At 40.9% G+C, this 144,179-nt stretch overlaps 4 protein-coding genes across 9 annotated transcripts in view; all 4 read left to right on the top strand.

Moving 5' to 3' along the window:
* Positions 1-37,221, top strand: part of VEGFD (vascular endothelial growth factor D) — a 39,622-nt gene extending 2,401 nt beyond the window's left edge. Inside the window, exons 1-7 of one of the 3 annotated variants that reach the window (XM_061364481.1) lie at positions 7,615-8,243; positions 24,166-24,376; positions 27,867-28,057; positions 30,376-30,524; positions 31,858-31,955; positions 34,350-34,545; positions 36,555-37,221. In XM_061364481.1, coding sequence (XP_061220465.1) covers positions 8,154-8,243; positions 24,166-24,376; positions 27,867-28,057; positions 30,376-30,524; positions 31,858-31,955; positions 34,350-34,545; positions 36,555-36,681 — 1,062 coding nt within the window. In that variant the 5' untranslated portion in view covers positions 7,615-8,153 and the 3' untranslated portion in view covers positions 36,682-37,221. Of the gene's footprint in view, positions 1-7,614; positions 8,244-23,787; positions 23,946-24,165; positions 24,377-27,866; positions 28,058-30,375; positions 30,525-31,857; positions 31,956-34,349; positions 34,546-36,554 lie in introns of those variants that run through there. The other 2 variants (XM_061364480.1, XM_061364482.1) reach the window with 2 other exon arrangements.
* Positions 37,222-48,314: 11,093 nt separating this feature from the next.
* On the top strand, positions 48,315-56,366 carry PIGA (phosphatidylinositol glycan anchor biosynthesis class A). The gene is made up of 6 exons (XM_061364474.1): positions 48,315-48,469; positions 48,734-49,398; positions 49,904-50,036; positions 51,116-51,248; positions 52,657-52,863; positions 54,348-56,366. The coding sequence occupies exons 2-6, from the start codon at positions 48,747-48,749 to the stop codon at positions 54,588-54,590; spliced, it is 1,368 nt and encodes a 455-aa protein (XP_061220458.1). The 5' UTR covers positions 48,315-48,469; positions 48,734-48,746; the 3' UTR covers positions 54,591-56,366.
* Positions 56,367-61,762: 5,396 nt separating this feature from the next.
* On the top strand, positions 61,763-94,532 carry ASB11 (ankyrin repeat and SOCS box containing 11). 3 transcript variants are annotated; one of them, XR_009727079.1, is made up of 9 exons: positions 61,763-62,000; positions 65,481-65,560; positions 68,601-68,708; positions 71,756-71,906; positions 72,111-72,245; positions 73,172-73,363; positions 76,401-78,182; positions 82,523-83,113; positions 94,452-94,532. XR_009727079.1 is itself a non-coding variant. In XM_061364475.1 (7 exons), the coding sequence occupies exons 1-7, from the start codon at positions 61,823-61,825 to the stop codon at positions 76,523-76,525; spliced, it is 969 nt and encodes a 322-aa protein (XP_061220459.1). In that variant the 5' UTR covers positions 61,763-61,822; the 3' UTR covers positions 76,526-78,540. The 3 variants fall into 3 exon arrangements, 2 of the variants coding, with proteins under 2 accessions (XP_061220459.1, XP_061220460.1); XM_061364475.1 differs by lacking the exons at positions 82,523-83,113; positions 94,452-94,532 and having other exon boundaries at positions 76,401-78,540; XM_061364476.1 differs by lacking the exons at positions 61,763-62,000; positions 82,523-83,113; positions 94,452-94,532 and adding an exon at positions 63,349-63,863 and having other exon boundaries at positions 76,401-78,540.
* Positions 89,390-104,556, top strand: ASB9 (ankyrin repeat and SOCS box containing 9). Of its 2 annotated transcripts, none has more exons than XM_061364477.1 (8): positions 89,390-90,211; positions 94,452-94,531; positions 95,508-95,615; positions 96,532-96,682; positions 97,397-97,531; positions 98,788-98,979; positions 102,298-102,463; positions 103,619-104,556. In XM_061364477.1, the coding sequence occupies exons 1-7, from the start codon at positions 90,118-90,120 to the stop codon at positions 102,420-102,422; spliced, it is 885 nt and encodes a 294-aa protein (XP_061220461.1). In that variant the 5' UTR covers positions 89,390-90,117; the 3' UTR covers positions 102,423-102,463; positions 103,619-104,556. The 2 variants fall into 2 exon arrangements, with proteins under 2 accessions (XP_061220461.1, XP_061220463.1); XM_061364479.1 differs by having other exon boundaries at positions 96,532-96,687; positions 97,402-97,531.
* The last annotated feature ends 39,623 nt before the right edge of the window (positions 104,557-144,179 follow it).

The following is a 144,179-nucleotide window of genomic DNA, read 5'->3' as shown; positions in this document are numbered from 1 at the left end:
TGCTAAAGCAGTGAAATGTAAATAATAAATATTTAATCCCCAAATTTTAAGTTTCACCAGATGGGTTTTATTTTCAGATTACTGAGCTGTTACTCTAGAGTGTCCTCAAATAGGAATAAATCTGGAAATTAACTTTTGGTGCTTTGCTGTCATTGTAAATCACTGTGTGCGTACTCTCAGGGTGTTCACTGCAAGGTCAATTATGCTGAACCTTGTGCTTATTCTGAGACCATCTGTTATATATGCATATATTGCTCCAAGGCTGTTGCTTCAGGGTGCCACAGAAGTAAGAAGAGAATCACCTGTAGAAAATGAAAAGTATAAACCCCTCTGTTGTCACAGTTTGCAGTTATACAACCCATTATATGGCGTCAATTTGCCTAGGACTTGTTCAAAATTTCCTCACTCTGAACCTCCTTGCTTATACTTCTCTGCCTGTTACCTCTGATTTGTTAGTTGACATTATTTGTGAAAATGCATGTAAGGAGAGTGGGAATCTCATTCTGGGAGAAATGTTGGGTAAAGGCAGTTGTTCCAAGGAATTTTTACAGCTGAAAGTTTCTTCAAAAAGATGCTTTGTTTTTTGATGAAGACAGGGAAAGGAAGGGAGTGTGAACACAGGTATCTTTAAGCTATCTAATATTTCTTGTTTGGCCTTGGAGCTCCTTGTTGGCCTTGAGGGGCAGGATGTTTTCACAGTACACTCTGGCCAGGTGCACTGGGTCAAGAGTTTGGGGCTTGGGCACAGAAATTGTTCCCAGGGGGTTGTTTCTGCTTATTTCAAGGCATCATCTCCCTGACAGGACATCAGAACTAGGAAGCAAGAAACATCTGAGTTCTGGAACTTGGCCAGGCACTGAAGCTTGAGCTATTCTGTATTACTTTTAACTAAGAACTTTTCTGAGTAGGCTGGATATGGCTAACATGTCTAGAAAAAGGCTAATGGCTTGTATTTGGTTATGAAAATTAGCTTTTTCTGTATTCCTGTTATGGTAGACTAAGTCATGCCTACAGTTCCACTGACTGCTAAAGTCTAGCCAAATGTCTGAAGTGCAAAGATGAAACTAATCTTACATTTTCCTCTTATATCACAAAGTCTGCCTGCCTCAAAATCTTTTGACCAGTTGGGTGAAGCTCCCCAGAAGCATGTGGAGGTGATCCTGTGGTAAGGACTATTTCACAAAACATCCTTGCATGAATTCAGCTTTAAGTGCCCAGATGTATTTGCTCTGAGAATGCAACAGTCACTAGACTAAATGAGTATTTTCTCACCTAACAGATGTTTTATGATGTTATTTTCATCATTATAAGGCTGTGTCAGATCTCCCTGATGTCTTGTAGCTGCTCTGCTGCCACCGTCCACTCTACAGCCACTTGAATTATATTGCTGTAGGACTCTATGCTACTGGTTGAAAAAAGGAAATGTGTAAAGTAAAAGCTGTGCTGTTGCTCTTCCATGTGAAAATATCTATCATTTTGTTCTAACTGAAGAGTGATTTCCAGCTGGTGCTACCTTGTCCATTGCATCAGAAGTACTGAAGTCTGTGCAGCAGGAGCAAATAAGGCTCTTGAACCACCCAAGACATTACCAGAGACTGCAAGGTTAAGGTTGTTCATATCACCTGCAGTCACATCTTTCTCTTGAGAAATTCTAGGCTTGATGTGCATAATACAACAAATGTCTATCCAGCTAAACAAGTTGGTACAAGCTGCACATACCATTAAGACCCAGGGTGATTTAGCAACACGTGTACTGGAGAAACTGAAAAACCTATTACTATTTTCTTCTTTACAAGCACCTATGAGTTCGTCTGCTCTGTTCACAAACCACTATCCAACAGACTGGATACTCACTGTGCCTCACAGTTATACTTCATTTCCTTCTGATACCATAGCAGAGGGTGAAATGTAAGATGTGTGAAGTGTGAATGCAGACATTGAACTGTTGATGGTGAATCTATCCTCTTGGTATCTGCTTCCTTCCTTGGCTTTGTGAGCTGTTTGTGAGCTGTTCTGACATCTGACTTGAACAGGTAGTGATTCTCAGATGTACACCATCCATGAAGTGTTTTGCAGTCAGTCTGGAGGAAAAGTCTTTGCTATGATAATGTATTAATAGTCATGAAGGATGAGTTCTGCTCCCTGGTCAGAGATCCTTTTCTCCTTCCTCTTCTCTCTTCCTCTATTCTCCCTCTCTCTTTTTTCCCTTCCCTTTTTTCTCCTTAACTATGATACCCCTTTTATCTTTCTGTTCAGCTTGCCTCATTTCTCTGTAGAAAGAAGCGAGGACTTGCAAAAGTCGCAAGTAAAATAAAGGCTTGTGAATGCTATTGCATGCCTCTGTAATTAAAGTTTGATTATTGTTCCAGTTATGTTCTCATTAACGGGTATGTAAACACAGATGGATGTGAAGACAAGCAGACACAGAGCTCTCATTATTGTAGATAAATATTAATTGCAGGAACACAAAGGGAGGTCTTGCTTTCTGGATCAGGGGCTGTGTAGGTTAGGCTCCTTAGAAAAACACAAACAGATGCAAAGGAAGCATCACACCAGTTTCATCATACTTGGGCTAGCTAAAGTTGTCATTCAGCCCAGCAGCCATCTCCACAGTAGTTTTTGATCTTTTAAGGCATTAGGCATTACAATGTGAACTAGAGAGAAGCACAACAAGGCAGCTGTGCTCTTCTTCACAAGGCTGGGGCAGAGCCTTTCAAAGATAGAGCAGTTAAAGGTGTGCTCATTCCTCAAAAGCTCAACTAGAAATGTTTGTGATCTTTATCTGCCCTTTGCTGACAGCTCTCCTCCTGCTGCATGCCTTCAACAGCAGCATCCCTTCTCTGAGCTGGGCTGCAGCATGGCATGGCTGACAGCTGAATGGGTGAATATGCTGGTTTGTGTTTGCTGATGCTAAGAGTATGACTGCCTTTCAGCCAAGGGTGTGTTTGCAGCTTGTGTAGATGCTCCCCAGTGACCTTTTAGCTAGTTAGACTGAGGTATGGATAGCAGCTCAGCCACCACAGCCTGGAGAGCAGTAGAGGCACAGTACCCAGTTGGGCTGGCCCGCTTCTCCATCAGGTTTTTCAGCCTGCATTAAGCTCTCATTTTGCTGCAGCAAGTAGATGATTATGGTATCTAATTTAAGGGTAGCTAAAGTGTAACCCTATAAGATGAAGCAGCATCCTGGGTGCTGTGAGGGCTGGCTCTGGGGGCAGCTGCGTGGTACTGCCCCATCACTCCACTAGCACAGCTTCATAAGATTCCCATCAGGCTCTGAGTCTGAGACTCTGCAAGATCAGATTTTGCATATTTTTCTAAATGTTATCGATCCAGCTTAGCATTTGGTGTGATCTTTCAAGCTTTCTGCTATTTGATAGAAATTTCTGATGTCAGTAGACATCATACTAAACATCACTTTATTTAAAATAATATTTCTGATTTAATAGTTACTTGATAATGAATTTAATAATGTGTAATGAGTGACCTTGAATTGTGACATAATTGCTGTCATGAGTATTATTTTAGAAGCTGACACAATTTTTCTTTTTTCTATGTAATTTTCAAGACAAAAAAGTTTCTCTGCATGTGGATTACTTAGAGGAAATGTACAGATCTGCGCATAGAATCATCTTAAAAATACTTATTTAATGATTTGCCTTGGGAATTATGTGATTTCCTTGACATTAAAACTGAAACTGTGGGAAGTTCTCAAGTGTGAGGTACTGGGTGAAACAATGTTTTATTCAAAGTAAAGGCAGTGAACTGCCTTTATTGATCTCCAAAGTTAACCTTGCAATCTGAGACTGGTTGATTAAATTCGAGTTTATTTAGGGCTTATCCTCACAAATCTGTGATCTGAGTAGTCGTATTGATTTATGGCTTACTCTTGTGTTAAAAGGCCTGAAAAATCTTCCTTTTGTGTTTTGTTACATTGTGTTTCATTAAGATGTTTTTGTTTGATGTGTTTCTCTGGTGGTTTTGTCAGGCAAATAGTATCACTAGTCCGCACCTATCTGCAGGTGTAAGTCATTTTCAGATACCCAAATGAATTTACTGTCCCACCTGAAAGAGCTTCAGCTTGAAGAATATGAGTTGTTCATCATTTTCATGAAATTATTCTGTTCTTTGCACGTGTATTCATGCAAGAAACGTGTAAGCTAAGTTTGGCACTAGTTTTTGGGTTCTAGTCATCTGTACTGGCCTTTTTTCTCTTTATGTGCTCTGGAGCCCAAGTATGGAAACTGCAGTGCACTATAATAAGCAGCTCTGTTAAATAAACTGCACGTGGTCTTCATATTCTATCTTAAAAATAAGTGGAAAATACCAAGAAAGTATGATTAAGTATGTTCTTAGGGGCATCTGCCAAGTTCTGGGTCTTTTATATGTTCTCTTCCATCACAAAAAGGGAGTACGGGAATCAATGAATCAGGGTTTCTGTGCAATGTATTGTGAGACTGTTACTTTGAAATAAGACCCATGCTTAAAATATTGTTGAATAAATTATACAACATGTTTGCAGATGAACAGATTTAAACTTCTTTCACCCATTTGAGACATCAGTATTGATCAATATTTGAAATAGACCTGACTAAACTAAATTCTTAAGTTCTTCTTGCAATGACCTGACTCATTGCTCACAATCTATTAGTTGCTCACCTAAATGTGATATAAATGTTTGAATTGGTTCAATATACAGTATTTAGCCTTGCTGATATCAGTGAAGCTGCTTATTCAGCTTCAAAGGAAGAGTCATGTAAATAGCCATGTAAATTTTATTTAAGCACTTTTTTATACAATGTTAGATTAAAGAAATATTAATCCAACCCATGCACAGAACTGAGCAGGTAGTTCTACAATAGCAAACAGATAAACCAAGAAACTAGAATGTAAGTATTGTTAACTTCTGTTCATACATTAAATTAAAACATAGGGCATAGTCTTAGGAAGTGTCTGGTCAGACAGAATTCTGTTCTCTGCTGTTGTAGGGAGCCTGCAATATAATCTCAACATATTTCTGAGTTTTGAGTTTCAACACAAAAGTATTTAAATTGCTCTCAGTGCAGCAGTAGGCAGGAAAAATCACAAGAAATCTGTGTGAGAAGCAGGGCTGAGATGGTGCTGGAGGGAGCACTGATTCATATCCTGAACTGGAGTAGAGAGACAAGAGCAATAAGGAAAGGGATGGGGGCAGTGGTGCCAATGATAAAAACACTGCTTCCCCACAATCCCTCGTCAGAGTTGCTCTGCTGTCCAGTCAACTGATTTCTCTTGCTTTGCTTTTGCTTTCACTAAAAACTTTGAGCTAGAATTAAAGTCCTCTGCAGTTAACAAAAGGGTTTTTTTTTCCTCTTTGCTAGTCTGTGTCTGTGGCCTAAGGGAGAGAATAGGGTTTTTTTTGTCTCTGCCTGCGGCATCTAACTTGCTCTTGTAAACAATTTTGGTTCAGTGCCTCAGGCTAAGTTCAGTCTTTCTGCCAAAAAGACAGAGTTGGGTGAACCATTCTGATCAACCATTTGCTTTGAGAAAGATTCATCTTTCCAGATGTATTCGGAGTTGAATTTGGTAAGTAACAGTGACGAACTAGAACACACACAAAATATGACTGAGGTGCTTCCCTCCGATATTTTCAACACAAGCAGCCTTGATTTTCTAGTGCTAGATTGCTAACAGTCCCTTACATACAGTCTGTGTGTCTCACAGGGCAGAAAGGCAATCACCAACTTCACTGTGAGGCTGAGAAAGTGAGACCCCTCGGGTTTGAATTATTTTGCTTCTTGATTTAGAGCAGAGGCCTGAGCTGTGCTCTTGTTTTCAGAAACATGCCTTCCTTGCTGATTTGCAGAACATACCACCACAGGTGCTTTTCGTTTTCCCCACCAGAACTGTTTTGCTTCATGTAAGCAGTTAAACACTTGCTGAACTGATGGGAGAAATTTCATAGCTGGTATTTAAAAACCTCAGTGTGGCTCCTGGGCTTTCCCTTGTTTCTGCCAAGTTATGAAGTGGAGAGTTGATGGCTGTGAGAAGGACAGAAGCAGTCTGGCTGATGGCTGGAGGGAAGGCTGGCTATGGGTGCCTGGTCTGGCTGATGAAATTTGGCACCAGCCCTGCCAGGGGAACAGAGCAGCTCATCCCCGAAGGGTGCTGAAGACGGGCTGCATGAGTATCGTACACAGCAGGCTTTAGGGCATGAGGGCATGTATTGTTTCTTGCCTGTTTTGTGAATCTGGGTCTGTGCTTCAAATAATGATTCCATACATGAAAGACGCTGATGGCCAGACACTCTACAGGTCAAAGAAAATTATTATGACACAGTCCTGAGAGGATGGTGGTTATTTCTGTTTGATCCCTTACGCTTAAGCAGTACATCAGAGGCTAAAGCATTATTCATTTATTTCAGCAAGGCTTTCAGCTCCTGCAACGAGATGGATGCTAGTATCAGAAGGGAAACAGAGACATTACAAGGGGTTAAGGGGACCATACATAAGCATTAGGTAACGTGTTAATTTAAAATGATGAATGAAATAGTTAAAAGTATTTTAACAGTAAACCAAAGTACAGACACAGAATGTCCCTTTTAGCATGGGGCCTCTGAAACTGACTCTGACTGTCAGCCTGGACACCGGAAAGGTTTGAGGGGGAGAAGCAGGTACACAAAGAAAGCAGCTTTTTCACACAGATTTCAAAGAGGTGAAATTCCTGCTGACCTTGTACAAAACAGTGTGGGGTGGGTGGGGGAGGAGGCCAAAAATAAGAACAAGAGGCATAAGGCAAAAGCTAAAAAATCACACAGTTTTTACATATGTTTTTAAAAGATAATGACTCAGTTTACAGACTGTGTTCAAATAATTTTCTCTCCAATGCCCATTTATGACAAATACTTAAGGAGAAATTATGCAAGCTAATGATAGTTACAGAAGGACGACTTGTATTTAAGAGAGCTACTGCTTGGATGTCACAGCAGTAGAAAACCAGTGCTCTGAAATATTAGATATGTGACTGGTTTATGTTAACAACTGTATAGTCTGATTCTCTAAACACTAAGCCATGTGAGAGCAGAACTACCCTCCTTAACACAGTATATTATTAGAGCAATATAGATTTAACATGCATAATTATCAGAGCCTTCATCTATGTTACAATTTTAAATGTTAGATCTCCAATTTTAGAATCTCCATTATAAACTGTGGGAATATACAGAGAAAATGCATGCACAAATTGGGGCAGAAATAATTATTGTGTTTTGCAGCAATAACAACAGATTTTTTCCTTTATATCTGTAGCTTTATAAGGTTTCATTACAAAAATAAAAGTCTTGTTTTCAACTTTCCTTTTAAAAATCTATCCAGAAAACCTATACAACATAAGACAGAACACATTAAAGAAAGTCAGTCTTTCCCTTCCTCTTCTTTTCTTTTTTTTTTTTTTTTAATAGCATAAAATGTGTGTGCTGTGTAAGAACGTGTGTTGAAGTTTCATGTTTCAGGTAATCTTCTTTAAAATAATGAGAGTCCAGATTGCATCAGTTAGTTTAAAAACTGCTATGCTATTGGTAGGGACAAAATGGGATTAGAGCCAAAGTTTGACTGTGTTACTGCCAAAGTCTGTATCAGATTTAAGACACATGCTTCTGCAAGCTTCCATGAAGGTTGTGAAAAAAGTTTTAATACAGGGCTGGATTACAGCTTTCAAGCTCAAAACATTGGCCACTACACTACCGTCTTAAAAGCCTGCTGTAACACGGAGCACAGAATAGAGCAGATTTCTTACATTTTCTGGACCACAGATGGATTTTGAATGTCTCTTTGTGTCTTGATGGAAGATATGTGAACTTCATTAACCGGTATCCATACCTGATCACTTGTGAGCGTGTATGTGTATACATACAGATATATATAAACCCTTATCATGGTTTTCTTTCAAGTGTATCTAAAATCTGCTCTAAGAAATGACATTCTCTAGGTGAATTTGCAATTATTTTTTCAGCAGTAAGGAGCCAGATATTTGCTCTCGGATGTTGGAATCTTTTGTGAGTTTATAAGAGAAATTCTGGAAGCTTTTCTGTACTGGTGATAGAGAAATGCATTTTGAAACGGATGCCTCTAGCTGTATGACAACATCTGCATAGTAACCTCTGGATTATAAACATCAGAATGTACAAACTGTGGGCAACTGTGAATATTTTCATAGTTTCTTTTCTACATCTCCTGCAAGGATCTGACTATGAGAATGGATCTGTGAAGGTAGGTGATCTTTATTTACTGTCATTCTTAATAATCCAAATTGCCAGAATTATATACATTCAGTGTGCAAAGCGGTGGTCTTTTTGCTGTTTTAGTGGTTAGGGTTTTTTATGTGATGGTTTAGTTGCACAAATATTTAACAGTCATAGAGGAAAGAGAATATATAATGAAGAACATATTTGCTGTTTAATATTTTATGTCTTAAGTAGTTATTATTAACTACTTGCCATATACCTTGTTCTTATTTAAACTTTTAGTGTCAGTCATGCAAAATAAAAGCAAAATCTAAGCAAAAATGCAAACCAGAGTATTTAGAATACTCATTAAATACACTTTCTTATTTCAGGTATTTATTATTGCAGGAATTAGTATCCTTGAAAATTTTCCTCTAAACCCACATGTTCATCACTTGTTCACTTGTTTGCCAGAAACCAGATAAATATTTTTCTTCTATCAGGAGATATTACTGAGGACTTAAAATAAGCATCAACTAGTAATAATAGAGAACACTGCCTGGAAAGTAAGCTTTCTTCTGAATATAATAAATGCCATAAAATTTAAGCTGAAGTCTCACCTTGAGAGTAGGATTCTTCAGATCTGACTTTCTGAGACAATGTGAGAACATCCAGGACAATCATTTAGAAAAATCAGAACAAAAACTGGGACAAGTTTCTACATGTGCAGTGGGTCCAAATATGATTAGTTTGGTGTGTGGTCCAGAACAAATTATTTGTTTTTCATTAAAAGAGCAAAACAGCTAATATTTTTGTTTTCACTTCAGAAAAACGTCCTGCTTGCAAGAGATGACCACACACTAGCCTGTGAACTGCACTGCAGGCTGACCTGTGTTTTAGAAAATAAATGCTGTTATGTGCTCAATTGCAGACTGCTGTTGCCAGCCCAAGAAGTTAGTAGTGGTGAGCGATGTGTGCCTCAGAATGACTAATGACTAACCTCTTTGCCTGCACACCATTCACAAGCTTTTAATTTACAACCTTAGCAATCAGTCCTTTGAAGGCATTAGGACCAGAGTAATCAGCCTTGCATATATTACCTTTATGCACTGCATGACAAATCACTGGTTTCTTACATGTAGCTGTCACTTTATTTAAACCAGAAAGCACCTTCTAATGTAGAATACTAGCCATTGTATAATTGGCAGTGATTACAGTTCTGTCCTCACAAGTTTATTCAACATAACAGTAAACTCCTAATTAGTCCTTTAATTAAATTTTGAATCTTATCCACTTTGCCTGGACTAAGTGGAAGAGCTCTTCTTGTTCAATTAAAATAGTTTATAGTTTATTCACTGTGATAGGATTGTCTGTTCAACATACGTACATCTCTAATTGTTTTCATTGAAATTTGGCTACCACTCTCAAGAAGCCAACTTAGTCACAGGGTGCTGTATATAATAACAAATCACTGTCAGTTGCCACTGTTAGATATACGAAGGTATTGTGTAGATCATACTAAAAAGGACTGTGTTTCACATTCACTGGCTGCTGATTCCCACAAGGAAAAGTCTGGTTTTTCGCTTGTTCTGGGTTTTTTTTGTGTAGACAGAGATTTTTGGCTAAGCTGATTATTCTTCTTTTAATGTTTTACATAGTATGCTAGATTTCTGGTTTGTTAAAACAAGCCAGAATGAACATGAACAACCTGTGGGCTTTTGAGTGTGTGCATATACTCCATAAAGTCCTTCACGTTGCAGTGTTTAACAGTATAGAGGGTTATGCCTATTCTTACCATTTGCACCTGAAATTGAATTTGCAGAACACAGAAATGATGTATTGCATTCACCTACTATACCTTATTTTTTTTTAAGTTCTGTAAGACCTGTGGCAGCATTGCCTGGATAAAAACCACTATGTCAGAATGCAGGTAATATGCAATTAATGAGACCCAAGAAAGGTTAACCACCAGCAACCCGCTCTCCTCCCTGTTGTATGAGTTCAAGTAGCTGAGCGCTGCCCAGGACACCTGAAGTTTTAAACGTGGTGATGCTTTAAACCATCAGGTGGTGTCAGTGTGGTATCATGTGGTAGAGTTTTGGGGGGCTAAAGATTTGAATATTACCTTATCTTATATTCTGCATATATCCTTATTATTGCAGTGAACATATAAGCTGCCATGATTCAGCAAGTATCTCTGTTGTGCTTGGCTTTTCCCACCCTTCAGAAATTCCATCCTCTTCTAGGTACAGGAGTCTTCTCCCCCCAACATGTGCACACCAAGGCTGGTTTTCCCTGCCTGCCAGGCCCAACTCCCTTCTCTCTCCATTCCTGACCTGTTCCAGTCCCAGCATTTGAACTGTGTTCCCTCACCTCCAGGACTTGGGCTCTGTTTCCCTACTGGGCTCCCATTCACATTCTCCATGTGCTGCTCCCCTTCCTACTTGCTTTCTTCTGGATGAGGATGTCCTGCTTCTCTCTCAGACTCTTAGGAGGTCTGTCCAAATTTCTCAGAGACAGCACTACCAGACCCTTTTGCTTTCTGGTCATTTCTGACCCTTTGCTCTTCCATTCCTAGCTTCTCACTTTGTCTCTGTGATCACGACTTCAAGGCTTTCCTTTTCCTGACCTCACTTTCTAGTCCTGATCTTCCTGGATGCTCTCAGCCTCCTCGGCCAGGTCTTGCCCTCTTCCATCAGTGTTCATGTCCCCTTCAACAAGCAAATCCAGCAGCTTCTCTTCCCTGGCTGCCCTACCCCAGTGGCCTGAAGGAGAGGAAGGGCAGCTCCTCTGTTCTGATTCCCATGGGGTGGACCTGCTGTGCCTCTGCTCTTGAATGGAGTGGGGTCAGCACAGACTCCATCTGGTGAGTGTCTAGCTGCTAAACCCTGGCAGGTCCCTGCTGTTGCTCTTGGAGATTTTTACATTTGGGTGGATTTTTGCAGAGACAGCAGCAGACACATCTGGGCCAACAAAGGTTCCTCAGGTGTCAAAACCTCACATCTGTGATCTACAGCAGGGAAACGCCAAACATTTGCAAAGATGAGATTGCCAGACAATGTTTTTTTGCACGGATGAAGAAGGTGCTTCATCCTCAACTGCGGTCAGACCATTTTGGCAGAGAAAGCAGAAAAATTATTAGAATCCTTTTGAGGCAGACATCTGGCGTGGAAAGTTTCAGCCTGAACATCTAATGTCTGGCAGCATTTTCTCAGCTCTTCAGAAACAACTGGAAGACAGTCTCATGGTGGGAAGTGGCGGGCAGACTCAGCCATGCAGGTGTCAGGCAGGGCTCATACTGAGGCTGGAAGCAAGCCCTCTGTCTCGCACACCAGTTTCTTGATTCCAGATGCCAGCCTGACATGTGAAGTCCTATTTGAATAATTAGATTTCCACATGGGTTTTCTGAACACTGAGCACTTCTTAATTAATTTTTTTTTCCCTCAGGAAATGCTTTAAAAGTTCCTTGTTGAAATTTTGTTCTGATGGTCTGTTACCTTTTGGAAGTCCCTCAGCCAAGGAACCACAAAATTCTCTGTCTCTTTTCCTGTCTCTCCCCCACACATTTTTCCTCTCCTACAGCAATGACAGACATGGCTACTTTTTCCAGAATTTTAAAATTAGATGCAAAGAGCAATGTCCTACATTCATCAGAGCTGAGGTGAATTTCTTTCAAAGAAAAGCCAACAATCTGTCAGAGCTGCTTCTGCCTTCAAACACTAAAACCACCTCTCTAATGAGGCTGAAAGGTCTCGATCTCTGAGAATTGGAGTCTTGTTGCTTCCTGCCCTATTTTGTCCCTTATTAATAAAGTGTTAGGAGGAAGGCAAGAGAGGGGGACAACTGGTAGTGCCCAAGTTATAACAGACTCGCAGCCTTTTGTTTTTGCAGAGGTCTTCTCCCCATGGTGAACCCTCCTTTGGTTCATTAGAAAATCAGAAATCGACAGCTGCGAGGTATATCACTGAACTAGAAATCTGCTTTCTGATCAGAAGACCAAGGGCGTAGATTTGATTAGCCCAAGAGGTAAATACAGCTGCTGTCTGTTACATGCACCCCTTTCCCACAGCTAAACTTGTTTTACATCTGCACTAAACACTGATACAGCCTAGAGTGATCATTTTTTGTTCTAGCAGATCTTCTTAGATTCAACAATCTCATAACTGCCACTGCCAGCTGGACAGAGGTGGAAGCCACTTTCTAAACACAGCTGGTACAAAGTCCTTGTTCACTGGTGAGAATGAAACAGCACTTACCCATGACGCCCAGGCCCTCGACCACCTAAGTAGAGAATGCCTAGGAATACTGGAGAGCCATCACACTGTGAGCGGAAGGAATCAGGAAGCTCTTTGCATCTCTCCCTTCCTTGAACCAGCTGCAGTCTGTCTGTGCAACCAAAACAGAGCTCTGCACAGAAACCTGAGCAGCAGAGCTGGATGTAACCTTTTGTCTCTGTAATTACTACTGATGTTGTTTTTCACATAGATCTATGCAGCTCTCTAATAACTACTTGCAAATGTTGCTCAGCTTCCAGAAAAGAGAGATTCTATCTCATGGGAAAACTTCCTCAAAGGCAACTTCTGAAAGTACAGCAAACTGCTGAACAGCTCAAAAAAGCAACTCTAAAGGTTGTTGGAAACATTTTCTCTGTTTAAACTAGCATTTTTGTCCTCATACCCAGTTTCCTCTCAAAGCTAGCAAACTTTTTTGAATTAAGATTATGAAATTGTGGTTTTTCAGAAGTATTTTATTATCCCCACTTTGTCACTGTTTCTTTTGATTCTCTGTGATTACCATCTCTGATAGGCACAATGAGCCAAGAACATGTGAAAATTTACTTGCCACATTCCTGCAGAAATGACTGGTTTTGCTTTTCCTTCAGGAGTGGGAAGCTATCAGGGAGGTTGTGAGGAAATCCAGTTTGCTCTGACTTATCTGCTACTGCCTTGACAAGGTACAGTGAAGGATAAGAGAACAATTCTGTACTGTTGTCATACCACATGGCATCCGTCCTTGGCTCTTATCAAGCTGGAAAGGAATAAGGGGTTCTAATACACTGCTACTTTATCAAGAGAAGTTCTTGCCTGTGAGAAACAGCAAAAAAAAATATCCCTTCCAGCTGCTGATCCAGCCCAGTCCATCTCAGCTAGGATTGTAATGTCTGGGGATAGATCAGAGCTCTGAAAAGTACATCAGGCTGTTTAGATTAACCAGATGCAGCATTTAAGAAATTCATTGTGATGGTCAGATGTTTGAAATTAAATCAGCCCTAATTAAACTCTGACATCAGTTATGGCTCACATCTAAAACTCAGTGAAACCAAGGGGAGACAGGAAGGCAGGTTCAGAGGGCAGCGGACCAACTTTCTGTTAATTTGTGGTCTCAAGGCAATTGAAACAAGCAATCCACTCAGGCTCAGGGAGTGCTGCTTGTCTGTTTTCTGCAGCCTGCTTGTGCTTTCTCCCTCACAGGCATTTGAGTTGTTTCTAACCACTAATGCGGTGGGATGGAGGCAGGCTCCCACCGGAGGCAAACAGAGAATTAGTCTGCTTGAAAATGAGGAAAAATAAACCTGGTGAAAACTTTGGCTTTTGAGACCTCTGCTGCTGTGTCTGCAGATTTTGTTCTCATCCACACTGTCTCTACTCCAGACTAGATCTGAGTGGGCTTTACCTGTGTCTTATCTCCTGTGGACACCATATTGGTATTTGAAAAAAGTAAATAAAGTACAGTTGTAGCTGGTAACTCATTTATTCTTATTCCCTTTATAAACCTCATACAGTAGTTTTTATAGTTATCACTAAATGACTGGGATCTGTGTTTCTTTCAGACCTTTCTCTCAGCAGTAATATGTCCAGCTACAAAACTGGCCATCAATGTTTCTTGGGCTTGGCTTTGAGATATAGTTCCAAAATCACTGTATTGCTCAGTTTCCCTGGGGGGAAAGAAATGACCTGAGATATTTTGCTGTGGGGAAGTAAATCTGATGTGACACCTTCCCCCAAGAACCCTTTCTTTAGGAATTTCTTATTCCTCCCACTATGAGCCAGTCCCTTAACTACTTCACTGCCTGCTTCATACCTCTCCAGCATGTTTTGGAAATCTTCATCATTCTTGTTGGGATTTGAGGAATAGAGACAAAATTCTGCATGTCCTCACTACAGCTGCAGAGCACCCATTTGCCCATGGGAAGACCAACCAGAATTTGCTTTTTTTTATGTCCTTGTGAATGAGCTATATATGGGCTTCTGTATCATTGAATAGCAGAACAGTTGATCAGGGTATTTTAGTTTGCTTGCACTGAGAAGAAATCACCTGCATTAAGGACACCTGCATATTTGTTCTATTTTCTTCCCCAAATGTGACCTACAACGTGGGACCCCTCAACTAGTACTAGAACACAATCTAGGATTCTTCCCACTTCAGCAGAGTCATACTTGAATATAACAGACATGCAGAAAAAGACATGGGATTTGGCAACCCCATGCGGGCACCACATGGGTTTGGAGCGAGGTGACTGCTCTCCTTATCATCAGGAGGTCAGATGGCTTTGTCTGAGCCATGCGTCTAGATGGGAAGCATGCTGGGTTAGTTTTGAGAATTCATAGTCAGTGACTGCAGCGTGGTCACTATTTGTGTGCAGTTGGGGAGGGAGTTTTTTTGAGTCGGGTTGCATTGCAAAAGTGTTGCATCATGTTACTGTATCATATAGCACCATCGCATGTAGAGAATGTGCCATGCAAACAGGCAAAGCTTTTCACTTTAATTAGCAATGTGACTCAGAAACCACGTTAGGATACTTTCCTGAACTGCTAGGGAAATATTACTTAAGAAAAAGTACAATTCCAGGAAAATGTGTGCATGGGATTGGGGTAACATAAGTTCATTCAGTACTGGCAATGGCTTTGCTTTGTGAAGTGACATTTTAAAACCCAGCCATCCAGTTGGCTAGTCACACTTCCAAAACATTTATTAAAGTGTCTTGGGGCAAACCCAGAAACTGATGAAAGCACTAACTGAAGGAATCTTCATCACATTAAAAAATATTTTCAAGTATTAAAACACACATAGTCATCTGATTTAATTCAGGTCTCTGTTGCTGAGCCATTCCAAAATCACTGTCCAAACCCCAGTGACTTCCAAAGAATGAACAAATACCAGAAGAAAGTGTCCAGAGTATGGGCACACTCTTTGTAAATATATATAATGTGCTATTTTTGACATGTGTACCCTATCACAGTCTTAGACTAGCACCTAACATTCTGTATGATGAAGTAACTCTTATGTAATACTTCTAGGCGTGCATGGCTGCCTATACAGATTGCAGCAATGCAAGACAATATGAACGAACATACAAGCAGAGGCTCAGAAAACATACTGTAAGACTCCCAAAGCCATCAATAACATTTGGGATACATCAAGGATTTACCAACCTGGACTTTCATGACAATCCTTAGTGACCAAAGTGACCTTTCACTAAACCAAGCAAATATACTTTGTGTGATCACCATGCGAGAGCTCTACAGGTAAACTCTTAATGTAGATAACGAGGCTTGAAAGAGGAAGAAACTCCATACCATAGGAGACCTACTCTTTTCTTCCATCTGCCCATCTGGCTTTTCCATCTCTGCCACAGAATGATGCACAGGGAATGTTTTTATCTTCAAAATGACATTCAGCTGCTGTGAGGATGTTTTCTACAAGAGCCAAAAGGCCTGGCTATGGGAAGAAATATTTGTTTAATGATAATTGTAATTGATTCGCAAAATGTTTGATGGCTGGGGAAAAGCCTCCCTCATTGTGGTGTAAGGTTTTAGCTGGCTAAAGGTCTATAGTTGTGAGAGGTATTTTGATAAAATACTATCAGTCTATAACTGCTTTGGGCATGAAAAAGAATATTAAATATTCTGAGATTTATGCTTTGACAAAATCATGCACAATTCAAATAATTTCAGTTCTTTGAATATTTTGGTTCATTAACACCAAGAATACAGCATCCAAAATTTCTAATCTCTGAGGATTTTGGTAATGTACATTAGCATGCTGCTAAAGTCTGATTTGTTTGCTGTAGCACCACAAAAAATCTACTCTAGTTCAAAAGGCCATTCAAAATATAAAATAGCTGTTCTCTTGAAGCCATAGGGTAGCTGACGTAATTTGCTTATGAATACATATCACCTTCAGCTAAAGTAGAAGTGTTTGTCACCACCTTGACTACTAAGTTTAGGAAATGGGTAAGTCTCCTGTCTTCACTGGAAGAAAGACTGGAGCTCAGGGAGACTGGAAGGAACTTTCTACCACACTGAACATCAAAGGTGGAGCAGTCTAAAAATTGCTTCATAATTTCTGGGTCTTGGTCAAATGCTGTTCTGACATGGTTTTAGCAAAAGAGGCCCTCAAACCTCACATCTGTATCATTGAGAAATGTGACAGTCTCAGATAAAGGTCTCCCTATAAGTCTTCTGCCCCATCATAGAACACCCAGTCAAACTACTAGGTTTACCATTTTACATTTCTCCCAAACTTACAAGTAACATATTTGTCACTCCTTCTTTCCATGCTTTGGCAGTTCACCACTGCTTTTCTTACAGGACAGGGCTCTATGCAGTTTTTTTTTCAGCAGCCATGACACACAAGACTTCAGGATGAAGTGGTGTGATCACACAGCCACCCTTCCTGAGAGGATGGAGGGCCAGGGCTAACACTCGAGGCACAGGGGAGAGGTTTCACATAGGCTGTGGGTGGAGGAAGCAAAACTTTTGCCCTGTACCTATTCTTTAGTCCTTGAGCTTTTTCTGGGTAAGCAGGCACTGATGAGGGTAGAGATGTGAGCTTCAGGCTTTCCACTCAGAGTACCATTTCCTCCTCTGCACACACAGCAAGAGTAGCTGTCTGGGCATTACAGCCAAGTGACACATCTGATGTATATTTTTGCTGGTGAGAGTTACATGGAGTCTCCTTTTGGCGCGGTTGCAGAAAATACCCTAGTAGTGGGCACAGCTGAAAATATTAGCAGGAAAATCAAGGCAGTAATTCACTCCGGGAGCTTTGCAAAACAAAAGGTGCTGCCCTGGTAATTTGCCTTAGAGTCCCCAAACCCCAGCTTCTTTTGACTATCATATGTCTAATGCAACCCTCCAGGCTATTAATGCTGTAACTGTGATAAGTTAATGTTCGGTCTGGACAAGGCAATGCATTGAGACAGCCTATACTGTTTTCTAAGTATCAGAACAGATTTGGGTATTTGTTTAAAAACAAAGTAATCATTTGAAGGTGGAATGAAGTATTCCATGCTCCTGAAACTTCATCCATGCCTCTGCTAATGATGGCAAAGACTGTAATTGCTTCTGAAAAATCCCACGACAAACCCATCAATTTCAGGGAAAAATATAGGAAGTCAAAATACCTCATTGTTTTGTGGTCATGTTCACCATAATTAAGAATAACTTATTATTTATGCACTTATAATGCACAGATAATCAGGCTTACAGAGAGGATACAGTCAGGGATGAGATTTCATATACCAGAGGTTCATAGCTGACAGAGAATCCAAATTCTGTTTTTAGTGGAGCTGCTGAAAAGCAGATGGTTTTTCTCTCTTCAAAAATGAAATATAATGGTGATGATAGAATTAGTGCAAACTACTATGTGTCAGACATGTGGTAGAGTAAGACACCTCATGCTAAATGTTTTTAGGGTGATTCAGTTGCTTGTTGATAAGGCAGTAAGTCACTCCTGCAAGCCTGATGTTTTCAAGCTGCAGATTCTCTCACTATTACCCGTTATGCAACACCCCCAGGACACAAGATGCTGTATTATAGACAATATTTTTTTAATTATAAAATTTGGCAGTGGTTGAGCCTCTGCTATCTCAAATTCATGGCCCATCACTCTGAGCACTATTTTCTGTGTTTCCTTGGTACTCCCTTTGGATGAATGCCTTCCTCTGAGTTCTCTCATTCTTTACTTTAGTTGTAGACATCAGGTTAGGAATCATCTTTTTATTCTGTGTTTGTACCTGACCCCATACTCCTGGGAGTCACAATAATGCTAAAAATTCTAATAAGAATGATGAAAATTCTCAAAAGGAGTTCCTCTTACTGCAGAGACTCCACACAAGCTTGTCATTCTCACCAGGGAGACAGACCTTCAGACACCCTGTAGATCTTTGTGTTGGCCTCACAATGGCAGGAGTTATCCTGTTTTCTTGCCAAGAGAAAACAAGACTTTTCCACAGGAACTCCCTTGCAGTTCCCTGGCCACATCAGCTCACAGTCTGTGTGCTGTGAGCCTCAGCATGGCTGAGCAACCACTCCATGGCTTTGAGGTAGGAATTGAAATTCTTTCCCCAGTCCAGGCAGCTGCCATTGCTGCCCTTTAGCCAGCCCAAGGTCCTTCAGACCCTGCTGCAATTGTTTTTCCTGGTTGTTTATGTTTGTGTAATAGAAAAAATTATGAGGGACTGCTGTCCCTCATAAACTGCTTGTGCTTTGGATAAGGACAGGGGATTTCATCTCATTTGGCTGAATGGGATTCAGGTCACCTAACTACTGCTGAGATAGTGACCTGCTGGCTCCTCCTTCAGCATCAACAGAGAAAAAGAGGCTGTTTGGAGGAACAGTTTATCAAACATACTTTACAATGAGATGAACATGCTTCCAATAGACCTATTTTTCTCCATTAACTGGAATAGGAGTCTCAGATATTCAGTTCATATTCAGTCAGGTGAAAACTCATAGGATCCTATTTTTTTTTTTATATATAATGATTGTGGAGTGGCAGGGAGCTGTAGGCACTCTATCTCTCCAAGATGAGCCCATGACTATGATCAGCTCATGGGATAAGAACACCCTGGGGAAGAAAATGACTTCATGGAAGAAAAAGAGGTAATTTTCAAATGTAGCATGCACAGCAGGAAAGTTCCTTGGTATTTTCATGTGGTGATGAATCATCTACCTAGTATTTAAACTGGTTTGAGTCTAGTTCTGAGAACAGCCCTTGGGCATCAGTGGAACAGAGGGAATGCAGCTCCTGGTTGTGTCAAGTCTTTGTCTTCTATATGGATTCTCTCAAACTGAATGTATCTGCTACTGCTGCATTAAGCACAAAACACTTGCATAAAGGTTCAAAATGCCCTTACATGCTGCTAGCACTCTTTTGCTGATGTCCAAGTGCCCTCACTTCACGATGAACACACACGTTGGTTTATTTTGAAAGATTTAGTCTGAACTTAGCTTAAACCTTTTTGGTAATGTTTGTGTTACCAGGGCATTAAGAGAGTCATCACTCTGTTACGCAGCTACAATCTGCTTTCCCTGGCAAGATAAAGCTATTACCTTCTTTGATTGCTTAACTGCTGAGGGGATGGATCATAAAACAGTGCAAGGTTATTGAGAGGTTCCTTAATCATTTGTCCTGGCCTCAGACGCAGTGATAATGTTGAATTTCCACTGGTATTTATGCAGCTCTTCCCACAATAGTATCTGTGACCCTAATGCAGAAAACTATTCCTTTTCAGAAGAGCTCTTACATGTGTTCAGCTTTAAGTAGAGGTTTATATCCCACTGTGGATAAAGACTATGAGGCAGAGAGGAATGAATTTTGAAAATTAAAAAAAAAAAAAAAGAATTTAAAAAGAAATAAAAGTATTCATTTTGGGTCCTAGGCATGTGTTTGTGCTATAGGTCCTCAAATAAACTTAGAACTTCAGTGGGTCTTTCTTTCACTACTGTATTCCACACATCTTTCCTCCATTGTTCAGAATACCTCCAGGAGATCCTGAAATACAGCATTAATGGAAAGGCCATCTATGTCATGCTGCAAAGAGCCGCACATGCTAAAAACGGGTATCAGCAAATGTGGTTTCTGTAGACATCAGTTTGCAAAGGGTAGGATATTTTTTCTCAGGCAATAAACCTAGGAACTTGTCGAGCATGGAGGAAAAGGTGCAAACTTCTGAACACCTGATAGGAGATTGTCAGTACTAATTCTCAAGAAGGGGCCTCGTTTAAACAGTGCAGACTATGTGTGGGATTGTGCATCTATGTGACATGATAAGCCAAATATTTCACTAGCATAAATCAGTGGAGAATGAACTCAGTGTCTGATTTAAGACAGCATCCAAGGTGGGAAAGGCTACTGAACATATCACTGTTTTTTCTCTTGTTCCTTTCCAATGCTAACTACTTTTAGGGCTTTTCTGGCATCTGAGATTGCTAAGAAGAAGATAGATAGTCCATTATGGTTTCTTTTGGAAGGACAAAAGTTGTAATTATCCAAAAATCACAGTGCTAACCCACATTATCATTTCCTGATGTCAGTGATGTTGCTCACAGCCCAAATAGAGGAAAACAAATACTCCTCTTTGAGTTGAAGAATAGTTCTGGAACATATGAGAGGTCAGTATTACAAAAAACATACAACTTCATTTAAGTATGAATCTGATATTTATCTCTGGGTATGGAATCCATTCTTAGATAAGATATTTAGAAAAATTATATTGATAGCAGCAGTAAATGAAAGAGGTAAGAATGAACTACTTAAACTTAATATGTTGTTATTGATGAGTTCTATGTGAACATCTCTTGTAGGCAATAACATTATGTATTTGTTTGATTAAAGGGCATATGTACATTTATGGGTACCAAAAGTTGAGGACATTTTGAGCTTTCCAGTGATATAGCTCCACAGGTAATTTGTTCATTTTGTGAGCATGCAAAAGACAAAAGTTGGGATGGGGCATCCAAAACTTCTCTGGTCAACTTGTTCCAGTCCCTCACCACCCTCATAGTGAAGAATTTCTTCCTAACATCTGCTAAACTTGTAAAAAAAAGGGTAAAACTACCCTTTCCAGTTTAAAGTCATTCCCCCTTGCCCTATCACTACTTCCCTTATGAAAGTCCCACTCCAGATTTCTTGTAGGCTCCTTTTAGTTACTGGAAGGCTGCCCTGAGGTCTTCCTGGAGCCTTCTCTTCTCCAGGCTGAACAACCCCAACTCTCCCAGCCTTTGTAGGAGAGGTGCTCCAGCCCTCTGATTATCTTCATTATCTGAGGCTGTAATAGGTTCTGTGTTTTCATTTGATGCTACAGGATGACCGGAAATTAATGCCTTGGGAAGATTTTGTGACAACACACTAGTCAGTGCTGCTGCGCTGTAGCAAGAGGGTGCCCAACTGGAGCAATTTAGTCTGTGGTGTCTGAGGTAGTAAGGCCATGCCCTGCTGACTGGGGCTGCTGTACTTTGCACATTCTTTTAATTTTCTAAGCGTTTAGTTTTGAATGCCTTTAAATTGTGCATAGCTACTTTTGTGGTTAATATATATAAAGATGAGTGATAAGCTTTTGGATGCTGAACAGTCTGTGCTCTAGCAAGTGTTTAGAAGAGCATTTTAGGTGAGATTATTGTAGTAGTCTCAGAGGAGTCAAACCAAAGACATAAGGTGGCATTTACTGTTCCTGTTTTGGCTCTTAGGTAGTTGGAACAAAATTAGGTGCTTCTTTTCAGATGTTTTATACCCCAGATAACTGGTGAGATTGATTTGACCAAAGATCCACCACACTGATACCTTTCATGATCTTTTGAGCCTGGGCTGGCTGGGCAATTTGTAAATACCACTATGATGCTCCAATATCAGAGGTACTTTTTTATTATTATTACGAGAATCCAAATCCTATTGGAGATGCATTTTTTTGGTATAAAAATGACTTCTACTAATATAACTCATTCCTCTTTCTATACAGTAGTACTTGTGAAGGCATGAGTTAGTTAATTTCAGTGTGTTCAGTCCACATTAGGAAATTGTACAGCTTTAAAAATAGAAAAATGTTTAAACTAATACACATTCTTGCTTTAGATAAACCCAGAGACGTTTGTTGACCATGTAGAGGCATGTATGTTTTTTCTGTCCCCTTTCAACTTAGGCTTAAAATTTATTTTGCTCATATAACATTAGTAACAACTCTTGATATTTAGAGTAAAAGAAATGGAAAAGCTAGTCCTAAGCCAGTGACTCTTACAACAAATGCAGGGATATATCTTCTAATTTACAGAATACTGTCATCTCATTTTACAGGTTCTCTGTCAATGATGTCTAGTTCAGAAGATGGTGGTTCAGCTAGAACATCTTTTTGACCTCAAAGAGAGAAAAAGAGTCATGTTAATGATTATTAGAGTTCAGTTTTAATATTTTTGCTCCCATTACCATGCCAGTGCCAGTTCTACAGTCACATGTTTTGCAAGGTCAAGGAGACAGTTTGTGAATGGGTGTGAATACAAGCTGCGGTTCTTAGAACAAATGAGTCTTGATGCACTGACCTCAAGCTGAAATTCAGCTTTATTAGATCAGCAAAATTCCAGATAGCTTTTTCGTAAAACTATCTTGAAATTCAGTTTCTGGTACTAAGTATTCACATTTCTTCTGAGTTGTTTGTCCAAAACTGTTGAAATGGGTTTTCCAGTTTTCACCACATATGAAGTGCATGAGACATCATTCACCTATGAAAACCTGCCATCTCTATAATGAAACATGGCAGCTTGCTAGAGCACAGTACAATGTTCTGTATGGGCATAAAGAAGAGCAAGTAACTTATTCTAATTTAACTACATAGGGAATTTTAGGACAGTAAAAGGTAACTACCCAAAAATGAACTTGGCCCATATGTACAGGATAACATCTGTATCGTTGCAAAATAAATGTCACAGATATTTTAATAACAAAGAACAGATGCGCTCAGTGCTTGGGTTTTAGATCTCATCTAAAAATGTTCCTCTTACAGGTGACCCTTTCTGCCACCCCTTCCCCAGTCCTATACAGAGCACTTACTTGCTAGCTATTCAGACTGCTACACAATTCCTTGCCAGCTTCCTATAGTTCAGCTTTGCTTTTAAGAATTGCCACTTTATTTATGACGACTGGCACTGCAGCTCTTTATATGCAAGTCAAAAAGTATAGTCAACTACATGACCAGAGAGTATAGCTGGGAACACAGGTCCAGTGCAACACAGCTGTTTACGGTAATCTTGTACTTGGGTTGAAGGCAACAGTTTTCAGCAGATCTGGGTAAGTCAGTGGAAATAAATACTCAATGTCTTGATAAACACACAAACACAGACTTCAGAAAGCAGCAGCAAAGACACCACTATTGTTCTGGGGTGCTGTGCACTACTAAGTTTTCGTTAAAAAGGTATTTTTTAAAAAGAAAAGCAATGTTAAAGTGATGGTGTAGGTCTTTGTAGGGAGTGTTCTTCCCTGGGAGCAAGGAACGGTCACATATATCACTCAGGTGGAAGATGAAATTACTGTGCTTAATGCTGCTGCGCAGACACAGTGCTGAGGTTGGACTTGAGGCCACTTTGGCTGACTTGGGCATGACCCAAACAGTAGTCAGATGGGGAATGGCAGGTGCATCCTCCACTTTGCAGCACGTTGAATGCTGTGTTTGCCTGACACATGGATAGGCCCTTGTATTTTGGGCAGCTTCCAGCTGTATCACATACAGTGATGTCTCATGGCTGGCACCATAGTTCTGGCATCTGAGGTGGCTTGCTGCAAAGGCACGCAGCTTGTGCTCACCAGCTGAACTCATTCAGGTTGTCTGTATGGGTGATTTGGGATTCACGCTCGCATGGCCAGGCAGCTGAGGCTGATCATCAGCAGCATTGCCATTGATGTCTGCCAGGTTCCCTGGGGACCAGGGAACAGCAAACCCTGCATTTGTCAAATAGCTCTGAGGGCTGTGATGGGAAAGGTGGATATCCCTCCTTCACACTTTACATGGACACAAATCCTGCAGATCAGTGTGGTGCTGGGCACTATCAAACCCTGGGACATCTCTGTGTGCTACTGTTTTCCTAAGTACTCTCGGCTGCTCTCAGAAATATGCTGCCTTTTTCTGCAAGTGCTCCATGTGCTCCACTGGTGGAAGGCTGTAAAGGTACTGGCTTCCTAACTTATCCCTTCCCTTCCAGAGGACATCTTTGTCAGCACTGGAGCGGTCAGAACAGCAGATCAGGAGAGCATCCAGCCTGGAAGAGCTGCTTCGCATCACTCACTCTGAGGACTGGAAGCTGTGGAAATGCAGGCTAAAACTTAAGAGTCTGGCCAATTTAGACTCCCGCTCTGCATCACATCGTTCTACCAGATTTGCTGCTGCTTTCTATGATATTGATACACTGAAAGGTAGGTGCAGGTTTGCAGCTGAGTCTGATCTTGGCTTCCGGACCACTGATTCTTGTGCAGTAAAGTGTTAAGTACCAGGGTTTCCTAGAATACACCCGTACTGGGAACAACAGAGCATTCATGGAAAATGAATTTGTATGAAAAGAAATGTAAAGCAGCAGCCTGAGTATGCCTCCCTGTTTTGTGTCCAAATCAGGCTTATTTTTCTCTGTATACTCTCCAAAGAGAAGATGTATTATGTATAGGTTTGTCAGCTCAAAGAATGAAGGGCAAGTCAATGTGCAAAGGGCAGGTTGGAATGGCTGACTGAGGGACCAGCCAGCAGCATTGTCCTAAGCCTCAGAATTTGCTTGCAGGCAGAAACACAAGCTTTACCACTGGCATAGAAATTCCTTTTCTTATTAGGTGTGCTCTGATATGAGGCACTGCATCAGCAGCAGAATTGCAAAGTAAGAAGGTGTTGCCCTAATATCAATCTATTTGAGGAAGTATGTCCAGATATAAGTCAATCTTGAAACAATAAACCAACACCTGAATGCAGGCAATCACAATCTATTCCCTCATCTGCTGCAAAAATTAATATTGTTCCTTCTAGGTGAAAGATTCAAGATGCATTATATATTAATAGACATAAAGGCTCAGTTACTACACTTTGGTCTAGCAAATGGATATCCTACAGCAAATCTACCCTTTAGACTAATGAAGGATAGACCAAGCTAGTCATTTTTTTGTTCAGTGGTTACACTGAAGTGATACAATCATATCAATTTCCTTTGGGGAAACCAGATATTGCTGATCTTGTTCCAATAACACTTTCACAATAACCACACCCATATTTGCACACCATTACTCAGCTAAATTATGGCCCAGCAAAGGCCTTAATTTGCTTCTCTGAGCCACAGCACAGAAATGCGGCTATGAGTGCTAGTCTGAAAAGGGTTTTAAACTTCTTGTAAAAATTTTGTACAGAAAAAAACTAAATCAAATACACATTGGAATAACAATAAAAAGGGCGTTAATTAATGAGAAACATTTTGTTTACATAGCTGTACAAGTCTACACAGCAACATTAACAATTTATTTATTAGAAGTATTATCCAGTGTCAAGTCCTGTAATTCTCTATCCACCACTGCTCATTTAGTGAGCACTAGCATTTCTGAAAATTCAAAATATTCCTATTGTCAAAACAACAAGACAACAGAGGATGTTATCAAATGTTACTGAGGAACTGCATATTGCATTGGTGGGTTTTTTTTTCAGTGACAGAATAATTTAACTGTTTGGGTAATAAAGTCATGTGACTGTTGTCATATAGATGTAATTTTCTGCTTGGAACAGCCATTAAGTCACTTCCTACTTTCCCTTTAGAAGTCTAACTCTAGACACAGAGACGTTAGCTTTGTCAAGGCACTGAAAGTTAGGTTAAAAAAAGCCCAACAGGTCATCTTCTCCATTATGCCATCCAAAGTGGAATTACCCCAGAACAGAAACTACCTCTGTTCTAATATTCTAATATGTTCAGGGTACTAAAGCTCCTTTTAAAAAACAAGCTTATAAACCTATTTTTTTTCCCTCCACACCCTTTCCAGTCATTAAGCAATGACCTTTTTGCCAAGGGCATCTGTTTTCTTTTAGTAAAGTGTTTTGACAAGAAGGCTGGGTCAAGGCTGCTCATTGCTTCACTGCTAGATCATCTTCCACAGCACCCCAAACTCCTGCAGGGCAAATTCAAGAGTTTCTCTTCCTCTTTTCTAGAGCTTTAAAGATAAATACATGGAAATTTGATGTCACTGTCTAACCACAGCCTCCCTGAGTAGCTCAGCTCACCTAGGACTTCAGTGCTCTCAAGCTGGACTCTCTACCGAAGCCAAATATCTCAGCAGCTGCCCTGTGCTTGCACACCAAAAATATTAGGTTGAACAAAATGTGACACCCACCTCTTTCTGACCGCCCCTTCCTATAACAGCCCTTCTGCTAAAGAAATGGTTAATAAACTCAGGATGTGTGCAGTTGGAAAGGTCATCACTGCTTATACTCATTGAAGTGACATCTGAAGTGATTGCATGCACATACCTTAATGAGTCTGCCAAACAGTTTATTTTCTATTTTAAGTCCTAGTATTAGATTGCTGTTTTGATAGACTAATATTACCTAAAACATTACATAAATTTCTACTGATTTTAGTGAGTCTTCTCTTAATTTATTGTAAAATCATAATTCAGACCCCAAGCTCTTATTTCTTGTGGGTTTTGTACGACTGGAAAGTGTAGTGAATCAGCTTTCAGGAAGGACTTTGCAGGAACAAACAAACTGGTTTAAATATGCATAGTTAGTTGAAGAAAAAGTTAAAAATAAAAGGAAAGTCATGTAGGAAAGATAGAAATAATGCTCTTCTGAAGAAAATGTATAGCATGTAGATTAAAAGTGCTCCAGAATTTTTACATTTTCTTTTTCAGAACTTCCCTGTAAATGTATCCACTGCTTGCACAATAGTAGGGTGGTGGGCTGCAATGGGAGAGCAATTGTCTTGATAGTATAGAAGTTGCTTTTGATCTTTCAGAAGCCTGATGGAGGGGGGGACAGACGGGAAAAATGTTTTTTGTGATTTTAAGAGGGACTAAAGAATAAGCACTGGTGACTTTTAAGTAATGCCATAACAGGTAAGCAAAAGTCAAAAAAAACAGGGCCACCTCTTAACAAGACTCGAGATAATATTATGTAAATGTCACTGTTTTCTCCCTCTGGGGTTCAGTCAGTTAATGCATTTTTCCTTCTCACAGTCAGAATTTGACAGATCAATCTAAAATAAATTACTAGGCTACAACAACTCAGTATTTGAAAGATGCCACAGTGTTTTGAATAGATAAATCATGCTTGAATTCATATTCCCGTTGTTCAGACTTGAGCCCCCTGATGGTACTGAGGTGCGAGAGTGTTTGTCTTGGATTTCATTAGACGTTTTGGAAACAGTGTTCGCTGGCTGACATCCAGTAGGAGTATTAATACCCTCTGACCAGAATCTGTTAATCATTAACGTGATCTCGCAGTCAGGCCCAGGCTCTGCTGAGTCTGTGGTGGGGTACACACAAAGAGAGGATAAAATGACAATAAAGAGGTCTACCCTGGAGAAAAGGAGAACAGGGTGGTGGCCAGCTTTGTCAGTTACCGTGGAGCTGACCCTCAGCCAGGGGAAATCAATGCAGCTCTATTTAAACCACTAGAGTTAATGGAGATTTTGGTCATCTGCATTGAAACCTAAAAGTGGATACATGCAAAAACCTCTCTGCCAGTGCAGCTGGTGTAAGTTACTGGGATAATTTTGCACTCAGACTCTCTCCAGTCCTTAGATTGATTCAAATAAGTGCAAATCGATCCAAGTAAGTGCAAACGGCCTGCCAGCACTTAATTTTTATTTATATAATGCTTCTGCCTCACTAATCAGAGGTTTAACTTTGCCATGATTGCTCATAAAAATGGTGTTTTCTCCAGTCATAGATGAGGAATGGCAAAAGACTCAGTGTGTGCCAAGGGAAACCTGTGTGGAAGTTGCCAAAGAGCTGGGTACAACGACCAACAAATTTTTCAAGCCTCCTTGTGTGAACGTGTTCAGATGCGGGGGCTGCTGCAATGAGGAGAGTCTGAGCTGCATGAATACAAGTACAACTTACGTGTCGAAAACGGTAAATGAAGCTATTCATCTGTTTCTTTTTACACTGGCCATCCAAAAAGGGAGGGGAAGGAGGATGTTTGGTTTCAGAGATCCTGTTATGAAAGATCTGTCTACACTATTCTAACAAATAGTAGAATTAATTTTTTATCCATGGGGAGTGAATGCAGGCATGTGCAATGGCAATTTTACATTCATGTTGCAATGTTAAAAAATAGGTATATATGTGTAGAGATGGAAAATCAGGCCCTGAGAAAGTGACTGCAGGCTCACGTGATGTGAAGAAGTTTAATTCTTCTTTAGTGTATTGTCACTTGGACCTGGGACCTCTGGAGCATATTAGCTCATGGGAATACTCTGCACCAAAGGGTTAAGAGAGCTCTGGAAAATTTTGCTGTGTGAGACAGGAGTCTAAGTGCTGCATTTTCAAAATTACCATCAGTGCCAAAAAGGCTGGCTAATAATTTTGGATGTACATTTTTACCAGCCTAAAAAGGAGACATTTTCAGCAGGAGAGACCAGATGCTCTCAATTTGAATACCTCATGATCTGAATGTGCCAAATGACAAGTCACTTCGGAAATGAAAGGCTTAAAACAGTAGTCAATTACTGCTTAGGTATAACAGGTGACAAACCTGAGTTTTAATGGCCAATGCCAAAAAGTGAGCATAAAGAGAATAGCCAGAAAGTTTCTTTCTGTAGACTCCCTGTAGTGTCTATGTACAGGGATATCTTTTCTCCAGTAGGTGACTGAGCAGAGCTCCAAGTTTAGTACTTTCAATCAGCACTACAGATGAAACCAGCTGTGTTCACACTTGCAGAAACAGTACAAGAGACTGGTCCTCCTTGACTAATCTTCATTTTGTGCATCCCTACTTATAGTTGATAAAACCTTTTGACTTAGAGTAAAACATTAAATTTTATTTATGAAAAAGGCTTTTCTTTAAATCAGAATGAAGATGGAGGGCAGTTGATTTAAAAAGAAAATTGAAGCCCTCATGGGCAGCAAGTCAAATTCATGTCTGTATTGGTTTCAGGTTTGTTGGAATCTAATTCCACTGTGTCTAGTTGTACTGTAATATAGCTTGAGTAAAATAAATCAGGGCCTGTCCTTCTTGCGTCAATGTTCATTAATTGCTTTCATTCCACACCAGAAAGAGAAAGCTGTTACAAACTCTTGGCCACACACAAAAGACATCTGGTCAGTTCAGGGAGCTAGGTCAGGCTAAAATGTATTTATTTATTTATGTGGCTTTGAAGCAGCAGTTTATAAGTTTGTTGAAAAACTGCAGTTTTGCAGAGTGTAACATTCCTTCAGCATTCTTCAAAATAACCGTTCCCTCAAAAGTCCCCAGCTAAGTCCCACTCTTGGATACACCACCACCAGTCCAGATTTACTCCTCTAAAATGAATGGAATTACTCCCATATTAGTGACAGCATCTTTTTTTTCCTTGTCATAAAATATACTCTGAAGGATATTCATGTCACCTGAAGTCAGACACTGTGACACCTAAATTCAAATGTCCAAGCAGTCTGTGTTAGGAATACTTTTCAATGCCTACATGTGGCTGCAGCTTAACGCTGCTGGCATGCTGGCATGCAAAGACGTACTCTATGAGTGCCTTCATTTCTGTGGGAAGAAAGCTGGCTTGGGGAAGATACAGGCAGGGGGTGGGTCACTTCAACACCCTGACATGTAGCTGCCCAAGGAACCAGGGCTTTCACAAGGCTAAACAGAGATCAGCCTAAGCAATCTGCAGGCACTGCAGTTAGGCTGCTTGGTTCCTTAGGCTCCTGCTATAATCAAGAGAGAGATGTTTCCAGGGTGATTCCCTGCAAGAACACGGATGAAGTGAAATGAACTCTATTTACTCCTGTTTCTTACCTCTCTGCAGAGGCGCAGAGGTGAAATTAGGCCACTAAACATGCATGCTGTGATTATACCCTAGGACAGTTAAATAGCTGTCTCCATAAGCAACTGAAATTCAACTGATGATATAACTGAGGACAACGTTTCCAGCCCCTGTATCTTCCATTTGACCTGAGCATTCAGAAGAACTTTTGATTGTGTTTACAAATAATTTTGAGTGCTCTTGGGTGTTTAATAACTGGTAATACAGCACTGGGACCACCATTTTGGCAATTTCCTTTCTTGGTGGGCATTGCTTACTTTACAAAACCTTCAGTGCCCACTTGCTTATGGTAACTACCTCTGGAAAAAGAACAACAGTGGGAAAAATGGTGGCAAAGAATAAGAGGTTTTGAATTAAAACTCCAAATTTTAACTGTATAAGGGAAACTGAAAAATAAATGTTATTTCACCCACCTAGCTCTTTGAGATCTCGGTTCCCTTGACAAGTGTTCCTGAGCCCGTACCAATCAAAATTGCTAATCACACAGGCTGTAAGTGTCTATCAAATACCCAGCACCACCAGTATGCCATCATACGAAGATCTGTGCAGTACCCAGAAGAAGATGGGTAAGTTCCCTCATTTACAATTTCTGCACATCCTGTGGCACCCAAAGTATGAAAATTATTTTGTTCTGATTTGGTCATTATAATGGTCCATTCACTTCATGTTATCCCAACAGTATTTCTAAATAACTTGTCACTCTCAGTTTAGAAAGCTTCAACTAAAACTTGTGAATTAGAAGTGAGTGGACACAAGAATTCAACAAATAACAGGCTAGTTCAGCAGCATCTGGAGGCATTAAGACATTAAGGTGCTTGACTGGGAGCTCAAGTGCACATATTATCACTGTGCTCCACTATATGTATTATATTTATATGTGCGCATATACTTTTTCAACCTGACATGAGCAACTCTGTGCATTATTTAGGCAGGGCACAAGTGGGCTTGAGTGCTGTGCTCAAACTAAAGCCCTCTGCCAAACCTTATGGCATGTCAGGTAAGCGTCAGTGTGAATCGTGGCTTTTCACTTTCTGTTCCAGTCCTGGTTTGCATCTTTCAGGCTCATTGGCTGGAGAAAAGTCATCTCACATCTAATCCAAAATATGATATAAAATACCTGTAGTCCTGGTGAGAACAGGCTATGTTAATTTAACAAAGATTCTAAAAACACAGATAGTTTGAGTGACTCACTGAAAGTCAGATGTCTGTCTAGCTCTGCATATAGGCTTGCCACTACAACTGCCCTTCAGGTAGACATCTGGGCTAGGGGAGAGATGGCATTTCAGCAAAGCCACTTGAGCCTTCAATCAGCCTGCTGACCCCTCAGAGTCCTCTTTCTACACAAATACAGATAAACCTCAGCCTTCTTCTTCCAGTTTGTGAGTTCCTCTTCCAGAGCAAAGTGCCTGAAAGTCAAACTGGTCCCTCTAAAACTGGGAAAAGTCCACTGTACATCCTTAAGCATGGGAAAATTATAAACTGGAGCTGCGCTTTCTGGCAGCTTGGCAAAATTGAATACAGTTACATGGCAGGAATAGTGTAAGACAAAGACTACCCTTGTTGGGGTAGAGCTGTTTTATGGAAAAAGGGAGCTGCAAAACTGTAGCTGTTTCCTAGGGATGTAATCTGAAATATGTGCTGTACCTGTTCTTTCTAGTTGCTGGGAGCCAGACAGCTCAGCCCTGTCAGCAAAACCACCCAGTCCCAAGGTATTCTTTCTGCAGCAGTAATGCACACAGATGCCATAGCTTCATGTAGTACAAGTGACAGACCCAGCGTACCTGCAGGCTCATTTTGCCAAATGACTACACTGATGCTCCTATATTTTATTTTATTTTTTTTTTAATTCCTATGGATTCTGGGTTTTTTTGTTTTGTTTTGTTTTTCCTTTTCTTCTAGATGCCCCTTTACCAACAAACTTTGTCATAATGGATGGATCTGGGACAGTGACAAATGTGAATGTGTTGTAGATGTACAGCACCCCAACAGAAGAGAAGGTAAAGATGAAATTACAGATGGACACTTATGCTTTACTATCTTCATGCTGGTTTGGTTTCATTACGTTTTTGTCCTATTTTTTAATTGAGAGAGTTAAGTTTTGATTCCACATCCCTAGACAGACTTGGTTTAAAGTGTAGAAACGCATCTGAAAATAAACACTTGTATTTGCTTATCCCCATCTCCTGCTTTTTTGCTTGGATGTTTTATTCTCTCTGTATAAGCAATCTGAACAAGAAATAGAAAAGTATTAAAAAGACTGAAGTAGATAACCTGGATAATTTTTTATTTTACATGGGCCTTAAATTGTATGATGTGAATTAGGGAAAACTTTTGAACTGTTGAAAAGAATCGTTCTGGAATATATTGCATGGAGAAGGTGCTAATTTTTTATTGTGGGAAATTCTTAAGATAAAACTTAACCAGGCATAAGATAGGCAAAATAAGTCCTGCCTGTTAGCTGTAGTCGGTGCAAAAGATTATATGACCTTTCAAAGTATTTGACTTGTTTTTATAATAATAATGTTATGTAGGAAGCTTTCAAGATGATATGCCATACGTACTCAGAAGTATGCATGTATAACCCTTCGGGTCTGCAGAAGGAAATGTAAAAGGGTAAAATTCGTAGACGTATAGACGACTTCCCTTATCCCTCTGCTTTTCCTGGAAAACTGTAATCTGTTGAAGAAGTTTGTAGGAAATATTATGGGGGGTAACTGTGTAAGTCTAAAGATACTAGCAGTAAACATCAAGAGTAGATAAAAATTCTCAGAGCCCTGTAAAAGGTCTTTAAAAAATTGTTTTTCTCAGGAAATTGTACTGGTCAAAATAAAATTAACACAGCAGTAGAGCAGACACAAAAGGAAGCCTTGCCTTTGCAGTTTAACTTACATGCTGCAAGCAAAAGAATAAACCATCCAAGGCAACAGTAAATGCAAGCTGGCAAGCAATTCCTCGACTAGCAAACTAAAATAAAAGTAACTAACTTTATAAAGTGGTCGGTTGATTATGATCTCTAATTTTAATAAGCAAGAGATCAGTTTCATACTGGTTTCTGGAGGATCTGTTCTCACTCTGGATTAGATCATCTGAACATCAGGTTAGGTAGTTAAACTCAAGTTAGACTTTTCACTCAAGAGAGGATTAGTACTTTATATTTCAGAGTAAGTCCAAAGGACTGTGAATAGCCCAAGTCCTCTTAACTCTTAGCCTTTTGTAAGGTCAGCTTGGAGCTTTAAAATTTGTGGCTTGTTGAATTATAGCTTTTGTTGACACAGACTCAATATTTCCCCAGATTAAATATCATTCTCTAAAGTACATTGTGTTTGGCAGTGACTGAGACAAAATAATTTAAAATCTGTCTTTGATGTTGAAACAAAGCGAGACCAAAACACTCTATACCACTTCACACATGCCAGACTTCATCACCCCAAGGAAGGGGTTTGTCTTCCAAGAATTTTGGGCAGATTCCTTCCTCCCTTCCAATAGGACACGGGTTTTATTCTGTCTGGATATTGGTTTTCCAGCATTAAGTAAATAATAATGAAGGTTTCTTTCAAGTAATGTGAAAGCCTCTTCTGGCCACTGAGATCAGAGCTCAGGCTGCAGAGGTCACAGACACAGGCTACATTCCACATTCCATAGGTTAAATCTAAAAGTTAATTGTAAAACTGCAGGAAATTACCTTCCCAGTGACACATTATATGCCTTGACCTTTAACTGGGGATGTGCTGCTAGCATTTTAATAAGGCTTTCATAAATTGTGGTCCCTTTTTGCAAGGATCAGGTTCTTATTGTACTCCAGATGTGTATTTTGAGGGCAGATAAATGAGGTATTAGACAGTGTGATCACTCGACTGGGGTTTTGTTTCTGAACCAAAGTATTTTCTTCCATATTCCACTGAGAAGTGTGTATATGCTCCTTACTGAAGTGCTAGACCAGCTTGCACCTTACTAGATACAGCATTACTTTTGCAAAATTTCCTCAGTATATGAATAGTGAAGTATATTGCATGGTGAGTGTGACAGTTTGCATGGATGTACATTTTCATCTGGGGCATAGACTAAATCCTTTTTGAGATTTTCTTTTTAAAACCTGCTGTCCAGTAAAGATTTGTGCATTCCAAAACCTAACATTAGACTCTTTTAATATACAGCCCCAAATTTCTTTTTTGCAGGATTCAACCCACAATAAATTGCGATATTAGAGTAAGTGAAATAATCAGTCCAATCCTCTCAAGGCCTTTTTTGCACAGTAAGCTCAACAGAAATTCTGAAGACTAGAATGTGTCAGATAGTACACCTGTGAGTCCTAGTGATTACAAAGAGAGTATCTTCAAAAGCAGGATTTAGACAAGTAAAGCTTACCACTAATGAGGTATGTGCTATTGCAGGACTCCCTCCTCTTGCTGAGCTGGCTATGTGTGGGCAACATATGGAATTTGATGAAGAAAATTGTGAATGTATCTGTAGACAGAAGTGTCCCACAGATTTTTTTCAAAGTAAAGAGAACTGCAGCTGCTATTTGTGTAAGGAGAGCCAGGAGAGCTGCGCTCTAAAACACAAGACATTTCATGCTGAAACCTGCAGGTAAGTGTTCCTTGGCATTCAGTATCTACACTCCAAGATCTGAATTATCTTGTATAGACACTGAAAGTGCAAGTGCTGAACTAGCTAAGAGCTCCACCCAGAGTAAAATACCTTCCTGCAGTTAGGGAGATAATAACAGAGATGATATTTACAGTATTTACCTTATAGAAGTAGTCTAAGGTTTACTTAATTAACATGTTTTAAAGAAATCTAGACAAGGATGCTATTCAACTACCAGTATTTATTATTTTTTCCCCTAGTCTTAAGGGAATGATGTGCAACTGTGCTGTAACTGAAATTAGTGTGTGACACAGAGGATTTACAGTGAGATACTGAGTCTTGCATCTGTTGGTAGGTAGAACCCACCCCATGTTCTCTGCGACTGCTGAATTCAGTCACATGGACATCTAGGGACAAAGGTTTCCCAAGTTGGTACCCACACTATACATTCCTTATTTGTTTTGTCTTCAGGGCAAGTGATTGTCTAGAGCTAATGCAATTTTGTATACATACAAACCTGCTCAACCAGCCGTGATTCCACTGAGAAGCAGGAAAATAGTTCTGGAGATGTTATACTACGTGCCTTTCCCTAACCCTTTTGTGTAACTAATTTTGAGGTTTCTTTGACAAAACTTCAGTAGAAAATGCCCTCTTAGAAAACCTGTTTTCATAGAATCATAGAATCAACTAAGTTGGAAAAGACCTTTAAGATCATCAAGTCCAACCGTTACCCTAGAACTGCCAAGACCACCACTAAGCCACGTCACTAAAGGCCTCATCTACACATTTTATGAACACTTGGAGGGATGGGTAGCCTCTTCCAATGCCTGATCACCCTCTCGGTGAAGAAATTTTTCCTAATATCCAATCTAAACCTCCCCTGGCACAAGTTGACGCCATTACCTCTTGTCCTAGCACTTGTTACTTGGGAGAAGAATCTGACCTCCATCTCACTACAACCTCCTGAAAGGTAGTAGAGAGGTAGTAGAGAGCAACAATGTTTCCCTTGAGCCTTCTCCAGACTAAACAATTCCAGTTCCCTCAGCTGCTCCTCATAAAACTTGCTCTCCAGACCATTCACCGGCTTCTCTGGAGCCACTCCAGCACCTCAATATCTTTCTTGTAGTGAGGGGCTCAGTACTGAAGGTGCAGCCTCACCAGTGCTGAATACAGGGGGACAATCACTTTCTTAGTCCTGCTGGTCATGCTAGTTCTGATACAAGCCAGGATGCATTAGTTTATTTTTAAAATTTCTCAGAAAGCCTTGGTCCCATGTAGAGAGCCCGGTGCATGCGGTAGCTTGGTCTGAAAGTTTATGTAAGGATAGTCAGCATGCAGTTTCTCCGAGTACCTGGTCACCTACAAGGTCCATTCTCATTAACTTCAGAGGTTCATTTCTGGAGAAGAAGGTGTGGAAGAAGTAACCTTTGCATCTTTAGGTTCAGCTTTGAAAATAAGGACAAGCATAAAATAGTTGGCAACAAGTATAAAAGTAGCTAAAAGAATCAGCAGAGCTCAAAGTGAGAATAGGAGACTTAGTCACTTCTGTGTTTCAGGCAGGTGGGAGGGGATCGATGGAATCACTTGTTGCTTCTAGAGGCCATAAGTTTGGCTTCTAGAAATTACTGCCATCTGCACAGAGGACTTTTATGACCACTATTTCTGGAGAACCAAAGCTGAAGCGCCAGGTGAGTTAAGGTCCTTCAAAGAATTTGAGGGGAGCACTATCCACTACTAACACTCTGGACTTCACTGCTCTCAAGAAATGAAAGAATTGCTTATGTCATAGATGTGGAAAAAATGGACAACAGCAAGACATATTGCTGTAGACAAAAACTGTCAGGCAGCAAGGTCTTACCTCCCTGTGTTGTAAGGGTGTTGACGCTTTCCCAAATGTTGTCTAGACAGCACTGCAATGTTCAAAGATTAAAAAGTTGAGGAATGCGATAGTGAAGTATTTTCATATTACAATGTTCTCTCTTTTTGCTTTTTTCTCTTTTATCAAACAGCTGTGAGGACAGATGTCCATCCCAACCCAGAACATGCCCAACTGCAAAACCAGTGTGTTCCAGGCATTGTCGTTGTCCAAAGGAGAAGAGAGGTTCTCATGGGTCCCAAAGCAGAGAAACTCCTTGACTGAGCTCCTCCTATTCTCTGAAAATCCACTGCTTTGCAAAGTAGCTGTCACTGACTTTCAAACTATAGTAAACATCTTCCACGTTAATAGCAGAAGAAAGAATCCAGTCTGCATTTATTTATTAGAGTAATCACTAACTGCAGGTGAATCTCTCCTTCCAAGAGAACATCGGCAATTGTTCTCTAAGAGGTAGCAACAATCAGTGAAGTACTGGCTGTGTCAAAGAGTGGAAAGCGCTTGTTCACTGTTACGCGATACAAGATGAAGCTGGTATGTTGGTAAAGAGTCAACGGTCACCAGCCATTCTTTCAGAGATTATGACTAGATAATCTTAGCCTCTGAATCCTTAGCTAATGCAGGTCCTGGGTGAAACTTTCTTCAGAAATTCAGTGTACAGGATTTGGCTTCTAGTAGGTTCAGCACTGACTTATTTGATCTACTGTCCAGCTTTGATTATCATTTTGAGTTTATTGTACAACTACTGTCAGATGTGCCATATTTAAGTGTATATAAGAAAATAAATACATCAGTTATTCAAATGGTTTTGATCTTCCTCTGTTACTTTAAAACTCTGCCCAACAAAAAGAAAACAAGCAAAACCCCAAGGCCATCTCAAGTACAGCCTTCTTATGTTTGTCCCAGTGGGACTGGATTTTGCCCAAAACCAGGTCAAAACAAGGCCACTTGATCAAATCATTTCAGTAAAAAAGAGTCATTTTTCCCACGTCTGTTTGACAGCCATGTGTGATTTATTTATTCGTTTCTGCTGTAATGTGTTAATCTCCCTAAGGGGGTAACAGCCACACTAGTACTAACTCTACAGTGTTTTTTAGAAAGGCATGTTTCACTAAAAGATGGTTTTGCTTTTAGCTTACCATGCTATGAAAATCTCTCTTTTGCACTGAGATTCCTTTCACCGGTATGAGGTTTGAGTAACAGTGTTTTACCGAAATCAAATACAAGGACAGAATTATTTTCTGAACCACTGAAGTCAGGACTGAGCCAGCCCAGAGAAAATATTGTCAGCAGTAATCCTGAACTGGAAGTGATGGTCTTGATTACTGAACAATTTTTCCACTTTGCTGAATTCTCAGTTCTACACTGCATTGTGAATGGAGGGAATAGAGCAAATGAGACAACCACTGCAGAGATGGAGAGCTTGACACAACACAGGGAACAGAAAATGGGGTTTTGATGCACACCTGAGATTTCTTCTTTATATATCTATAGGGAAAAAAATATATTGATTTAAAATAATATCAGACCCAGTCCTGTAAAACTGATTGAATTTTGGACAAAGCACCAAACAATTTAGTGCGTCTTTTGTTAGAGTAAGCCATTTAGGATTTGACCCTGTATGAGTGCTCTGTGAGCTTCCTAAGCCGTTTGTAATCTAGGTCTGTGCAAACACACTGGCAGGATGCTTTTGTAATCTGTGCTGGGAACTGGCCTGGGTTCCTCTGGCCAAGCAACACAGTCGGCCCTGTGAGCATGCTAGGTGGAGCCCCTGCAGCAAATTCACCTTCTGGTCCTCACCGGGCTGGCCTGCTGAGGGGTTTCCTCCAAAGGAAAGGCCACATGCAACTAGCATGCGCTTTGCATGGACAAGGGGAATGTGACCCTAGTACAAACCCAGGTGAATCACCTTGGTAGCAGCACACCCTCACATTTCCGTCACTCACCTGAGAGGCTCTAAACTCTGACACATGTACATGGTGGCTGAAGTCCCTGAGCTATGTAAGGGTGCATAAAAGGAACGAACTGCCCATCACTTTTCACCCAGCTCAGCTGGGGGGTACCCCAGTTTTGTGGTTGGATTGCCAATAGGCTACACCATTAGGATATTCCTCAGAAAGTAAGGGAGCTGCAGAGGTAAACCACTTAACTGGTGGCACCAGAGGCATATGGAGTAAAAATATACATGAAACTATACAACAGTATTTGCACAGCTAAATTCTGTGGAAAGAGCTTAAGCTTTCGCATTTCTAAGCTTTTATTAAATTGAAGTTCAGCAACTGTAACGCTGCATTAATTATGCCTGAGTTTCATCAGCATTGATCTGTGGAGGCTTCCTCACTTTTCTGTCCTGACTACTTAATATTAACTTCTTTCATAAAACAGAACGGCTCCAACTCGAGAGACAAATAAGTCTGCTTCAAGTCCAGAAGACTTTTAGATAAAGCAGTTACTGAAAGGCTGAAAACCATGTTCGAAAACCATGTTCAAAAACCTTTATCACTGAGGCACAGAGGGATTTGAACATGAGCCACCTTACATCCAGAAGAGTGCTGTAGCCATTAGGATACTCAGGATAGAAAGGTACCATCACTGTCCACCACCGTGAACCCTGCTTTGAGGTTTTCATGCCTAGACCACTGAAAAACAGACCTGTGCCTGGAGATCTAACTTGGGACTGAAGATCTCAAAGGGAAAGAGTGAGATCTTGCTATGCATAGCAACATTTTGTGCTTAACTCTTGCAGATCACTTTGTTAAATGTTTATGTAAATATTTATGGTAAAAACATGCTCAAAGGAAAATGTCTGATCTTCAAAAACACACCTGAAGGTCCACATAAAATCCAGTGTTATTTCTACATTTAATCCCCTACAGTGTCTTTTACCAGTGAGGCATTTCAATTTTGCAGCAGCAGTGTGCCATACAGCTTGTGGATTCAGAAGAGGTCTTAGGCTTACTGCAAAGGTAGAAAAGGAAAGTGCTTGTGGTGGCATTCACTAACAAGAGTGACCTAAGCAGCCAGAACACTTGAATATTTATCTAATTTATAACTTCATTGCTCCTTAGAGATTGTTAGCCCTGATTTCCAGAAACCTTATGAATGTACTTTTTCATGCTTTAAATAGCATTGTCAACTCCAGTACATGAAGCTGAAATGCACACTCAGGCCTCTGCAGGGTAACACTCTTGGGACACGTGTGAATATGCACACACAACTTTACCCTCAGCTCCTTCCCTCCTGGTGTAGCACAGGACCTCACACAACTACTCTCTCTGTTAACCTACTAATCTGTCACCCAGCTACCTCCAGACTACCAGGTCACAAAATGACGTGAAGGTGATCACTCACCCCGTGCCAAGGCTGGTATGGGAAGGGGAAACTCTTGCTCATGCTGGCATCCTGTACTCAAGGATGCCATACACACCAGGACAGTGCTGCAGTCCTGTAGCCTTCCCCTTAAACTCAGCATGAGGGATGCATCCCTTCTAACTTCACCTGAGGCACAGCACTGCTCTGGGCAGGAATGCAGAGACACCTTAATGCTCTGAATTGACCAGATTCCTACTTAATCTGCATAGGAACATGAAAATATTTTTCACTAGCCATGTAAACTAATTTCTTTAGTATGAGCACTGGCCATTCTCCCCCTCCTGTTCTGTTGGCTCCTCTTGAAGAAAGGATAGGGAAACATATTTGGAAGGGAAAACTTGACCCACCTACTTTTTGAGCTGTATTTGTGCACTCCTGTGTTTGCAGGACAGGCATCTTACAGCTTCCTTCTTTTACAATAAATCCCCATCCTAGAAGATCCTAGAAGGTCTTCTGCTCCTTTGGCCCTGTAGCAGCCTCTGTATTTCAGCATGCTTCTCTTTTTCATCCTACTCTCCTATAAGATTAGAAGATGACCAAAGCTAGAGTATATACTGCATATTTGTAACATTTCACTGAAATACTATGTGGAAAAGATCAAAAGTTTAAGCACAGCACTGTGAATGCCAGTGCTGCTTGGTGGTCTTCACTGCCGCAGCCCCAAGATGATCCAGATATCGCTAACACTGTGGCATAGCCATAAATCCTTTACATGGAAAATGAGGGCTAACAGAAGACTCTGAGTGGAAATGGAAACATGAGCAGAAATTCAAATTAGATGAGGATTTAAAAAAAACCATAATGTTATTTTAAAATTCTAGATTTTTTTATCCATTTAAAAATATTTAACAAACTTTAAAATAGAAATGCTTTATGTTATCTTTCATACTGACATATCAGAATTTAATAATATTTACTATAACAATTCAGAAGATTTAAATGAGGTATATAAAATTCATAGTGGATCTGTTTTTTGACTGATGTCATTAGCTCTTAACCTATGACTAAATGACCCTATCAGAGGCAAGGTTATTGAGCAGAGAAATGGGCTCTTTGAAGTTTGAAATGGCTTTCATTACCGTGTTCAGCATGACTTGCTTTTTAAGCATATGGACATGATTTACAGATTTCATAGCCAGAATAATAATGCTAAAAATTCCTGCTATTGGTGGTTTTTAAATTTTTATATATGAGGGAGGTCTTTAATGTGATAGTTGGATTATGGCCTCTACATAGTCTTGCTTATAATAGCAATGAGAATACTTACACAGTAATTGCTAATTCTAAATGAATACACATGAAGTTTTAAAAACATCAGTTTTTACCAGCTAGTTTTCACTTGCATGTGCTTCTTCAGGTAGGGGGCAAAAGAAAAGACTGAATGAGAATAACAGCAAAATATGCACAGTGCATTTGGAAGATGAAATTTTTATACATTTGCAAAAAATTATACTTGACTTCCAGAAGGAGAGAGGGATGTGTGATCCTACAAAATGCCAGTGACAATGAAGAAATTCAAGCAAATCCTGAAAGTACTGATATCATTTATTTCAAAAACCATTGTATGTCATTTACTGTGACATTGCTCATAGCAAGCATTATTCATAGGAAGTCTGACAGACCACATAAATCCTGTCATACTGATATACACTGCAAACATATAGATCTGTATGTAACCTTTGGACATCAACTCCAGCTGACTTGTAAGGTCCCTTCCTGTTTTCCTGCCAGGGGAAAAAAAAAAAAATGCATCACGTTTTTCTTTTTGGGGGGGGGGGGGGGTGTTTGTTTGTTTTTTCTTGTACCATTGTAAGACAGGAATTACGCTACTTAAATAAAGTTATTTTACTATTTTGCTAGTTATTTTACTATTTTGCTCTATGTAGTATAAAAAAAAGGGAACCTTGAAAACCCAACCCAAAATTTATGGAAGATCCTTGAAATGCCCATTTCCCTTGTATTTTCTAAATATCTGACAAATGTGTTTCGACTTTAAAATACCAAAGATGTTTTCACCTTCCAATTCTGGATTTAGGGAGTGAATTAGTCTCTCTGGAACTATAAGTGGTTACCAGGAGAAAGAAATCTATGTTCTCATTTATTACAGTCTGCATTAAAAAACAAACAAGTCAGGAGTTACAAATGGTGTGCTGCCATTCATTTTATTCCTGTCAGACTCCTACATCAGCAATTACTCAAAAACTTCAATGAAGAATTTTCACGGGGGGGGGGGGGGGGAAGAAGGGGGGCTGGGGAGAAAGTCTGTTTTAAATTAAGCTAAAAGGAAATTGCTCCTTTAGCCAATAAAGTAAAATGAATACATAAAAGGATGCTGTCAGGGCTTGGTCTATATTTTGACTTCTATGCCATTAACACCCTTCTTTGTTTCCACTCTTATCGTACTTTACAATGCTACTCAATGTGAAAGGTCCTCCCAGGTTGAGAGCATTGAGGATCCATGACGTAGTATGAACTTCTTAATTTCTTAAACATCAAAAGCTACCTGTAAAATGTTTATGGCTGAATAATCAGTCATTTGAATGTAGTCTGCGTTAGTTCATAGTAAATATTTTAAAATGTAACAGTGGTTACATAAAAACATCCAGTTATTAAGTGTGATTACAAACTAATCATTAAGAAAGTAACAGAGTAGGAAGCATTCCCCCTACTCTTCTGCCTGACTTGTTTTGCTAGTGATATTTTTAATCAGTGAACGCTGTACCTCTAATGTGTGGCTTATCACAGGTTCAGCTGAAACTGTGATGCAAGACACCAAGACTAACCCATCAGTTTCTGTTAGGTGACTCACTGGCAGAGCATTTATCCAAAACCCAGATCCCACTGTCTAAGCACATTCATGTGCCTCTTTTGCTCTTTTTTCTTTCTTTCTTAGGAAAGCATTTCTTGTTCCCTATGAACAGGCTAACTGTTAAAAACTGTGTTTGAATACTCAAATATGGTTGCACAGTGGCTATTTAGCTTCACTCTTCAGAATTAAAAAAAAACAATATAAGTGACAAAAATCAAAGAAAAGGTCAGCATATTCAGAACTATGCAACACTTTTTATCAGTACTGCCTCCATAATAAACTGCAATATTTGCCTGCAGCTCAGTTCCAAATGCATGTCGTGAAAATCCCTTCAAGTCATCTGGTTTCTCTGATCTGTCATTTCCCTGGACATCCCCTTTTGAGACTACCCACAGCTAACTTCTGAAGTTTTCATAGCTAATGGTGCCTATGCCTCTCTACCTGTCCCCTGGAGGCCCATCACCTGACCACCTTGCTCTGCTCCACATTAATTAAATTAAACTCAGAGCACTTATTTCCAGCCTGCACAAAGTTGAAATTTGTGGCTTCTGTTTCAAACCTCAAAGAAGGGTTTTGAATGCCTGGAAGCCTCACTAAATCTTGCCAACTCTAACAGCCAAATAGAAATTACTGCTTCCTCTGCGGACTTTACCTTCATTTTATCTTTAGATATTTAAGGCTATAATAACACTATTAACTTAAAGAAACACTTGTTTAATTTAATGGATTTAAAAGTATAGTTACAATGAATTATTCTTGCTTTACAGTTTAAATCTGGACATTTGCTATCAAAATACTGGATAGTTCATGTTTAGTTTCTATAAGAAACTTTAATTCAAACTATAGAAAGCAGGCAGGTACTACATTAATGGGTATCATGAGCACAGAGAACTTTGCTGAAAATGGTCAGGAGCATACATGTGGTAGAAGCATTAGTAGCAGGAAATAACACATACCAGATGCAGGTTCCTCAGCTTTTCACTGAGAATATTTTGCCGCCCCACCAGGACAAACACATTTTAAGTTTCCAATAGCTCCATCTGCTGTTGTCACTGCACCTTTCTTTTCCTCCCATCAAGACCTGTTTTAACTTTCAGTTAAACCTGTTTTGTTAGCATTTTCATACCAAAACCCCTAAGAATGTTCTGTCACTTCAGTTTGGATTGACTCTGCAGCATAAATTTCCAGGATTTTTTAGAAGAGTTGGTCAGGTACAGTCTTAAAGCTACAAACAGGAGACCTCTAAGATGGGCCTTCTCTTATAAGGCTGCTTAGATGCACGAATGATAAAGCACTCTGATGTGGCCTCAAGGCTGCAGAAACAGAAATTTAAATCTGCAACTAAATGGACAGTAAAATCTAGCAAAACTGGGGGAAAAAAAAATAAACTCAAGTCTACTTTGGTCAAGAGGCTGTGGCTTCGTAACAGCTGATACCAGATCTGTGTGTTACTGCATCTCACTTATAGAATCATAGAATAGTTAGGGTTGGAAAGGACCTTAAGATCATCAAGTTCCAACCCCTCTGCCATGGGCAGGGACACCTCGCTCTAAACCATATCACCCAGGGCCTCTTCCAACCTGGCCTTGAACACTGCCAGGGATGGAACATTCACAACCTCCCTGGGCAACCTATTCCAGTGCCTCACCACCCTAACAGGAAAGAATTTCCTCCTTATACCCAATCTAAATTTCCCCTGTTTAAGTTTTAACCCATTACCCCTTGTCCTATCACTACAGTCCCTAATGAAGATTCCATCCCCAGCATCCCTATAGGTCCCCTTCAGATACTGGAAGGCTGCTATGAGGTCTCCACTTGATCCAGACCAGATACAGGCAGAACTGAATTTCTGTCAAATTAGTCAGACGACTGGTTAGAATTGTTGCTGGTTGTGTGCTGGCCACAGGGCAGATACCCCTTAGGTCTGCCAGTACAAAGGCTCTTCTGACAGATTTCAAACACCAGGGAGAGTACAGCCATTGATTTGCATTGTGTGCCCAGGAATTTCTTCTGCCCTGTTCATGGAGCCCTTAAGCTGGATCACGAACTCAGCTGAGAAGGCAGAAGACAGTGAGCATTCAGGCTTTGTTGTTAGGGACCAGGAAGGACACTGAGACCAGGCAATCAGGTGCTGAAATGGTCCCTGCATGAAAGTGGTAAACAGCTTATGTCTAGGTGCTGTAAAAGACACTAATCCACAGCATATGTCAATACACTCCAAGCAGCTGCCTTGTACTGGTAAGGACAGAGACACAATCTGTGTGCAAGCACAGGGGACTAGAAGCCATTCCTGGCATATACCCCCCAGCTGCTCCCAAGCCTTCCTGCTCTTCGGCACCTACACTGCCTGATTTGAGAGGATACATGACCTTTGTGGTGGACATTACACTGAGATTTGAAAGCAGAACAACATCTTAAATGGAGGCAGTGTCAGAAAGGTGGTCAAGTCAAGATAGGAGGTGATGAGACCATTCTAAGGCCTGGATGCTTTCTGAACCATTGGTCTAGCGGACAACTCGGCATTTGATGCCATGATTACAACCAAAGAGATTTCTAAGAACATCAGAGAAATGAGTAAGAACATGGCTTTAGGTCCATACAGGCTTAGTTGGAGGGACTTTATTAAGATAGATCTTCATTATACCGAATTAATAAAACTACTCAATCTCTAGCTGCTAACTGGTACCATCCCAGACATGGCAGAGGAATGTCAGGCTATGTTAGTATCTAAGCTGGCCCTAGCAGGGCGCCAGAATGACACCAATAATTGGTGACCTATTATGATCAGATCAACTATTTTAAGGCTATTCTCTAGAATTTTAACAGTAAGGCTGACCAAGGCATGTCCCATTAATCCATGACACAGGGGATTTATAAAATCTGCAGGATGTCCAGAAAACCTAAAATTATTACAGCTAGTAATTGGAAATGCAAAAAAGGAACATCAACCCTGGGAGTTGTTTTTGTTGATGTAGCTAAAGCCTTCAACAGGGTGAGTCATTTTCACATCATCACGGCTCTAAAGCAATCATACTGTTGCCCTGATTTTGAATTTACATGACAATGTTAACACCTACACTGCCCTGAAGAATGAACAGTTCGACCCTATGGGGATTTGGACTGGTGTAAATCCAATGCCTCCAGTATTGTTTAACTTCCCAATGGACCCCTTACTGTGTAAGTTAGAGGAGAGGGGAAACAGGAGCCAGCCTTGCATGAAAATTGTAACAGCTGTGACTTTTGCAGAATACTTGGTTCTGTTGAATGGGTACTGGGAAAAAATGCAGGAAATTATCAAAATTTTAGAGGTCTTCAGTGATCATCCACCAGCCTGCGGACAGAGTAGCAAATTCAGTCTAAGAGGAAGCTGAGAGGGAGATGATAGAGCAGAGTATCCAGCAGACAGTTTTCCTGCATTTTCAAGAACACCAAAGTGGTCTCCTTGAGGCAAAACAGTATCTGCTACCAGAACAAAGCCACAGGAGGCTCTTTCAGTGTCCTTCATCTTCTCTCTCCATTAACTAGATTTATTAGGGTGCTTTAGGGAGCACTGGAAGACTAGGCTTGGAGGCAGTAATTACTCTGCTGTCACTGGTTTAACGTCTTTACTCTCTGCTTTACATATCCCACAGTCTCTCTCTGACCTTGTATGTGCTTTAAGTGAAGGAGTGAACGCACTGAGCTCATTTTAGAAAGGCAGAAAATTTTATTTCCTCTTCAGCTGTTGGTCCCTTCACAACTGCTTCACCTGAGATCAGAGCAGGACAGACTCGGGGTTGGCCCAGGATCAGTTACAGTTCTGTGGATCAGCAACACAACAACACAGCCAGCAAAAAGTATGCCATACTCCACCCTCATGAACCCGCCATGGACAGAAAATTTAGCAGTACCCTTTGCCAGCTTCACAGTGGCAGATTCCTCTCCTTTCCATTAAGGTTTTGTTTTTTTCCTAGGCTTCTTGGTAGACAAATTTTTCGAGGTCATTTGGACATGACAGCTGCTGACACAGGGGGACTGATTTGGACTACTGACAGATATGACACTAAGCACAACTAGACATGTTTAATGAAGAACACAGATGTCAGATGACCAGAGCTAATACACTGGGCCAACGGCAGGAAGGCTTGGAGAACATGCTTTTCCTGACTTCCCTCAGAAAGATGTTCAGAGCCCATGGCCAGCTGCTGGGAAAGCACCAAGCCCTCTCCAAAGCTCAGATAAATACATAGGGATAAAAACAAATCACAACTGCTGTGGCATATAGAGAGATTTCTGAGATTAAACAGATCTGTCCTATGGAAGGTTTTGCAGGTTGGTGCCAGTATTCTGGATTTGCGCAGTGGCTGGTCAGCATCGGCTTATGAAAAGTGTCAAATACCACTTCTTTTGCCAAAGAGAGGGGCTGCTGTGTTGAATACCACTTACAATTTCTCTTTGTATTTTTTAAGCTTGCATGCGAAGAATTATGTCTCTAGACAGCACACAAAGGATCTAGCATAAAAAAAAAAAAAAAAAATCTTCCAAATGGTATTAAAAAGTATTTTGTTTCTGACAGGCTGCAGTTTCTTCTGAGAATGAGGATCCCGATGGCCTCCTGGTTCCCCATCTATTTTTCACAGCAGGATACATGCTACTGCAGGTGAGAAGCCTCCCCACTTCTGACCTCATCAGCAGCTTCTTATCCTGAAATTCAGGTTCCTGCCACCCCAGAGGAGTGCCTGATGATGAAATCAAGTTTGCCAGTACTGGTCTCGCCTTTCTGAACACAAGATAAAATCAGTCAACAAGCAATGTTTTTGTTCTTCCACACACTAACATCTTTCATGTCTTTTCAGTCCCCAGAATGAAGAGCCTGATTTCCGTCTTGGTCCTTCTTGGGACTGGTGTCTCCAAACTGCATCTTGTCCAAGCTTCAACCTAACCAGGAATCCAGCCAGCAGTCCAGCTTAAGTCAGCTTGTACTGACATCTATGACACACGTATTTGTATAAGAGGAGTGATGACAGAATTGAATCTGACAAAATTCGTACCAGAAACCCAAGCAGAATTTTGGGAACACGTAGAAAAGGGATGAACCCCAGCCCACTGAGGTAACATCCTTCTTGGCAGTCAGCTGCAGCCAGGCCAGTGTTGGAGCTGCCAACAGCTGATTGCAAAACTCTTTGAGAAGACCAGAAATACACACCAAGCGATGCCCCACCCAGGGTGCCAGAGCACAACTCACACAACCCAGCTGTGTTTCTCAAAGCTGACATGCCTGGCCTGTCTGTAAAAATGGTGGTATTTGTAGTTTATTTTCCTTTAGAGAGAGCAAGCTTCCAGCACCTGTGGCAAGAGACAACATCTCAGGAGTTCCCGTTGTGGCTGAGCCAAACGCTCCACCAGAACAGCTTCTCCGCAGGGGAGGGCAAAGCCTTTGGAGTTTTAGAGGACACAGCTCACTTGATAAACCACTCCGGACTACGTTTTTCTGTGCACAGGATTATTTACGGGTATTTTATCTGACAGCAACCTGCCGAGGCCGCCGCCCCACCACAGTAATGACAACGCTACAGTGGAAGGGTCGCCCCGCCCTCCCGTGCCGCACCGAAGCACCAGCAGCAGGCCTGAAGCACCGCCCGCTGCCCTCTCCCCTCCCCAACACCGGCGCGGGGGGCCCGCCACACTTCCGTTAGGTCCTAGCTCCTCGCGACGGCTCCGATTGGGGATCTCCTTTTCCCGCGTGATTCAGCGCAGGGCGGCGATTGGCTGAGTCGCTGAGCGGGGCTGGAGGCGGGACCACTTTGGTGCGGTTGCCGTGGTGACCGGACGGCCGTTTCCGGAAATGGGAGGGCGCCGGGGAGTACCCAGGGAGCGCCGGCGGCCGGCAGGTACGTGCACGCACGCGCCCTCTCCCCCTTCCTCCCTCCCCACTCATTCCGCCCCCCTTCCTCTCCCTCTCGAGGCGGCCGCCGGTTGCTGGTGCGATCGCCGTCTTAAAGGGCCCGCGGCGGCCTCCCCTCAGGTGCGTGCTGCCGGCGCGGGAGTGATGGCCGGGCCTGGCGGCGATGGTGGGGACGTCGGCAGCGAGGGGGCCGGTGGTCTTTTTGTGCGGCCGGCGGCGAGTGATGTCGACTTGTGGTTTCCCCCGGCAGGAGCGGGCCCGGGATGTCGGCCGGGGTCCCGGAGGGGTGTGCTCACAGCGTCTGTATGGTGTCGGACTTCTTCTACCCCAACATGGGGGGCGTGGAGAGCCATGTGTACCAGCTGTCTCAGTGCCTCATCGAGCGGGGCCACAAGGTCCTGGTGGTCACCCACGCCTATGGCCAGCGGAAGGGCATTCGCTACCTCACTAATGGGCTGAAAGTCTATTACTTGCCCCTTAAGGTCATGTACAACCAGTCCACCGCGACAACGCTCTTCCATAGCTTGCCCTTGCTCAGGTACATATTTGTGAGGGAGAGGGTCACCATTGTCCATGCCCACAGCTCCTTCTCTGCCATGGCCCATGATGCCCTCTTCCATGCCAAGACCATGGGGCTGCGAACAGTGTTCACAGACCATTCCCTTTTTGGGTTTGCGGATGTCAGCTCGGTGCTTACCAACAAACTTCTGACGGTGTCCCTGTGCGATACCAACCACATCATCTGTGTCTCCTACACGAGTAAGGAAAATACGGTGCTGCGAGCAGCTCTGGACCCTCGGATAGTCTCTGTCATTCCCAATGCTGTCGATCCCACCGACTTCACTCCAGACCTGTCAAGGAGGGATAATGCTACAATAACAATTGTGGTTGTCAGCAGACTTGTATACAGAAAAGGTAATGGGGAAAAAAATGTAAGTTTATTTTGGTATGTCAAGAAAGGTCTTGGTTAGGTACCACTTATGCTATGTCTGTGGTATAGATTGAATTTTAAATGGGAGCTGGGATATGGCAGTTCTGTGCTTTTGTGTCCATTCAAGAAAACAAAATGTATGTTTCAGTTTGCGCATGTTGTGTTCTGAGGTATATTTCTTCTGTAAACTGAAATGTGTAAAAATGAAAGTTTGGCTTACACTGGGGTGTGTGTGTGTGTGATCTAGGCCCTAATCTGTATATTCTGTCAGAAATGTTTTAACTGTTTTTTGATTAAGCAACAGCAACTTCAAGTGATTTGTGTAAGAGATTGCAAGTTGTCTTCTTTTCAGCATTTTGTGTTCAGCAGTGTATCTGTCTTCAAGAGACTTATCTTTTTTCTTGTTTTGAATATATAGCAGCAGGTTACATCATGATGAGTTCTAAAACCAAATACATTAACGGATTGCCCTAAATTTTCTACTCTTAGGTATAGATTTGCTTAGTGGTATAATTCCTGAGCTCTGTCAGAAATATCCAGAATTACATTTCTTAGTTGGAGGAGAAGGACCAAAGCGAATCATACTGGAAGAAGTCCGGGAAAGATACCAGCTGCATGACAGGTTTGTTCTGTGCATGTCTATGACTCTTCAGTGTACTTTAGGGGTGGGGAAGGCAACAGCATCACCCTTTCTGCCTACCTACCTCCTTTCCCTAAAAAGAAAACAAAGCCTGAGGCTGAAGAGAACTATTGAAGGCAAGGCAGCTAGACCAGATAGATGCTAACCGAAGGCTTAAAGTTGGACTGTAATCATGCAAGTTAACTGGTAACAATAGGCCTTGTATGAACCTTCACTTGAGTCAGATAAAAGCTGACTTAGACATAAATTTATCATATTCCTCTCTGAAATAGTTCTGTTTGGATCACAAATTACTATATGGGATAACATGTTAGACAGCTAGTTTGTGTCACTGCTGCTTATGAGGGTGACTGTTAGTAATTTATTAGTTCAATAGGAAACTCTTCAGGTAATGCTTATCTAGTATGTCTTCTTGGGGTACTGCAAGCATGTTTCCTGGTGCTACTGTGTTATCAAAATGTTTCTGTAATGCATGTGCATTTGTATATTTCTTTTGGGTTTACTTACTGTTCAAAGACAGTGTTACGTGGCAAAGACAAGGTTCTTAATTTTCCATTTCCTTTTCTCTGTCTTATGTTACTCTTCCTGTACTTCAGTTAGTGATTCCTCTGATAAAATTGTTTGTTAATATCTTTCTTATTCCAACTTTTTCTGTTTCACAGTTTCCAAAATAATAGGTCCTGATCATTGTATGCTAAATACTTTCCCCCCAAATCTGTGATTAATCAAGCCTTGCATTGAAATTACAGATAATACATCTAAACAAAGAAAGAGTGACAAATATTAATTGTTAACTGGATTAATTTGTGTTCTCTTACAGAGCTAGAAAGCTTAGTAGCAATGTTTTGAAGGTGATTACCAGTAAAACAAACAGAGCAGCTTCTCCCCCCAGCTTTGTTTTCAGAAGTTTCTTTTAGTGCGAAAATAAGAAGTAGAATCTTTTACCTCCTTATTGGTGGAAAACAGAGTGAAGGTGTCTCTGTTCCTTCTTCCACTACATAAGTGTAAACCATTGGAATATTTTTCAGAATATGTGTAACACTCTACCCCTTTATATCCAGGGTGCGTCTCCTAGGAGCCTTGGAACACCAGGATGTTAGAAATGTCCTAGTCCAGGGACACATTTTTCTCAACACTTCCCTCACAGAGGCCTTTTGTATGGCAATTGTGGAAGCAGCAAGCTGTGGTTTACAGGTAAAAAAAAAAAAAAAAGCATAAAAATCTCAACTATCTGTAATGCATGTATCCATTTTAAACAAAGTTCATGATTAAATAATACATGCTTGTTAACACTTGGTTTCATCTGAGGCTCTGTCTTTGCAAAGGTGAGCAAATATAATCGCTGTTTACAGATCACCTGGAAGCTGAGACAGAATGGTTAACTGAAACTGCTTAAGCTTCCAGAAGAAATGTGCAGAATTGGCAATAACATGTAGATCTGCTAACTCTCAGTTCTCTGAACTAACCACACTGCCTCTCCAATATGCTATTTTGTATGTATTCCTGTATAGAGTTTTGGGGTAGCTGATGTTCATGAAGGTTTACTTTGACCTTATTTTAAGAGGAGGTGTGGAAAAATGGCTTATGAGCATGGTCAGTCAGGCATATTGAATTGCCACACTAAACCCTTGTACTAGAACTGTTTTCTTCCTGCACCAAGAACTGACAGTTTTTTTCTTGCATTAACTGAGGTTGTATCTGCCTTAGATTGTATCTGTAGGGTTTCAAGATAAGAGTTGGAGGGAAAGAAAACCATAAAATCCCTTTCTGGCCAATTGACAACTCAGATTGTCAACTCAAAAAAGTTAAATCAACAGCCATAAAAAGCTTAGATTCTCACAAAATATGAAGAAACATTTTTAAAAAATGTCAGGCTGAGAAGAATACCTAATATACATGAAGTATAGGAAGTGTGAGGGACTTTTTTTTTTACTTCAGTATCCTTTGACAGTAGTTACCCCCTAGTTGTGTTAGTTATTTCCCTGTCACCTGTTTTATTCTGCAATTTTCTTATTGTTGCCTGCTGTTTAGAGATGATTACATAATAGGAGTCTTAATGTCTCTTAGTATTAGAGATGTGATTTCCCTTTAAAACCAGTATTTCAGATTAAAATTACTGAACTTTAAACGTAATTCTTGTAAATGTTCAGTAGCCTAGAAAGCATAAACCAAAGGCAGATGTGTTAAAACTGTCCTCTCCAAATAGAGGTAAGTTTTCATGAGGGGATATGGAGAGAAAGTCTAAAATCTGGTTACACAGATTTAGTTGTATACTGTGACAAATACGTTTAGGGAAGATGTCTCATAAACCACTCATTAGACCAAGTCTTCTGTTTTATCATGCTGCCAAAGAATCATTCTGAACATTGTTAAAGGTAATATACTACGCTGGGTCTTTTCTAAAGCATAAACCTCATATAGATTGCATACAGGTAAAATTTTAAAGAATGGTATTGGTCTTTGCCTTCACGGGAACCACTCATTGAATAATTTTTTTCCTATTCTTAAGTGCCGCATCTAAATATTTTAATAGTGTCATCACTCAATGTTATTGTTTTATTGTTAGGCTGCATAAGTGCTATTTCTGTTGTTTCTTTCAAAGGTTGTGAGTACAAGAGTTGGCGGGATTCCTGAGGTGCTTCCAGAAGATCTCATTATTCTGTGTGAACCCTCTGTGAAATCTCTGTGCCATGGATTAGAAAAAGCTATTGCCCAGCTTAGAGCAGGAACACTACCGTCTCCAGAAACGGTTCATAATAAAGTAAAGACGTTTTATACATGGAGGAATATAGCAGAGAGAACTGAGAAAGTATGTATAATCACTTTGATTAAATTCTCTTAAGTACGGTTTTTAAGCAGCAGCTGCTTTGAAACATTACTATGTACATTCTCTATATAACCTTTCAGTGTAGTTTTTCAGTGTTTTTTCTGTCAAACACACATGGTTTTAAAAAGGTTCAGAAAATACTTTTTCCTCCTAGATACATACCTAGACATGTGTTGTTTTTTTTTCTATTTGCATTTTTTTCTGTGTCATAACTGCTGATTAATATTCTGAGGAACAGCCTAAATCTTTAGCTACATTTCTACTCATGCTTTAGTTTTGGTTTTGGTTAGTTGGTTGTTTTTTTTCCCAGTCTTCACATTAAGAATCTTTTTTTTGCATAACTGGAAAACATGCTGTACAAGATGGATGAAAAGGAAAAGTTCATGGCAAAGTTTTGTCTGCCACGTGTTAACAAGTGGTTTAGAATTATACAAAGTAGTTTAGTGCCAGTAGGCTGAACCTAGCTGAATTTACATAAGCTATGGATGTAATGAAAATAAATTGTCACACTCCTGGAATCATATTTCAGAATTACACACTTGAGTGTAAAAAGTCCGCTGTAAGTGAAGAATATTGAGCGCGGTAATTTTATAGCTGCTTTTGGAGATCTGTTGCTTTGACTTCAGCCCCTATGTTTTAGGCAAGACTGTAGCTGAATCACATGCCTCTTAATTACATTGTAGTGCACTCAGATGTCTCTCTAAGTATCCTTGAAGTGTTGTGTGCAAAATGTTAGTGTAATTACGAAAAGTATGCATGGAACTTAAGTTGTACAAAAGAGAGTTGTTTGTTAGCTTATTGAGTTACCTGTATGATCGAGTAGGCAGTGTTCTCAAGGAAGAAACTTTTAAGTCTCTTTTGAGATGTGTGTAGTGGGTATTTATGAAACATGGGGCTGTATTTTTTAATTTTAGTGCTTGTAGTTAATATGCATATTACGTAACTAGTAACATGTATTTGCTTTTTACATTCATTGAATTTTAAGCATTTTACTAAGAATTACTAGTTTTTCTTTACATATCAGTATCCTGTTATGGTTTGCTTGATTGCTCAAATATAGACATGTGGAAGATCGGCATCCATCTTTGAAAGTGTGGTGATTGCATGTTCAGACTCTTTTCCTGTGACTGGTGTGAATGTAAGATTTGAACCCACTCTGTTAATTAAAAAAAAAAACCTAAACCCCCTCTATACAATATTACAAGAGACAAATTAAAGCTTTCCTATTTAATGAAATACTCTAGAGGTCTGTCAAAAACATTTATTTTCCTTTTTCTCCTTAAAAAAGAAAAGACATTTCTGAACAGTACTTAAAATCTGCAAAGCTTTTAGGGGTTAGTATTTGTCCCATCTTGTAGTAAGGAATAGATAATTTATTTTACATGCTGAAAACGAAGTACTGCCTGTTTTTCATGGTAGAATCGACACTGACTTAAGTTCTTGCTTTCTGTCTTTTCTCCATTTAGGTGTATGACAGGGTTGCAGATGAAGTGGTTTTACCAATGGATGAGCGACTTAACAGACTTATGTCTCACTGTGGCCCAGTGACTGGGTATATTTTTGCTCTTTTTGCTGTTTTGAACTTCCTTTTCTTGGCATTTCTGAGGTGGATGACTCCAGACTCCATAATTGATGTTGCAATAGATGCCACAGGACCTAAAAGTGCATGGACTAAACAGTATTTTTTGGGGAAAAAAAGAAAGCGTTAAAGAAGATCTAAGCTCCTGAAGTGCTGAAATTGAGAGGAAAGGATGCATCAGTCACTAAAGGTTTTAATGCTTGCTGACAGAGACATTACTCTTAAAATTCTTCAGTTTCTTTCTGAAGGCCTTGGAAAGAAACATGATTAAATGTACTACCTCAATTTAGGATGATGTTTTAATTTAGTTTTGGATGCATGCAAATTTATGGACATCTCTTTTGCACTTAAAATTGGAAGAACATGGGGTTTTATATGATTCAAAAGCCTTTGAGACAAAAGTACAAAATTTTTTCAACAACTTGAGTATTACAGAAAGTGACTGTACACTTTACTGGTATTTGAAAAAGCAAAACACAAAAATTACTAGCTTACAATAGTTTCTGCTAATTCCTCGGATTAACTGTGATTTCTATTCTGAGACTTACTAAAAATTTTTTAATTGGAAACCCAAGAAAACATACCTTTTTTCTCCTAAGATGAAAATGGTACTTGAAATAAGTCATTAAAGCCATTATCATGAGAATGTCGGAGACTTATTTCTAGTTGTGTCCCAGTGACAGTGTTTTGCCTGCATAGCATTATTATTTTAAAGTTCTTCCCTAGTCAAATTGGATCATCCTGTTGCTAGATCAAAACTCCATAAAGATTTTTTTTTTTATGTTTTCAGAGGTGCTAAATTTGTCCTGTTAACTTACATGTGTGAAAGTGATGTAAAGCTGATGGTGTTCGTGTCTTGGTTGGTTGGTTGGTTGTTTTCCATTTTTAGATTACATAGGTATAGGAATTCTATTCTTTAGAGGTAACACAGCCTTCAGAAACAGCTCAGGCCTGAAAACTCCTCCAGCAGACTATGCCAAAGTGTGAGGTAATGTGTGTGCACACACACGAGAGAGAAATCTGTGAAGGGCTTAACAAGCACTGTCATGCTTTCTTGCTCTCTCTTTTTCCCCTCCCACACCTTCTTAGTTTTCTTTTCCTAGTTGTTTTTCTTTTTTCTTTCTCCTTACATATGACCAAAATGGCATTTCAGTCCATCTCTGGGAGGGACAGTGTTCAGTGTGTGTGATTTCTCCTAGCCCACATCAGAGACACTGGATAGGTTCTGCAAGTGAAATCTTGGAAAGGTATCTCTTAAATGGAAATAACCAATAGGTATGCTTTCCAGAGTGGGGGAAAAAAGGGAAAAAAAAAATAAAAATCCAGAAGGTCTGGCTTCTCGCATGTTAGCACTCTTATGTAATGTGTACCTGGGACAATAAGACAGCACAGCACATCAGTTTGTGAGAGGGGGCATTTATCTCATTTATGTCAACGACCTCTAACACTTCCCCCTGATGCACTGGGTTAATTTCTTATTCAAGCATCACCGAAGACTAAAAATCTCATGATTTTTATGTCTCTGAGTATTATGTGTTGTTGGACACTGTATTAATATTAAAACTGTGCAATATGAAAGTACTGTTTCCAAACCCTTGAAGGGCAGTATTTAAGACACAGCTTCTGTCAATATTGTTTGTGTAGATACATAGTTACACTAACATTTTATAATTCCATTGAACATATTTTCATGAAACACAGAAAAGTAATATGAGAGAAACTCCATACAGAGTCTGTTTTCTTTTGCTAGATTTTTTTAGACTTTGATATGTATCATACAGTATGCATTGTTATTACAGTTTCAATTTTACATACTACCTTAAAGGTAGATGTCAGCTAAAATGGTGCCACACATACTGTGGATAAACGGGTGGAATTAAGGTAATTTACTTTTCAAAGTAATTCCCCCCCCATACAAATTTATAACAACTTTTTTTAAAATACTGATTACCCTTCCAGAAAAATATTATATATATTTATAATAATACCTTGTATTTACAGTTTTATTTAAAAGTTTATTAACCTTTCCATAAAGAATTAATATTTTTTGTTAATATTTGGGAACATACAATTAAAAAATACAGAAATATACTCCATATTGCTGCTTCCCATCACTGGTGGTTGGACTTCTTGTGAGAAAGATGATTATTAGAAAATATTTTGGGTTTTTTTGTCTTAAAAAACATTCTGTTTGTTGTGACAAGTTGTCACAAAAGTTTAATCCATGACAGGTTTAACTACAACTGTTTCTAAAGTAATGCAGCTTGTATTACATGTAACTCTTTGCAGGACTGATTAACTTGCTAGCCTTGTGCAGAGGAATACAGGATGATGTCATTTAGTTTTAAAAAGCATCAGTGGGTGAAATAAAATAATCGCAGTAATGAAAGTCCTGAACAGAGATAATGTGTATTTAGACATGGATAAAATAACCACTTAAAAAATCTAAAATGTTTCAGTTGTGCTTATAGGTAACATTTAATCACTTTGAAATACTAAGGAAAAAGAGAGAGTGATACTGAGTAATGTATTGCATAGAGCACAGACTTGTAAGAAGGAGGAGGGAACACCAAAAACCCACTTACATGGAAGACCCACTTCTTATGGCGAAGGTTCTGTTTGTCTACAATGAAATTTAATCCTGCAGGCACAAGGAGAAATAGTGTTTCCAGTACATTGTGTGCAGACGCTGTGAATTAAGGTAGAGTGGCCTGCTGATTGTTCAAGAATTGTATGTTAAACCAGAATAGGCATCAAGTAAAGTATGACTGTAAGATTCATCTTCAAGATTGTGTTTTAGTGGATGCGGTAGATCTGTAAAGAAGGTAAATACACTGTAATGTGCTTATTTTTGTGGTCAGGTTTTTCTGCATCGTTTTAAAATAAACATTTTTTTTCCCTGTTTTGGTATTTATTTCTCTTCACTAGTCTTTGGTTTGTTGTTTTGTTTTTTTTTTTACATATATGCTTAGGCTTCTAAATAGTTGTAAAAGTTTTGATGCTCCAGTAAAATACAGATATTATGTAAATAGATACAAGAACAATCAATCTCAAAACAGAATGATTTTACAAACTTTAAACAATATTTAGATATTTTTAATATTTGATTTGCTATCATTAAACTAGTCTCATCACATCTTGTATGACAGTAAGTAGGAGGTTGACTTCCACAATTTTTCCCAAATGCTAAAGCATTGACCTTGTCAGATAAAAGGTGGGGGGATTTTTTGCTAAGGGATCAAAACTGAAGGCAAGATGTGGTTCTGCATCCACATTTACCATTGTATTGCAATTATGCGTTTTTCTTGTAAATGTAGCAGGTCGGATTGTTCTTAGATTCTGACTTGTATCAGCACTGGCATAACTCTGGAGACAACATTTGTGCAGGATTCATTGAATTGTGCATTAGCTGGTTGTCTAGTAGATGCTAGTTCTTAAGCTGGTTGTGGAAGTGGGAGGGACTGATGGCATGTATCTGGAGGAGTCATCCCTGCTAGCATGTGTGTTGAAGGCAGATGGGGAAATACCTGCTGGAATTTGCAGTCTTCCTGCCCAGGCAGCAGCAGGAGAACAGGTAACCAACCAGACTTTACATAGTGATGAGTGATGGGTAGGGCAGATAATTCCTATGTCTGCTTGTCTGACAGCAACACTGAGTCACTATATACATTTCTTTTTAAAAGCAGGAGTGTTGTTAAGTGTGCTGACCTAAGGACGCAAATGAGGCAGGGCTTGTGTGAGAAGCAGTGTCATTTATTAGGTCAAACTGATGAAAAAGAGATAGCTGGGCTCTCTCTGTCTTTGTTCTGATCTCTTCCCTTCAAGATAAAGGGTTTCTGTCTCCTTTTTTTCCCCAGTTGTCTTACTTTGAATATATTTGATACTCAGACTCTCAACTATACACATTAGAAATACACTGCTGAAATTCAAGGATTGTCTAATATAAGAATAGACCTCTTAATTTCTTTGAGAAGGGGATCCCTCTAATCTTCATTTCATTGTCAGATGTGACCACAAGTGTTTGGCATTTCTTACTACTGACTAAAGTTAAAGTGAACCGTACTGCAAACAAGTCATCTAAGCTGCACTGCCTTTTTCTTTTGTGCTTATTCCTTACATGTTTGTAAACTAAGGGTATATAGTCATCAGCTTTCCAGTTCTTCGGAGGGTCTAGCTAAACCACCATCTCATGACAATTTTAGTGAAGGATTAATGTGTTTTCTGGATATTTTGATTTGACAATTTAGTTATTTAGTTATTACTCTATAATGATTTGTTGAGTAGTTTGGAAATCTTGCAGAAGTTCTGAGTAAGACATGTTTTTTCTATGGAGAGCTGACCTGTTCAGTCTATCGATGGAGTGGAATAATCCATTTCATTCAGCTCACTATGATGCAGCCCAAAACAGCAAGGGAGAAAAGATGGGATTCCTGGTTTTGCAGCGGCATTGTTCTCTTATGTTATACTTGTTCTCCTGTGTTCTACCTATGTGGTGTGGTTTAAGCCCAGCTGCCAACCTAGAACCATGCAGCTGCTCGCTCACTCCCCCCCCTCCCCCTTTCCTCCCCCCCACTCCCGGAAGGATGAGGAGGAGAATGGAAAGAATGTAAATCCCATGGGTTGAGATAAGAACAGTCCAGTAACTAAGGTATAACACAAACCACTACTGCTACCAGCAATAATGATAAGGGAAATAACAAGGGAAGAGTATACAACTGCTCACCACCCACCAACCGATACCCAGCCTGACCTGAGCAGTGATCTAGCCCTTCTGGGTAACTGCCCCCAGTTTATATACTGGGCATGATGTGCTGTGGTATGGAATACCCCTTTGGTTAATTTGGGTCAGGTGTCCTGTCTCTGCTTCCTCCTGGCTTCCCTTCCTCCCTGGCAGATCATAAAAAATTCAGAAAGTCCTTGGTCAGAGTAAACATTACTGAGCACCAACTAGAACCATTGGTGTTATCAGCGCTGTTCCCAGGCCAAAAGTCAAAACCACAGCACTGCACCAGCTGCTAAGAAAGAGAAAAATGACTGCTGCTGCTGAACCCAGGACACTGTTACGTTGCTCACTTTTCTTTAGTTTCAGGAATACCAGATGTTTCTGACTAATCATTCCTGATCTTGCTGCAGCTTACTGACTTTACCTGACCTTACCACCTTCACCAGTATTAATGCTTCCCACCAAGCTGTTCAGCTGTCTTCCCACTGATCCTTTTTTTTTTTTTTTTCTATCCATTGCTTTAATTTTCCTGGTGTTCTTTTATGCTAAGACCAGATGAAGAGATTACATGAGCTTTTCTCAAATGGTTATATCCTTTAACTTAAAATCTTTAGTTGTCTTGTTCTGAAGCCAGGAGGGTGATTTTGCTATCATACAAATAGTTTGTCCTTCTGGAAAAGTCACACTCCTGTGACTGCTTCCAAGTGGGCAAACTTCCTCATGGTATTTTAGAACACCTGGAGATCTCTTCAGTATTATTGTAATTTCAGCTTCCTTTCGGGGTGGGAGAATTTCTATGGAAATCACCTGGTCTCCAGTTTCTTGTATTTCCTAATATCTGACAGGCTGATTGTGAAAGATCAGTGGATCTCTTTTGAAACCAAAGGTCTGTTTTCTGGTCTTTCTCTAAGAAGGAGCTGTTCCTTCTTGCTTAAGTGTTACTGAGTGTCAGTTTTGTAGATACTACATGAGAAAGATTTCTCCATCATTTAGGCTGGCCTTTTCTTTATTATGATGTTTTTCCCCCTCCATTTGTTCTTTTTCGCTGCATGCCGAATTTTACACCTTTTGCTATTCCTCTGGCTTCCAGAGGAGTATTCTCATCTTATTTTTTTCTAGGGCTGACTGATCATCCCCTTTTTTTTCCACCTTTGTTTAGTAATGTCTTCTTTTTGTTTCCCATTTGAGCAAACTTAACTGTTTTTCTCTGATTCTTTAACTGAACTTCTCTTGCTATGTAATCCATGTCTTCGGCTGTCTCATCCAGTACTAAAGTGATTACAAATAGGTAGTTTTCCCTTTTGGATTCATAGGTATTATAGCTTCTACAGATATATTTTATTACTGTGGAAGGTAAGGTACATGTAATATTTATGGAAGGTGTTAAGTTACTGGTAAAAATGTAATATACTGGTTTAATTCAGAATTTTTGAAAACTTGGTTCACTTGAAAAGTGAAAAAAAAAAGCCAGCTTGGGTGCGTTTTTTTCAGTCAGTCTGCATGTATCTTAAATAGCGTTCTAGTGTACCTCAGAGGGCAGCGTGCTGAAGGCAGCAAAGATACTAAGACAGCATTATTGCTACAAACCAAAACAAACTGCAGCAAAAATGTTCAGTTAAATAATTTACTCTAAAATGTCCTTATGCATATGTACCATCTCCTTGGGGTCTCTGAGAGAGTCATCCTGCTCTTTCCCTTCACAGGTGTACAAATTGACGGGTCAGAGAACGTAGGCAAGGAGGGGTTTCAAAGAAAGTAAATCTCCATCCTGCTGTGCAAATAGCAAAATAGGAATCAAGACAAGTTTAAAAGAAAAGGAGATGGGGTGTTCTACATAGATTCAATTAATTACATGCAGAAAAAATACTTTGGTCTCTATGTAAGCCACGTGCCTTTAGAAAGAAAAAAGGGCAGTTAAAGAAAGGCTCCTTACACCTGTGAATCAATGATGGATGGTGTAAAAATATTTCTATTACTTTAAAACAGTAAGATGCTGAATGAAAGCAACGTAATAGACACCATTCTTTATCCCTGAGTGGAGAAAACCACCAGTATGTTAGCATGTGTTTCTGATTACAGAATTTCAATTTTTTTGCCTCCTAGAATATCTTTGACTTCTTCACCCTGGGTTTGAAAATATGTGGTTCTATTTCAGATTCTTTCATGACAACGCTTTTCTTTCATATGCTTGCCTTTGTTCTGTATTTGAATACCAGTGAGGCCTGTTGCCAAGATGGAAAAGACAGAAAAGTAGTCTTTTCGCAGTATCTCAGAACAATTTCTGCAACTATACCTGTGCAGCCTTTGTAAATGGAACGGCTACATCAAGGAATAAATGTAATGTGGAAGTATAGGTTTCCAGACACTATGAAAAGCATCTATCTAAAAATTTATTTCAATTTATGTAGGTTTGGAGAGCATTTTCTGTTTGTTTACTGTATGGCATGGGATGTTCAAACTATCTTATCCTTGGTATTGTTATTTAGTATCAAATAGCCTATACCAAATAAAACCAGAATGTATTTTTGGTAACTGAGGAACAGCAGGTTCTGGAGGGTTTAAAATAGATGACATATGATACCAATAATAGCCTGGTGCAGCTTAGCAGACCTGAGAAACTATTCAAAGAGCAAATCAAAATGGAGGGCACTTCTATACTCCATAGTTTCACTAACATCTATTTTGCCATTTTTGCTTTGTTTTGCTTCAAGCTTTTAATTAAGATTTCTTTGGCTTTGCTGACCCATTTCTACATTGTTAAAGGCAACAGAAAAGAGGCTGCCAGGATAGCAGAAGAGATCTATGGAATAGTTCCAGGTAACGTAAAAATATGGACACTCTAATATTTAAACATGTATTTGCTATAATTTTTCCTAGTTGAGGATTTAAATTATGGAGCTGCCATGAAATTAGGAATCTATTGCTAAAACCACGGATGGATGTTTTAACTTGAAGTTCCTTCCATTTCTGGGGTCTTTGTGGTGTCAGTATGTGTTGGCATGATTTAGGTGTGCAAAATATGAGAAGCCAACAATTACTCAGCTAGAATGAGGGCAACACTTGCTCAACGCACTATGGTAAACAAGAAGATTGTTCTCAGAAGTAAGGCATTCTTTAGTGGGTGTTGCATATGGTTTTACTAAATAACCAGCTTTACTGCCAAAAAAATATTTAGGAGAAAGTTTTAGCATGTTGATTTTCTGAAAGGAGATACAAGACCTCACTTGGAGTATTGTGTACAGTTCTGGTGTCCTCAACATAAAAAGGACATGGAACTGTTGGAACAAGTCCAGAGGAGGGCCACAAGAATGATCAGGGGACTGGAGCACCTCCCATATGAAGATCGGCTGAGAAAGTTGGGGCTGTTCAGCCTGGAGAAGAGAAGGCTGCGTGGAGACCTCATAGCAGCCTTCCAGTATCTGAAGGGGGCATATAGGGATGCTGGGGATGGACTCTTCATTAGGGACTGTAGTGATAGGACAAGGGGCAATGGGTTAAAACTTAAACAGGGGGAGTTTAGATTGGATATAAGGAGGAAATTCTTTCCTGTTAGGGTGGTGAGGCACTGGAATAGGTTGCCCAGGGAGGTTGTGAATGCTCCATCCCTGACAGTGTTCAAGGCCAGGTTGGACGACGCCTTGGGTAATATGGTTTAGGGCGAGGTGTCCCTGCCTATGGCAGAGGGGTTGGAACTTGATGATCTTAGGGTCCTTTCCAATCCTAACTATTCTATGATTCTATGATTCTATGACATAACTAATGCCTCTATGAGCCCAAGCCAAGAACCCCTGTTTTGTTAAATCAGATGTTAAAAATGAATACAGCTAAAATTATTCTGAAAATATATGGCATGGGAATATATTGTATTTAGTATGCTATTGAGTAGGTAATTTATTTTTTTGTTTTCCACATGATTTTTCTCTTTCACATTGCTGTCATGATAGTGAGTAGATACGTTTGCATGCCCAGTAATTCCACTAAGTAAGATTACACAGTATTTTAATTTTACTACCAATGAGGATTCTTACCAATATTGTGACATCACAGATCTTTATGTGACTCACTTGTTGGGAACTTGGTTTGTAATGAATAGTGACACCATGAACAGGCACATGAATGTGAGCAGAACATGGGTGGTGTGAGGTAGCCATCCAAAGCAGAGAGATTAAAATCTGGCCAAGAGAAATACTGCAGCAAAGCATTTTTTACAAAGCTTTTATATACAGACATATCTGGGTTATTAATTTATTTGCTGTTCTCTGGAATATAATTCCAATCATTTATTACTGTCATTTTTTTTTTCCAACTGTCTTTATGCAATTGTAGTCAGACACATGGCAAACAGCATTTCTTACCTTCATGCTGGTTCTTATCTGGTTGAAGTTTAGCAGACCACAACGTATTTTTATCTGGAAGTTGCCATTTGCAAAAAGCCATTAAGGATAATCTTACAAAACATAAGATCATGTGATGTGGTTGCTGGGCATTATATTGGATTACAGGAGGACCTTCAGAGCCTTTTCTCTTTACAGTGAAGTAGTGCAGCAGCAGCAGCAGCAGGGCTGCTTAATTTATCTGTAGACATTTAGAACGACGCAGTGTTTTCAGTCATGTCACTCACACCTGGGAAGGGAAGATGTGCCATGTATGGGAACTATATTTGCCACATGTTTCAGGGAGGTAGGTTGCTGTGGTGAGCATGGAAGTATACAGCGGCATGTGTTTTCATGGTGAGGCATGTGCTTGCATACACATGTGTTGTAAAGGCATGTGATGTGCGCTTGCACATGCTACACGCATTAAAGGTTAAATAAGGCACTGTAGCTCTATTGCCGGACTTACATCTGGATCATCCTGCTATATAAGAGCCCTGGTTTTTGTCACCTGTAATATCTTCTGACTTTCTGAACTAAGCTCGCCTATTTCAGACACCAGCATGATGACGGATGAGGAGGTTTTGGGATGTTTTCAGGAAAGCATTTCTCAGTTCCTTCCTGTTTCCATCATTTCATTTGGTGTCTCCTACTCAGTCCTTAGGAGCCTGGTCATATCCTTCCATGCCAGCTTCCTGCTTTAGGATCCCAGGAACAGCTTCTTAAATAAATGGGAACAAAAGTAATAACTATAGTTAAAACCATAACCCCATGAGCTGAAGTGCATCCCAGTTCTCAAGTACCACAAGGAAATTCCGTTGACCAAGGCTGAGACCTCTGCTATGTCCTTGCTCTCAAGTCCCCAGGGACATGTCAGTGCCTCTCATTGATTTCCTCCTGCCTTGCCTTACACCTGAAATGGAGATAAATCACCCTTTCCATTCTTTCTGGTGTGCAGCGTAGCAGAAAAAATTAAACAAGACAGGGGTTTTGGATACAGTGCTCATGGGGCTGCTGTACAGCAGAGCATGAAAGCAAACACTGGTATTGCTTCTGACCTGTGGCACTGTCAATACAGCCGGCCTTTGTAGAAATACTTTCTACATACTGTAGCCTGATATGGTTATAAATTTTAATATAGGACAAGCAAATTTGCTTTCTACTTTTTTTTGCAGGGATTTAACCTGGGATGACTTACCATGCCCGCAGGGAGCAAGCCTAGGGAATTTTTTTTCTTGGCAAATGGGTAGATTAAGATAAGAGAAAGGGCAAGCTAGCCTACATGAAGGAGTCTGAACAGTTCAACAACTCAAAATGATTAAGGAAGAAAAGTAAAGCCTCAGGCAGGATTTATTTTTCCATGTCTTTTTTGAAACCTTCCAGTGAGAGGGAGAATGAAACCTGCTACCTGGTAGGTTGGAGGATATTATTCATAAATTGACAGTTCAGGAAATAAAACTACCAGGGACATGCCAGAATTCATTTGATAGACAAGTCACCCCAGTGTCTCCCTGCTATGAGTCTCTTAACAGAGTGCAAGAGATTCTGGAACATGATTTGTGACAAAAGCTTCCTTCAAAAGATGGAGGCTGATACGGTTTTGAATAGAATGTCAGGGTTCGGAAGTCCCTGAGTAAGTCCCAGCAGTACTAAACTCATTGTCTCTGCTGAAGCATGTTTTTAGCTGGTTTTGAAAGTTCTGCCAAGATGCTTTTTAGGTCCCTTTGTGAGCTCCAGCCCCAGCTTTCTCAGGAGTGCTGTGACCTCAGCTGCTCTGCTGAAACCAATTTATCAAACAGTTTCATCACTGATGCCACATTGATTTCTGTCCTGATCTGCATTTGCACCTAGCTGTTTTTTCCCTGTCTTCCTGGGATCTGCTTTTGCTGCTAACCTGAATTAATGTTTATGCATTTGCTTTCAGGCAGCTGGGCCGACCGATCCCCTCTTCATGAAACTGCCTTCCAAGGACGCCTCCTGTCTCTGAAAACCTTGATTGCACAGGTAAAGAAAAGGTTGGCAAGCAGCATATTTCTTTTGACTTGCATCTGTGTGTTGGTGAGCTGGTAATACACTGCAGCAGGGCATAAGAAATACAGTTGTATAAATAATATTATCCACATGCATGCCTTTGAGCATGTATTGGTTAACTTAGTTAAGCCCAGCACAAAGACCATTACAGCTTGTAGCTTGCTGTATCATAGACAGTGATCCTTGGTCTCTTTCTCAATGACAAATCATGCAAATTGGGCTTGAGAACAGGGACTATATATATCAGCTACTAAAAAGAAAAAAAATCAATAGAAAGCTATAAAAGTACATCCTGCTATAGCAAGCATGGTCTTACTCAAGAGAGACCTGTCAAACGGAAAGCTTCTGCAACAAATGAAACCAAGAGTTGATGCAAAAGAGTGGAGGAAAGAATATACTAGAGAGGATAAGAAGCTGGATGTGAAAATGGGCAGCTGCAAAGGGACAGGTTATGGTACTTCCTGCTTTGCCAACCGTATTCCTTGTCACCTTTGCTTAAACTCAGTGCCCTCAACTGGCACGAATGAGCAACTGCACCCCCACCAGTCAGGACGACTGCAGGGAAATTAATTCCCTGAATGTGAGGTCTGTTACTTGGCCACCAGACTTTTTATATCCAAGGTAAATAATTTTTACCAGTGAAGCCACAGTTCGAATGGGCAACGTCCTCAAGGAGCGGAGCCCCTGGTGTGAAAGCTTCCAGTCCAGACATCTTATCGAGGCATAGCTGCAGCTAGGAGGTTGCTGTTTACAACAATTTTTCCCCTCCCATTTCCTGATCCCTCTTTCCTTCACCTACTGATATCTGAAGTTTTTATGGAAAAGGAAGTGATGGAACTTGGGGATAATAAAGAAGAAGGCTTATTCATTCACGGCTTTGCTGGTTTTCTGACCTCTTGTATCTGCATTTATGCTGGCCTTACACCATCTTATTAGTGGGGTATCTTTTTATATACTAAATGCCCCAATTATACACTGGAGAAGCACCCAGTGTTGTGGTTATACATCATTTAGTTAATCCACCCTTTTCTGAAGACATTCAATTTTGGAGAGGGGGATTAAGGTCCTTGCTGATAAAAAGAGATTAAGGCAGCAATGTTTGTAGAGACTGAATTCACCACAGAGAGCTGATGCACCACAGCTTGATAAATGTAGGGGAAAAGCTGTTCACAGAGCAGCATAATCATTGCTCATTGCTTCTAATATAGTTACATTACTAACCTGAAATTAAATGCAGAGCTATACTTTAGAGAGTATGTTGGTCACATAAAAGTCTCTGCCATAGGGCTGTAGCTTTCAGGAAAGCCAGTGAGGCTTCTGCTCCCCAGGGGATGACTGCACATAAGGAGACAATGAAGCGCTGGGGTTTTAAAAGAGCTTAAGAACTCACCAATGCGTGTTCCAGCACCAAAAGAAGTTTCATTTTTCACATATATCGAAAACAAGGCTTAACATGACCAATGTTTGGCAAACAGCTATAGTAATATCTATAAGTCATTCTCCATTTCATGATGGAAGGGTTTGCTGTTTTGCCCAAGATATCAGTACTTCCTCTTTTGCTTGCAATGACCAAATTTCAATAATTATATATATACACATATGAATAATGATGGAGAATAAGTCTCCTTCTCCAGATTCTCTAGGAGATATTCCTTTTGAAGGGATATGCTGATCATGAAGTTTGAGACATCTACGAGTTAGAGAATGGAATGTTCTCAACATTTTTTCAAGGTTTTATCTATTCCCCTGGCACTGATGGCAGGGGAAATTTTTTGTGACAGCTTTTACATTAACAGTGCTTTCATATGACTGAAACCCATTTTTTTCCTATCCTAGAATATCTATCTTAAAGTGATTACAGTGATTTCATTTAACGCTTATTGTATCGAGACGAACTTTTTTTACAGCGTTACATTGCTCACAAATACTTTTGCCCATCTCGTTTGCTACTGCTCTCCAAACTGTGCGTTGCTGCCATCTTGTGGGCTGTTTCGTTTATAGCACATCAGGTAGAGACCAATTATGTTACAAAATATACGACATCACGGAAAAAAAAAAACCAAAAAACAACAACAACAACAACAACAAAAAAACCCACAAAAAAAAAAGTAAAAAACGGAGCTGCTTCCAGGCCTGTTCTCACACATGGTTATAAAATCTTAATTACTAGGAGATTTAGCTGCATTCTGGAGAAAACATATGACAATTGCATTCTCCTTTGTGAATATGTTTGTTTTCTGTTTGTGCAAAATAGACCCAAGAACTGTCATCTAGGGAAATACCTGTAACAAGTCATTTGTAAATCACAGTTCTTTCTTCCAATGTAAAATGTTTCCTGGGTGGTCAAACGAGAGGAACTGATTCGGGGGTGGGATTTGTCTCATCTATCCTATGGATTTACTAGGTACTTACTACCTCTGAGTGAAACACAACACACTATATAGTCAGTGGAAGTATTTTTATGACAGAATTCATCTGACTTACTAGAAACAGCTGGTTTAGCATGAAATGAATCATATCCTAGGGGGGTTGTTTATCTCCACTGAAGGAGACGACGGCTCCAGCAGAGCTGCTGATACCTGTGCCAGAGACATCCCCAGTCAGGGAGGTGAATTCCACCAGCTCTAGCTCCTGGTGCTGGACTTAATAGCAAAGGTAATGCCACCCTTATAAGTTAAAGAAAAGCAATGCCTTTCCTGTGATTGACTGTGCATTGTCATAGAAGAAGAAGGCATAGAAATAGAAGGCATCTCTATGCCTTCTATTTCTATAAAAATAGAAAGCATAGCTTGTCCTTGCTTACTTTAACCCAATCACCAGCTGCTGTTTTTGGGCATGAGCACTGAACCAGTGAACAGCATTAATCCAACCCGTGCACCTCCCCTGGATATGCACCCAGCAACGTGGCTCTCCCCTGCCATGGTCTGACCTCCCTTTGCGCCCAACATAGCCTGAGGGGAGACATGTGGTTTGGGCAGTGCTTTCCCCTCATGTCTCTTACCTTGCATTGCAGGGTTTCAACGTGAACCTGCTGACAGTGGACCGTGTGTCGGCTCTCCATGAGGCCTGCCTCGGTGGTCACGTTGCCTGTGCAAAGGTGCTGCTGGAGAACGGCGCTCAGGTGAGTCCTGGGGATGCTGGCAGGGATGCAGGCACCTGGGGCAAGGATACGCCTTCCATCAGGAGGGATCTTGGATAGACTGCTGGGGTAGCAGGGCCAGGATGCAGATGGACAGAAGTACCTTGGGCAGAAACAGGGGAAAATAAAACAGCTCTATGTTTCTGTGGGTGTTGTATTTGCCTTTCCCCAGTGGCTGGTTGGGTCACCCTATTACTCTGTTTTGATTTCCCTCTGTATCCAAAATGTAGTCATAACTGATGGAAAAGGAACAAGGTGAAAATAATCTTGAAAAAATGACTTATCCCCTTCCCTCACCCATAACGATCACTGGAATTGCCTCCGGTTTTCTGTGGGATGGTTTAGAAATCTCGCATAAATAAAAATAGATGTGCTTGAAGCAATGAAACATTTAATCTGATAATAAAATAAGATTTCCCCCACTTCGACCTAAGGTAGAATACATGTTAACAGTGGAGATAGGGGAATGGATGAAATATATAAGAATGTATTTCAGTCAGCTTAGTTTTCAAGTACAATTTATATGGCAAGAAACTGAGCAACACAGAAGCAGTCAATCAAGCTATGTGCAGAAGAAAATGTATTAACTTCCTAAACTGCATACCAAATTTAAATTCTTTAGAAAGATGAAAGGAAAATCCCTTTCTACTCAGTTTTACTTATTTTTGGTATTTGATAATATTGTCTTTTTATAACTCAGAAAATCATCTCTGAACTACCTGTTGATTTCCTAAGAAATCAGCCTATTCCTGGTATAATATATATCTGTGATGGTTTTGGTTTTTGCTTTCCCTCTGCTCTCTATTCATAAAGTCAACAGGCTGTTGTCTAACTTCTGGGAAAACGTGTCATTCTGCTGCGCTCCTTTCTTGCTCTGTTCTTCTTTATTTCCATTTTTTTACCAAACTACTTACTCCACACCAACTATCTTTCCTATTTTACCAGTTAAACCAGTATCCAGTGGAGAGGGAAACCAGAGAAGTCAATTTTCTTCATCACTTATCACCTTTCTTACCTGTGGTTATCAGCTTGCCTGAATCGCTGGCCTGGTTGTGAAATGGTGCTGATTGGTAGACTCTCAAAGTGCCTCCATCAGCTCCAGCCACATCTGCCCAATAAGACTGGGGAGACATGGGAGGTAGCAAGTAATCTGTTTGAAATACAGAGGCATTAGCTATTTCTTTCTTTTTGCTGTTTTGGAAGCTGTGCAGAATAAGGGATAGTTTAGATCATCAATTAATAGGAAGGGAGGAAGATCAAAAATTGTCTGGGATCTGTAGTGATGATGCTGTTGCAGTTGCAATTGGAGCCTTGCAATTTCAGGAAGAGCAAACTGCATTTTAGGCTCCAAAATCTGACCAGACAGATGCCCCCTATGCTGTGGTACCTATTGTCACCCCATACCACACTGGCTTGGCTACCTCTTGGCCCTGTCACAAAATCATAGAACGGTTTGGGTTGGAAAGGACCTTAAGATCATGTAGTTTCAATCCCTCTGCCGTGGGCAGGGACACCTTCCACTACACCGGATTTCTCAAAGCCCTGTCCAACCTGGCCTTGAACACTGCCAGGGATGGGGCAGCCACAACTTCTCTGGGCAACCTGTGCCAGTACCTCACCACCTTTACAGTAAAGAACTTCTTCCTTATATCCAACCTAAATCTTTCCTGTTAAAGTTTGAACCCATTACCACTTGTCCTGTCACTACAGTCTAGCCAGATCTGTTCTCCCCCCCACTGTCTTTCCGTGAAAGTGAGCAAGCAGAGAATGCACCAGAGAGCAGGGCTGCCTCCTCCAGTGTACCTGCATAATCTGCAAGTGTAGCTTCCTGCGAGGGAATGTGGCCTTGCACTGGCAAAGACTGAATCACTGGAAATGGCAAGAGCTGGCTTGTAATTGTGGGAAAAGCACCTTATGAGACAAGGAGTTAACTCACACAGCATTGCAATCAAGTCAGTAGTTCAAATGAACAAAACCCAAAATGTTATCTAGGAAGGTATCAACTGCAGTTGGTCTGCTGCTAAATTACCCATGATAAACCGATAGGTTTCCAAACGACACTACCTTTGTCTGCTTTAAAGGCAAAATGCCTTGGTTGTTAATTTCTGTGAGCCAAGGTATATCTACTCCATATTTCCAATCTCTTTCTGATGCAGCTGTGTGCTTGAACAGGTAGCAAAGTTCTCCAGCTTCCCTGGTGGCCCTGGAGTTCTCCAGCCTTTCCTCTCCTGTCTCTTTTCTCCGTGGTTTGGAAGTCATGCAAATTGCCATGTGCAATAATCCATTCCCCTTTTCCAGCACGTCACAGAATTAAAGACATGCAGATTTGCTGCATAAACTGCCCCTGGGGGCTTGCTACACAGTTAAACATAGCAGCCACAGTGCTGTGCACAACGCAAGCCAGGAACTGTGTGGTCTTGGACAATGACAGATGGTGTCTCTTGCCGGGTCTTTACATCAGAGGTAGAGAAAGGAAATTCATTCTGTTTTACATGTGCCCATACACACCCATGCATATGAACACAAATGCTTTCAAGCTCCTTTTCTGTTTGGGATTAAGACTATGTTTCCATGAAAATTCCTTCTGCTGGAACAGTGTTTTCAAGTGGAAGTATCAAATGTAAAGTAAATGTTTTTGTTTAAAAACAAAGCCGTTTCCATCAGAGCGTACTCTGGCTTTGGGTTGGTGCACACAAGACAGACTGAAGATACTTTCGTTCTCCACATAAAAAAAAAATAAAAATAAAAATTAAAACCTGATTTTTCTGAAGAAATCTGGGAGGAGCATTAACAGCAGGCAGTGTTACTGCCTTATGGCACTAGCTGCCTGGGAAAGAGGGCAGCCCTCACAGGGGAGTATTATATATGCTCCGCTGCAACATATAACTCTGAAAGTTGTTAACAAAATCAGTCCTGAAATTAAACAAGCCAAGCATCTTATCCTAGTGTATTTCTGGTGTGCACAAGAGGTATGCTGCAAGGGCGTTCCCCTTAAATTGGATTATCCTGAGCATGTATTGCTGTTCCAGGTCAATGCAGTCACCATTGATGGGATCACTCCTCTGTTTAATGCTTGCTGCAGCGGCAGCGCGGCCTGTGTCAACATGCTGCTTGAATTTGGAGCCAAGCCACAACTCAGGAACCACCTTCCTTCACCCATTCACGAAGCGGTCAAGAGAGGTAATGTTCAGGCTTTGAGTGAAGCTAACAATAACTGAGGAATACATCTTTTGTTGATGTTAAAGTACTTTTAAAACCCCCAACTTGTCCATACTGGTGCGGATAAATAGGCTTGGCTTATTCCCAGCTCTTCTGCCTCAGTGGTTGTATTGGGGTGTATTCTGCTCTGCAGCACTTCAGTCACGGCTCCTTTTCTCTCCACAGGTCACAGGGAGTGCATGGAGATACTTCTGGCCCATGAAGTCGACATTGACCAAGAAGACTTGCAGCATGGGACCCCACTTTATGTGGCTTGTACATACCAGAGGACAGACTGTGTCAAAAAGCTTTTAGAGCTAGGTACACCTGGAAAAGGGGCCAAGGGACAGCTGTGATGGTGTGAGCCAGCGCTGCTGGTCTCTCCAGGCTGCCTCTCCACTGCAAACAGTATGGGTTATTCCTGCAAGAGGTGCTTGGGAGCCTCATTTCAGGCTCCCAAATAGGGCTGGGAGTCTCATTTCAGGCTACTGAAAATTTCACCTGCATTCAAGATTTTGTCACTTCCTCAGGAAAGAAAGCCCTAATTACAGAGACCTCCCTGAGACTGTCTGAATGTGAAAATAAAATAAATACTTCTAGTTTTCTAGAATGATAACATGAAGCACAGGCAATGCTGGCTAATACTAGTGACCAGAATCAACTCGTGATTATGATAAACTGCCATGCTAAGCACTTCTCAGTGGATGATGAAGACAGCAGTAAAGCTGTTTGAAAGAATAATCATTGCAGGTCCAGGCAAAGTCTATGAGCTAGCATAAATTTTTGCTGTCAGTGTGCATTAGCTGACCTGCTCAAAATGGGGCCCCTCCTAATGCCTGCAGAGCCTAGGGAATCATGTTGCTTGCTGTGCTCCCAGAGTTATTAAAATTAGATACCTAAAGGGTTCCTCTCTCCTCAGTAACTGAATTAACATAACCTATGTTAGATTTTATGTTATTAACAAATTTACGGAGTATATGGTAGGCTTTGAACATCCATTGGGTTGGGGGTTAAACTGCTCAGTACTGTCCATTGCAGACAGAGTTTGGTGGCTCAGAGGACTTTTACACAGCAGGTATTTGACCTGCTAAGTTTTGCACTGCTGCTATTGAAGAAAATGGAGGAGGTCTGTGTGCCATCTGTTCTCCTTCAGTTATTGAAGCTACAGGTGGAAACCAGCCCGTTATGTATGTTCAGGCAGTCCCTGCTGCATCCCAGATCTAACCACACACTCTTGTTCTCTCAAGGAGCCAACGTTAACATGGGGAAGCGATTAGACACCCCCCTCCATGCAGCAGCAAGGAAATCCAACGTGGAGGTAGTAGTCTTGCTGGCAGACTATGGTGCTAACCCAAAATGCAGAAATGCCGAACTCAAATGTGCCCTGGATCTTGCCGTACCCAACAGCAAAGTGGAGCAGGCACTTTTGCTTCGGGAAGGTAATAGTTTCCTTTCTTCTTTTTTTTTTTTTCTTATTAAGTAGAACAACATTTATTTCTTTCACCTTAGTACATTGTCTTAACTGCTTTTATAAGTGATGGTTTATATAAGTTCTCATTTTCTCTACCAATTTCAATTCTGCAGCACGTGACACACAACTGAGTGTGTTTTGCTGCTAAATCTGCCACCAAGTGTTAGGGTTTCAGTGGGTAAATTGATCAGTTTTTCTGTGCTTTTCTTTTTCTGTCTTCTGAAGCAAAATTATATGTGTTTACCTATGGGACTCTAAGGATTAAAAGCTGCTATAAGAATTTATTCATAGATAATGTGTCCCTGCCTATGGCAAGGGGGTTGGAACTAGATGATTTTAAGGTCCTTTCCAATCCTAACTATTCTATGATTCTGTAATTCTATGATAATATTTTAGTACCATTATCTTGTGTTCAGCCTAACACCATGGCTCAGTGTCCTGCTTCCTGAAGAAAAAAGAAATATGAATGTGGGTGCCCTCGGTTGCCAGGAGAAAGCAGAGCTGTTTGCCTGGTAACTATCCAGCTTCATGGCATGGAGCTCTTCCATGTGGTTCAGTGGGTTGCAACCCCAGCACAAACCAGGAGTGCTTCTTGCAACTTATTTTCAGTCTCCCTGAAATTATTTTTCCAGTCTACTGAAAGAAACCTCTGAGCAGAAATGAATCTAGATCTTCTTGAGCCATTTTCACCTGCACCACACACAGCAAGAACTAGCAATATCCCTAGGATATGGGCATGCTGAATTATGTCACCCCTCTCCTCTAGCCTCTTGTGTTTCCCAGCTCACTAGTACCCTGTTAGTTGAGCTATCACTCCCTGGGGCTTTGTCAGCATGGCAGGTAAATGGTGCTCCCCTATGCAGGCAGCTTGCCACATTGCTGAGCCTGCTCGCTCCCCACCAAAGAGCAAAGCATGATGTGTGTAGAAAGCTTCCAGCTGCAAAATAGCTCTTGGATGGTAATTTAATACTGTCAATGTTGCACATAGGCTTTGTGTCGGCTGTCTGCACACAGGTGGGTTTTATGGAGGAAATGAAACATTGGCTTAATATCCTCTGTCCTACTCGTTTTCCCTGTGGCTTTTCATGCAGAGCTTTAATTTGTCATGTCTAAAGCCTTCTGGGAGGACTTTTGCTTGAATGCTTCTCACCTCTTGTGACTTCTGTCAGGGCTATCAGGGCTCAGCAACAGCAGGCTGTGAGCAAAGGCAGTGCTTGCAATTGTCCTGCTCCAGTTGCCCTGCATGAAAGAGAGTTAGTGTAGGTAAAGAAATATCCCAATATTAGTTATTTTATCCTCGTGAACTTTCTTTTTGATTTCCCCTTCTAGCTTGTCACTTTCTCCTCCCTTACAGCCAGAGGAACTATAGGGGCATGTCAGCTGGCAATGCCTCTTTTCAGAAATCCAGTTTCCTCATTTTCCTCACCTGTCCCTTTAGTTCTCTGTCAAGTACTTTGCAGCTGTAGCATCTGCAACTGCCCTTTTCCCATATTTCTGTGTTTTCTGAGGACCTTCTTTTTGAAATAAGCATTCTCAGGTAGAAAAGTTTTCCTTCTGCTCCCTGACTTCTCTGCTGCCATTAGACTCCCTTTAATTGCTTCTCTTCCTAGCTATTAAGTGACGTGAAATATAAAATGTATCTGTTTTCCTGACTGCTTTGGGAGATGGAATATTCTTTCTTCACTTCTGGTGACAGTGGTGCCAGTGCTTTTTTCTAGGTATCCCATATTTTTCTATCAATTTCTGCTCAGAGGGGGCATTATCAGCCTCTTTAAGCTTCTAAATTTTCCTGTAGTAAAAGCACAGGTTACCTGGAAGATATAAGTACAGGGTTTTAAGCACACATCTCTACCCATTGCTTGTCAAATACTGCTGTGATCACTACTGTTTGGCCAAAAACTGGAGAGGCAGGGCTGAGAGGGCTCAAAAAAATGAGCATGTCTGAGTAGGAGCAAAGGTTCAACCTGGAGCAGCTCCAGCAAGAGAAAGCAAAGTGGAGGGAGGGACACATTCACTAGCAAGTTGCATTTGCACATGCAAGCATGCAGTTGCAGAAGCAATGGAGCCTTATTTCCAGTGGGTTTGTGCCTGATGTACACCTCACCTGACCCATGGTGGGCTGGGGGCATCTGCCTGGTCATCCCATGGGGAAGCCACCAGGGCAGCACCACTGCCCAAGCTGGCCTCACCGTGGTCCCAATAAGTCCTCTGACAGCTTTCCTACAAGTGGACTCTCCAGTGTTTAACAAGAGTTTTTCACACGCAGCAACCTTTCCCCCAAGGCAAGGGAAGGGCAAAATGACATCTCATCATTTATTTACTTAATAATAAGTTAATCCTTTTTTTTTCACTCTTTGTGCCTTTTTGAACAAAACTTTTAGAGACTTTCTGTCTTTGAAAGATAGAAAATCAGACTTAATTAGAATTTGATGACATAAATCATTTTGAGGAGCACTGATAGACTGCCAGACATACATAAATATTCTGAGACAGTGTGGTCACGTAAAAAAGGTGCAGGTACCTGCTGAGACACAAGCAGTTGGTGTCTCTGTGTATATGAACAACTAACTGTATTTGCCATGTCCACCCAATTATGGCTGGTCTACACCGAGCACCTCTGCAGCTCCCTGTACTCACTCTTGTCTTTTTCCTCACAAAATCACTGGGAGTTTTCTTGTATCTTGAGCAAGGGCTATGCACCCTAGTGCTCTCTCTCAAGTGCAGACACTTTAATGGTATTTTAAGCTTTTGCTCAAGAAAAGATGCAGAAGAGCCTAGCCATGCATGCAGAAAGAGATTTTTAGTGCTTATAATTTTCAAGTAACTAAACCAACTTTGACAACAGATATTAAATATGAACAATAATATATTTAGCTCTCCCTGACTTCAGCAAGTCATTGGGTAGTGCTTGATATGATTTGCAAATCTTGCTGGTGTTTGTTGCTTTCTGACTTATACTGGTGGTGGGGTTGGGGTTTCCTGTTCTTTCCTTTTTTTCACCCCAGGTCCTGCAAGCCTTGCCCAGCTGTGCCGGTTGTGTATCAGAAAACATCTGGGTCGGTCATGTCTATACGCAGTCCGCAAGCTGCACCTGCCTGAGCCACTTGAGAACTTTCTCCTTTATCGATAAGTCTGTGACTATCTTTACACTGGAAAAGAAAGAGGAACAAATGTTTGTTTACTCCAAAATCATTATATTCAAGAAAAAAACAAAGATATCATTTATTGTCTGCTGTGGGTACCAAACATCAGATGCTGCATGACAATGCAAATTGAAAACACCTTTTCACAGATGGAATGATATGGACATAGTTCCCTCATGGCCTGTTGCCACATCCATTTCTGCCAGCCCAAGAAGCTGTAGTACATGAACAGCTAGCTCACTTGACATGTGGTCGTAGATGCACATGCACACATCAACCCACAGACAGAAGTTTCCCCTTTATTTAGAGTATATTTATTTATGTAGTATCTGTGCAGCTTCTTCCTCTTGTCTATCCAATCTCACTGTCAAAATCTAGTTAGTGGCTGTTATTCTTCCGCTAGTGAGAGAAGGAAAGCCCACAGCACTCAACATTTACCCTATATATTGCAAATCTTTTCTCAGCTTTGACCTTCCATCCTGACATCTTTTCCCTATAATCTAGTGAAGTTGTAGCAACTTCCAGCAGGCTGTGGCTATGCAACCACTGTACCTCTTCTTGCCTGGAGCCCAGCTGCCCCGAGCACTAACACATCTCGTCCTCTGAAGTTCAAGTGATGTTACCAAAGCACAGGTGGGTGTTTGAAATAAGCCCACAAAAATGTGCGAAAGTCTTAAAAAGCCCTCCATCTCTTCTAAAAATATTCCTTTAATGCTTCGGAGATCTGCCTGTGTTTATTCATTACATGAATAATTTTTCCTGCTTAATTCAAGGACAGAACTGCAAATGTTTTCACAGGCATTGTAGATCAGCTGTCAATGTCTGTCCTTGGCAAGACTTAAAGAAAACCAAATGAATGAGTTGCTGCTCTTTTAGGGTGTCTATGCTTTGACATTTCTCAAGTCCTCAGAGTGTAGAGCAGGACAGAAGCTGGGCCTCTAAGGATAACTGCATCACTCATGTTCTCCTTGATGAATATTGCTCACCAAACTTGCCTGCTTTTTCAACCCCTAGAATCATTGTTTCTATGATTCTACTCTACAGTGTTTCATTACCTCCCTAGGAGAAGGAATTTTTAGTGTGTTCTGTCTTTGCCTGTTGTCCTGTTAGTTTAAATATCATCAGGGTTAGCAGCCTGGACACAGCAGACCTAAAAATGTATACTTCTTTAAGGTGAAAAATGTGGGATCAAGTGACTGATGCAATGCCTGTGTGGCTCTGTAAAGGTCTGTTCATTTGTCCTTTGGTGTTCTGAGGGGAGAAATGTTTCTTCAGACCTGAGTTTTCATAAAATTATTCTGTGAGAAAAGTCACGGTGTTTCAGTAGTTGTAGTAAAAGGAAAGCAGGGTTAAAAGGAGAGTCTGTCTCCACGTAGCTCAACTTCCCAAGTCCAAGAGGCTGATGATGTGTTTTCAGGCTCTGAGATACAATGGCTTTTCATTACGAACTAGTATGCATGCTGGTACCAATTTTCACTGACCATACATCTTAAGTCTGGGAAAATGGGGTTGCTGGAGCCTGAATATGGGCCTGGATTCCAGCAGCCTTTTAGTAACTGTCCTTGCTTCATCAGCAGCCACCTCTCTCGTTCAATGAAGAGATTAATCTCTTAATTTCCCCATGAAAGCTTGTCTCTCTGAGAGGTAGGTCTAACATTTTCTGTACTTTCTTATTATTAATTCAGCAGAAGTAAGATAAACTGTGCTCCCAGAAGTTCAGGAGACTGGATTTACAATCCTGCAGCCAAAAATGGATGTAGTTTTCAGCCTGTGTTTGCACATATTGAATGCTATCTGATGGCAAGAGATATTGTCCATAAAGTTGTCAGTGACATGAATGACCTTATATAGCACATCATATCATGAATCTCAGGGATTTGAACTCTAAATTCTCGAGAGTCTCTGGAAATCAAATACTATCAAGAAAGAAATGTCTGTATTAACCTAATATCAGCAGATCTCTCTCAGTCTTATCTTCACTGGCAGCTCACCTGCTCTCCTTAGAAGGACACCATCCTTTATCTAGATAGAGAAACAGAGGCTCAGCTGTGTGGGTTGTCAGACTTGCACTGCAATCAAAGCCGCTAAGGCAATTTATGTGATCTATTTCAGAATTTGTAATACTGAATTGATTTCCTACTGCAATATCAGTGAAAGTAGTATTTCACTTGCAGAGGAATTTAAATTGAAAAAATGTATCTCTATTAAGGAAATGTGAAGTCTATTCAGCCTCTCAGAAAGGTTTATGGTAAGAAGCAGCAGAAGCTGCTCTATATTTATTGCTGACATTAGCTTCCAATCAAAAAATCACCTCACCTTTGCTTCTTCCTGGAGACATCATTCTTCCCGAATTTCTGTGCATCAGACCATCTGGGGGGAACAGAGACATAATAAATCGGAAGAGAAGCTCAGAAGTCCTGATGTTAAGAAATTTCCTCAGAAACTTTACCTAGACTTTCTTGCTCTATTTTAAAAGATAGAGTTACCCATTTCGTTCTCACTGACTGTGCTTTATGTTGTAACAGTGCAAGGAAATACCAGTGAGGAAATAACTGGAGGAGGTATTTAATTTTTTTTGCAGCTATGCCATATTATGTAAGGGTAGGGAATGACTGGGACAGTTTTCTAGGAGACTTCTGAATCTTGTTGGTGACTTTTAAGAATGACTTTGAAAACCATCTCCCTGGTGTGGATGCAGCTGCTTTTCCCCAGGAGGGAGAAGGGACAAATAATCTCACAAAGTCGCTTTCCTACAAAACAGGTGGTGTCTTCTCAGTCATTCTAAGATCGTTGACAGAAACCAGTTGTTTGGCTAAAATATGTGGGTTTTTTTTCTTCTGGAAACACAGACATTTTTCTGTGCTGTAATATCCACTGCTATACCACATCCCTGGCAGTTTATCCCCAACAACTGCCACTACTATCTCCTTCAGTGGAAAGTGCTGCACATCTTAACAGGAATGATTACACAATATGCTGGTTATTGGAAAAGTTTTTCCGAACTATGAACACTTACTCATTCTGAGTACAAGCACTGACTTGAAGTATAAAACACAAGCTTGGGCTATGGATGCTCTCTCGCCATAAAGTCCCTGATCTTGAGTGTATTTTACAGGAGTGTCTTAAATAGGTTACTGATCTGCAATATACACCCAGAAGACTTCCTTTCATTGATGTCAATCTGTTGGGCTAGTTTTCAGTTTTCTTACTCATTTACTATGAGAGATCCAGTGTGGGCTCAGAAATGCCAATGATGAGGACCTCATCAGATGCTGACTTCAAGCTGTCATTCATTACTCAGTGTATGTTTATTATTGCTCATGATCCAGAGCAAAATAAAATTAAATGGTCTTTGTATCAGCACTGTCTTTCTCTTTAAAATAAGCAGTCTTTATCTTTAAAATAAGCAGTCTTCACTGGTTCTTTCTACCGGTAGATGCATTCCCGTGTCTCCAAACATCTTTGCAATCCTTTGTTTTTCTTCCTGCTGTATCTTTTCTGACACGACTAAGCTCTTGTTCATAGGCATATCTTTCCTGCTCAGCTTTCTCCTGAATTCACGTATTTCTTCTCTGTCACTAAGCAAAAGTTTTTTAGTTTCTTCCTTGAGAAGTTTAATTCTTCAACAGCAGGCATCTTAGTGAGGCTCGGCCTATCTCCTTGTTGGCTATATTATTTCCCTTGCTTACCATGCTGCTGTGTTGGGTCATCCTCCCCTCCCCCCCCAACTTCCAAACTTACACATTTCAGCCCTCCCTGCCTTCTGGCTAATGGGCCAGCTTCTCAAGGACATACAACAGTTAAAATAAACACACCAACACATTTTGAAAGGGTTTAATGACGATGTTTCTCACAGTAGGTAGAAAAAGTCACATTTTAAGTTGGACCCTGAAAGATGTCTGTTTTGATCTCCTGAGCAATCTGCTGGGTTCAAGATGACTTTGTCTCTTACAAGGCAACTCTGCTATCAGCATTTAACAGCCCTCTATTCTTTCTAGGACTCAGCCTTTTCACAGCAGATGTGCTAGTCCCTGATTTTCTGTATGTCTTGTTGAATCTCCCATTCACACACTGAAATTAATAAAATGGGGAATATGCTGAGCTGCTGAAACTCGTGGTCATGCTATAGGAGCTGAAATTCCTCACATCTGCCTTGAGATGCCAGTATCCCATGTTCCTGGTCAGATGCAGGATCTGGGGGTGGCTGTTTATCCGTCCATCTTTGTGCTCCCTCTTCTTGTGACAAGGCATGCCTGTGCCACTTCAGGCAGAGGGACCAGAAACTCATGCTCTCCAGGCTCTGTTTTCCCCTTAGGGAACTCAAGCCTGGTCAATATCCACTTCATGGCATTTAGAATTCTTCTCACCATCAATGTTAGAAATTGGTGTTGTGCTGTGCCTGTACAAATCCTTGCAATGGGGTGAGTGTCCCCTCCATGCCACTCTCTGCTCTCCACTTGTGGTCTGCTCTGTGGGGCAGTAAGCACAGGTTCTGCCCGACACCTTTCTGTCCCATACCTGACCGCTGTCTTCTGCAGCACAACTCTGCTGCTGGCATCTAACAACACTCCAGTCCTTATTGGACTGAAAATATTGGTGGTGTGTCCCAGCAGGGCATTAGGGCAAGTTTTGAAATAATAACAATAATGAAAATTAAACACTTTCATTGACTCTTAGTTGAAAAATCTGGCTGACTTGTATGCTGGGCTGACAGTTCATGATGTCTTTGTGATTTTTTTTTTTCAGAAATTCAGTTTTTCTACACACTAGTTGCTCCTCTTTCTGATTTTTTTTTAATGTTCTGTGAGAGATGTATAATATGTTAATGTAAAATACAGATTATTCCACACAGATCTTCTAATTGTTTTCTGTTTCATAAAAATGCCTTTATCCTTGAAGTTTTTATCATTTGTAGAAACTCATGATGCACATTGCAAGCAAATGGAAAACTATGTCAGGTTTTGAATTGAAAAATCTTCAGTAAGAGGTATAGGGAATTCTGGAAGAAAGCACATTTTGCATATCCAGTTGAGAATAACATCCGTAAGGGAGGAGAGAAATGAATCAGCAGAGCATGTTATTCTAGCAGTTTGTTTAACAAGTCAGTTAAAGCAACACATTAGCCAGCAAAACACTGCAACTAATATATGTACTTACTAGCACTGGATAAAATTGCACATATATTGAACATATTTTTCAGTACCCAGAGGCACATCCTTCACATATTTGTATCTCATTATCCTTCAAAGAGATGCTTGCTTCTAACAGTTTCAGATGAGTGCCTGCTGCCTCTAGCCTGAGATGTGTATAAAGATACTTTGGGTTTGTGGCCCAGGAGTTTTGTGCCTGTCATCACTGAGTACCTGTCAAGGAAAGATCACTCATCCCCAAATATCCCAGAATGGCTGATAATTAATGAGTGAGACCATTTTGATTTGCTACGTGTGCTTTCAGGATTGCTACAGATTTACAGCAAGTCATATATGTGAAATCCTGAATAACTGCAGCTACTGAGGAACACATATTTTGGGTTGGGGTTTTCCAAGACTGAAATGAAAACTTTCCTCTAAAACAATGCCAACAAGTAATGCCAGCCTGTTTCCACAAGCAGGTTCCCACTAGCTGTTGGCGTAGGGGGGGTAGGAAATCTCACCCTGGGCCTGACATTGCTTTTTTTTGTTTGACATGCTTTCCAGTTCTGTCCCTAAAGCACTCCCCTCCCATCCGCTGGAAGCAGCCACAGTAACAAGGTACCACAGCTGCTCTGCTGGATGGGTGGCCGCTTGTTGACATTTATTAAAGACTTTGAGCTGAAATGATTCACTTTGTGCAGAAAATGTCCCTGTCTGCTACTCACCTATTGCAAATGGATGAGAAATACCTAGGCTTTTCACACTTGCAGCAGCTTGAGGAAGAAATATGGATTTGTCACTGATCATGAAATCACTTGGTACAGATGTTGGTTTTTTTTGGATGTGTCTCAGGCTTGGCACCTAAAAAGGCTCATCCTTGTGGCAGACTTTGTCTTCATTAAAAAATGATAAGCTGAGCACAATGGTTGCTTCAGGTCTGCAGATGCCTGCCCCAGTGCTGTCATGAGGAGAGATGGTGAGAAAATAACATCTGGGTGCAACCCGCTCACCTTTCTAAGATGGAGAATGATCAGGAGAACTCTTGTTTTGTGGTCTGCAGCTGCAGGCAGCTCCCAGGTCTCCTCTGTAGAGAGCAAGTACATGAAGAACTGGTCCCTCCAAACAGTCTGAGGGGGTGCGCAGGTGGGGAGGATGCAGGTGGGTCTGGTCCTGCTGCCTCCCTGCTCCCTTGCCAGGGTGAGAGATGAGTGCAAACCTTTTCTTCACCACCACCAGCCAAAGGACAGTCAGGGTCCCAGGGAGGCTCTGTCATTCCTCGTCTGGAATACAGGGGATGATCCCAGGACCTGATGTGGAGTGGCCCACATGCCTTGGGAGAGGTCAGCTGGAGCCTGCTGTGCACAAGGAATGTCCCCACAGCTGGGTGAAGAGAAGGGCTAGGCAGCCCTGCTACACAATTTGGTCTTTATGCTTCAGTTTCAGGTAAGCTTTGCACTCTGTACATCAGTTTCCAGAGGGGCTTTCCTTTTTTACCTTCTTTCACAGCATCAGATATTCAGCTAAGTGGCCAGGCTGGATGAGTGTAACCAGGACAAGCTTTTATACTTGTCACTGTGCTCAGATCATAATCCTTTAGGAAAGGAAACTTGTTTCTACAATATCAGCATTGTGAATCAGCATCCGTTAGCTGTTTCAGAGGATTTCCAGCCTCATGCAAAACAAAAGCCAAACCGTGCTTGGGGACAGCAAAGGAAACATCTACCAAGGCACGCTAGTGCTGTAGATAGCTGCTTGCTGCAGCCCCAACTTTGCATACAGAAAGTGATAGCTCCTGATCTGAGTAGTTAATCTGTCCAGTACCAGGAGTATGGGTTTCTTATGACTGAAGATCATGTTAGGAACAGTTCAGGTCCTATGGTCTTGACATAGGCTATTGCACATGCCCTTTTCTCCAGAGCACTGCATGCCATCTTCCGGGAGCAGGGCAGGGTAAGTAGGTTGCTCAGGACAGCCTTGGAATTTCACCCATTTTAGAAGTTTGCTAATAACCTTTTCCAAAAGAAAATGAGAACACCTGCTATGCCAGGGAACAGAAACGGATGCGAGGTTTGGGGAGATTTTCCTCTGTCTGCCTTATTTCCCAAGCAGTTGTGCTGGTAGTGTAGCTTTCTGCAGGCCATTTTTTTAAGCCAACAGAATCCCCTCTTCAGGACAAGTGTTTAAGGGAGCATGGGCTTATTTTTGTGCAAGTTCACAGATTGCATTTTATAGTAGTGACAAGGTGTCACTAACTTTCCCATGGAGAAGTCCTTGGAGGCCATGGCTGTGAGAACAGCTGGAGCATGCTGTTCCCATCAGAGGCAGAAGTGTGAAAATATAGGTCACATGAGGGACATCTCCAGAGGTAAGCTCCATCAGGGTCTGGAAAGCAGCCCGTAAGTGTGGGTGGAAGAGCTTGTTGCAATGCAATGTGCCAGAAGAACAGAGAACACCTAATGCCATTGAAAATGGGGAAGAGAAACACCAGAGCAGAGGAGCCCCTTAATTAAATACCTCTGTCCCATGAGCTTTTTCTTCCCCTCCTGTCTGACTTTCCTATACTCCTCAGCTGTTACTGCTGTTGCCTCCTGTACTGATAGGCAATGAGAAGAGAGAGCAACTAAGGGGACACATGGAAATTTGCTTGGTTTGGTAAAAAACATCACAGGCCTTTGGGCTTGGGAAGGTGATGTATTTGCTGGAGGCTTGCATAATGGAGAATATGCCCTTCATGGGACCAGACGCTATGGGTGCTGCTTAGCAAGGCCAACTCAGCTGACTCCAGTGATGCTGGTCTTGCTTGTGACGCATTTGTTTTTTTCCATGCTGATCTAATCACTGGGATTAACAGAAAACTATCATTAACTTTTGTTTGGTTTTTTTTGTTAATGGAAATTGGGTTTCTGACAAAATTAATATCTTTGTGGAAATTATTTTGCTTTCTTCAGAAATTGCTTATATAGGAAAGGTTGGGAACCAAAAAGATTTGCCAGCAAACCAAAGAATTCCCACTTTTTTTCAAAACTAATAATGAGAAGTTAGAAAAGAGGAGGAAAGAGAAATTGAAATCTTCTTGATTCCTGGATTTGGATTTCACTTATATTTGGTGTTTGGGAAGACTACCTTACAGTTAGCCAAAATCTAGGAGACTGTAGTAAAAACCACCATAGCTCTCAATTACAAAGTTTAGGGTTTTGCTGTAGTTACACTTGTTATCTGCTTACTGGTGTGTATTTGTCACATGAGATCATTTCACCACACTAGTAACCTGGCAGTGTTGCCAAAACATGATTACAATCCATGAGACAGGATGAAAAAAACCAACCCAAACCCAAGAAAGGCTTGGAATTGCAATGATTTTGAAAAAAAAAAAAGTAAAAAAAAGTAAAAAAACACAACAAAAAACTTTTGGGGTCTATATTCTTTTTGCATGGACTGTAGTGTGTAAGTCTTAAAGCCAGTTTAGAAAGCAATGTCAAGATTTGTTTTGTAGCATATGAAGATGCTTGTGCAGGTGTTCGCTGAGACACATCTGGCTCCAGACAGTGAAAAATCTAGTGTTGCTGCTCTTCTCTCTGTGAGTAGGATGCCCCTAATCCCGTGCCTGCCACAAAGAAAATACAAGAAACTTGTGTGCAAGCTCTCATGCTAAGTTTGTCCTGCTCCCTGGGAAATCTTGATGCTTCTGTGTATCTGCAATGAGTTAAAACACAGATCTAGGTGCCACTGACACCAAGAAGTGTTTGCTATTCCTTCAGTGTATGTTTGCTTTGATTTAGAGACTCCCTTGTTAAGTAAAACTGCCAACCTGCGTAAGGGAACAATAGTTACTTGCAGAAGTCTGCCTGGTCCCCAGTCAGGCTAATGGGACGTTTGCAAAGTGAAGTTTCTGTGAGGGTGAGAGAAAAGGAAAATGAAAACATTGTGTATTCAGAGCACTTAGAAGAAAAGCCTCTCGAGGAGAGACTTGATTTGAGGAAAGGAAATTGGGGTTACAAGAACTGGACAGTACTACAGATTTCTCCAAGGGAGAGCTTCTTTACTTCATGTCTGCTCAAAGATTTCACAGCAGCTTTCCAAAGAAAATCCAGGTACCTCTGGAAAAGATGCCAGTGATTTAGTATTTCTGAGGACAAGCTGTGGAAGATTTAGCTGCTGTGATTTAAAACATGGCTGTCCCAGATATTTGCCTTGCTCATTGGCTGGAAATTACTGCCTTGGAGGAGAATGTGACATGTGATAGTGTCTCAGGGCTCAAGTTTACAGGCTAGAGAAGAAAACGGCTTTTTTGGCGTTTTGAAATAGCACAGTGGACTACATATGAAGATAGTTGAAGCATCAATTTGCTGCCAGTGCTGCCATCCCTTGTAAGGGTAATCTTTGCTGAAAGTGAGGAATGGGGACAGAGGCCAACAGCTTAGACCACTGCACCTAAATCTGCTAGAACTGTCTGTCAAAATCCTCCCCTTTGAGGTATAGGTGCTCCAAAGCCAAGGTTTCATGGTTCAGGAACTGGCCAATGCTGGCCTTCTGCTGGAGTGAAGATGTTTCACCCTGTGCTGTTGCATCCAGAGGTTGCGCGGCACAAAGTCCAGAACACTGCTGACGAGTGGGTAGGGTCCGGTCATTTGGCTGTGATTTATCCATACTCTTAAGGTGGGTTTCACTGATTGAACATACACACCTGGATCTCTCTTCACCATTTAGGGCTTCCTTTTAGAGTTGGTGAAGGCTGACTCTAAAGGCCCAATTTGTGCTCTGTCAGAGCAGGCATCTAAAGTAGGTGACATGAATCATGGTCTTAAAATGCCCATTTCTCTTCATTAGCTCTAAAGGAAAGTTATGATTTCTGGCTCTGGCTCTGAAGGTAAATTAAATGAACCCCACATTTTGTGTCCAATTTCCAAATATTTTCTCCAGTTTTGTGGTTTGCACCCTCAGAAAACAACTCTATATTTGCATGCTATGACAGATATATCAGCAGTGCGTTTTTACTGTTTGTAGCAATATTTGTGCAAATAAGAATAATTAAAAAGTTTTATACATTTTTGAAGTATTTTCTATGACGAATAATTGGTATGCAAAATTTAAAAACTGATTAGCAAGTGGGAGAAACAAACAAGATAGTAGAACATTTATTTGAATTACTTATATAAAGTTAAATTTTTGAAGGAGAAAATATGTTATTTCATTTAGAAGATATGCTGCAAACAGAAAAAGTAATAATGAGTGTTGCAGATTCAAGGTTACTGTGCACCTCTTTTGACTGTGAGTGGTCACATTTGAACGATGATGAAGTGATTTCTGTAGCTAACTTCACTTAGGTAGAACTTAGGGATGTAGGTGCTATTTACATGCAAAATAGTATTGTAATTACTAAAATCGCTGGTGTGTCTCTATGTTGTGTAAGCTGTTTCTGATCTGCATTTGAAGTTGTGTGGTGTTTACCTCGAGATCCAGGTTGATGTTAAAACATGTTCCCTTGTAACTGGAGAATTTTCTGCTTGCTTCCAAAAATGATTTGCAAACTACTCTCTGATGTAGTCTCACTGCATATATGCAGTATATGGGCTACATTCTCAGTTCTGAGCATACCCCGCACTTGCAAATTAGGTGAAGCAGAGGTTGGGCTCACATTAAAGCAATACTTCAGGGCTTAAATCTGCTCTCTGAAGCTTCCAGGAGCTCGCTGATGAAGGGAACCATGCTTCATTGCCGATGTAGATATAACCAATAAGGCTTTAATCTTGAAAGATTATAGTATGTGTCTTACAGGTTTTAGGAACCTCACATGCTGATTTCCTGGCTGCCTGTACTGTTGTGGGGAAAATCACAGCAAAGAGAAAGGAGTACAATTTGTGCAATTGGGAAGAAAATCGGCATGTCTTTCTTTCTCACTCTGTTCTCCGTGTTTCTAACTCAGCCTTAGTAAAACTTGTAAAGTAAAGTAAAACTTGTGCCTTTACTACAAACTCAGCTGAGTTTAAAATGAGACTCCTTACAACTGTAGAAAGTATGAGCCTTGTTAATGTGTATGACAGAAAATTGCTGAAAGATGAAATCTGGCAAAACAGAAAATAATTCTTTTTGGAGAAGGTGTGCATGTGGTGGGTACCACACAGGACAAAGACAAAGGGTGGGGAAACCCAGAAACCTGCATTTTCACAAACTGCAAGAAAACTATTTCTGGACCTGTGACTGGAAAATAATGTCTCGGTATCTAGTTATTTGGGATTATACCATGAACAAAAGGGAAATCATGGCCAAAGAGTGAAATCACAGAGTGTGGTTCTGTAGCCCAGAAAAGGACTCACAATTCTGAGCAACTGGCAACTGGATCCTGTGCTTATTCTGGCTTCACCCCAGTCTCTGCCACTCTGGTGCTTTGGAAGACAAGTGTGATCAAAACAGAAACTCCTTTTGTGAAACCTGTGTCATTTACTCCCTGAGATACAAATACATGTGGACCAGGACACCAACAGCTCAGCATAAGCATGCCCGTGGACTATCACCCTGCTGAGGGGATCTTGGAGACACCCTTTGAAGGGGTGAGGAAGGGCAGGGATATCTGCCACTACGGAGTGGGCTGCAGGCTCATCAGCACCCTTAGGTGCTCTGTACACCCTTACAGCCGTCCAGGAAGACATGGCTACAGCTCATCTGTCAAGGCAAAGGTTGATGTAACACATGACCAAAATATGTGCAACCAATAACAGACTATTCAATTACCCTATGAGTCAGTAGGCCTTTTAGTCAAACAATAAAATGGCCAAGATCTCACTGTCTGTGGGTGACCAGGAACCAAGGAATTTCTGTCTTATTCCTTCATCTTATTGTACATTAACTCTTAACTAATACTTCTTCACTTATAAACCTTATTATTGCATATTTAGATGCATAAGCTGGTTTTTTTTTAGTGGTGGAATTGCTGCTTGTTTTTAAATACTGCTGAAGATATGATCATATATAAGATATGGCAACCTAACCATCAAACTCAAGCAACAGTAAACGGGGAATTTTTTTTTCCAATCCTCATTTCACATATTAACTGTCAAACCCAATATTTATGCCACTTTTTTCATTTACATGTTTTACCCACAACTCCTTTAATACAGAAATTTCAATAACTAAGGCGCAGATGTAATTTCCAGTCAGAGCAAAGTGTTACCTTGAATCCATCATGCAGAGCTAAACCCAGGAGCCAGGAGGAATTCAGAAGGGGACATCTCAGATCTCTTGAATGTGATATAGATAGGAATAAAAATTAAACCAAGTTGCTTAGACTCAGCTGAGGTAGGATCAGGATTAGCCCAGGATTAGTAACTTTATATCTCTAAATACACAAATGCAAATTCTGCTCTAGTAGGCAGAAAAAAAATCCCTACAATAGCTTAATTTTTATTAACATTGTTTAGACTTTTGCATGGAATTTCTACACTTGTATGAAAATGGGCAAATATTTAGGGACAGAAGAAGGATTTTGTGCCTGTGAATTATACTAATGTGGGAAAGAAAAAGGTGTAAATGCAGGTGATCCGTGAGAATAGAATTTTTGTGAACAGACCCAGACAAATGAGGCGTAAGCCCTCCTGACAAAACGTTGCCATTTGTTTGCTGGTAGGTCCATGATGCTTATTTTAGACAGAGAAATTGCTTGAAAATAAAAGGACACTGCTTAGATAGGGAACTCTGATGTGACTGTGACTCAGTGAAATCGATTGAACTAGGAGACAAGAAAATAAGCCTGTGCGGTGCTGTGATTTCCACACCATGCAGAGAGCACAGGGCCTCCAGTGGGAAGTACAGCTCCCCAGACATGTGGGTTTAATATCTGTAGGGTATGCAGTGATCACTGCTGTGCAGCAGGCATTCATCTCTCCTTTTCTTGCATACAGTCAGAGCTTGACAGGTAAGAGGAGTGGTTCTGCACAGTGTACAGTGTCCAGGGAGGCGTGCAGCAAAGTTGCCTGCAAACATCTTGCTCGGAAGTGGTGCAGATCAGCACACGCTCATATCTCTGTGGGTTTTATTTGCAGATCCCCTGCAGGCAAAGTTTGCTTAACTAGTTGAACTGGCTCTTTCTGTCTTGTTTTTTTGGCAAACTAAGAATTTCCTTCCTGATAAAAACGGACGGCGGGCGCCCCGATTGGGTGCCGTGTTGGAGAGGATGTGACATCAGGCACATCTCTCGCTTTGCCGGATCGCTGGCTGCCTACCAGGGCAGCCAGGGAGCTGCTTCGTTAAATCCCAACCCAGGTACTCGAGTTTCTGCACAAAGTGCTGCCGGCACCACGTACTGGTCTGTTTCAAGATCTGTTTGTCTCGTGCATGCAGAGTCTGCTTAATAGATCACTCCCACCACTGGCAGCTTGCCGGGGACGATGGAATTTGAACTCTTGAGACCGACCACGAAGTGAAAAAACAGAAATTGGACACACGGGGCTGAGATGGATGATGAGGTAGCAAATCAAAAAGGCAGCAAACTGCAAGGAGCCAGAGGCCAGGCATCTGCAATGTCTCTATCAAACCCACTGATGAGGGGTAAGTAATGCTCCTGCCTTGCCACAAGACTTCACCTCTGCCAGTGGCAGCAAAGGATTGGGTCAGGCTACAGTGGTGTGTTGCTCCTGATGTTCTGCTTCCAGGGCAGGTCCAAAGTCAGTCCTACTGTATGTCCCCATGTCTCCTTACTTCAGATGGGATTTTAATAAGCTATTCCTATTTGACACTGTATTTTTGGTGAGTTTTAGTGTATCACAGGAAAAAAAAAGGTATGATTCTGTACCACAGTTTGTACAAGTGGAAACAAATGCAACACTTAAACCATAGCACACTGAAAAAGAAGTTGCAATGTGGCAGCTCAGCATCGACTCAATTTCCCTTGTTTGTTTTTTTTTCCTCTCTTTTCATTCCCTTCCTCATTCCTTTCCTTTCTCCTTTCTCCTTTTATCTTTCTTCTTTTTTTTATTTATCCTTTTTTTTTTCCTTTTTTCTTTGACTTTTTTTTTTTGTCCTTTTTTTTGCTTTGCTTGTTTGGTTTGGGGAATTTATTTTTTTTTTCTATTTTTCTACTGTATTTTTCTTTTCCTTTCCCTTTATCCTTTATCATTTGTCCTTTTCCTTTTTTTCTTTCAGATGAGCAGACCTAAGTAATGTTCCTCAGGCTGAACCATTAGCCCTAGCAGGCTCTTCTGCAATGGCCAGGGCATTGTGGTCAGTTGTGACCAATGCGGTTGTGGTCATCAGTGAAGAGTTATTTAGACGAATGGCCTCACTTTGATCATTGTTCTGTTGTCTGGCCCAGAGCCATTGAAAATATGACATGATGGCAAAAGACAAGTAATTTAAATTCACGTAACAGTTTAGCTGGATGTGTTCCCTGTAGTTCTGTTATCTGAGAAGCTGTTCGTTCAGCTCATGGTGAGTGCAGAGGGAATGAGGTAATTAAGATAATGTGACTTTACACTCACTCCTTTACTGGGCTATTCAGGATGCTTCCATTCACACCTCGTAGAAAATTAAAACCCTAAAACCACAATGCAAAGATGGTCAGTGTATCTGCTGTGTAGTCTGCCTTTCCTCATGCGTGTCACTTACGTACATCCTGAGGCTGGGGTGGGAGCTAGGTTATTAACAATATGAATCGAACCATGTCCACACTGGAGATGAGCTCCAGCAAAATGGAGGCTGAGAGAAAGGGAGCCCACATGCCGCACTTTTCCACATAGATCATTTGGTCCTTTGAAAATCAGAGTTCGTTCTATTCCTCTTGTGCCTGCCTGTTCCTTACCAGAGTCAATAAGCTCTGCTAGAAACTCACAGCAGGAATGTATTTGTCTCAGGCTACATATATCATAAACTTTAGAGAAAGCCTTAGAATATGAAGAATACCATTTGTAATACTGTTATATATAATGCCATAGGCATATGTATATGCAAATACATATGCAAGAGCATACCTCTGCCAAAATGATTTCAAAGCCCCTTGCAAGCTCCACTGTGCATGACCGCTATGGAAGGAAACTAGCCTGGGGACAGGCATGGAGTGTCAACACCCTCCACCTGATCAGAGTCTGGAAAAACATACTTTCAACCATCGCCACAAAAATGAGTGCTCTGTTGTCCACACAGGGTGGTCAGGGTTCGCATGTTTGTGTGGCTATTGTTACAAGGATCCCTCTGTGTACTGAGCCCTGCCAGCATTCACATGTCCAAGTGATGGCAGTGCCATTAAACAAGAGGTTTAATGGGCTTGCTGGGATTTCCAGTAGCAAAAGGGGAGCTAAGGTGACCCAATGCCACTGAAACAGTGGGTTTTGCATGTCTAGATGCTGAAGCTATTGAGGCCTGACTCAACTTGCCTGTGGACTAAGGTGTGGGTAAACTTAAAATTGGGATAAATGGTCTCATTCCTCTGTGAAAGAACAGTTGTACATGTTTTTGGCAATGAGAAATCCTTGTTCCTGTGGTAATACACAGCTGTGCCACCCACATACACTGGCCTTTCTACTCCTTAGGCAGCTCTGCTGGGCAAAGTTTTTTGAGGACTCTCCAAAAAGTCACTATTTCACGATTAAAAGTCCATGGCATTAAAAGTCCATGGCATTTTCTTAGGCTCTAATCAAAATGATATGAATATGGATCATTTGTATTACTGACAGTTTGCCTCTTGTGCTATGCAGAAGGGAGTGAGACCCCACCATCTACTTCAGCCTTCCTCCTCCTCCAGCCAAGGAACATCAGTTCCAGCCTGGAGCAAGCAGAAAATAGAAACTTTGTGGTTTGCTGGAGGGCGATGCCTTGGGTGCAGGAACTGAGGAAGCTTTCCTTCCCCTGCAGGGAGGTTGCCTCCCCAGTGTTGCTTCAGGGTGGAGTGCTTGCTGCAAATGGAGTTAGGGCAGGAGAGATGGCAGCTTGGGGCCATGATGTTCATGACAGCAGATTTAGCAGATTTGTAAGTATGCCATGGCAGTTAGTCATCAGAGAGGTTTTTCAACCCCTTCTTCCTAATGTATCCAAGGCTGGTGTGAAGCTACCATAGCCCTCCACTTCCATTTAGGATGAAAGTTCCTTTCAGTCCAGAATTCCCAGCTGGATTACTGCATGTTGGTACATGCCTCTTTTTATTTTTCACCGACATTTATTTTTGATGAATATGTGGTCAGTCTTTAGTATCGTTGTTAAGACTTGGCAAAATCACAAGCTTGTGGCCAGTCCACAGACAACTCTGGTCTGGCTCTTTTTAGAGTTTCAGTAGAAACCTGTCTTTTCTCAAGAAAGCACTGAATGGAAAAATTCTGCACATGTATGTGATGACATGACTGTGCACCTCCCTTTTTGTCACAAGACTGCTGACACAATCGTATAACAACTTAGTAGATTGCATAAAACCCCACCTGTATTTGTGTGGCCAAAAAAAGGCCAAGCTGCAGCTCAGAAAACTTGCTCTTCAATCTAGATTTTTAGAATTACTATAAACATGCTTCCCTTACAACTCATGCAGATTGAGTAATGGCATTAGTTTCTAAATGGGAAAAGCAAAAGCCTAGTTTAGCCCATCTATGAGCCATTGTTCAGAGATGGTAAGATGCAATGTGTACATGTTTGCAAAAGTGTGCTACATCAAGTAACCAAAAAATGGTGTATTGTAGTAGCAGAAATAATCCTTTCACCTATATGAACAACTCTTGGCAAGTATATTGCATGGTCATAAAAGTGTCTTGCAAGGGTAACTATGAACATATAGCAGACCTTTTGCAGCCACTATCCTGGCAGAAAAATATCCCTCTACCTCACATAGTTATGCAGGCAAAGATATTCTGTGTGTGATAAAAAACACGTTTCAGACACCACCATCCTCAGGTTGCAATTTACATACTGCAAAATTTTCCAACCACAAAACCATTGTAAGTCTCAGTATACTAGATCTTATCTTGTTTAAAGTTCATGTCGTTTACTGAGTATGCTTGAAGATGAGAGAGCAGTAATGCAACAGATGGGGACACGGCTGACACAGTTGGTTATCACCCTGTTCCAGCACACTGTATCTCTCTGGGTTACAGTGCCTCACCACCCCTACAGTGAGAATTTTTTTTAATGTACTCTCTTCCAGCTTAAAGCCATTCCCCTTTGTCCTGTTACTACATGCCCTTATAAAAAGTCCCTTTCCAGATTCCACTGAAGTTCCCCTTCTATTAATATTTCTATGTTTTATACATGCTATACCTCACTTTGTGGTTTCAACAATGCAGAGAGTACAGGTATTATTTAAAATACACCACTTCAGAGGTTAGCACCAAACACCGAAAACTGAAAGGCAAAATCTACAGCTTGTATTTTGATACCTTCCTTGTCAGGTATTGTTTGACTCCAGCCCAGCTCTGAGCAGAGGTAAATGACTGAGCATAATGTCTTCAAAATGTGGTCCTTTTGCTCTAGTTGGTTAAGTGTAATGATCTTGTGAATACGAAGGCACTGGAAGTAGTTCAATGTGAAGGCCAAGCTCAGTCAGAGCAATGCAATTTTCTGCAAATCCCTCTCTTATCTTCTGAAGGGGAGTGCAGCTGCTCAGCACCAGCACAGGATGAGTTAAAAACACACTCAGAGAGAAGCTATCCTCTTGTCTCACTCTCTCCCTATAGCTGCTCCAAGGAAAACTTGGAAGCTCAAGTAATGAAATAGAAGAAGAGAGTTTTGCTGGTGTCATGCAGTTGAAGTAAAGTATGCTGATGTGACAGTCCATGGAGTTGTTAGCCTTTTTCCTGTCTTTCTTTTTATGCAGACTTTGTTTCAGACTGGTCTCCTTTACACGATGCTTCTACCCATGGACGCCTGTTTACTCTGACGAAACTCATCAAACAGGTACCCTTTCACGGGTTGGTTTTTCCACGAGCAGTTCTTTGTCTAGTGCAAGCTCTGTACATTAAGGTGGTATACCTTGGGTCGTACTTTAATTCTGGTGCAGGTGATGCAACCCTGGTTGCTGGGGTCTCTGGGCAGCTGGAGAATTCCTTCTGCAACTCCTGCACCTTCAAGCAGTGTTTGGTGCCCTGGATGAGGAGCAGCTCCAGATCTAGGCAAGGCTCTGGCTGAGACTTCATTTCAGCTTCATACACATCTGTTTCTGAATTGCCTGAGGGTACCAGGGCCCCTGCTCCTGCTACAGCAGGGCAGGGCTGGTGAGAACCAATTCCTGAACCTCACTGCTCCATTTCTTTGAAATTCTTGGATTTAGCCTGTGGAGGAGTTGATGGGAAGGGAAGGATATTGGAGATTCTTCCAGCCTAACCTTCTGGACCATCAAGCATGCTAGAAACAAAAATTCCTGTAGAACCAAACCAATGGTTTCTAATGCAGGGGCTGGCTTTCCTTCAGTGTGCCTCACTACAAGGAGCAGAAAACACCACAAAAGCATTTCAATGTTTGATCTAGTCAAACAACCACAGCCTCAGCAGGCAGGAAGTCAGAAGGCTTGAGCAGTGATGTAAAAATGTGTCAGTCATGACCTTGCCAAGAACTCTAGTATCAACTTTTCATCATTTTGTTATTTCAGATTTTGTTATCCATAGTGTAGTAGAAAAAAATCATTCTGAGTTCCTAAAAGGATATCTGTATTGTCCCATTGGACAGTGTGCTCTGCCTACAACAGCTTTTTGCGCTGATTAGCAGTGTGTGGAAGGCTCATAGCCTCTTTCTCTACTTATTGAGATGAGTAACTCCAGGCAGTTGAGAAAGGTCTGATTACATAAAGCTTTAAGGCTAAAAAGTTGGGTTTTTTTGTTTTCTCTAGGGGGAATTTGGTAGTTGGTTGCAATGATATTTTCCATTATTTCATCAGGGAAGTGATGTGAATCTTGTTACAGCAGCTCAGGTGTCTCCACTGCATGAAGCCTGCCTAGGGGGTCATGCTGCTTGTGCCAGTGTCCTATTAAAACATGGTGCTCAGGTGAGTACATGATAGATAGACCATTATCTCTAGTGTTAATATATTTTATGATCATATTTTAATGCTAGGTGACATACTATTTCATGCCAGCGATTTACACTGTGATTTACGCTTTGTACTTAGCTCTGCTTAAGGTGCATGTTATAAACTGCCATTTTTAATAAAGTAATCCAGAAAGCACAGATATAAATAAGTTACTGCTGTTCTTTAGATGAACTTTCAGTGTTCTCATCATTTACTGAAAGAATAAGGGGAAGTTCTTCTTGCAAAGGTTTTATAATCTTGCAACAGTTAAGGATGCACAAACTAATCTCATTGGTGTTGATATGAAGAGTCTCAAGTGGAGGTGTAGGACTGTTAGGATCAACATGATAAAATGGGAAGAAAATTGAAAAAAACATGCAAGTAGAATAGTGAAATAGGCGTGTCTTATGGCCTCTACTTTTCAAGCTAATGTTGGAATTACAGTGAGTAAGAAAACTCACTGTATATTTATTACTTTTCAGTTTAAAATTAAAAAAATAAAACAAAATGAAGGTTGCACATTTTCAGCTAAAAATGCACTGTTTCAGGAGAGGGCTACAGGCAGGTGGGTTTCAGCTGAGATTACAGAAATGGGCATGCATTTAACTTTGTAACTTGGTAACTCCTGAGAGAGGCCAGAGTGGCACTGGTACAACATTCTTTTGCAGGGGGAGAGACCTGGGGGCAAATTTTCAAAAGATTTTCTTAATTATCTTTTTAATAAAAGGTTGTAATCTTTCTAACCAACAGGAACTTTTTTTTTCCCAATAAATTAAATAAAAATTGAAACCCCTGTTTTCTGTTGAGAAACTGGATAATTTTCATCTGTTTCGAAACACTGAGAAGATTAAAAAAAAACCCAAAAAAGCCTGATTGTGCTATTTTCCCTCAGGTGAATGGAGTTACTGTGGACTGGCACACTCCATTGTTCAGCGCTTGTGTCAGCGGCAGTGTGGCTTGCTTGAATTTGTTGCTGCAGCACGGAGCCAGCCTAAACCCACCCTGTGACTTGGCGTCACCTATCCATGAAGCTGCTAAGAGAGGTAATCTCAAAGGCATCACCACTCCTTTCCATGTTGCTAGAAATGTGTTGAAGTGGAAGAGAGAGATAATTTGTTTGACTTTGGTCATGTGAAATACCTTCCTAGTTGGTCTCCTCACAAGTGATACAGTTCCTCCCACTTCTGGTGCTTATCGAGGGCAGCTCAGCTCGGCTCCTGGGGCCTCCGAGTTCACAGGGTGACACCTGGAAGGGGATCATAGAATGGTTTGGGTTGGAAGGAACCTTAAAGCTCATCCAGTTCCAGCCCCCTGCCATGGGCAGGGGCACCTCCCACTAGACCAGGCTGTCCAGCCTGGCCTTGAACACTGCCAGGGATGAGGCAGCCATAGCTTCTCTGGGCAACCGGTGCCAGTGCCTCACTACCCTCACAGGGAAGAATTTCTTCCTTACATCTAATGAATTGTCCAAGTCAGTCACCTATGATGTGGACATCTGAGGGAGTTGTCTGGCTATCTTCAAAAGCACAGTGTGATTCATCTCATCTTTGGTAGACATCTGATATGAGTTGGATAAAATGTGAGGGATTTAGCCAGTTTTTGCTAACAGTGGCTTTACAGCTCCTGTTTTCCAGGTTGGAAACACTGGAGTGGAAGAAAGTGTTAAACTATTATCTCTTGACAAAACAAAACATTGAATCATTGCCAAATTACACCACTGCAATAGGGAATTTGACTTTTCCTGTATCCCTTTTAAGGTCACGTGCAATGTGTTGAACTCCTCGCATCCCATGGGGTAAATATAGACCATAACATCAAACACCTGGGTACTCCACTTTATGTAGCTTGTGAGAATCAGCAAGTGAACTGTGCCAAGAAGCTGCTTGAGTCAGGTAAAGAGAAAAATAGAGGATCTTGTATTTTTGCATCCTGCAACAACTATCTTTGGGTTTTCTATGCACTGAAGATTTAGAGAAGTTCCTGCTCTGAGACCTGAAGATGTTTAGCTCTTATTGGCAACCCTGAGTTAAATGGGGCAGCATAGTAACCAGAGTCTTCTTGACACCAGAACTCAGGTTTACAGTTCCCAACAAATGATGGGTGATCCTGGATTTCACATGGCCACTGGTGGCTGGAACAAACACCATCCTTTCCAGTGTCTGTGTGGGTGATGCCACAGTTATTTGACACGGACAGAAAAAAAACCTCTTTTTTTCTTTTCCTCCCTGTTTGCCCAACACAACTGACTCAATTATTTTTATATAGGATTTTGGAAAACATTTTACCCACCTTTTAGGTAGGTAGATAATTATTTAACACAGTGATCTTTTAGGTTTTTGGAAGAAGTAAAATACAAATTAACCTAAATGTTAAATGTTTGGCTATTATTTTCTGGTTTGTGCCATTTTGGGGTTGGGTTTTTTGTGGTTTGTTTGTTTGTTTGTTTGTGGGGTGGTTTTTTTGGTGTTTTTTTGTGTTTTTTGTTGTTGTTGGGGTTTTTTGTTTTGTTTTGTTTTGTTTTTTCAGTCTCCTATAGATGGGTGTGTACTATAAAAACATTGTGAACAGTTCAGAATTACTTCTGCAGCTCACCCTTCTTAGGGTGTTTTAGGAGCCATTAGCCAAGGATAACAGATGGGGGAGCACTCATCAGAGGTGCTTGTTTATTTCCTGCTCTACCTGCCTACTATGCCTCCAGAACTTTTTCATCCTCACATTTTTTTCCTCAACAGATACTTTGGCATTTGAAAATGCCACCAGCTTAAGCCTCCAGTACAGAGCAGGTTGAAACCCTGCACGTATTTTAATGGAATGGGGCACTGGGATGGGGAACAAAGGTGGGCCGTAGGTGGAACTGTATCTTTGTCCTGCTTCAAGATATTCATGAGCTGAACCGTGAATGAAGGACTTCATGCACAGTTCCTCTGGAATCATATTCTTAGTCACAACCCCACTCTTCCTCAACCAGTGTGAGTTGTTCGTGTGCAAACTGTAGTACCAAGCGCCAGTGTAAGGAAATCCACTTCTGGTGGATGCTAGAGCATTTATGGATTGTTCAGAGAAATAGCAGCTAGTGTGGGAAATGGAAAATGGCTACTGTACAGCCATTATTCTTTGTCATTTTTCTTTGTCATGTCTTGGTGTTCAGGAGCAAATGTGAACAGTGGCAAGGGCCTGGACTCCCCTCTGCATGCGGCTGCCAGGAATTGCAGTGTGGAGCTGGTGACACTGCTGATTGACTTTGGAGCAGACATTTGGGTGAAGAATGATGAAAGCAAGAGGCCGATGGAGCTGGTACCACCCAGCAGTCCTGTGGGGCGACTGTTCCTGCAGAAAGAAGGTGCACCTTAACACTCATTTTATTCTTTCAGTCAGGATTAGTTAAGGAAAAAACAAACTGCTGCAAAAGACTATACTGTTCCATGCTACTCACACTATAAAACTGAGAATAGCTAAGCTTATTCCATTCACTAACATATGGACACTGTGTTTTCTAGTGTAAGTGTATAGTGGAGCACTAACAGTGACAACAACCATAACTCATCTTTTGACCTCTGATCTGTGAATCTACTGCATTGGAGAGCAATCATATGGAGCTTGTAATATAATGCAAAATAGAGTTTAGGGTGAAAAAAACAAACAAAATACTCCTTAGATATTAATGGTAGCCTTTTCTGACTGCCTAAAGCACTGAAGTCAGCTGGAACCACTCAGTTCCCTTGTGTCTGAGACAGTAGACCCAGGAGTGTTATCTGGAGTGTGCTGACAAGCAGGCAGCCAATCTTCTCTGATGGGAGTTGAGACTAACTAGTGAGTGCTAGGACTCAGGTCTTTGGTTATACAGTATGCTGACAATCAGGTCTGTGCCAGGCACTTGTCTCAGAATAAATGCAAAATTGGAAACAGAAAATATTCAGTGCATAGAATCATAGAATCACAGAATGGTTTGAGTTGGAAGGGACCTTAAAGATCATCCAGTTCCAACCCCCTTGTCATGGGCAGGGACACCTTCCACTAGACCAAGTTGCACAAAGCCCTGTGCAGCCTGACCTGGAACACTGCCAGGGACTTGGAAGCCACAACTGTGATACTCATACTAAGATATCTGCATGTAATATTGAGGAAAGAAAAAAGTACGTTGAAAGACTGATCTAGTTCTTTGCTGTTTAATTGTTTGGTCATGTTCCTACGTAGGTGCAAAAGTATCTTTAAAACGAAAAAATGTGCTTTTTTGTGAGGATTAAGGAAAATTGCACAGAAATTATATAATGAATATATATTTATATATGTATATACATTTATACACTAGTCTGTTTTTACAGGTCAACATTATGTGCTGGATAATCCAACAGTATCAAACTGTAAGCTTAATGTTTAGGAAGAGCTTATTGTGTACCTGTAAAAGAAATAGTGCCAAGTAATTTTATGTTATAGATTATGAATATCTTAATGAATTACAGAGAAAAAAAATTATTTACTTTATTGTTTTTTGAGAAATTTATTGAGAAATTTATTGAGAAATAAATTGAGAAAATTTATTGAGAAAAATTAGAATAAGTTCTCTAGTGTCTACTTATTGTTGTACTTGTGTTCTCATTCAGTCAGTAAGATATATACATTACTAAATAATCTTTATTCTCATTATTTTAAACAAGCTGCTGATGGTGTGGTCCATGACTCTGTTATGCCAGTTAGATGTTGATGTGATTTGTTGTCATAAAAAATTTACACCAAGGTAAAACTGTAATAACAAAGTGATGAGTCAGGCCATGTTTGAAATAATGACAGGAACATAAGAGCATAAAAAAAACTGTGCTGTGCATGTTATGTGTGAGCAACTGGTATTTGGTTTCACAGTCTAATCTATGGTGCACAGTGGTGTTCTTTTCAGCTGAAATCCCTGCTGCAATAGACTCCCAGCTCCTGTGGCACCACGTGTGTCCTGTTTATTTGAGATAATGTTTCAGGCACACCCTATGGAGCTGGCCTGAGAACCACTGCTCAGGCTGAGCTGACAGCTAGCTAGCACAGTAAGGAACTTTTCTAACTGAAATCCAGCAATTGACATCAGAAACTATAAATGTCTGAAAGGCATTTTGCTGCTGAGTGGTGTTTTTCTGGTGTTCTCCAACATGCCCTTCTCTGAATAGGGTCATGCTTGATGGACTGCTGATGTCCAACTTCTTTTGCTGGCTGAACTGTCAGTTACAACCCATGACAGTGCTGTAACATTACTCCTCTGGTTTGACACAGAGGTTTGGAGATGTGCTGTGAGGATTAAGAGTCACCCTGCCAGCCCCACAGCCCCTCAGCTCTGGCATGAATGAGCTGCTGCTCTCCTGTCCCTGTCCCACACACAGCCCCTCTCCCCCCATGCTACAATTTCTGGGGGCAGCATCTGCAGTATGTTTCCCCCCCCAGAGATGAGTTGGTGAGTGTGCTCACCTAGTCACCCTAGGACTAGTCCAGAACAGGTGTAGTACATGTGGTGGTCTCCCTTCCCATTACTTCACCATCCTACCAGACCACCGCATACCCTGAATGCATTGGAGAGAAAGTCCTACTTGTGGGCTGGAGAACTAGCTGATGATCCAGAAATGCACTGTGTTTTTAAGGACTATGTTTGTGCTTGCTAAATATTTTCCAGTGTTTTGGTAAGTTGTTAGATTTGAAGTAATTTTTATTTATTTAATTGAAGCTTTTTAAAATGAGATGTTTACAGGCAGGGCATTTACCTGTGGGATTAGAATGGCCGAAGACATACACAGCGTGACACTACAATAGCCAATTTAACTTGTTCTATATTGGCTTGCCTTGTTTTGTACCTAGCCTTTGGGTAACTAACTCAACTCATTTGCTGACTTTAGCAGAAGGGTGCAGCTCTTCGTACAGCCCTTCTAGTACAGCAGTTTTCAGCCTTGTAGATCTGCTGGAAATGTGGTAACCTGCATGAGGGAAGTCTCAAAAATTGATTAAAGCTGTCATCTCACTACATTTTTGATGCAACCCCTGTTCTTTCCCAGTGCATTGTACTCCTCTGCTAACACTTCAGCTCCCTGGTCACTGCTATCCTAGCTGCCCAGCAGGCAGGCACGTCATGTGGTACCTAAATTGTCCTCTCCCAGCTCACCTGCCTCCCTTTTGCTTCCTACAGTGCCTTTTCTTATCTCCTCCCCACTCGCAGCACCCCACCCTTAGTCCACGCTTGCTGCTGCTGCCTCCTTGCACCCTTCTTATCTGCCCTTCTATAGCCTCTCTGACTGTCAGCCTCGAGCAAGAAGTGGGTTGCAAACTTGGATCTCACTGGAGAAGTGAGAGGGAAAGGACTTTGAAAGAAACATCAATCATCTCTTCTTAGACAACACAAACTGTTTCATGCAGCTTAAAAGGGAAAGACTGACACTGCTAATGCTAATTGTGACTGTGTAATGACAGAGAGTGACTAACTAGGGTTGAAGTGCACTGCAGGTGGGCTGATGTCCTTTGGTGGGTGCAGGTCTGGTCTTTCACTGCTGAGCATTCTGGGGCCCATGCACCCCTGGCACGAGGCAGGTTGCAGGAGGTGGGGGGAGCAGTGATGCACAGCTGATGCTTTCAGGTTAATAATTTTGGAGTGATAAAGCCACATGTGTAACTTTTTTCCTGCCTCTTTCTCCAGGGCCGCTGTCCTTGATGCAATTGTGCCGCCTGTGCATCAGGAGGTGCTTTGGACACAAGCAACATCAAAAAATAACCGGACTTCTCCTCCCAGAAGAGCTGAAACATTTCCTTCTCCACGTATAAGCCTTACATGTTTGAATTGGTGCCTTTAATAACACAGCAAGGTTTGTTGAGGAATGACTCTTTTCTGATCAGTAGCATTGCCAATGCCTGCGATGTTAATTGCTGGTCTGTAGTAAAGCCATGAAAGGCCCAAGAAGCATGGGACTGACCAACTCGCTCAGAACATGCTGTCACCACCCCTAGCAAATCTGACATTTTGGAAAAGAAGAGTTCTCCATGATTGCATGGTGAAGCTTGGAAATGTGTCTTGAGAGCCCCCTAGAAAGCATAGAAAATGAGCATAGCATTCTAAAATAGATCTCTTGATTCTCTGGCACAGGTTCAGAGAGCTCGTGGTTGACAGCCCTTTACGAATAAAACACATAGCCCAGTGCAGCACTAATGTATATACTGAAGATCCTGAGGCTAGCACTCATGTGCCTGCCATCTGCGAGTGCAGGCACACATACCCACACCACTGTATGGGCAAGGAAAGGGAACCCAACTGAATCTACTTGCAAAGCAAACAGGGCCCTCTGGCAGATGTTATTTATTTTCTATTACACTGCAGATGGAGAAGCACCAACCAGCAATCATCTGCATTTAGGCCAGAATCTGAAACACACATTTCTGCCATGACAGCAAGTAGGTCACTGCTGATGGCAGCTCCCTACAGTGCAATCATAGTGGGGGGGAAGTTTTTAATAATCCATTAAAATCACTTATTCCTGATGCTTTGAGACATAAGGGAGACACACTTCAGAACTACATATTTTCTCCTTGCAGCATATCATTTTTCAAGGGCACAAGCTATCAGTTGCAGACATTAAGTGCTCCTCCTTTCTGCCCTGAAAATTAGTGATATTTCCTAAGTATTTCTCAGCATGTGTCAGAAAAACAACAGCTTCTATTCCCTTACCCACCCAAGAAAATAGATAATTTTTCTCTTGGAGAGATGCTACTTCATTCATAGCAATTTTCATGGCAGTGGTAATAATAACACCTCTGATGTGTGGTCATAAAACAATTAAAATACTGAATTAAAGTCCGTTAAAAAGATAATGGATAATTTCTGCCCCCCAAGTAGTTGCTGAGCTGATGGCTCAGTGTGTGTGTCTCAAACAAACATGACATGTGGTTCTTATTCCACTGAGGTCACAAGAACAAATATTCCCTCCAGCTAAACTTTAACAACAGTATTTTTCTTTCCCTCCTAGAAACATGTCCTGCTGCCACAAACCAAAGTGCAGTTATGACCACTCTGTGCTCTCCTGGGTGTTCCCACGGGGGATATCATCTGCCCAATACACACAGAAGCAAGGATGCTGAAGCTTTGACTCTCCTACCCACCTCCCTGTCCCCTCTCCACCTCTGAACCATGGTGCATCTGCATCACCTGGGGACAGCAGCACACCCACCACTTCCCCTGAGGGGGTACTGCCATGTCACTCCTGTGTTAGAGGGGCAGAACATGCACTTTGATGATTTTGGAGATCTTTTTCTTTTTCACTTTGCATTAAAGACTGCTGCAAGAGTGGGCTTGGTGTGTGAAAACTGTGATGACGTTGTTAATGCCAGCAATGAGATGATATGGATTCCTCATTTCCTAAGTGAATAGCAGCCTTCAAACACACAAAGCTATTTTGATATTTATTAGTGTGCTGCTGTATGCTGTGCAGGCCTTCCTTTTGCATATGAGAAGTTAAAGAGGATGGATCAAAAGCTACCTGGGTGTTCATATTTGATATAAATTGCAATTCAAATCCTCAGATGGACATGTCTGCTGGCTATAGACATCCAGTATGATGGTTTGATTTTTCTTTTGTGCTGACCAAACACATCAAGAGTGGTTCTGTTGGTATTGTGGGACACTAAATTGTACCCTAACAGGAGAAAATTACAAACACAGTTAGGTTCATAACTCCCATTGTGACAGAGAAACCTAGAAATCCTCACTTACCTGACCATATATCACACGTAATTTGAGCCATGTAAAAATTCACTGTATGGTTTAAAATAGCCTTCTACATTTCTTCCTTCCTCCTGGGGAAGAAAAATAGACATCTGTCTTCATGAGTTGAATAAAAGCAAGGCATTTTGGGTGGAAAAGGTGGATCCTTCTTAAATCGGTATCTTGGATAAGCTGGATCTACATTGAAAATATGAATGAACCTAGTGCTTAACTTTTCAAGATTTAAGTGTAAAGAGTCCCTGCTTTGGTGACATATCTGAAAGATGAAGGTCCAACTTATTATATTTTAGATGACGAAGAACCATTTTTTAAATGTATTAGTTTTATAATTTACCTTTAAACGTGTTATTTTATAAATTTAGCCAATGGGTTTATAGGAGTAATGCTAGTATCAGGAGAAAATTCCTCTGAGAAGGTGGTGAGAACATTGCTTCTAGATTGTTTTTCTTTTGGAAATTTCATAGTGTGACTGTTTACTTGAATCCCTCTGATCAAGTGTAATTAGGATTAATTCTGTATGCTCGGCTTGTATCATCTTAGTATGTTTGCTTATTTATTTTAATATGAATTGTGATCAACACTGGCGAATTACAGCTTTATGCATCAACACTTATCCAGTTATAAACTGTAAAAGTTGTACAAGATGCAAGCTGAATAAGATCCTTAGAGGTGAGGTTTGGATTTTTCCGATATTTGAAACCATTCCAAATGTAATGCAGGACTTGAAAGATTTTCAAGAATCTATTTTACCAGATTCTTTGCTATTACTTTGTTAGCAATTTAATGGTAGTCAAGCCACAGTTGTATAGGATATTTGCTCAAAAATAAATGGTTTGTACTCTTTATTTTTGCTTTCAATTTTTAAATTGTATCACTTATTTTGTGTATTGTCTGATACTATGGAATTTTGGACCAAATTTTCATTGTTTGCAATTCTGCCTACACGTGGTTGAGTGTACAGAATAATTCCTTCAAACAGACCTATAGCAAAGATAAGGCTAATATGCAAATACTGTGCAAATCTTGCCTTTTGCTGATACTTTAAGGTAGAGTTGGACTCTTCCAACTCTTTTTCTACTCACTTGAGGGTTAGTGAAAAGGAGCTGGAGATTTCACAGAAAAGGAAATGAAAAGCTACAAATTAATGTGCCCACCATCTTCAGTTTGTTTGGGGATCTTTTACTGATTTGCATGAATTTATTTCCCCCATCTCCTCAGCAAGTGATCTGGATGCCCCTGTGTGTGCCTTCACTGGAAGTGAGCGTGTGAAAACCTTTAGGATCAGAAGTTCAAGGGGTGTCTGTCAGTATTCACGTGAAGCTGGAGAAACATGAGAGAGCAGTAATTCTCCATTAGATGCATCTCTGGGAGTCTCTGAACACAAAGACCAGCTGAAAGAGAGGGCAATAACCAGCAAGTGGCTTTATAGGATGTTTCTGTTGGATACAGAGCTGCTTATGAAAAGCGTAGAAATGAACAACCAACACCTCAACGAAAGAAGGCAACTGATTTAAACAAGAAAATTATCCTTTGATTTATTGAAAGATGTCTGGCACTACAAATCATTGCAAAATTGTCTTGGCTCTACAGTAGTTGCTAGGTGGGATCAGCCATGTCCCAAGACTCAGTTCTTATTCTGCAGTCATGTGCAGAAGTCCACAGCTGCCCTGCCCATTTCTCAACAATTCATTTCTTTCTCTTAACTGGAAACCACAGACATCCTAATCCAGTAAACATAATACGCAGCTTTAGAGCATATGCAGAGAATGTTCTCTTGCCTCTCCACTGACATGAATTCATTTCAAGGTGACTAAAGGAAATAAATTTTACTTTACTAGCTTAGCAAAACAGGACAGACCAGATGCAAAATATCCAATTAGTGGTGCTAGAAGAATGAAAAGAGTGTGCTTGTATCCCTAGATTAGGATATATGCTCATTTCCCCTCAAACTCATGCTCTTGAGAGCCACAGTTCCAGGACTTGATGCCCCTGAAGCCACTTTTTCTTGCTTAACATATGCACAGTATGTGTTAAAATGGAGACTGCTTCACCCTGCAGACCCAGCCTAAACCCTGCTGACTTTGGATTGAAATTCCTGGGAGCTATTTCTCTGCATATCGAGCAATTGACATTCCTTGATACATTTCTCAGCTCACTGCTCCAAGGGATACTCACTTTCAAGCACACAGGCAACACTTGATGCCTCAGGGAGTCCACTTTTCTTTAAAATGGCAGCAGTGAGCTATTGCTGGGAAGACAAATGTTTCAAATTCTTATATCCTCATTCAACACGGTAACCTTTATTCCAGCCCTACCTGAGTACCTGGACAGCAAGGATACCTGGACAATAACTGGGTTATGTTGCTGTATGGCAGGGTCTTGTTTCTTTTCTGTGCCAGGTGAAGTCTTTCTTTTCTGAACTACTGCCTTTTGCATTTTTAAAGGGTTTGAAACTCATTAATCATTACCGATTCAAGAGACACAGGACTAGATTCATGGCTTTAGTGCCTGTGAAGTAAAATTGAGTTTGCATTCTGTCAGCTGCCTCACTTCACAAATTAAACTGTGGAGTCTCTACTGAGTCTGGGGCTTTTGAAACCCCTACAGCTTTTCTTTATGACGACTTTTTCTTTCTGAAAAATACAGTGGTAGCAGTTAAAGCAGCTCTTTGTATTGTGACAGCACTCTGACTCTGAATCCTGAAGTTTCACACAGACCTGAAAAAGATGTTACAATACCACAAGTATAGAGTTGCCTCCTTGTTATTGAAACTGCACTTTTTGTTAAATTGTGTATTTTGGGGAACAGAGTTTGTGTTGGTTTTGTATTCGACTAGTTTACCTAAACAAGAAGTGTTTGTGTTGCAGTCTTCTGTGTGGTGCAAAGTTCCCAGGAGCTGCTTTGCTTTCACCTGTTCTCCCTGAAGATGTGTCACCCCTGTACCCAACTTCTCTTTTGCACCCTCCTGACAAAAGCATGAGGGCTGAGGCTGATAAACTCTTTGTCCATTTCAATTGTTTATATTTAATTATTCCTATAAACTGGTAGGTGGCACCTCTGTCTTTCCAAGTGTCTTTAACAAGAACTATAGACATTCCTTTCCGAATTATCTCTATTCATATTCATGGGTTCAGAATAAGCAATAGATGTATTGTGCTCCTCAGCTAATCAGACCTTAGTGTGCACAAGGTGTGAGCATATGCTCACATATATGCTCCAGCCCTACCAGTGTTTAAGCCAGGCTGGACAGAGCTTTGGGCAACATGGTCTAGTGTGAGGTGTCTCTGCCCATGGCAGAGGGGTTGGAAATTGATGATCTTAAGGTTCTTTCCAACCCAAACCATTCTATGATTCTGTATCCTGACTTCAAGTTAAGTCTATGAATTTGTCACATAGAATAGGTGAAGCTCTCCTCAGGTGCTGGGAGTACTAACTCTCTTTGTTCACTGACTGCTGGAGGGGTATGGCTTTGCTCACAGCTTGCAGTCAATTTTTTAGTCAATCAGACACCCTACCCAAAAGCTTTTCCTAATGGAACAAAGGTTAAAAAGTAGCTTTTTCTCTCTTTCAAACTACAGTTACTTTTATTATTTCTAAGATTAGGAAATAAGCAAAACCCACCCCAAACAGTTCAATCCAAATCAAGCAAATTGCTAATTTTTCTTGCAGGAGAACAAAACACATGAAAAATATTATCCAAAGGTTGGGCTACTGGGACATATTATTTAGAGGTGATAGAAGCCAGTTCAACTCCCCTTCTAGAATAAAATAGATTCAATCTCTCTTTTCTATCCCTGGAGAGAGATCCTCCTAATTTTTTGGTGAAAATAAGCCTCTCTCTAAACCAGTTTGTCCAGCACTACTGTCTGACTTGAATTCACTAAGAGCTTCTCACTGGCAGTGCCAGTACATAAGAGTGTGAGACAAGATGTTTGCATTAGGGCATCCCTGAGGCAGTGACTGGCAGCCCCAGAGGGGATGAAATGGGGCTCTGGACCACAAACAGGGTGGGGGGTGCCCCGGGGGTTGCCATGGGGCAATAAGTACTGGTGGCACCCTCAGGGCCCTCATGTCTGGGTAGCCATGCAAATTCACAGCACCTATGGTGTTCTATAAAGAGGAGACTATAGCTCCACCGCATATTTTGTGTATGGCTAACTCTCTCCACTTGTTCTGTGAGGGTTTCTGGTTGATTTTATCCAAGAAAATTAAGAGTTGTTTTTTACTCTTTTCTTGGTACTCCCTTGTTAAGTCCTCTCTCTTATCCCTCCCTCTTGTAGCTTTTTCACCCAAGCCAACGACTCCCAGCCTCCACTCCTTGGACAGAAGCTGGGTGCCTGAAATATGGTGATTCTGTCTGTAAATAAAGTATTCCCCATCCCCCGCCCCCCCCCCCAAAAAAAAAAAAAGTTATAAAAAGGGGAAGCCTTCTAAAGCTTCCCAGCTGCATTCTTTGTGTGCCCTGTAGTGTGTCTCAACCACTTCTCTGTTCTTGGATCATACAATCAAACAGCTTAATCCAAAAGAAATACCTATTGAAATACCCCTCAGTTCATTTCCTGAAGGGGTTTTGAACATGCTCTCTCAGTTGTCTCATTCCATAAAAATGATCTCAATTGTTTTGCATGCTTATCCCGTATTAAAGAGGAGCTGCTATGCGCAAAGCTCCGGCAAAGGGCTTAGCACAGAGAGTTATTTTCCTGAGGGATGGCAAGAGAGCATGCCTGATCCCTGCACACAGGCTGGAGTCTGTCTGCTCTTCCACGCCCCTGCGCAGCTGAGGTGGTCAGGCACTTCGTCCTTGTTAAGCATGATGGTTAAAAGCCCCCAAACCGTATGAACTAAATGCCAGAACTTTGAGGGACATGCAGGAAAGGAGTAACTGAATACATTTCTGGCTGGGGAAGATGAGACAGTGATTTGCTGCCTTTCTCTAGCGCTGCCTGCCTGATGTCCCAAGCACAAGAGCCCTCCTGGGGCCAGAGGGCAGAAAAGCAGCCACCATGGGGACTTGCATCCCGTCTGCCTTTACCCACTCCTCTGGACAGCACTAGGTTTAGCCAGCAGATAGTATTCCTGGCACACAGAAAAGTTTTGCAAGAGGAATAATCAGTGGGAAACTGAGCTAGTAGAGTAGTGGTTCCAGGAATTAATGCAACCTCGGGCTCACATGGACCAGGGAATCACCCATCATTGCTATTTCCATGTGAAACCCATGCAACTTTTTTACTGTCTTACTATTGCTCAACCTTTCTGCATCAATTGTCCAAAAGTGGGATCCACCAGGATGCAGGGTTTCTCTTAACTGATGGATTAACTGTGCTTTATATTTACATTCCTTTTATGGTGAAAACCAATATTTTTATCATTCATAGATGCTGTGAGGAAGGCACTGGAGAACTCTGGAAAAAAATGAACACAAATGTTCTCAGTACTTGGTCACTGTTTGTCAATGACCTGGTAATTAGAGGTACCCTGCAGCACTCCCAGTCTTAGAAACCTTAGAAAGGTTGCTTATTGACTTAGTTTTTTTCCATAGGAGTTTGCTTAAGACATTTTTCCTTCAACATCCATTAACACTTAACAGAAAAAAAGAGCATTTCCAGAAAATGGAACATCCATAGCTATTGCAATTACTTATAATTATCCAATTAGACACTGAAATGTGCCTTGGTGTTCAGAATGAGTACTTACTGGAGTATAGAACCCTTCAAACCCCTTTCTTTCTTCCAAGGAAATAATTGCTACTGCCAGCTTCCTAAATTCACAGGCTGACTGTTACGACTTTCTATATAGCAGCTCTAGGCAAAAGTCCTTCTCTTAATTTATTTCAGGCAAGAATGCTCCTTGGAGATCTTTGGAGCCTTCTCCTAAAAAGCACACAGCAGAGAACTTTACAAAGCAATTTGGTGTCACAGCCAGGACTTGTTACATCTGTGCTCCATGCTGTGCAGTGACTCTGATTTCAGGGAAATGTCTTATTTCCACATCTTCTTTACCATGCTTTGTTTATACAGTTTTTTGTGTTCTACAGCCCAAGGGGTGTATGCATTGCTTATGATGATCTAATTTAGCTTCATGTCTTAGAAATAAATGCCTTCACCTGACTACATGTAGGTTAGGCCTTTTTGATGTAATATGTACCATGACTAATTATGGCAAATCTTCATGCATCTTTCTATATAAGGTAATTCAATAAGACATAAAAGTGCCTGCCTGGATATGTGCATTTGCCATTTTCCTTGTGTAAATGAAGGCAGCTATTTTGATGGTGCTCTCATTTCTGTGAGCCTTCTACAGGAGCTGCCTAGAATATTACAAATATCAGTGAGAAAAAAAAGTAGGGTGCAGAAATGGGATCACTAACTTAGAGTGTTTGTGCTACTTCTGTGCAGGAAATTGCATCTGGCTGGCATGTATAAGGTGGAGAGCTCTTTCAACAGTTTTTCCTGGCTCCATAAAAGCCATAAAGGAAAGGAGATAGGAGCTCTGCTTTGCTCTCCATCACCTGAATGCCTCTGGGCTTAGAGAGGGCTCTATTAGAATTTGCCTCTCCAGCCTGAGCCCGAGAGGGGAGTGCTGTAACCAGCTGAGTGGGAAGCATGCACCACAGATATCTAAGGGCTGTAGAGTTTTTGGTTCAATTAGTATGGCCCTGATCTTAAGTGACGCATATTTTAACACTAAGCTCCAGCTATGGTCATCATAAGGCTGCTGTTCCCTCAACAGTGCTGAGGTTTCTAATATGGTGTATGTGGGCTGGAATGAACAATCTCATTTTATATCACACATCAGCCTTTGAAGCTGCTTCAGCTGACGGTAAAAGCATAGTGGTTTAACTACCATTTTGGCTCTCTCAGACTTCTGTTAAAGTCCAGATATTTTAAAATAACCAGTGAAAAAAATATTTCTTGGTAGAGTTTTGTACAAATTACTTCTGTCCTCTTTTCTCATCACTTCAATTTTCACATTCTTCCTTTCACTAATGCACTTACTGACTCATATCTATCGAAGCACCTTGCCTCCTGGCTCATTTTGCTGGATCATTACATGCATTTATTGCTGCATTTCTCTGAAGCAATTTCATTAAGTTCTGCTTTATGGTTATCACAGAAATCTTCTGTTAGCATACAGCGCACTTTCATGTTCTTAGCAAGTGAAAGTTCATTTTGTCTCTTAAATTTTATTAATCTCAACCATTTAAAAATGAAAAATAAAACCAAACCCAGTTCAATTACTGCAGGATTTTGCCTCTTTCCATTAAGACCAAAATAAACCTAATTTCCTCCAGCTTTTTACTTTATAGCTCAAAGCTGTGGTGTGGATTACTTTTTTGAGAGCTATTATGATTATCCACAGGCAGAAAAAGTTCAGTAAAGTATCATCTGCTGAATATCCAAAGAAACATCTGTTGGGGGAAAGCCTGCAATTCTTTCCAGCCTTTTGTACCTACTGAAGAGGCATTTCAGTTCCCTCAATCTCATGAAAGGTGACTGCTAACATTAGTATTTTTAAAGTGCTACAAGTATGAGGCATGAATGTGAACACTGTTGAGGGATTTGGAAGGCACTTTTGGAAGAGTGCAAAAGGCAGATAAAAAGAATTGCTGAGAATTACACATTGGCTCAAAAGCACTTTTGCATCTAAATACAGGCCACAAAAGCCTCTAAAACAGACACCTGGGATTTCTGGTGTTGTTCATGTTCCAAATGACAGTCCCTAAACTTCCCTTGACATCCAGATCCTCAAAGCTATTTAAAGGTCATAGTACACAAATTTTGCTTGGACCAGACTGTGAATAGAGGTCCTACGGACTCATGAGTGGCCATCCTTAGTCCAGTGGCATGTGTACTACCTTACACAATCCTGATGCATTTTCAAACACATCTCAGGAATTAGTTGCAATTAAACCCTCTAATTTCTGTTACTCCACAGTGCAAGGTGTGCAAGCATGCCATCCATGATGACCTGAGGATTCAGGTTCACAATCTGCATTTGCATGGCAGCATTTTGTCCATATGCAAATGCAGTACATGATGAAACTGCAATTAGGGATTCCCTCCTGTTTTTTCATAATTGCTAAAAAGACGGATCTGTTGATTTGGCTTCACTGAGGGTGAACAGCATCTGGGTGCCACAGCATAACCAGATTTTTGTTTCAGCCACTGCCAATATCAAGGACAAGGCTGCAGAATGCTTTTGCTTCCTTCAGACCACTGTGACTGAGTTTCTTTCTCATAAGGAGGAAGCAGAGTACAAAGCAGAGATAATATTTGTCCGAGTCTCACTCACCAAGGAGGCAGAATGATGTTTTGTGCACATCTGAAACAGCAGTGTGGTCAGACGGTCAGATTACAGACATTCTCAGTACAGCTGAGAATTATACAGTGTTCTTCACAGCTCTTACCCATCTAAAGAGTCCAAAGGTTTTGTAAGCTTATTTATCTGATAGCTGGGTAATGAAGGAAAGAGTTCCAAGTTGTTAAAGGAATAAGAAAAATTTGACTTGTTTGTTTCATGAAGTGTCGGGTGTCATGCTTCCCCCAGAGAAAAGAAGTAAAAGTATGACAAAAAATATCGGTGGAGAAATAAAAAAGTAAGAAAAAGCATTTGTCCTACAACTTTGTTGAAGAAGAATGTCAACGAGGTAATAAGCACAGTGTAATGCACCTTCATATCTTTCCGTTCTCCTCGGTGCTTATAAAGGGAAACCCTGGAGGCTTTGCTGGTGATTTTTCCCTTAGCTATTTCTCAAACCCATGTATTTTTACCCAGGATATTCTGACTCCAAGGCTGGGGTTTGGATTAATGCACTGGGTAATATAGTCGGCTGTGTTTGGAGAGTCCTCAAGCTACAGCTGCTGCAAAATCAAATTGCCCAATTGTCCAGCAAAGTTTGGACACTGAGAGAACATAGCAGCATTACTTTTGAGACAGAACTGGCTTCACATGATCTCCAGCTGCAGTTCAGGACACTGACTTTGGTATTTAAAACCTTAGGTTCTAAGGCCCAAGGTGCAAAGTCAGCTTGGCATGACTGTTTCCAGTAGCACCACTTCTTGGCCACCAAGAGTGCTGTGAAGCATGTTTCTGCAGAGCTGAAATTGTGGGGCTTTTTCACACAAGCACATTACTGGGGGTAAACTACAGTAATACAGTAAAGAGCGTGATTTAAGGCTGTTTTTCTGCATGGATGGTGAACTAATGCATTAATGGGGAACAGTATACAAACCTAAAGAATACACTTTTTAGCACACAGATCCTTAACTCAAGGATCTCATAGGACAGAGAGCTTAGCTCCCCATTAGCTTTTTTTTTCCTGGCGTTAAAACTAGAATAGAACAGAATAACATTTTGCAGGACAAAGAACTGCAGATACAGTGAGCAAGGCAACAGATTTTAAGGAAACTTTTCTATCTACCTAAGAAAGATTTCCATTGACAAGTAGATCCCACGTAGCAACAGCAGAGGCAACCTGTTCATCATTTTGTTTTGTTTTCATTTGAAAAGTATGCTTATATGGATTTTATTATTTTGCAAGCATGTAATGTGGTATTGCTACTGCTGGTAATAGGCCATGAGCTTTTTATTCTGTTTGTAAGATCTCACTACTGAGGCTTGTCAGGCTTGTTCTGTATGAGCATTTCTTGACCTTGCCTGCAGCTTTTTGCTTGGATCCTGGGGTGAGGAAGAAAACATCGATGGGAACATCATGTCCTTCCAGCAAAAGCCTTCAAGTGCTCATGACTTGTAATCACTCACTATTATCACTAGCATGAAATCACCATGGGGCCCAGGGGAGCAGCAAGAGTCAGCATAAGTCTTCAAAAGGAGTGAAGATTAGCTAGAGTTTGTTAAAAAAAAAAAAAAGTATAACAGTTCCTGGTTTTTAAAATCCAGGTTGCAGCGTGTCACCTACTAATCACCAGCAAATTCACAGACAGGAGATGACCTTAAAACCCCCACTATTTCCATGAGTGCAATCAACTATAAACGTGGTAGTTCTGTAAAGTTCTCCATCGATACAGTTTCCGTAGCTCTACCACATGTTGTAAGATCATGAGACATAATCATCATTTAAACTGTGTCCAGTTTATCTCTCAGGTGCTGTTTCATCTAACAGTCAACATGCAGGTCACTCATAATATTATTTGATGAATGTTGCAAAGACTAACTTGTTTTTTAAATCTTCAAAAGCAGTACTTGGGTTTCTGTACTGTTCTGTCACTTTGCTGAGCTGTCAGGAAGGAGAAAGAGATGATTTGTAAACCAAGTAAGACTTCCCAAGCAGGTGGGCCTTGACAAAGTTTAATGCAGAAGCCTGCAAACTTTTTCATAGGTTTTCTTTTATTTTTCTTATTGGATGACAAGGAAAAAAGTTGGGGCTGAGGTGGAATAGCTACTAGAACAAAAGGGCAGATCATCTGTACCTTAATAGACTGAAAGACTCACCATTATGAAATGTCAAGACTTCTTTCAAGTCATTTAACTGGAGAATTTCTGGCACTGCATCTGTCTTCAAAAAGCAGGAAAGTGTGATCTGGATAACAAAAAAGTTGATATGTCCTTCCTCCCCAAAATCACTGTCTTTAATGTTACCTGAAATTGCATGGAAGATTCTCCAGTGGTTGAGGAGGTGGAACATAAAAAAAGTATTGATTGTCTTCTTAGCCCTGTGTCTGTGTTTTTCTGCTACCATTTCTTCTCATCCTGACAATAGGGTGACATTGTTACTGTTGGGAAGTTTAGGCTCTATAAGCAGTTTGAGATCTGATTCATTCTGCGGGATGAAGGTCTTGCTGAGTAATACCTTCTCTGAAGGACATCCTTTGTAAGAAAAGGACTGTGATTGTATAAGATGTCCATTCATGCCAGATATTCTTGAAGAAAGCATCCCCAAAGACAGGTTGTGAGCCAAATTGTTCCTTTGCTAATATAAGACACTTTAAAGATATGATCTGCTGTTTACACAAGTGTGATGCATGGGGGTTGAATGACTTCCTTTCTCTTCTTGTAGGACATACATTAGATAATACCCACTAAGGGAAAGGCAGAAAGGAATTTCTCTCCAAAGAACTTGTTAATTGCAGTCCTCAGAGGATCCCTTTGAAATTTATCAGGAAACACTCTAAATAATTGTGATGTAAGACACTAGACTGCCTGCATGCACTACTCTTTCTGGAGTCCCTACTTTTGGGAGAACAAAGCATTATGTGTTTCTCAGTTGGTCCATAATTTACTATGCCAATAAGGTAATAAAGAAGTATAATATTAAGGAAAAAAAAAAAAAAAGAGTTTATACATTGAGACTTCAATGTGAAGCTCGTCATTGCAAGGTAACCAAAGGTTGTAAGTTAAACAAAGGCATACAATCTGAATTGTTTATTAATAACAGTGCTCATTTTCTCTTACCTCATAGTCCCAGGATGCATCCTGGCCAAAAGAACTGGAGGTTTAGTACTAGTGGCAAGAGCCCCTCTTCTGAATGGTGCCCTCAGTTGTTATTTTAGCATTTCCTGCAGAGCAGCCACCTCAGCATCTTCTCTCCTCTCCATTTCATTATTTAGATTTGGAGTATGAATGCATCTGTATTTGATGGCTCTGCCTGGAAGCATGGAAGATTTTATCACTCCAGGGTTCATCCCTGAAATTGCAGGAGGTATACGGACTGTGAAAATGAAATGTAGGCTCTTTCTGGAGATGGACACAGGATGTCACCCCATCCTCTGTAGTCTTTCTAACTTTCTTCTGATGCACTCACATCAAATGTTATGCAGGCTGTTGGTTATAAATGTATTCAGGCAAGCTTATAGTTTCTGATATGCTACTAGTTTTCTACGCAGAATGCAGCTGGGCATGGATGACAGGTTATTAGTTACTCTGTCTGAGCATGTGTATAGGAGGGCAAGCACCCTCTGCTGTGCAACTGTTTCATGGGACCCTATGTCATAGCAACTCATTTGCTTTACTATTTAGCTTCCACAATCCGGTTTCTCATCTGAGAACAAGACAAAATTCTCAAAACCCAGGGAGCAGAACCTGAGGCCAAAGACTTCTACAAAAACAGGGTTATCTTGGAACATGCTGCAGAGGTGCTTCTTCAAGCAATGTTTGCCTTTCCTGATCCCTTGGCCTGCCTTTTCATTCCCAGGATCTACCTGTGCACCAGTGACCAGGTTAGGGCTCTTGGAGGAAGCACCTGTATCCCACTGCTGTGGGGATAATTAGTCTTGCAGGTCAGAAAACAAGGAGGACTGCATTACTTTTCTGTACTTCCCAAGTATTTTTCTCAAAATGGAAACTAGAGGAAAACTCTCTGTCTTTACAATTAATCTTTCTACTGGGACATTAGAAAAGCTGCAGCAAGCTGGAGAAGTGATGTAAAAAATAAAAGTGTTAATATTTTTTACTGTGTGGATGGCAGGGCGCTGGCGCAGGCTGCTCAGAGAGACTGTGGAGTCTCCACCCTTAGAGATACATAAAAGCTGTCTGATCATGGTCCTGGGCAACAAGGTCTGTGTGCCTCTGCTTAGGCAGATGGGCTGAACTAGATCTCCTCTGGAGGTCTCTTCCACTCTGTCATTTTGTTCAAGTCGCCACTGTGCTTGATGCTGCCCAGGTCTTGCTGACAGGCTCTTACACTGATTTCCCAAGTCTCAGGTCTAAGGTTTCTACTGTCTCCTCTCCTCCTGGACTTAACTCTTTACCAAGAGCTCTGTATAATGTGTGAAAGGTGGGTTCATAGAGCAGATGAGAACCCTAATCATAAAACTGTTGACCATTAGGATGTTCATAGTACATTTTTTCCACCAGTGTCTGAGTAGAAATTCCAGCCTTTCAAATATAGCTGATACACTTCTGCGAGAAATCTTGCCTTCAGATCACTAGCACTGCATCTTTCATCAGGAAAACTCACAGTATGCTCTACTCCTGAGCACCTTAAAATATGTAATTTATCTTGTTTTTGAAGACTACCCTGTGTGACCCAATTCACCTCATGATATGAAGGAAAACTTCCTTCATATCAAGCCTGTTTCCCTTTCCAAAATTTCACCTTGTTAGTGCAGGATCTACTTCTCTGTCCCTTCTTAGCCCTCTCAGCCTGCACATGAATTGTCATCAATTGTAGTGGAAAACATAACCTATGTCAAAGGGGAATCCAGCAAATTTGTGAGACGATGTCCATTCCCAAAAAGAAAAAAATCAAGAGAGAAAAGGGGCCTACTGTAAGGCAAAAGAAGTTTCTAGAAAAAAACAATAATGACTGAAGCTTGTCAATGTATTGAATAGTAACACTAAAAGTTATTTCAGCTGTTGAATGACAAATAAAGTAATATTTCCCTGGAAGGGTATACTCTAAGGAGCCAAAAGAGGAGCTGAAAATCAACACTGTGTATTCATGATACAGAAGGTTTTAAGTCTTAAGAACAACTGTATGCTCAAAAAATTGAGCTTGCCAGTGCAAAGTAGAGCTGACAAGGTAGGATGAATTGTTGCTATGGTAAATGTGTTGTTAAATGTGGTTTCAGGCAACTAGCAAGACCAACATGACTCCTTTTCTGTCACATTAAAAGTAGTCTCGAGGGTGGTTTTTAAGCTATATTGAAGAGAATCATGATTGATAAGTGATAGTTAATAAGTCATTAAACAGTTTTACAGTCAGCATCACCTATCTGTTGCAGCAAGTGGTACACATCAGGAGAGTGGGTAGTGTTTTGGCCACCCACACTTTCTCAGACTTGTACACAATTATTCTTGATCTTAAAATATCAGTAGTTAAGCAAGGATGAGCACAGTATTAGCTGTTGAAAATAAGTGCCACTCTGCATCTGCTGAGATTCAGTTCATCCTTATCATGTTTTCTTCTTTAACCTTTACACAACATGGAAAATTCAAAGAGAAGTGTCCGTTAAAAAGGAGAAGAAAGGTGATTGCTCTGCTGAGGCACCTACTGGGTGTGCTTTCCTCTAAATAATCCTTCTGCTAGGATGAAGGTTTTTACACATAGGATATGTTGAAGCAGGGATACAGGATCTTTCCTTTTGTCCAGCACAACACTCCCTTGAAGACATCTCTGATGATAATGGTGACCTGGGCTCTCCTTGTTATCTAAGAAGATTTAAATCCTTCAGCTTTATGTCTTTGGATAGATGAGCCTGCCTATGACAGAAGGTGAATGAAGGGAGGAAAAGGAGAATAACTTGCTTCTTACCTGCCTTTCTTCACAGGGACAAAGCTTTTTATCTGGATGAACTGAAGTGGGATGTCAAAATATGGCATTTGGCTTTTTGGTCAATAATAAGTGAACTCTGACAGAGGAATCAATATTCTGCTGTTAGACATCTCTCAAAATATTATCCAAAAGTTGTCGTTCAGCTCTATTTGGAGGGGAGAGAAACAGACATTTGAGAAAACAGAGGATTCTAGAGATTCCAGCTAGGCTTCGAAGACTGTATTATTTTGGCCACTGTTTGGAAGGGAGAACATGTCTTGTAGCAGGTGAATGCAAGGAAGCCTGCTTAATAAGATACACATTAATATTCTGGATTCTGAAGCATATATAATATTCTGCTAAGCTTTCTCATGAAAAAAAACAATAAAATTTCTATTCAATGCAACTCACCAATACAGCTCCCAAAGGAAAGAGCAATTAATGGAGAAATAAACAAAGGAGCTGGCCTCACAGACACACCAAAGAGGTCAATATATTCTGAAGTGGCATGCAAAACACTGCATTTACAGGCAGTCCCACCATGTTCAGGGTTTATTCGAAGAGCTGAAAGTTAATTAGAGGAAGTTGAAGGGCTGTCAGATAATGCTAAGCTTCATTAAATATTGTCTCCCTGGCAAAACCTACGAGAGAGACATGATAGATTCGGCTTAATTGCTTTATGTTTTTCTGTGTATTGGCCACCTTAAATATCAGCTGCCTACACAGATATAAATAAGCACACATGAGGCACAAGACAGTAGGGGACCATCACTGTCTTGACAGGGGTTACACTAAGCCAAAAAATGTCATTAGTGAACTTATTTTTTGTTTACATCAGGCAGGCAGATACTGTAACAGCAAAGTACTCTTGGTATCCACTAGGTCTTTTGTAGAGTTGAAAATCAGACACATGAAATGTGATGAGTAGAATTAAGCAGAATGAATTTTTCCTCCAACTTGAATAAAATTAACCGACCTTACTTTCTTTAGTCTTATTGGAACTTTTTTTTTTTTCCCCTTTGTGTACAAACCATTCTCTGCTATGTGAATAAAACTTTGGGACTTTGGAGAATCCAACAGGATTTAGATGAAATTTGCATTAAGTGAACAACCATAGATGCCTGCCGAAGACTAAGGAGGGTAGCAAAACAGATAATAAGACATGAACTCAGAACAGTCAAGGAATGAGAAATAAAGTAATTTGATTCAGTGGTTCTTAGGACTCTCAGATCCATAAATCCTTTTCCATGGCTATTTCTACAGCGTGCAGATATAATAATTAGGAAGAGCAAATAATTTCTAAGCAAGCTGCTGTACACTAGGGAGAGGCTTACTGAAAAGTATTCAGGCAACTGCAGGTAAAAAAGGTGCAAACCATATGTTTAGTCCAGGTTAATGAGCAAATCAAAAGCGAATGAGCATCTTGGTTCCTTTACACTTTTGTGGCTGCAGCCCAGAAGGCCAATCTTTTCTTGGACTGCTTGCAAAGGAGCATGACAGGCAGTTCAAGGGAGATGATTGTCTCCCTCTACTCTGCTCTCATGAGACCCCACCTGGAGTACTGCGTTCAGCTCTGGAGTCCTCAATACGAGAAAGTTACAGACCTAGTGTAATGAGTCCAGAGGGGAGCCGCAGAATGATTCAAGGTCTGGAGTACCTCTGCTATGAGAAAAGGCTGGGACAGTTTGGGTTGTTAAGCCTGGAAAAGTGAAGGCTCCAGAGAGTCCTTAAAGCAGCCTTCCAGTACTTAAAAGGGGTGTATGAGAAAGACGGGGTGAGACTTTTTAGCAGGGCCTGATGCAATAGAACAAGGGGTAATTGTTTTAAACTAAAACAGAGGAGATTCAGGCTGGATGTGAGAAAGAAATTCTTTACAATGAGGGTGGAACATCTTTACAATGACACTGGAACAGGATGTCCAGAGAGTCAGTGAATGCACCATCCTTGGAGACATCTTAAATGCTGGGCTGAATGTGGTTCTGAGCAACCTGATTTGGTTGAAGATGTCCCTGCTCCTTGCAGGATTGGACTAGACGACCTTTGAAGGTCCCTTTTGACCCAAACTCTTCTATGATTCCGTGATTCTATGAATTCTGAGCTGACTATATACACTCATCATAGTCAGCCCTGATAGAAAATTATGCCTTTATTAACATGCTCCTCTGACTTGCGAATCATATCCTTGTGGGATATCATGCACTGGTTTTACAAAAGGAATAATTTTTAAATCTACAAAAGAGCTCCTATGGTAATCTATCAGTACCAACCACTTTGAGTGTTTATTCAGCAACTCCTGCATGAAAAATCTTGATGTGGTTTTACTCAACAGTCCCTTCCAGAGAGGTTTGAGATACAGGGGGAAAATTTTCAAATGACAGGGAATCTGCCACATCTCAGCTGAGTTGTTGCAATGCCTCACTGATGATTAATTGCACTTCCATATCAAATTGAGTTTGCCTAGCTTCTGCTTTCACAAGAATGCATTCTCCCAAGGCCCACTCCCCCTGCTCTTTCCAGAAACTGTCAATTACTTCTTTTAGTAACCAATTCAAAGAACTTATTCAAGATGTTGGGATTGGGAGTGGGTGAGGAGCAATTAATACTGTGTGCTTTGGGAGGAAAGCGATCTCGACCCTCAGAGACAGTGCAGAAAATTGCAGCCTCGGCTCTGAAACCTTCACAGATAAACTATGCCATAGTAAAGTTGTGAGCTGCAGATTTGACTTTTTCTTCCTATTTACAGCTCTGCCCAGCCTTGCCTTTATAAATAAGCATCATTAAGGACTGTGTGCAAATTCTGTTACTCAGTCAGAATGAGAAAATCTTTTCTGGCAGATATTTTGATCAGGAGAACAATCCCCCCTTTCTGATGATTTCTGAACAATTTGTCTAAAGCACACAGCATTTGCTTACAAACCTCTGGTCATCACCATCTGATTTTCCTGCCAGGTACAGCTCTGTTACTCTTTCTGGTTTGAGATGCAGGACACATCAAGCTTACCGCAGTGAAGCAGGTGTCTCGGAGAGACTTCATCCCTGATAAGGAGCACATACCTGAAGCAGGCTCCCTCATCGCTGGCCCTGAGGAGAGATGGAGAGAGGCCACACAGCCCAGAGCATCCCAAGTGGGACATGGTGTGCCTACCAGCATGACCTGGTGCTGCAGGGCCAGCCTGCAGCACTGCTGCTCTCCTGAGGCTATGCAGGAGCTCCTGCAGCCAAGTCCCCTCCAGAGAACTGCCAAGAGGCGTTGCAGACAAAACCATTGAGTTTTACATATAAAGTGGCTACTCTCCGGTCTCTGTTGGCAAATTCCACTGCTTGCATGACCGTAGGGTGAGAGGGTTACTCAGACTTCATCCCTTCTACCAGGGAAACAGGAAAATGAGAGGGAGGACATGGTCTTCTGGATATCTGGCACATTCATCCTCCAGTCTAAACAGCAGAAAAGTAGAAAAGCTTCTGGAAGATTATCCCAAGGAAGACTGGCTAATCTTGCCTATGTGCAAAGTAAGTTAACAAAATTACTCCAGTGCTTTTGATTTGAGTGATACATTTTGTAATTCACCCTTAATTCAATGGCTAGTGCCCATTCAGAGGACAGTGTCTTACCAGGATTAAACTACCTTGTGAAAGTGGGGCTCAGGGAAAAAGGATTTATTTTCTAAGGAAAGCCAAAGATCTCTTCATATCCCTTGTCAAAGCACCAAAGGATCCTTGCATCCAGAGTAGCAAGGCTGTGGTGGTGCACACATTTCCATGGTTACAGGGACATGCACTCTCCTGGCAGGCAAGGAGTCATTCTCCCCCTGTTTGAACAGTGAGGCTCTGCCCATCGACATTTTCCCTACCAGTACCAGAATGGGTGGCTCAGATCCTGCGGGTCATTATTGTGTGGAAGCAGTGTGCACAGGGAGTGCTCAGGATTTGGCTCTCTGCAGGAAGATTTTCATGCCAGCTTTAGAAAGCACAGGTGGACTCTGGAGGGCAAGCGATCGTGCCTGCCATGCAGCTCCCAGCAGGGACCTGTGATCTTGCTCAAGTTACACCAAGGACCTACCTGCAGTCCAACTAGAAACATACTTCTTGATCTGGAGATGGCATTTTTTCACTCTGAATGACTGTGAGCTTCTTGTTTGCCTTGTTACACTGTCATCATTAGCAATGACAATCTGCCCTTCAATAATCCCCAGAGAAAGTCCATGTATAGCTACTTGCCTTAATAAGTGGACGAATCCATGCATGAATTAATTCATCTGAGCATTATTCAGAAAAGCTTGTGGAGAATGCAGAACTCAGAGTTGTCTGAATCTCTTTCTCAGTCTGTTTTGTAATGCCCTTCTCCATCACCAAAGCACGTTAGGTGGAATTAGAGGAATGTTATGTAATTCTTACTTTAAGAATAAAATGTGGGGCTTTTTTTCTCAGTTTCCCAGGTGATGAGTGCCTTGTGACACGTGCTATAACACACCATTGGCTGGGCTGATGTGTGAAACCCCCTTTGTCAGTTCAGGTGACTTATCCTGGAAACTTGGAAAAAACATGGTTTTCCTGAAATTTCAGTCAGATGCAAGGAGGGTTTGTACCAAATAAAGTGTCTGGAGCTTGGGAATACAGGTTGATAACTTCTCCTGTGTTTTGCCTTTTTCTTTTTCCTGAGGGTTGCATTAGTTATTCAGTCTGTGGTGACTCTCATACTTCTTGGCTGCTGAAGGTCTCCAAGAAAAGCTTTCTTGTAGACCTCTATGTGTGGACACAGAAGAGGTTTGTTTGAGGGTATATATGGTAAAACAGAAGAATAGTGTAGATAATTTGTTTAAGAGTTTAACAAGACAAGAATATTCTACTCATATGATGGAAAACAGGGGAAAATGGACAATACTTTGTAAAGGACACTGTACCTCTCTCATGTATGTACCTTTGTATGCTTATTCTGAGTTGCCTGCTTCTGCCAGGTTTGGAATAGCCAGTGAAACCTCCACCAACGGCTGATGTGCAGGCACATACATGCCCTTTTTCTGCCGTGTACATCCTGTTCCAGCACGTGCTGGTGCCTGCCTTGGTGCAGGCAAGTGCACTGCCAACATTTGGTAAAGGATAGAAATAAGGCTCAGAAAAATTTTGGCAAAGATTTTCTCCAGGGTAAGAGCCGCCTTGTGTTCAGTGTGAGAAAAAGTTACTCCTGGGCTCTTTTGTTTTAAAGAATTGGATGTCTCTAAGTAGACAAGTGGTATCTTTATCCACGGACAGTTTAACAGATGCCGCCACCTAACGCCTTCTCCCCCTTTCCCCTCCAATTCTGTAGTCTGCAGTGATGGTTTCTTTGACTACTGGCCCATGAAGCCATAGCAAGCCTTCAAAAGAACCTGGCAAAATACACTGAAAACAAGTTTTCTGGTTTTGTGCAGTCATTTTAAAGATGGGGGTCTTTTAGGTTTGTTTTTTTTGTTTTTTTGGGGTGTGTGGGTTTTTTTTTTTTTTTTGGTTTGGTTTGGTTTTTCTGACCCACCACACAAAGGATAACTTTTATGGATTTTTTTCCCTAACTTTTTTTAGGTTCAGAAAATTCCTTTTCTATCTTTTCCTTGTCTGTTTAAAGAATCAGGGCAGGCTAATGTCCTGTGAGCCTGTGTTCATTAGAGATTGCATTTTGTTAGATAATCTTCAATCAAGTGGCATCCAAGGTCATGGATGAATGTAGCTTATGTCTCCATTTCAGTTCCCAGTGAAAGAACTGATAGAATAATAGAAAAATGTGCAGTCTCAGAGCAATATAATAAGGAACTAATATGTTGAACAATGAGACACTTAATAACACCACTCAGAAATAAAAAACCCAGACATAGGTCTTCAGTCCCAGCCTACTGTAGGACGCAGGCACTTACCTCTTGGCCCCAAGTCCCCACCTGGCAGTTTCATATTGAACCCACACCTCAACTCCTCCTTTCTCCCTAAGTAAATGCTTAGCCAAGATTTTCCCTAAGAAATAAGCTGGATCATCAAGGCTTAATATTTTTCTTCAAGGCAATAAGAAGCCCAGCATTTGTTCAAATTCATCTTTTACTTTTTTTCTGTTGGAAATATTCCTTTAGCCTAAAAAAAAAAAAAAAACCACCAACAAACAAAATCATTATGAGAACTTTTAAATGTTAATTTCTAATGCTCATAACTACTGGCTTTCCTTGTCCAATATATCCCAAGTCTCTAATCCAAAGTTGCTGTAACATTTCAGAAGTGAATCAGCCAAGGCACTTCCAGGTTGAGATTTTATCAGTGGGTAAGTCAAGTTGTCCTTTCAAACTTATTTTAAGCAAGGTATCCTAGACTTAATATTAATATAAATAATATAAATACTGGCAATAATGGCAAGTATGACCATTATGTTAGAAGATACTCAAGTAAATGTAATGAAATACCTTTCCAACTCTTTTCTCAGGCCATGAGTAAGTAAACTCTTTTGTATTGTGAAAGCAGGTTAGTGACAAATGTGGATGACAAAAAGTAAAAATAAATTTCCTAAAGAAAACAAAAGTAGGAAGTTTGCATTGTTTCAGGTTATCTTAAAGGATTGCTCTGGATTAAAGCACTGGGAAGCATATAATGGATAAATCACACAGCCTGAGCTGATTAGAAAGTGTTTTGATGCAGGAAAAATTCATTACATACTAATGAATATACAGATTTTATAGGCTTCTAGATTAAGATGGAAGAAAAAGCCAGCCATTAAACTTGTTATTTAAATGATTTTACTATAATATTCCTCTCATTCTAAGTTATAATGTGATATTCCTTCAGAATGTAATGATGGCTAGCAGATATTTTAGCAGTATCATTTTTAGATGGCTGCATCAAACTACCATTAATTACATTAAGATGTTACTTTTGTCAAAGGGATTTTTTAGAAAGACTAAAATACGTCAGTAATTATTGAGAGCTCGCTTGGCAACAGCTGAATTCACAGCCGGAAGAAAAGGCTGTAAATGACTCTAGTTTTACCTCCTATGCATCTGTGATTAACACCAACACATGAGTAGAGCATGTTTGCTCTGCCCATCACTGCTGAAGTTCAGCGCATTGACACATGCCCTGGAATGGCAACTGAAGTTGTGCTACATGGGAGATAACTACATCTACATAGGAGATAACTACATCTACATGGGAGATCCACCTTGAATTTCGATCTGCATTCAAATACACAGTGCACTATTTGTCCTTCCCCTGCAGAACACTGCTGCTCTCATTTCTACTCTGATTTTGCACTCTGACTGGTACCAAATTATACTTTTTTCCCCAAGTCAAGTCTGTTTTGCCTGTGACAGTAATTAGTGGGTGATCTTCTTGTCCTTATCTCGAAACTTGAGCCTTTTGTTATATTTTCTTTCTTGTGTCAAGCTGAGGAGGGGAGTGATAGAGTGGCTTTGGTGGGCACCTAGCATTCAGCCAGGGACAACGCTCCACAGTGCCCCAGCTCTCAATGTTTTTTCTGTCTTGTCATTTCACTCTGGGGGACGCCAAAAAGAATTCTCATATTGTTCTTATATTGTATTCCATTGACAATTCAGCACACACACTAAGACGAATCAGGTTCTGTCTTCTGTTCCTTATGGCTAATACCTGATGTGCTGACAATCGGGTCAGTAAATTGATGTGGTGGACATATTGTGACCCACTTCCTCAAGAGTTCTTCACTTTTAATTAAAAGTCTGGGGTGCTATAAATACGTGCCAGAGTGATAAATTTGTACCTGTGTGCATGAGTACATATGCATGCACATATCACTGACATCCTCTTCTCACCTTAGCTAAACCTTATTTTGCAGCTGGAATGAATGTTGATTTAAAACCACACAAGAAGAAAGTGGGAAAGATTTGAGAAATTGCACAATGAAGGGGTGTGATAATTTACAGACCTGGGATTAATGTGAAGTGTTATACTGCTAATAAGACAGCTTATTGGAAAAAATAGCATGCTTATATTTCATAATCACTGCACACTGTTGGAGAATAAATGAGTTTTCTACCCCTCAAGCTGCCTTTCTGACTCCTACTCTCTAATGTCTTGTTCTCAATATTCTCCATTCCTCTTATCACTGTCAACTAACATGAGGTCCCTCTGGCTTTTCCTGCACTGCTTTTATAATGGAGTTTTAAAAATTAGTTTATAGCTTTCTGTTCTACCTTTTCTTCACTTCTCTGGTTGCACTTGTTTTAATTCAGATCTGAGCAGCTTAGCAGTTTTTAGCAGTTTTGTGTTAAAAGTAGAAAGTATAACCTTAGAAAGAAATGCTTTAAACTAATTGGTTGTATTCCCACTTAAGATATGAAATAAACTTGGAGTAACAACACATGATAAGTGTTCCAAATAGTGGTTAAGGTTCATTGGAATGTATAAAAACCTATCATTCATAACTAGATTAACTCTGTCAGCCCTACTTAAAAGAGTGCACATGGCAGAATTACAAATGTAACTCATGGTGCTAGAACAGAAATTATAAATTTTGTCACCCACAACATTTCAAGGTTTTTGGAGCATATTTGCTCTGTGCTGCCCCTGAAATACTAGTGAGGAATTGGATCACCCCACAGAGACTAGGCTTTTATGTCAAGAAAAAAAGAAAAAAAAAAAGAAAAATAAATTGTTGATCTAATTTGTCAAATTCAGCTGCTACAGCAACATGCAGAAAGTGCTCAAAAATAATGATGTGCCTAGAGAATGTAAATGAAAACAATTCTAAAAGGAGAAATGTAGTTATATAAAATCAGAGATACCAAATATTTTGAGGAAATTAAAAAAGAAGAAAATAGCATTTACACATAAATCTCTGCCTCTTAATTAAGTTCAGCAATTTAATGCTAGTGATGATACATGCAGATGAGAAACCCTGCATGAGAACAGGTTCAAGCACAGAAAAATGAAAATGGTTCTGGTTTTCTCTTTCAATATGTCAATCAACAGTGAGATACATTTTTATAAGGTAACTGGATATGATCAAGCCATTTCATCTTAGTCTAAAAAGGTAAAAAAAAAAAGGTAAAAAACATTCTTATTCACCATTTGGCATTCAGAACATTTCTTTTAATCTATTTTCCATAGACAGCCCTGGCTCATCCTTGTTTCATGCCTCTATAATATATTCATACTGTAATCACCACTTAATGTAAGTGTAGCTAGATTGATGTATACTTCCTCTAGAAGCAACAGAAGATGTATGCTTACCTCTAGAAAGCAAAAGAAAACTGCTAAACTACTCATACTTGTATTTATTAACTAATGTTTTTTATTTGCCATTTCCTGCATTATCTTTATTTCCTTGTCAGCTGAAAGAGAAAGGCTTCATTCATTTCCCCTGAGCTCCAGGAGAATGAATCAACAGCCGTAAATTAGGGAATTTGCATTACAGACTTCAGTTGAAGTCTCCTGCATCTCAGAAACACACCACTCAGTGGGTTGTAGATCCTGGCCTACAGAGTAGGTAGGTAGGTAGGTAGGTAGGTAGGTAGGTAGGTAGGTAGAGAGAGAGAGAGAGGGAGAGAGATAGCAAAACCTATCTTTAGATACAGGTGAAAATCATTGAGAGATGGTATATGTGAGATGATATTCAAGGGGAGTGGGTCTGAGGAAGCAGTATCAGGGCAGAGAAGGGATTCATAATTGTAAATGTCTTGGTGTCCCCATGATACTCTCATCTCTGAAGGTCATTTTTGTTGGGTGCACTTTGTTGGCCAACAGAAGACATCAAATGGAAACTTTGCCTGTCCCTGAGGGCTCAGCCATTTTCTAGAACCAGATTCAGAAATCAGCAACTAATTCATACACTTGGACATGAGAGAAATTGCTGCTAGAGGATGTGTTCCTTACATGTCAGGTTATTCCAGCTTCCATGCCCATTCTGCATGACTAACAGTGTCCTGTCTATTGCAGGAAGCACAAGGAGTGCTCACAGACTCCTGACATAATACTTGATTGAGACAGTCAATGGCACTGCCAAGGCTGACAACATTTGGTATGGCCAAAGCACACTGTCAAAGCAAATCCAAAATGTTTTTGTTGGGTTATGAAATTGTTGGTTGACAGTGGGAGATATGATTATCTCACACAATACATACAGACAGAGCTTTTCATCGGTGAAGGAGATCATTTATACTATAACCTTTGGCTGAATGATTCAGAAGATGGAATTCAGTGATGGTGAATGAGGCATGTTTATACAGGAAGCGATTGCCATGCCCTGCGTATCAGTTTTGATGATGCTATTCAATATAGTTACACAGATGATAGATTTTTGAAGGAAAAGGGAGAGGAACGTGTGGTAGCCTGGAACTAGCCAAGGGCTAACCTTGCTGCAGTAAGAATAGAAGGTCAGACCCTGAGTTTGAGAAAAGGGACAGAAGCCTTTGAATCTACATACAACAGGTTTCTACTTTGTGGAATTAATATATTCCAAGAGAGGAGCAAATAATCTTTTAACCTGTGGTAGGGAACTACAGCACTTACAAAGTAAAATCTATTGCCTATGACTCAATTCCATTTCAGGGCCTGTGGGATTCTTTACCTTTCAGACAAAAAAAGGGCTCTTGCACACAGCATTTCAATGTACCAGCATGTAGGTCTTCTCTCTGATCATAAAATTACTGAGTGTGACTCTTCTCCTATAAACTGGGTATCAACAAGCTTCTCCATGAAAGGTTACTTTCATTTTCTAGTTTTCTTAGGAAAAGCTTAACTTACTTGCAAAGTCAAAATGTCTTCTGATGAGAAGCCATTCCAGCAAGATATTTCACTAAGTTTGCATACCATACACTTTTAGTTTTAAATATAGCTCTTTTTTTTTTTTTTTGGAGGCATGCACTTTAACAAAGCAATTGTTAATCTATACCAAACAGTAACAGGATTTCTCAAACACCTTACTGAAAAAGATTCAGTCATGCATATTTCTATCTCCTAGCTTCAGCTTTCAGTATATTAAGCCTTTTAATCCCCCTCCCTCATTCAATGTCCACACCAATTATGTCACCTGATTCTAGATCTTTATTGAGTTTTACATCACTCATCCATAAATCACTGCTTATTGTTGCACAATTTGGACCTCTGCCCAGGTCCTTCTCAGACCATGGCCATCATTTAACCCTGGATGAATTCTCTCTACATGTCCACCAGTGTATCCTAAAGACAGGCACACTGGCAGTGAGAGAAGGCGATAGCAGTGATGCAAAAGGAAAGAGTTGTTTGCATTTTGTAGCTGAAGTTAGTAAATTGTATCTTAAACTTTCATAGAGAACTTAATCTGGTCTTCAGGGTTTTATCGCTACACCACAATTCCAAATAATTGACTACATTAAAAGGGCAAAAAGGATTATAACTGATATAATTTCAGGTGTTACTGGAGTACTGCATTTCTTCTGTTATCTGCTCCTTGCAGGATAAGTACCTGTTTATGGTGGCTGGAGGGAATATTTTCCTATAGGTCAGTACTCAGCAGCATCAACCCTCCACCCCAGTCCTTTGTAAATGGGCAGCAAACGGCCTCCAGGTCCCTCCAGGAAAGCATTATTTTTATTCATTGCACATAGGGAGACAATGTGTTCCACCTTTATTAGTTTCACACTACTTCTTGCCTCCTTTCTCACTCTCCTCTCAACAACACAGGAAGTCTTAATGGTAATGAAAAAGCCAAGATTTGTTTGCCAGAACTGAAGGACAAACTCTTTTGGGTGGGAAAAAGATTGCATAGGAAGCTGCCTTTATGCAAGTTTTAAAATCATGCCTCACTGCAAGTTACTTCACTATCTCTTACTCATTGTTCCTTCAGTATGTGCTAGCTGTGAAAGATGTGTTCATAAGATCTCTCCAAGACTTCCAGGTGATAGCCTGAGCCATGAATGCCTTCCCCTTGCTTTTTTCCAACCTCACAGTCTTTTAAGTTTTGTTTAAATCTTTAAAACTCAGTGTCTAGGATAGTTATCTAATGGAGGGGAGGATTGGAAGGAACACCTCCAGAGCTCTGAAGGAATCAACAGATTCTCTTTTTTTTCTGGATATGCCTATAAATCTTTGCCTTCTACCTTCCTCACCCCTCAACACTTACCAACTCCTTTGTCGCAAAGACAAAAGAAAGCAATATGGAGAACTTGTAATCTGAGTAGCAGAAGGTACATTTTTGTCAGAGGTGTGAACTGCAAAATCCTAAAGTCCTGGATGCTTTGTCTATTCATTACACCAGATTTCTTTTTTTTTTTTTTTTTTTTCTTTTCTTTTCATCTTACACAGTTTCTCTGTTCTTTCAGCTCTGGGTTTGGAGGTAGTGAGGAGTTAGATGCAGACAGGCAGGTAGAGGCTATGCATTTTAAATTCACTCCGGTGTATTTTTCCATCTTTCCCCACTCCAAAGAAAAGTAGAGTTGGTTTTGTTTGGGGGTTTTTATTAAGCAGGGGTCACCTAAGAAAGTTTTTCTTTCAAAAGTCTGTGCAAATTTAGTTTGATTTCAGTAAATCCCTATGCAAATATTCTTCTTTCAGGAGGCAAGTCATCCCAATGGACTTAGTTATGTCACTTTCAAAATCTATTATACTAAACCAAATTAATTCTACTTTAGGTCTGTCAGTGCTGTAGGCAATACAGTAGTACATCAAGGTATCCAAGCTTACTTGAGTGCTAGAAGATGTGTAATCGTGTCAATATGGAGCTCTGTTGCAGACAATTAGCTTCACTGAGAAATAGCGTCTATTAGCACAGGTGAGCTGCTGTGAACTGTGAGTGCAGCAGTATTGCTTCTGGATCGTGAGCCTAGCTGAAGCATACTGTGTGGTGTCACTTTGGGCAGAGACAGGAGAACCCCTCTATTTCTGAGAAAGAGTCTCAGCTGGTATTTAATGAAGCTTAGCTCTGGAGTCCTCAAGCTGTGAAGATTTGCTTTGCAGTAATTTCTTCATTTCCATAATTAAGAATGAGGGCATCACCTCAGTATGAGAATGGCAAATTACATTTATCCAGCTTAAATTCCAACTTAATTTTACACTCACTGCTAATTTAGACCAGCTTTGCCAAGTGTTCTTCAAGCTTACTATTGAAAAAAAAAGTGTTCAAAGGAAGAAACTGCTTTAGACAAAGTAGCCGATACCTTCCTCTATCATGGTGATCTTCCTATGGAGTGTGAAATGAATCAGAGGGACGAATGAATAGAACAACTTCATGGGGACAGAGTACAGGAGTGCCTTATAGTCTTCCCTACCTGATGAAAAATGAGTAAGAACTAGCCCATTGTTCTCAATTTACTTGATTGGGTTTGGACTATAGCAATAATAAAGCCTTTTAAGTCAGGCATCACAAGCATGTGAACACGGTTAGCCTGCTTGACATCTCTAGCTGGAGCTAGTTAAAAGGCAGACCTTCTGTTGACACTTTGTTCTGAACTTGAAAACATTTTTTTTTCCTTTTTCTTTAGAAAAGTTTTGTTAGAAGAACATAGAAGTTAAGTCTGAGAACATGTTTGTTTCTGAAACAGGCTTGATACTAGAACAGCAAAGCCAAAGTGCCCAGGTTCCTGGCTACATAGCAAGGAAAATGGAAGGGTGATAACCACCGGGAGCCTCAGTGTTCCCAGACCACGTGCTTGTCCATGGGGACCTACACCCTACTTCCTGCCAAGTGTCTCTCCAGCTACCAAGCTCAACAGGACACAGGGTTGTCAGGCATGATCTGCCCTTAATGAAACCTTAGTAAAACCATGTTGGCTGTCACTAATCACCTCCTTCTTTCCCATGTGCTGTAACACAGTTTCCAAGAGGATCTGCTCCATGATATTGACTGGCCTGTTGTTCCCTGGGTTTTTTTTCCTTTTTATGCTCAGGAATAAAAGCTGGGGGTAGGAAGGAGGAAGGGGTGATACATGGAGCTATGCCAGTTGTCTTCCCATGTCACTGTTACATGTAATGAATCCCTGCTTTCCTGGAGATGGCTGAACACCTGTCTACAAATGGGAAGTGGTGAATGAATTCTCTATTTTGCTGTGATTGCATGCACAGGTTTTGCTTTATCTGTTAAACTGTCATTATCTCAACACATGAGTTTTCTCAATTTACCCTTCTGATTTCCTTCCCCACCCCACTGGGGGAAGGAAAGTAAGTGAGTAGCTGTGTGCAGCTGAGCTGCCCACCAGGATTAAACCATGACATCCAGTAATATAGGAGAACAGCTGTTCAGTTGTTCAGAATGGACAGTTTACATAGGACAGGAATGGGTTTTGAAGCCTAAAGCATAAACTGTTCTTACTGGGCACCCAATACTTTTTATGCAAATGATTATATTTTGAGATAATGACATGATTAATTTCTATGAAAAGATGCTCACCATCATTTAGGAATGATGGGGTCAGAAAACTGCTTTCCCTCATCAAGCGAAGTGGGCAAACTACAGGCAGTACAAACTATAGCTTAACTGCCCTGGAAATTTGATAGCTCCATGAATTGAACTGGGGCTTATTAAATAATTCTTTTGGGGTTTGTTTTTTCTTTTTCTTAAGTCTGGGGTTAAAATGCCAGTTGTTTTGCAGTGGTACATCAGCATAAGGTAGGGCACAAGGTAGGTGATCTCAGCTGCTCCCAACAAATCACTAAGCCACAGATTTCCTCAGGTCTCTCCTTCTCACCAACTTGTCTCTACCACCTGTGGAGTTTTAACCAAAGGGTCAGTGGATCTCTGTCTCTTTCCACTTACAGAAAAAGGGCATTTGAGCCTTATGAAGAGGGAGGGGAGCACCAGCTAGTAGAAATGAAGAGAGTGGCCTTCCAAACAGCTCCCAAAACAGAAGTCCCAAAGAACCCTGCAGGCACCTGGCTTCCCTGCAGCTCAGTTGGTGTTGGTGCTGCAGGCATTTCACAATGCTTGTGAGTTGTTGGGTGATGTGAAAACTATTCCCCACACATGCAGATCAACATATTTCCCTTACAGGACAGCTGTACGAGCATTGTAATTGCGGCAATTCTTCAGACTTATGCAGTATTAACACAATGGTTCTTTTTTTCTAAATTAGACAGTCTCAGAGCTTGTTCACCTAGCTAACAGGCTACTGAATTGTGGCAATAGCAAACTGCTCTCTTTCCACTCCTAGAATCACCATTATCCACTAATTGCCAAATGGGTTTTGTACACCTGCCTTCAGCATGTGCATTCCAGGGTGTGCAAAGCGGATTCCCCAGAGCAGCCTGAGGCCCGGGAGGTGGCACTCTTTCCTAGCTTTTGTACGCACCTGATCTGTGCTGCAGCTGCTAATACAGCAGTCAGAGTAAATAACTTCCCTTCAGAAGTGATAATTTTCTGGTAGAAGGATCAGCAAATGGAATTCTCCGAGTTCAGAAGTCTTAGTGGAAAAATACCAGATGAGTCTGAAGCTTTACCTTCTGATGCCAGCACATGAAAACTTTTCCCTGACTTACTGAATCAATTTCTTTACTAACTGGTGGTGTAGAAATAGCTTTTTTCCTTATTGGCAAATAATTTCCTCAGCTGCTAGTTTCAGTTCAGTGCCCAAGATTGCCTGTTGCAAAAATATTCTTGCAGATAAAAGCAAAATGGACTGCCATGGAAGACACAGTGGGAGTGATAAAAAAAAAGGATATATGTTGTTTGATTTGTTACCAGGGGCTTAGTGGGATTTAACCAGCTAATCCCCATGTTGGTTTTGTTATCGTGCCATTACAGGGAATGTGTTCAGGTAAGGCTGCAATAGCAGAAGATAAGGCAATCTCTGAAGGGGAGGAAGAGCACAGAAGCTGAGCTTCTGTCCACAGGTGAATGGGGGATTTGGGGACCAGGGGAACAAGTACCTCTATGTATCTGTGCTGGTCTGGGGTGCAGGCGATGCTGAGCACAGAGACTCCTCTGTGCGACCACTTAGAGTAACAGAAAATGGTATTTGTTTGCTCTGGTTACTCTACACAGGTGTTAGGTGCTCAGTTTGCCAGGCCAGAGCATCTCTGCCAGAATAGCTCAGGTATTAGGCTGCAGCAGTACACACATCTTTGGAGGCGTATGCCCTCCAATTCTGGGGCCAAGCACTGCAGATCTGTATTGAAAATTTAGGTCTCACCGTGCACGAAGCCTGTCCTGTTGACCAAGGGCAAGCTAGCATTGCAGCTTGGGAAGGGGGGGCAGTTACAGTGAAGAGAGAGATCCTATACACATAGCACAAGCACTGGCCTTTGTGGTTTACAAAAGGGTTTGCCCATCAAAGGCTTGTGGACAGAAAGCACAGAAAACTGCCAGAACCACATAAGAGGTTCCATCCAAATTCATCACCCAGGGCGTGCATCCTCACCCTGCCGCCACCTGTCAATGTGGTTCACTTGGTTTATCTGGGAAAGCATTCCCTTCAGTCAGCTGAGGGTGACAATCCCAACAATACACTGATCTACAGAAAAAGGAAAAACCAACTGACTCCCCTCCCAGTGAAATGAACATAATTTCTCCTTTGCTAATTGCAAATACTGGGCACAGTCTGAACAAAACCATCTGCACCTGTTTCTTAATTAGACCACAGTTCTTCAAATGGGGGAAAATTAGCCACTGGGATACAAGTCTTTCCTCTGGGGCAGTTTCCTGTCTTTCAATGTTGTATCCTGTTGAGTGCTATAAAAAAAGCTAGTTGCCATACTCTGTCTCTAGCCTCTGAACCTATTAAAATAATCCATTAAAGGTAAATGATCGACCTGTCCTCTGCCTCTGTCACATGCAGTATCTGCTCATGCCATGTTCTGAAACGGAAGATAGTGGTAACATACAGGAAAATTAATGATGTGGTACAACCCTAACTTCCGTTGAGTGATACAAGACTAATGTACCAACTATTTGGGTGTTTTGGTTTTAATAAATTTCTATTTTAATGGGAAATTCTGAAGGAAGCTGAAAATCAGAAGATTCTCGAGGACAGTTGCAGAATTCCTGGCTTACATGGATTGATTTCTTCCCATTCAGCAGCAGAGGAGACATAAGCTACCAAGAATATATTTGCTATACAATCAAAACTCATTTCTATGCACATCACATTCAATGCTGCATTGCAAGAGCGCTTTTCCAGACCTTGCCAACTTTTTCCAAGGCCACAGGAACTGAAACAGTGTCATTGCTCCTGAATTTGTAAGTAAAGATTGCTGCATTTTTTTCTGCATTTTTTCACTGTCTGCACCTTTAAGAATCAAATGTTCAAAAACCAGCAAAGAGAGGGAGTGACTGTAACAGCCGAACAAACACATACCTTTGAGCATGTAATTAGGATATTGTGTAATGTGGGATCCCCAAGAAGGCATGTACTACATCTTTGTGACTGGGACGTCTCCTGTTTGCTACTTAAAGTAAGTCTGCCCTTTGGGAGGTAAATTTACTATCCATCTACTCTTACTGTTGTGGCACAGAAGTGCCAGAGAAACCTGTTGGTCTATTATCACTGTGCAGTCATTACCAGTTCTGTAGTGTAAATCATGGGATCACAGGCTAAAATTGGTTGGGAGGGACCTCTGTAAGCCACCTGGTCAAGCCCCTCACCCATAGTGGGCCCAGCTAAGCGTGGTTCCTCAGGGACGTGCCCAGTTGCATTTGAGTATCTGAGGATAGAAACACCATAATGTGTCTAGGCTCCTAATCTGTTGTGGGTTTTTTTCCCCTTATTCCAGCTTGTATTCATCATCTCTCATTCCATTAATGTTCACCTCTAAGAAGAGTCTGACCATTCCCTTTGCGCCCTCCCATCAGAGACTTCTAGGCAGCTGTGAGATCTCCTCTGAGCTTTTTCTTCTTAAGCCTGAGCAGACCAAGCCTTCTCAGCTTCTCCTGTGTCCATAAACTTTTTGTAAAATTTGATTAACAGTGCACATACTGGCTTTCTCATCTCCATTCCTCATTCACTCCCCAGTATTTCTTACAGACCACCTCACCTTGCTAAACAGGTTGCAAAACAAATGCACTTTAAAAAGTTGTTATGGTGTTTTTCAGCACAGATGAAAGCAGCCTGGAATGGCAGTAAGATGGCAGTAGTAATGCAGTCAGGCAATCCAACTCTGTGTAGTCAAACTGTTAATATCTAGTGAAAGACACTTCAGTTTTGGTATTATTTCTGCTAACAAAAGATCTAATTAAAAAACTATTAAACATGCATCAATTAATAATTTGAGTCCCTTAGATCATTTCTGCCAAAATTAACATTTCGGTTGAATCAAAGATCTTTTAATGAACCACCACTAACAAGAGTGTCTCTCTAATTAACTCAATGTCTTTAAAACAACAAGGCAATTTTTGGAGTCTTTTGCTCTTATCCCTGCATCAATTATGCTCAAAATTCCAAGATTTTTTAAGATTCGACATGCCTGTAAGGAAATTAGAAAAAAACATGTCAGACATTAAAAGAAAAATCGTAGTAAAGCTCATTTGGCTTTAGTACTTTTCTGTTGATTTTTAAATAATACGTGGTATTTGTGCAAAGTTTTAGACAAAGATGAAAAGGATTCGAGCCAAGTCTGAAATTTACACTTTGCCAGAAGAACTTCCAGATGGGAAGTGTTCAAGGGGCTGGAGACTTCTAAGAGAAAAATCACAGGTTTGGGCCAGTAAAAAGGCAAGAGGAGGTGAAAGGTACATCTCTTTCTCTGACGGACCACTAGATATCTTCATTTGGTCTGCAGTCTTTCAGACTCAGGCTATTTATCACAGTATAGATCTTCCAGTATCAGAAAGTTTTGTTTAGATGCAAAGAACGTGAGTCAGAGAAGTATCCTCATGTAAGCACAGAGCTTCAACATACATTAGCTCCTTTCTCAAGGCAGTAGGATGGCTGCATTGCTTTAGCAAGAGGCTTTGGAAGCCTTTTCTGCTGCTCACTCTTTACCTTGACAGCAGGGATGGACACGCAGCCCACTTGCTGGTGGTGTGAATGCCTGTGGGCAGCCCATCCTGGTGTGCTTGGCAGCTTCTAAGCTAACAACATGCTAACAGGCTGGTGTGCTGCTGAGGGACTTGCAGGACATTGTGCAGCCCCCACGTACTTCACCAGTTTAGATAGAAGGGAAATCTAATCTATAGTAGTCTTGAGACCCCTCAGAAACCCAGACTTCAAACATAGTGCATTCCCTTTCCAGATTTATGCCCAGGTGTGCTTCTAGACTAAGACTACTCCACCAGGTTGATCGTTACAAGGTTTTAAAGATTAGAGGTATACCGGAAGAAGAAGGCAATGTTCAGACCAGCAAAGAAATGCAAGTTGGCATGGAGATATTTTTTTTTCCCACCACTACATATTTTAAATTGAGTGATAAGAGCTTTCTATGAAATGAAAGGGCTGTTAGCAACCCTTAGCTTCTTGTTCAGTTCCCTGGCAAGGCATTACCATTTTCTGCTTAACACCTTGACGCTTTGATCTTGAAAATATGTAATTTGAGGGGTTTCTACCCTTAAAGACATGAAGTCATCTAAACAGAAGTTTGCATAGACATTGTTGATCATTCAAGCCCTAGTTTAAGTGTAATTAATAATTCCTTGAAATGACATCTACTTCTTTTGATATCCTACCTTTTACAAACAGGGTTTAGCTGATGTCAGCGCAACCATGGGTCACTTGATTATGAAAGCCAGGAAGATTAAATACCTGTTCCCCAATAGCTCACACAGCTGGGTCCCTTGACAGCAGAAAGAAGTCAGAAACTAAGACAGTCTAATAAAAATTCCTACATGCACTTCTTGAATATTGCATGCATTGCAGCTAGATGAAGCCTATTTCCATACAATCACCTACTTCTTTTCAAATATCTTTTCAAAATCACTACAACCAATTCTTTCATAATTCAAGGTCTGCCTATGAGCATTCTTCCTAAAACTGCTCGTCCGTTATCCAAACACTTTTAAAGGCCTGCATTTGAAAAAAAAATCCCCCAATTCACAGCTTCATTTATTTCAGACTTTTTATCACTGCTTGAAGAGTAAGACTTTGAGGACAGGAGCTTTACATCTGAAGGACACTTTCTAAAAGCCTAACAAACGTATATGGTAAAGGTGTCTCTTCTATATTTTTCTTAAGCCCACTAGGGCTTGCACATTATACATGGAACAGATTACATTTTTTACATAGTTAAAATCTATTTGTAAACAAATGCATCAAGATATTGAACCAGATAACTTATAGGTAATGGAAAGGAGAAATAGAAAACATCCAAGCAAGGTAAGGAAAACACCTGAAAGCAGATGAAATAATTTATCTTTTCCCAACTCCCACACAGCGTACTCCAGTGTCCTCATTCCCCACTCCTCCTTCCCATCCAGCTTGATAACTTCTGCTTTTTCACAGAACAGCAAATCAAAGCAACAATGATAAAAATAGCACAAACAAATAGGCAACTAACAAAAGCCTGGAATACTTTGGAAAATCTCTTCCCTTTTCTGCCAGTTCAGAATGAGCTGCCCTGATGGTTTCTTCTACTGTGATGTTGCACTTAGACAGAGAATATATGCTTGAAAACTGAGAGCATGCCACTTCTCAAAGTCTGGCTGCCTGGACTCAGGTCACTGAGAGCCAGACACCCCAAGCAGTCATTGAGGTTTCAGGTTAACCATAACTCTTTGACCAGTACTCAGAAAGCTGCTGACAAGCACCACCACTGCCTGCAGAACACGACTGCATCGGTCTTGCTCTACATCTTGTTTTGTAAGCTGTCAAAGCCAGTCTGAGTGAGCAGCAAAGTCCCAGTGGCTTAATAATGGAGACCTTTGCAGAGATGTAACTGCAGTAACAAAGTCCTTGCGTAACCATGAAGTGGTGTACTGACAACGAATGGTGTAACTTACCAATAGGATGCGATATGCTTTGGCATATGGCCACCAGCAAACAGTATATTTTAACTATTGGCACCCATCAGCAGGCTTACTTTTAACTGACCTCGACTGTCTGAAAAAAATGCAATTTCTTAACCCACTTTCATAAAAATTTAAGCAAATGGGTTTTTCTCCTCCAGAAGTGGGTGGCCAGCACCCACACATGTTTGGTAAAGGCAAAGTTCCCACAGAGTTTAGAAGAACGTTGATAACCATCCTTAAGCATCATCTGAGACAGCATGGGCCTTCTGTCTCACACAAGTCATTGTCATGATTCTTTCACCACTCTGCTTTCTTCCAGTCTGATCATAGCTCAGCTGATGAGCAGTAAGTGATTAGGAAGCAGTAATGGGATGCATGCTCCCAAAATACAGCATATCTCCCCATCCCTGGTCTTTAGCTGTGCAACAGTGCTGGATAGAGAGAAAAGCTGCAGGGATGAAGAATCTCAGTTCTGCTCAGTTGCTATGCAAGACTGTTGACATGTCTCTTCCCCTAAACAAGCAAAAACATGCTTTTCAAAACTTTTTTCTCCTCACATCCTGCCTACATGTTGTGTGGACACATGTGCCATATACCTTACATCTCTTACTTGCTGTGTCACAATTAGGTGACAACTGCATAGAAAGAAACAAAGGAAAACAAGTTTTCTGCATGACCAAGCAAAACATTTCTAGGAGATTCTGGTCCTGTTCGTTTTCAATAAAATGTAGTAAAGCAGTAAAATACAGGAAGAAGGAAAAATGCTTCTTCAGGCATTTTCTGTCAATTTGCAGTTAAATTCAGGGTTCTTCTCTATAACACAAACCACCAGTTCTTTGCAAAAAAAAAAAAAAAAAAACAGAAAAAAAAACCAACCTCAATTTCAAAAATACTGGAACTAACTGCAGAGAAAATAACTGAAGCTGTGGCATAATTTCACATCTGTTGTGCAGGCTTGGCATTTGCCTAGCTTTCATCCAAGACCTATCAGTGCCCTCTGCATGCAATCTTCATCTTAATCTTATGAACCAACACTAATAAAATTGATGGATTTGCTGCTAAGGTTGCTGCAAAGAAATGGATCACATCTGTCCTGTGCTTTCTCTGGACAGGAAAGACCTGTTTGATGACATTGGTATCTCATTGTATAAGTTTCATTTAAGCAGCCCAGACTGTGGTTAGGTTGTTAATTTCATGGCTTTCTCAAAAACGGGCTCTGAAAATTGATGTGTTGTACCCATCTCACTGAAAAGTATACAAACATGGCCAGTCAGCTGGGCTGCCCAAGCCAAAACGTTATTATTAAGATTCAGGAGAGCTCTTATTCACTTGTAATAAAACTATGTATTTAAGGCTGGCTATATTTAATTACCAGAGCCTTTAGTCCCTGCTGCAATTGATATTTCTCTGTGATCTGCTATATATTTCCTTTCAGATGTTATGGGGGAGAGTTTTCTGGCATTTCTGCTTCTAAAGCCTATCATTTGAGAAGCAACATCTAAGGTGTCAATGGCATGTTTATTTATTGTCCTTGTAGTATCTTCTGTTGATTCTCCAAGAAAATGACCTGAACTGCCAGTCTGGGGGTTTCCAGAACTCTCTGATGCCATCAGCAGCAATCCAATTACCATGTAAACAATGAAATACTGTTATGACATCATTATATGCTTGATTTTAAAGAGGTTGTTAAGGCCACAGTTTGAAGCATGCATAAGGAATCATTTTTAACATGAGGTCTGCAGTGACCCATGCTGGGGCAGGGACAGCAGGGAGCAGAGTAGCAAGAAGTGGCTTAGCACAGTCTGGAAGGAAGTGGACAGTGGCCCCTGTGGAGAGCACAGAGAAAGAGGAGATGTGGGACTGATTTTGATGCCCGCCGGAAGATGATCTTTTCAATACCCCCTGCAGAGCCCAGACTCAGAGATGATGGAAGGACTCAGGCAAAGCTCTGATACAAGTAGACACAAACGCAGAGAACTGCGTGATAGTGCCTTGAACAATAACCCCATGCGTCCCTTCGGGCTTACAGCAAAGCAGCCTTTACATTTGCAAAGATTTGCAGGTCTGAGCATATGTTTTCCTCCTGCTCTAGAGCAGTCAGAGTCCTGACAGATGACATACAGCTTTCTCACAGACGATGAATTCAGTTCATCGCGCGTAGAGAGAGCCACTGCGATGCGGAGTGCCCCAGCATACTAGAAACGTACGGAGTCAAAGCTTCCCAACATGGAGCATAGGTTATGGCTCCCTCTGCAGGCCTGGATGAGTGTTTCCACAGTTCTTCCAAGAGCGCACGAGCAGGGGGATATAAGGGCTCCTGGTTCTGCTCTCACTCTCAGCTGCTGGTGTATTAGAATAGCCCCCAGTTCTGCAGATTACCTTTAGGCGCAGTGAATCTTGTTCACAGCTTAATGAAATGTCTCCAGGTTGTCCAGTCCTTTCCTACACATGTGCTGGCAACACCAGCGTCTGCTTCTATACCTTCAGCAAATGCAGTGAATGTGAGGCTCTAAAAAATAACTTTAAAATGGAATGTTTAGAGCATCTTATCTGTCATTAAATTGCTTTAAGGTCCCTTCCAACCCTAACCATGCTATGATTCTATGATTAGCAACCCCATCATGGTAGGTTAAAAATATTACATCATCTGTTCCCTATATGATTGGTACCGAAGTTTAATATCCTTGCTGTTAAGCACCCTCTTGCATGTACTGTCAAACTGTGTCCTTCCTGCAAAACTTGTGAAATAAACTCCTGCCAAACTTCCCAAAGATAAAACAGAAGCCAAGACCTTCTTGTATTCCTCCCCTCTGGTATGGATGAAGAGACATGGGAACTGCACAGGGCAGAAAGACAGGGTGAGACAGAAATACTGCAGCACCACATGAGCTGGGCACGTGCAGGGTCTACTGTGCTGTTTCTGCTATATCTGCACAAACAGATAAACTCAGTTTTACACTGTCACTGACTGAGGGTGTAAGACTAAGTACATCTGTATTCATATACACCCATAGACACACATCCTTTCACTTCTCCAGCAAGACTTTTATGGAGAGGTAGGCAGAAAGAAGCAGAGCCTTTCCTTTGCCTCAGACTTTGAGACATATGAGGATATACATGTAGATTCAAACATTTTTTACAGAGCAGCTTTCTATGGAGGCAAGATGATCCACATGTGTTCTTTCACTCCTATTCATGGCAAACCTGGCCTTTATCCTTAATGTGATGTATGAAGCATTAGCTGTTTTAATTCTACTTCAAACGCCAGCTCTAATGCAAAATTTTCTGTATCAATAGGGGACTGAACCTTGTGCTGAGGAAGCAGAAGACAAAAGAAACTAGGTGTGAGTGCTAATGAATTAATCAATCAGCCAAGAACCCATACCACCAAGGGGAGACAGCAGCATCTGCTGACTAGAATGAGATACAAACAACTGATAGATAGTAGGCTCTTTTTTTGTCTTTTGCGTGTACTTCTTGTGTGGCTTTCATAGATTACGTTATTAGTACAGCACAACAAATACCCTCAGTACTTCCCTTGTCTAGGTCCTGCTGTGATTTCCCCCTTGCTCTGAAGCTTCAGGCTACATGGGAGTCCTTCACCTGAGGAGCACAAATTTCTCATTTTCTTACAACAAACAAGATTAAGCATAGGCCCTTTTGAAAAGTGTTTTAGAATCTTAGTCCATGTGACTGGAAACTTGAAAACCATTTTATATTACTCACTGTTTCCATTTTCTAAACACATATCCTGCTCTGGTTTACAAACAATGTGAAGTTTAAGGGAGTGCAATAAAAGGCATGAAATTTCTGTTTAACCTGTGAAGAACAATTAGTTTGGCATTATTTAGATTTTTACAATCACCCAAATTTTAGGGGCATTGCAATCCGACATATAAATGCTGGTACAATGAATCTGCCATCTTTATTTTTCAATTGTTTTTCAATTCCCTTTTACCACTGTAAATTAAATAGGACTCTAGAAAAGTTAATAAAGATAGCCACATGTAAAACAAAGAGTCATGGAAATACTTAATCGATTTAACTGTGGATAGGAGAATCTTATCATGTCTTCACACAAATTTAATCTGAATGGAAACTTAAGGATTTGCTGTCAGATGTTTGCACTGGAAGACTCCCTTCCAGATCGGAACAACAACAGCCTGAAGCCAGGCTAGCGTACTGGAAATTCATGGTAGCAGACCATAGATCATGCTGTAGCTACGTCCTGGATATAAAGCAACACATTTTTCAGTCTGATTTATACACTGATTTTGAACCCTAATTATGACAAAGGGGGCTGTTGTTTAAACCACAGAGCTCTTGTACATGCAGAACTGCAGTAACTGGCTTCGTTCTGACTTGGTCTTTCTTCTTAAGCACAGCAAATTAGCACATATTTGATGACCAATCTAGGTATGTACTTACACTGCTCAATAGGAGACAGTCTCTTTTTTGCTATGACAGAGCAAAAAGCTGAGAAAATGAGCAAGTGTATTTTTCAGACAAGCACTGACACTTCCTTTGTGTTCAAAAGCCACAGGCTTAGCTGGGCTCTTTCAATGGATTTGAGCTATAGGGTTTCTCTTGAATGATTTTTTGAAGCCACTGAAACAGGTTGCCCAAAGAAGTAGTAAATGCTCCATCGCTGGTGGTGTTCAAGGCCAGGTTGGACAGAGCCTTGGGTGACATGATTTAGTGTGAGGCAACCCTGCCCATGGCATAGGGGGTGGAACTAGATGATCTTAAGGTCCTTTCCAACCC

Source organism: Neopsephotus bourkii, unplaced genomic scaffold (genome assembly GCF_033783945.1).
Source record: "Neopsephotus bourkii isolate Nb327-2 ecotype Australia unplaced genomic scaffold, CSIRO-AGI_Nbou_v1 NB_1234, whole genome shotgun sequence".
NCBI classification, from domain to species: Eukaryota; Metazoa; Chordata; class Aves; order Psittaciformes; family Psittacidae; genus Neopsephotus; species Neopsephotus bourkii.
Note: the sequence above shows the minus strand (reverse complement) of the source record. Positions and strands in the feature narration are given on the sequence as shown.

Bases quoted from the DNA above. Each gene is read 5' to 3' on its own strand.
- PIGA (XM_061364474.1), top strand. From the start codon at position 48,747: ATGTCGGCCGGGGTCCCGGAGGGGTGTGCTCACAGCGTCTGTATGGTG. The intron at 49,399-49,903 runs GTAATGGGGAAA...TTCTACTCTTAG, and splicing joins CAGACTTGTATACAGAAAAG to GTATAGATTTGCTTAGTGGT. The intron at 50,037-51,115 runs GTTTGTTCTGTG...CTTTATATCCAG, and splicing joins AGATACCAGCTGCATGACAG to GGTGCGTCTCCTAGGAGCCT.
- ASB11 (XM_061364475.1), top strand. From the start codon at position 61,823: ATGGAGGGCACTTCTATACTCCATAGTTTCACTAACATCTATTTTGCC. The intron at 68,709-71,755 runs GTGAGTCCTGGG...TTGCTGTTCCAG, and splicing joins TGCTGGAGAACGGCGCTCAG to GTCAATGCAGTCACCATTGA. The intron at 71,907-72,110 runs GTAATGTTCAGG...TTCTCTCCACAG, and splicing joins TCACGAAGCGGTCAAGAGAG to GTCACAGGGAGTGCATGGAG.
- ASB9 (XM_061364477.1), top strand. From the start codon at position 90,118: ATGGATGATGAGGTAGCAAATCAAAAAGGCAGCAAACTGCAAGGAGCC. The intron at 96,683-97,396 runs GTAATCTCAAAG...ATCCCTTTTAAG, and splicing joins CCATGAAGCTGCTAAGAGAG to GTCACGTGCAATGTGTTGAA. The intron at 97,532-98,787 runs GTAAAGAGAAAA...CTTGGTGTTCAG, and splicing joins CAAGAAGCTGCTTGAGTCAG to GAGCAAATGTGAACAGTGGC.